General features: G+C 40.7%; 1 protein-coding gene across 1 annotated transcript; it reads right to left on the bottom strand.

Annotated features, from left to right (window-relative positions):
* Nucleotides 1-514: 514 nt before the first annotated feature.
* Nucleotides 515-108,196, bottom strand: LOC126253433 (regulator of MON1-CCZ1 complex-like). The gene is made up of 15 exons (XM_049954774.1): nucleotides 108,005-108,196; nucleotides 90,396-90,557; nucleotides 89,476-89,619; nucleotides 89,197-89,371; nucleotides 78,327-78,486; nucleotides 77,803-77,908; nucleotides 75,782-75,946; nucleotides 56,089-56,153; nucleotides 54,323-54,428; nucleotides 54,041-54,163; nucleotides 52,456-52,609; nucleotides 37,478-37,656; nucleotides 20,945-21,084; nucleotides 2,118-2,272; nucleotides 515-635 (listed from the first exon to the last, which is right to left on the bottom strand). Exons 1-15 carry the CDS (start codon nucleotides 108,116-108,118, stop codon nucleotides 550-552), a joined length of 2,034 nt encoding a protein of 677 aa, XP_049810731.1. The 5' UTR covers nucleotides 108,119-108,196; the 3' UTR covers nucleotides 515-549.
* Nucleotides 108,197-108,725: the final 529 nt, after the last annotated feature.

Raw genomic sequence — 108,725 nt, 5'->3', positions numbered from 1 at the left:
ATTTTTATTCCTTCAGTAAGCCAAGGTTTTTTGCATGGTTTCTTATAATTAGATTTAACTACTTTCTTGGGGAAACAGTTTTCAAATTCTCTTACAAGTGTATCATGAAATAAGTTATATTTTAAATTAGCATCAGGTTCCTTGTACACCTCATCCCAGTCTAACTGCTGAAGATTTTCACTGAAATTTCTAATTGTTGAGTCATAAATTGAACGCACAACTTTGGATGGTAGTTTTGAATTACTGAATGGAGCTATGTCATATACTGTAACTAGCTGAGCACCATGATCAGGAAGGCCATTCTCAACAGGACAATTAAGACGTTCTAGACTCCAAAAACATATAAATCAAATTCCACAAAGAGCTAACACTTGACTCAGCCATTAGGAATTTGTTTGTCTCTTTTTCTTTTTAAGCACAGAATGACACCTGCCTTATCTTGAAATAACTTATAACTGTACAAAAGAATTCAAATGGTAAACAAAATGACAATCAAAACTCAAATATTTATTATGTAAACAAATAACAAAATATACATTTTTGCATTAACTAATAGGCTGACAAGTCACCAGCAGCAAGCGCTGATTCTCCAAATAATGCTTGGAAATGCTTGACATATACTTCACAATGTTCACCTGCAAAAGAAAAAAAATCAAAATATGAAAAACAAGAGCAGGTCCATGTGATTTTAATACTGGAATATGCGACAAATTGGCATGTAGTAATTTTTTTTCCCCCTTGTTATGTCTAATTTATGTTGTAGAAAGTCGTTTTTTGGTGACATCTGTTTCATAAGTGATGTGTTTCATTTGAAGAACTAGTGTGTGGCAAGTCGTCTCAACCCTCATACAGGGTGATGCGCTTAGGACTAGCCACCCCAAATACATCCAGATGTTTTTTGCTAAGTTTTATCAGATAATGTAGCAAATTTTCTAATGTAATGCAGATAATACGTGCCAAATTATAACTCTGATTTTTTTTTAATGGAACTGTTTCTTTTCTGAAGCACTGCAAAGAGCTTTTGAAGAGGACTTCAAATAGTGATTCGATCAAATAGTAACAAGATAACAGTACCACAAACCACTGCACCAAATTTAAGTACACACACAACTTAGGTATGATATATGCACTTGAAGCCCATCAGTTTGTTCTCAGCTATTGTTGTGACCAGACAGCTTGCTTATGACACTATTCAGACTTTCACAATGTATACTGCAGTCAAGAAAATGGATATAGTGTTTGTTTATGGCAAACATCACCCCCAATACTTTGTGGTTATTTTATACTGTTAGTACTTGATAAAGTTCTACACATGCTACATCACTGAAATCCTATATGAAGACTTTTCCAGTGCCACAGGAAAATTATATGGTTACATTTGGAAGAAAAAAACTGAGCCTAGAGTCATAATTCAACATTAAAAATTATTTGTGGACATCAGAACATTTGCCCACTCTTAATCCGCAAATATTGTACCTTGATATATTTTCTCATCCGGATATATCTGCAAAAATGATTCAAATGGCTCTGAGCACTATGGGGCTTAACTTCTGAGGTAATCAGTCCCCTAGAACTTAGAACTACTTAAACCTAACTAACCTAAGGACATCACACACATCCATGCCCGAGGCAGGATTCGAACCTGCGACCGTAGTGGTGGCGCAGTTCCAGACTGTAGCGCCTAGATCCGCTCGGCTACCGCGGCCGGCTGATATATCTGTAGTGGCCTGTCTTTGCTGTATCATCACATATATGTACATTTCTTAAAAGTTTCTTCTTCTTTTTTTTTCTCCTTATACCTCAGGATTTATATACTTCAGTCATTAATCATCCATTTTTTTCCACTGCTGCCACTGTACAGCATTGCTGAGTACTACTTTTGTTTTCAAATGGCTTACCTACCCTTATTATACATCCCTAGAAATGCATTAGTCTGTGTTTAGAAGATAAAGTGGCTTGTGACTTGGTAAACAAAAAACAAAATCTTAACTTTAAATTTTTATAAAATACTTTCATGAATTTTCTTATGGTGCTGCTCACATAGGACCATTAAGTAAACCATAACAAAAATTAATGGTGATGGCAAGAGATACATAAAATTTATAGGTAACACTGACCTTTAGCAAATGAAGCACTTCCTTTCAGTCTTTGATTTCTGCTTTCAAAAAATTTGAAAACAGCATAAAATATTGCTGGATCACCACATGATTTTGCAGCTTCGAGAAATTTGCGAGATGAGACTTGATCAGCAACACCCGCACTTCGTACAAACCTATAATGAACATCATATTTAAAACATTAATACTGTGATCAGTGTATATCACATAACAATACAAAACTGCCTACATGAAATGACCAAATTATTTTCTCACTTATAAGGGCTACCAATAACAAGTTAATTCCCAAACCAACTAAAAATAGGTTTGTAGTCTCAAAAGCTATCTAGTTACTGACGCTTTCAAAAGACATTCTTTTCACCTTTATAAATACACAAGATGAACTTTTCAAACTTCCTGTATCTGAAATGGTCCTGATAGCTAATAGTGAATGATGATAAACTAAAACTTCAAATATGCCACAATAAAATCCAGTACTTACTTTACTGTCCCCAACTTGCTTCCACTTGTGTATCTTTTTCAGAATGGATAATATCAAGTCTGAGCCGTGGCGCCATTGAGTTAGTAGACTGTTCTGTCTGGCACCACTGGCTCAGGTGTAGTATCAACTATCCCTCCTGTGGCCCCATTGCCAATATCTATGTGGAAGAGTTGGTATCTGTGGGTTGTGCCCTTAGAAGGTCTTCGCTTACTGATATATATATATATATGGGGTTCATCGGCCCGAGGAGTGAAGCACGAAGTTTGGGGATTGGTGGTAGCGTCACAACAAGAGGTGGTCACGAGATCCGAGCGGCTGAAGCCATGAGCTGCACAAGGAGGGCCTGCGCAGAGTGAAGATACCGGAGTACTTCACAAGTAGCAGACCAACATCCTGTCGCTTGGTTGGCAATGTTCGTGTCGGACAACCGCTTGTGGCCTGGCTGCCCTCTCCTACCTCGCTTTCAAAAATGGCTCTGAGCACTATGCGACTTAACATCTATGGTCATCAGTCCCCTAGAACTTAGAACTACTTAAACCTAACTAACCTAAGGACACCACACAACACCCAGTCATCACGAGGCAGAGAAAATCCCTGACCCCGCCAGGAATCGAACTACCTCGCTTTCATCGGCACCACTCAGTAACTCCTGCAACGCACCATGGAACTGCTTGCTGATAAAGGGGAGTAACATTCTGTAATTCTTTTGGTGATTTGTTTCATTGTCTACCTGCCCTCCTTATTATTTTCTGGTTTGTACCCGACCCTCAGAGTTTTACTCGAACGGCTCTTTGGTCATAAGCACAGGGAGTAGTACTGTACAAAGACACTAGCTGTCATTTGAAAATTTGTCCCACTATTATATTGCCTTTCCTTTCTGGTTTGTACTCAATCATTAATGTTCTAATTAATCAGCTCTTGGTCGTAAATACAGCTGGAACAATTGTACTAAGACACAGGTTGCCGTTAAATGAAGGACCTTGTGGTTAGATTTAGCTGTTAACCGGTTCAATTCTTTGATTGTAATTGCATTTCCCAGTCATTAGTTATAATCTGAACAACCTGTTGTACTAAGCTGTTCATTTCTGTGTTTGAAAGACCAGGTCATTATTGGTGTATTTTAGGTGGATCTTGTGGTTCCACTGAGTGAGTTCTCAATACATGTTCACAAGTGATGTTTTAAGACATTCCTTCAGGGCAGTCTTAATAATTGACAATCAGTTTAACCTTGAAAATATTAACAGCCAACTTTACCAGGGTTTTAGTCAACTGTCAGAAGGGACGGATTGTGGTCCAGTCGCACCTTGTTTGTCGATTGAAATTAAGAGGTTGACTGCTTAGAAGTAAGCCTTATCATTGTCATATTGTCTGCTAATCTTTAACCTTTAAGCACAGTTGAACATCTGGACCCCGAACCTTTCGACATACAGCTTTCAAATTAAAAGTTAAGTCATTTGTTTTGAGTAATTGAAACACTCTTGTCATCAATGGTGCTTATATAGTATTCATGGCTTGCAGGAGGGCATTTAATAAGACAGACTGTGTTTGGTGTGGTAGTAAACACCACTGTTTCACCCAATAACAGGCAGGCTGCAAGTCCGGACATCTTGTAATCATTGTCACATTGTTTGCTGTTCTGCAATACAGCACTTCAGATTTCTTTTGCAAAGATTAAAAGCTTATTCAACTTAATGTTTAAGGTCAAAAGAATTTTGCAAACTTGTTTATTTTGTTAAAGAAAATTTTATGGTTAAATGCTTCGATCATCTGTAAAACACAGCATATATATTGTTAAATAAACAGGTTGAGTGAAAAGAAAGTTATATTGGTGGGTCCTCCCTTCCACGTTTTCCTTAATTCCAGTAAGTGCCATGTATCAAAGTCTACATACAATGCCTCTCCAGTTTCAGTCCTGTCCATATCTCACTATTACATAACTTTTCCCAAAACGATGCACAAACAGAATGAGATTTTCACTCTGCAGCGGAGTGTGCGCTGATATGAAACTTCCTGGCAGATTAAAACTGTGTGCCCGACCGAGACTCGAACTCGGGACCTTTGCCTTTCGCGGACAAGTGCTCTACCATCTGAGCTACTGAAGCACGACTCACGCCCGGTACTCACAGCTTTACTTCTGCCAGTATCTCGTCTCCTACCTTCCAAACTTTACAGAAGCTCTCCTGCTTCTTTAAAGTTTGGAAGGTAGGAGACGAGATACTGGCAGAAGTAAAGCTGTGAGTACCGGGCGTGAGTCGTGCTTCGGTAGCTCAGATGGTAGAGCACTTGCCCGCGAAAGGCAAAGGTCCCGAGTTCGAGTCTCGGTCGGGCACACAGTTTTAATCTGCCAGGAAGTTGATGTACAAACTATTAGGGAATTGAATTAGAGGTGGCGTAAGATCCACTAGACAGCATTCATCCACTGGGGCATTGGCTATGCACTGTGACACTCACTATTTGTTGTTTAGAAGCATTATATATTCAGTCACACTGCATATGTAAGACCTGACATTAAATGAAAGCAGATTGTGGGAACAAGTGTATTCAAAGCTGCCAGAGTGCGAAGTGTTTGGACAGCAAAAAAGTGGGAAAGATACACAACATAAGGCATCTGAGAGAAGATAAATCCAACCCTCTATTACCAAAATTCTCTATAATCATAAATTATTACCATAAAAAACTGCAATACTAATGTGATGAGTGATTTTAGAACTCAATAAAATTATTTCTTCAGTAACAAGTTGATCTAACCTGTAAAAACTGAACAATCACAGATCACAATTAATAACACATTAGCATACTATACCTATATGACATGAACAAATGTTTATCAGCAGCGAGTAATGGAAAGGGTGCAGAATGTCTCACCTGATCATTTATTTTTTTCCAAGCAGCTAACATGGAAGTATTATGGTTTTGCAAGTGTTAAGAATCATTTCTTCCAACTGTAAAAACATATTGTGGTGAAAAGAGATTTCATCTGACATTTACATCATACACAAGCAGAATGCTCCAACGAGGAAAAAAATGTCAGGAAGACAATTATACTATCTCCTGGGGTAATGGGGTTGCATTGTGTTAGGATACTACTTTGGAAAGCCCATTGACCGCCTGCAGAAATAACGCAGCCATAAACTCTGTTACAGATGGTATGCCTTGTTTGGCTGATTACTAATGGACTGTTTACTAATATTGGGTTTATTTATTTAATAGAAAAAAACTCTGCACAGTCTTCATTGTGCAATGTGCAACTTCAGTATCAATTTCATTCATCACCGAAAAAGCTGCAACTGGCCACTGGCCAGAAGCAGGCTGTGCATCATAATTAAAAAAATAAACAAAAATACTGCTTGGCTGTTTACACATTATTGTATGTATTTTGCATTGTACAAATTGAAAAAAGATGAAATGTGGACATTACACACAGTAATCAAAACAATCATCATTAATATATTCATTGGAATGGTTGTACAGTAAATAACATGACTCGTGCTATGATGTATCTCAGCTTTATTATGATAAAGATTATTTCACGGAATGGAAGAAACTGACTGAATGGGATAAGACTAACAACAAGAGTTGTGCAAACTGCTGAATCACAGGGTTATCATACAGCCACATGAACAAGACTCACGAATTGACTGACAAGGGTTTTGCAGGCAACATCTTTCATGCAGGACTTACTCTTCTTAGATTTTTTCAGTAACTCTTAGTTTGGCAACCACCTTCTGCCAGGCTAGTTTTTTGTGGTTGTCTCACCTCAAATCACTTCTGACTGAAACCCCAGATATTTGGGAAGTTGCGTCAGATACCAATAACTAGTCACTAGTTGTTTCAAATCATATCTAAATTTATACTATGAAAACCACTGTGAAATACGTGGTAGAAGGTAAGGCCTACTCTAATAGTTAAGGTTTTTTCCCATTGCATTCATGTATGGAGCACAGGAAGAATGATTGTTAAATGATTCTGGGCATACAGTAATTACAGTGAAACCTCACACAGCAAGCATAATTCGTTCCAGAACCTTACTCGTCATGCAAACACTCATTAAGTGAAACAATTTATCCCATATAAATTAATGTAAAGTAATATAATGTGTTCCATGCAGAAAAAGTACTAAAAGTTTTATCTTGTTGTTGTTGTTGTGGTCCTCAGTCCTGAGACTGGTTTGATGCAGCTCTATCCTGTGCAAGCTTCTTCATCTCCCAGTACCTACTGCAACTTACATCCTTCTGAATCTGCTTAGTGTATTGATCTCTTGGTCTCCCTCTACGATTTTTACCCTCCACGCTGCCCTCCAATGCTAAATTTGTGATCCCTTGATGCCTCAAAACATGTCCTACCAACCGATCCCTTCTTCTAGTCAAGTTGTGCCACAAACTTCTCTTCTCCCCAATCCTATTCAATACCTCCTCATTAGTTACGTGATCTACCCACCTTATCTTCAGCATTCTTCTGTAGCACCACATTTCGAAAGTTTCTATTCTCTTCTTGTCCAAACTGGTTATCGTCCATGTTTCACTTCCATACATGGCTACACTCCATACAAAGACTTTCAGAAACGACTTCCTGACACTTACATCTATACTCGATGTTAACAAATTTCTCTTCTTCAGAAACGATTTCCTTGCCATTGCCAGTCTACATTTTATATCCTCCCTACTTCGACCATCATCAGTTATTTTACTCCCTAAATAGCAAAACTCCTTTACTACTTTAAGTGTCTCATTTCCTAATCTAATCCTCTCAGCATCACCCGATTTAATTTGACTACATTCCATTATCCTCGTTTTGCTTTTGTTGATGTTCATCTTATATCCTCCTTTCAAGACACTGTCCATTCCGTTCAACTGCTCTTCCAAGTCCTTTGCTGTCTCTGATAGAATTACAATGTCATCGGCGAACCTCAAAGTTTTTACTTCTTCTCCATGAATTTTAATACCTACTCCGAATTTTTCTTTTGTTTCCTTTACTGCTTGCCCAATATACAGACTAAATAACATCGGGGAGAGGCTACAACCCTGTCTCACTCCTTTCCCAACCACTGCTTCCCTTTCATGTCCCTCGACTCTTATAACTGCCATCTGGTTTCTGTACAAATTGTAAATACCCTTTCGCTCCTTGTATTTTACCCCTGCCACCTTCAGAATTTGAAAGAGAGTATTCCAGTTAACGTTGTCAAAAGCTTTCTCTAAGTCTACAAATGCTAGAAACGTAGGTTTGTCTTTTCTTAATCTTTCTTCTAAGATAAGTCTTAAGGTTAGTATTGCCTCACGTGTTCCAACATTTCTACGGAATCCATCCAAACTGATCTTCCCCGAGGTCTGCTTCTACCAGTTTTTCCATTCGTCTGTAAAGAATTCGCGTTAGTATTTTGCAGCTGTGACTTATTAAACTGATAGATCGGTAATTTTCACATCTGTCAACACCTGCTTTCTTTGGGAGGGGAATTATTATATTCTTCTTGAAGTCTGTGGGTATTTCGCCTGTCTCATACATCTTGCTCAACAGATGGTAGAGTTTTGTCATGAATGGCTCCCCCAAGGCCATCAGTAGTTCTAATGGAATGTTGTCTACCCCCGGGGCCTTGTTTCGACTCAGGTCTTTCAGTGCCCTGTCAAACTCTTCACGCAGTATCTTATCTCCCATTTCATCTACATCTTCTTCCATTTCCATAATATTGTCCTCAAGTACATCGCCCTTGTATAAACCCTCTATATACTCCTTCCACCTTTCTGCCTTCCCTTCTTTGCTTAGAACTGGGTTGCCATCTGAGCTCTTGATATTCATACAAGTGGTTCTCTTATCTCCAAAGGTCTCTTTAATTTTCCTGTAGGCAGTATCTATCTTACCCCTAGTGAGACAAGCCTCTACATCCTTACATTTGTCCTCTAACCATCCCTGCTTAGCCATTTTGCACTTCCTGTCGATCTCATTTTTGAGACGTTTGTATTCCTTTTTGCCTGCTTCATTTACTGCATTTTTATATTTTCTCCTTTCATCAATTAAATTCAATATTTCTTCTGTTACCCAAGGATTTCTATTAGCCCTCGTCTTTTTACCTACTTGATTCTCTGCTGCCTTCACTACTTCATCCCTCAGAGCTACCCATTCTTCTTCTACTGTATTTCTTTCCCCCATTCCTGTCAATTGTTCCCTTATGCTCTCCCTGAAACTCTCTATAACCTCTGGTTCTTTCAGTTTATCCAGGTCCCATATCCTTAAATTCCCACCTTTTTGCAGTTTCTTCAGTTTCAATCTGCAGTTCATAACCAATAGATTGTGGTCAGAATCTATCTGATACCTTTTAGTATCTCCAGGGTTCTTCCATGTATACAACCTTCTATCATGATTCTTAAACCAAGTGTTAGCTATGATTAAGTTATGCTCTGTGCAAAATTCTACAAGGCGGCTTCCTCTTTCATTTCTTCCCCCCAATCCATATTCACCTACTATGTTTCCTTCTCTCCCTTTTCCTACTGACGAATTCCAGTCACCCATGACTATTAAATTTTCGTCTCCCTTCACTACCTGAATAATTTCTTTTATCTCGTCATACATTTCATCAATTTCTTCGTCATCTGCAGAGCTAGTTGGCATATAAACTTGTACTACTGTAGTAGGTGTGGGCTTCGTATCTATCTTGGCCACAATAATGCGTTCACTATGCTGTTTGTAGTAGCTAACCCGCACTCCTATTTTTTTATTCATTATTAAACCTACTCCTGCATTACCCCTATTTGATTTTGTATTTATAACCCTGTAATCACCTGACCAAAAGTCTTGTTCCTCCTGCCACCGAACTTCACTAATTCCCACTATATCTAACTTTAACCTATCCATTTCCCTTTTTAAATTTTCTAACCTACCTGCCCGATTAAGGGATCTGACATTCCACGCTCTGATCCGTAGAATGCCAGTTTTCTTTCTCCTGATAACGACGTCCTCCTGAGTAGTCCCCGCCCGGAGATCCGAATGGGGGACTATTTTACCTCCGGAATATTTTACCCAAGAGGACGCCATCATCATTTAATCATACAGTAAAGCTGCATGTCCTTGGGAAAAATTACAGCTGTAGTTTCCCCTTGCTTTCAGCCGTTCGCTGTACCAGCACAGCAAGGCCGTTTTGGTTAATGTTACAAGGCCAGATCAGTCAATCATCCAGACTGTTGCCCCTGCAACTACTGAAAAGGCTGCTGCCCCCCTTCAGGAACCACATGTTTGTCTGGCCTCTCAACAGATACCCCTCCGTTGTGGTTGCACCTACGGTACGGCCATCTGTATCGCTGAGGCACGCAAGCCTCCCCACCAACGGCAAGGTCCATGGTTCATGGGGGAAGAGTTTTATCTTATTCATGCCATTAACGTAAAGAAAATTATATTTTCAGTTATAAAACTGTATTTATGATACTTTATTATTCAGGATACATAACTAATTCTTTTTTACTAGGAAACTGTCTATAGTCATTTGTTTCTGCAATGCTTCAACACTTGGCCAAAATGTGACACAACAGCATTATAGTCAAATAAATTTGTAGAGCACATAGCCACTGCTTTACTGGGGTGATGATTTTCAATGTATGATGCAACAGATTCTTACGCCTTCAGCATTTCTCTTATTGCCCCAAAAGATTGCTGCTTTGCTGTTAATCACTAACTCCTCTCCACAACTTTCAGTTGCAAAATATACTGCAACTCCACAAGCTCTTCGGTGGTCATTCCTTGCCTGTGATCCTCCACAAGCTCATTGTTATCCGCTTCTAGTCCCATGCTCTTGGCCAAAGTCACAATCTCATTGACTACAGGCTCCACATGTACTGACTCAAATACCTCAGTCACATTCAACAATGCACTGTGGCCAAAGCTTCTTCCAAGCAGAAGTAAGAGTTCTCTTGGTAACCCCTTCCCATGCCTTTTCGATCATCTTGATGCAGGCAGTGATGTTGAAGTGATATTCCCAAAACTCTCTGAGAATGAGATTGATAGCTTTAGTCAGCTCAAAGCAATGCTCGAAGAGTGCTTCAGTCTAGAGCTTCTTAAAGTTAGAAATAATCTGATGGTTATAAGCTGGAGTAATGGAGTGGTGTTGGGAGGCAGAATTTGGATCTTGATGAAATGAAATTCTTCAATGAAGTGGTGCTGTAAGCCTGGAGAATGGGCAGGAGCACTGTACATAACACGCAAGACATGGAGCGGCAGATTCATCTCAAGCAAATATTTTTTCATTGAAGGACCAAACACTTCACTGATCCAATCACAAAAAAGATCATGTGTCACTCAAGCCCATTTAACCTGATCTTCTGGACTTTACACTTCTTGAAGGCTCATGGGGTTTCTGAATGGTAAAAAGCAGTGAGATTTAATTTCCAAATCACAGCTTGCATTGGCACAGAATAGCAGTGTGAGACGGTCTGTCATTGGCTTGTGACCAGGCAATGTATTCTCCTCTGCTGCTATGAAGGTACGCTTTGGCATGTTTTTCCAGAATAGACCCATCTCATCACAATTCTGTTGCGACAGATAACCCTTAGAATCTACAAGCATCTTGAAATTGCTGATGAAGTTCTCTGCTGCTTTTGTGTTGCAACTGGCTCGTTCGCCATGGATACAGGTTCTTCTCATAAACTTCTCAAACCACCCACAGCTTCCCTTAAACACTTCTTTGGCCATTGATGATCCTGGCATCTTCTCAATGAGGTCAGCAAAAAATCATTCTCACCTTCTCACAAATGATGTTCTTGTTAATAGTATCACCTTCAAGCTGCTTTTCATATATTCATATAAGGAGTAACCTTCTGAGGTTGTTCAGAGTACGAAACTGTTGTTTGGATATTCTTGTCACTCTCTTTGAAGCACCTATCTCCTTAATCTTGTCCTTGTTCTTGAGGATAGTGCAAAGGGTTGATATAGATCAACTGCATGTGCAAGTTAAATCAGCAATGCTCACACCACATTCAAGTTTTTCAATGATTTTACGTTTCATTTCTAATGTCATTTTCTTTCTCTTATGGTGGTCTTCTTGCGGCTTTATCTTTGAGGACATTCCTACGAAGATTATTAAAATTTGCGTATGAAAAAACACTTGTTAATACAAGTTTAGAAAAATGTGTGATAACAAGCTGCTCTAGGATAGTAACATAAAGAGCACTACATCCAGACTGCAGTACATACTAAAGCTATTGCTCATATGCTGCTGGGTGAAAGGTGTTCATATTATTGAATGTTTCCCCCACCGGGCATGAATGGCTAGTGATGTGACAATAAATTGTCGTCACTCGTTATGCAAAACATCCCTTGTTAGAAGAGTCACTTTTTTACAATTTGTTTTGCTTGTTATGCAAACTGCATGTTATGGGTGGCACTCATTACGTGAGGTTCCACTGTAATTTAATGTGGTCTTTGCAATTCCTACATGAGTGAGATGTAGGGGGTAGTAGTATATTCCTAGGGTCAATGTTGAAAGCTGGTTCTTGAAACTCTGTCAGTATGTTTTCTCAGGATAGTTCATGTCTATCTTCAAGAGTCTGTCAGTTAAGTTTCTTCAGCATCTCTGTGACACTTTCCCATAGATCAAACAAACCTGTGACCATTTGTGCTGTCTTTCTGTGTGTATGTTCACTTTTCCCTGTTAGTCCTTTTTTGGTACTGGTTCTATACACACTTGAACAATATTCTAGAACCAGTTGCAAGAGACATTTGTAAGCAATCTCCTTTGTAGATTGATTGCACTTCCCCATATTCTGCCAATAAACCTAAGTCTGCTTTATGCATTTCATATCCTTACAAAGTGTTACACACAGGTCCAGTAGCGTCTCACTGATACTATAGGCATTTTCACTTTGTAAAGTGCACAATTTTACATTTCTGAATATTTAAAGCAAGCTGCCAATCCTTGCACCACTTTGATATCTTATGAAGATCTGACTGAATGTTTATGCAGTTTCTTTCAGTCAAATGATATCTACATCTATACTCTGCAAGCCACTGTGAAGTACATGGCAGGAGGTACACCCTACTGTAACAGTTATTAGGGTTTCTACCCATTCCATTCATGTATAGAGCACAGGAGAAATGACTGTTTCAATGTCTCTTTGTGTATAGTAATTAATCTAATCTTGTTCTCACAATCCCTGCATGAACAAGACGAATTGTACTACTATTATTGTATTCATTATAGATAACAGCATCATCTGCAAAATGTCTGAGTTTACTATTAATATGGTCTGCATGGGCATTAATAAACTACATGAATAGCAAAGGTCCAATACACTTCCCTGGGGCACACCCAAAGTTATCTCTACATCCGATGATGACTCGCCATCCAAGATAACATGCTGTGTCCTCCCTGACAAAAAAATCCACAATCCAGTCACAAATTTCACTTGCTACCCCATATGTTCATATTTCTGACAATAAGCATAGGTGTGGTACTGAGTAAAATGCTTTTTGGAAATCAAGATGTACTGCATCTACCTGACTGCCTTGATCCAAAGCTTTCAATACATCATGTGAGAAAAGTGTAAGTTGGGTTTCACATGATGGGTATTTTCAGAATCCCTGCTGGTTCGCATGGAGCAGGCCATTCTGTTTGAGATACCTCATTATATTTGAGCTTAGAATATGTTTTAAGATTCTACAAAGAATCGATGTCAAGGATATTGTACAGTAGTTTTGTGTATGACTTCTATTACCCTTCTTGTAAATGAGTGTGACCTGTGCTTTCTTACAACTGCTCAGCAAAGTTTTTTTATTCGAGGGATCTACGATAGATCATAGTTAGAAGAGGAGCTAACTCTGCTCCAAAGTCAGTATACAATATGATATAAATTCCATTGAGCACTGAAGCTTTGTTCCATTTTAATGAGTTCAGCTGTTTCTCAACACCACTGACACTAATATTTACTTCACTCATCTTTTCAGCAGTACAAGAATTAAACTGGGGTATTTCTCCTGTGTTTTCCTTTGTAAAGGAACATTTGAAAATGGATTTAAGCATTTCAGCTTTTGCTTTGCTACCTTCAGTTTCAGTTTTACTCGCCAGTGACTGGACACTAATTTTGCTGCCACTAACAGCCTTTACATACAACCAGAATTTCTTTGGATTTTGTGCAACGTCATTTGACAATATGCTGGTGACAGTCACTAAAGGCTTCACATATTGCTCTCTTGATGGCCAAACACATTTCATTCTGCATTTTTCTATCTATAGCCCTATGGTTTGTTTTACACCTATTATACTGTAGTCTGTTTCTTTAGGAGTTTCTTCACAGTGACTGCATACCATGGATGATCTCTCCCATTATGAACTGTCCTACTGGGTACACATCTGTCCAGTGCATGGTCAACTGTTATTTTAAAGTTTATCCATAGTTCTTCTACATGCTCCTGTTCTGTGCTGAAATTTTCAAGTTTCTAGTCGAGCTGTGACTCCACTTCTTTTTTTATCTAGTATACTGAAAATATATACCTTTCTACTTTTTGTAATTGGCCTTTTTACTTTGTTAATCATTGTTACCACAACCACAACATTGTCACTGATACCAGTTTCACAACGGACATCCTCAAAGAGGTCAGGTCTATTTGTTGCCATTAGATCTAATATATTTCCATCATGAGTGGGATTCCAAACTATCTATTTTAGGTAGTATAGTATCTCTTTGTGTCTATTTATATGAATAACATTGAATTTATTTATGTTTAAGCCTAAATTTCATAACAAGTTTCTAAGACTGTTGCGTTTCTGTAAACAAGTGTGTCATCTACAAAAAGTCTCAAGGATTTAGACATTGTCTGTGGAGTGCAATGATCTGGTGCTAACTTTGATGGAAACAACAGTCAAGATAGCAATAACATTTGTTTATTATGACCAGTTTCAGCTTATATTAAGGCCATCATCAAATGTTTTGGCTCCCTGTGGTTGGTGCTGGTGGCTCCTTGGTTCTTCACACGATACCATGATTGTTGACTGTATGATCGTTGTATCACGCGAAGAACCAATCAGCTGCCAGCACCAGCCATAGGGGCCCAAAATATCTGAGGATGGCTTTAACATAAGCCAAAACCAATCATTATAAACAAATGTTATTGTGATCTCGACTGTTGTTTCAATTAAAGCCTCAAGGGGCTACAGACTTTAGCAGCCAGACCACATACATATACAGGGTGCATCAAAAAGAAGCATCAGATTTTAAAAAATCATAATGGTTATGTTATTTGAGATATATGCATGAACAATGTACTGTTGGAAAGAGCAAACACTTGAGTTTTACATGGTTCCACTAGGTAGCAGCAGTGTGTGCCCGCTCCAGAGCTAGTAAAAATGGTGACAGGACAACAGTAAGAATTTTGTGCTCTATGTTTTGCACAGTGCAGGTCAGTAATAACTGTTCAGCATGCCTTTCATACTAGGTATGGTGTGGATACCCCCCTACAGCACAGAGCATTGGATGATGGCATAAACAACTCTGAGAAACAGGTTGTTTGTGTAAAGGCAAATCACCAGGCCATCCATGTGCGTCTGGCATGAACACATCCGCCATAGTTGCACAAGCAGTCCGTAGAAATCCATTCGCCATGCAGCTTGACAGCTCAACTTGCCCCCGATGTCCATCTGGCATGTGTTCTGTCGATGTTTACACATGAGACCATATAAGATTCAGCTACTGTAAACTCTTTGTGAAGGTGAAAAATAACAACTTGTGGAGTTCTATAATTCTGTTCTTTGCAAGATGGAGGATGACATTTTTCTTCCACACTTACTATTCAGTGCCAAGGCAACATTCCATTTAAATGGAAAGGTGAACAGTTGTAATATGTGAATATGGGGCACGGAACAACCACATGAAGTTGTACAACATGAGAGGGACTCTCCAAAATTTAATGTGTTTGTGCAGTTTCGTGGGAAAGGGTGTATGGTACATTTTTCATCACCAAGAACTTTATATGCTTGAGAACCTTCTTTCCCCACAACTGGAGACTGATTCCAACAACTTCATTTACCAACAGGCTGGGGCAGCGCCACACGGCATCTGGAAGGGTGGGAATTTTTAAATTAAAGGATTACTGAATGATGGATCAGATATACTGAACCAAATGCAGATGTACAGGACCAAATGATTCAGCCTTACATTACTGGCCTCCGACGTCACTGGACCTGACTGTATTTCTTGTAGGAGTTCATAAAAAAAACTCTGTTTATGTGCCTCAGTTACCAATGCCAATGAATGAACTGAGACATCACGTAACAGCAGCTGTGGAAGCTGCAACTCAAGACATGCTCACTGCAGTGTGGGAACAATCTGAATACCGCATCAATATATGCCATACATCTCAAGTGGGGCCTATTAAACACCTATGGAAAAAAAAAAAAAAAAAAAAAAAAAAAAAAAAAAAAAAAAAAATTGAGTTTCCCATTCATCAGAAAACAAAATTCATTGTATAGGTTTCCTAGTTTCAGAAATATAGAAGTGCCAAATCAGATGATTCTTTTTGATACACCCTGTATTGTGAAGAGCAGTGGCACTATCACACCTGCACTTCCAACGATGTGTGTCTCTTAAAAGTGACGAAGTTCTGTCTTCTATACTTCCTAACTCCAATTTCAAGTCAAGGACCTTCAGAGTCCAATGATTTTAGGTCTACGTTCCAAGTATGTTCTTCAGAAAATTCCTAGCTAGATTTTATTCCTGTTTTTTTTTTTTTTCTGTCTGAAGTATTATTTTTCTAACCAACTTGTTACAGGTTTACGTTCTTATCTCATTCATTGTCAGATTTCTGTTAGATGGTGTTCTCAGATTATTTAGCGTTCTGCTGTATTCATACAATTTAGGTGCACTTCATCTACATCAGGGCTTCACAACATACGTGCTCGCGGAGCAAGCTGTGAGCAGCAAGGCGCGAGCACGGAGCAGCGCAAGCACGCTACCCCCACTACCGGACCAGAGCGGAGAGTGGGGAGAGTCATGTGAGGCACACAACAGCTGCCGCCAGTCAATGTAAATCCGCGGCCACCTGCAGGGATATCACTCACGAATTATTACTGCGACAAATGAAACAAATAAAGGAGAATGTACACGTGCCAGATAATTTTATTAGCTTAGTGTATGCCTCTACATTCGTATTAATTTGTGAACTGTTACACAATAAAAGGTGTCACTGAAGTGTGGGATTCTCAGTTATCTTGTACTTTTTGCCCTTTACAATTGTATTTATGTTCGGAGTGATTGTTCTTGTGCATTGTAGGCGCAGCGTGCAATTTAAATTTCGATCAGAAAATGCGTTTCTCAGGCGCGTCTTGTTACATTTCATTGCAGGGAACAGTTGTTCACAAACATACGTGGAACCGAACATTGATATTATTGCAGCCGCCAGTTTGGGAAAAGAGGAAATCTATGCTGAGGGAAGTGTCTGTAGAATTCCAAAACGTTTTTCTTGTTCTGAAATTTGTATTCTCTGTCACACTGCAGGTCAATAATTTCTAGTTGCAGCTCAGGACGAATCTCTTCAATATTTGCTGAATATGGAGAGGAGAACAGATCAAAATCACTGTCTAGTGCTGTCAGATCTTGAAAGCATTGAGCAAATTCTTCCTTAAGGGCAACTAAACTATGTGAATGTTCACAGTTTTTGTGAACATCTTGCATGGATGGTAATTTAGGAAAATGAGCTAGATTTCCTGTTTCCAGCTGACTCACCCAAAGTGTCAATTTCATTTTAAAAGCTCGTATTCGATCTATGAAATGTGTAATTAGCAGATCTTTACCTTGTAGTGAAATGTTCAAAGCATTCAGATGGCTAGTTAAATCTGCTAAGAACGCAAGATCACATTTCCATGAAGGCTCTTTCAATTCAGGATCACACATGTTATTTATTTCTATGAACATATTTATCTTATCTAATAGGCAAAAAAATCTATTTAATAATTCGCCACGACTAAGCCAGCGGACCTCGCTGTAATAAGGCAGGCTACCATACTGGTTTTCTACATCCTCAAGAAAGCTTTTAAATTGTCTGTGTTGTAGCCCATGCCTCCTTATATAATTGGTTGTACGAACAACACTCATCACATTTTTTAGAGTGATACTCTTTGCACATAAGTTTTCCTGATGGATCACACAGTGAACGCCCCTTATTTCATTCGGCACGGCTAGTTTTTGCATTTTCTCCTTCAACACCGCAACGAAACCTGATTTTTTCCCTGTCATCGCTGGTTCACCGTCTGTAGACACTGAAACTAAAGAATTCCACGACAATCCTATATTTTCAACACTACTTAAAATATCACCTCCAGTTGCAGTGTTCTTCATGGCTACTACATCGAGGAGCTCCTCCCTCACCTGAAGATCTCTATTAACACCTCTAATAAATATGGCAAGCTGTCTGTTCCAGTGATATCAACACTTTCGTCCAGAGCTAGAGAATACGCCATAAAATCTTTACAGATATTTGCAAGCTGGCTCTGGACGTCGTCTGCCATGTCCTGTATGCGACGCATAATGGTCATGTTAGATAATGGCACAATCAGAAACTGTTCAACTTGAGATGGACACAAATGTTCCGCTGCAGTTACCAAACATTCTTTTATTAAATCGCCATCAGTGAAGGGGCGCAGGGATTTTGCTAAAAGCAAAGCAATTTTGTAACTCACTCTGAGAGCTGCCTTAGTTGATTTTTCTTCGTCGTCCAGATCTTCTTCGGATAGCTTCCTTTTAAGTTTAATAACTTCCTGTGCACGATCTGGTCCATCACATTTTCCACTTCCGTAGTCTTTCGCATGGTACGAGATATAATGTTGCTGCAAATTAAATTTCCTAAAAGAATTCAGCGTTTTGTGACATACTAAACATTTTGCAACTCCATCTTTTTCTGTAAACAGATACAATTCCTCCCAATGGGGGTTGAACTGTGAAAGCATGGTTGGGGTTACACAACGGCGACTTGACATGATTCTTAACCAGCGAAGTGACTGTTAGAGCTGATCGTAGTACTTTTAAACGTTACACAGTCGGTGCGAATTCAATAGGCATGCTGCGGCCCTATTCAAACGTGCGCGCGCATTTCCCCTCCCTCCCCTCCTTCCCTACTCCGCGACTGTGCACCAGCTCGCGAGCACATGCCTGAGCAGACACGAGTACTCGCGCTCAAAACCGGCCAGTTGTTAGGCCCTGATCTACATGCTCTGTATTTATTCTGTATGTTCCCAAGTGATGCCAAAAGTATGTAATCTTCCTACTGTTTTTTTATGACCATTCTGAATCTATGTAACAACATTATTTCATTTTTCCACATGTGGTTAGGTTTCTTTAAATCTTACTTATTTGTAATTTTACATTTTATTTTGTTCTTATCATTGTGAAACATTAATTACTATTAGAACTGTACTTAGGTAGATAGTGTGATTTGAAAATCACTTAATTGTTTAACAACAACATCCTTTGATTTTGCATGTTATTCTTCTTTAACTCTGAAGGTCCTTTACTTGTTCTGCTTTCTGCTTATACATCGCTTGCTGTCGCTGTTCCACTCAGTCCTCACGTTAATTTATGTGTAGTTACATTTGTCACAACCAATTTCTCTAATGTCTATACATCTAAATGGCAATTCATGTATTTCTCATTAAGTTTACCTCAAGACCTGTATGGCCCATGGTACATCTGTAACATTTTTCGCATGTATTTGTTGTTACTACTTTGTCTGTGGATTTCCTCTTCTATTTTCATTGCCCCATCTGATCTATTTTTGTATTTTTCATAGCTGCGATAATAATGGTTTGAAACTGAAAATGGTTGCATAGTGTTGCACATTTTTTTAAAAAATTCACATATACTGTTGATTTTTGCCAAAACAAAATGTTCTATTCGGTACGCCCCGGCTTTTGTTAATAGTCTGCAATGTGGTACAGTGTCAAAAACTCTTGGAAATCTTCGGATATGGAATCTTCCTGTTATTAGATGTGAAAAAAGTGAGTCATGTTTTGCATGAATGAGGCTTTTTAAATCCATGTTCATTTGCAGACAGAAATATTTCCCTCTCTACGAAAATTTATAGTATACGCTGCAGTATCCTCCAACACACCAACATTGAAGACACTAGTCTACCATTTTGTTCATCCATTCATTTGCCCCTCTGCTACATGGGAGTAATTTGCCTTTTTCTCCACTTTACTGATAACTGTTCATTATGTTAGAGATACATAATAAATTTAAACTAAGAAAGAGCCAATGCCACAAGGTAAATTGAAAAACTGAATTGGGTTCCAAGACCTGGCTCCTTGTTGGTTCTCAATCACCTGTTTCAATTTTCAGACATAGCTGTTGATGGCGACATTCTTGAATAAATCTTTAATGGAGGTCTGACATGTCAGACTTGTCAGTGTCCAGCTTTCGATACAGGAGATATCTCCTGACAACGATGAGTCACTGAAAACTCAAGATTAACAAATCTGGCATGGCAAGAACTCCATGAAGCATTTATTCAACTGTTTCAACTGCCTTTCAACACCAGGGATGTTTATTCCTATGTCATCCTTTGAGAGTTTGTGTGGTAAACATGATCTTCCTGTGTGATAAATGTGACATTGAAAACTTCAGCTTTCTTTTTTGCTGTCTTCTACTTTCACATCAGATGGGTTGACGAATGGCTGACTGGGAACTTTCAATGTATTTTGCTTGGGAAGTGATGTTACGAATAGTAACATAATTTTAAATATCTAGGTTCACTGGTAATAGGGTCACAGCATGAAGGGTATTACAAGGAGAACTGGCTGTTGACCTATCCTTGGCATCTCAAGTGAAGACTTTCTGTCAAGGTCACCATTTAGCATACCCTCTTCGAACAAGGAACACCACTTTTGTGTGGCTATTAAGTAAGACGTGTTCAAGGCCACTGAAGTTTGAAGAGGGAAAGTTAGCAGCACCCTATTTTGAAATATATGTGCACATTTTTCTATTTTTTATGATATCCATCTTTTTTTTTTGTTTGTTTTTTTTTTTTTTTTAGTGATTCACTATTCCACTTACAACAGTAAACATGTGCTTACTACTAACAGTATACTCAAACTAATAGTAAGTAATGTGATCAAAACTATTTAAAACCTTTAACAGACCTCACAGAAACGTTTACCACAGCCCCCATCATTTCAACCTTCTGCAGCAATATGTTTTGGAATGATCAACAATTTATATATTTGCTTTCAGTTGTAGTTGCAGCACATGCATATAAGATATTCTCTCTGTTAAACAATACTCATACAATTTCTACTTTTTTTTTTTTAAGACACTGTATCTTCAATCGCTTATTAAGTTGTAGCTGTGCGAATTTAATTTTAGTTATTCATGTTAATGCATACCTCAGTGCTGACAATATCTGCTGCTTTGAGAGAAGAACCTCAATTATTTCTTCATTGGCTGTTGAAAGACGCTTCAGCATATCCAGTGCTAGTTGATGAGCAGCTGGGTATAGGTTTTCCAGTGACAGCAAGAGGCATGCCTATAGGAAAGTGAAGTAATTATAACAAAAAAGCAAAGGACATGATAAAGTAAACAAATTTCTGGAATATGCAAAGTGAAAACACAACATGCTACATTTACAGACAAGTTATTTATTGTTATTAAGCACCCGCTTCTGGGACCCGGACGTGCGCCAGCCCTAGAGAGAATACACTCAACGGGTTAACAATGGGTGTTGGTGTGCCAGCCAGCCTGGAAGTGGTTTTTAGGCAGTTTCTCACATCCAACAAGGTAAATACTGGGTTGGTACCAAAATTCTGCATCAGGTACCCACAACAAAAAATTAAGAAAATGTTCTCACACTTGAAGAACATGAGATATACTCTAGACACACAAGTATGGGGTACATAAAATTATATCCTGAGGTAAAAGTGGCATTGTCAGGAAGGGCATCCAGCCACAACTAGAACCAACCTTGCCAAAACCAAAGTAATATGCCAACCCCATAAGCCATGGGAAAAGGCAGAAGAAGAACAAGAAGAAGAAAATTATTCATTATTATTATTCCATCATCATCATCATCATCATCATCCTTTTCACAACAGAGATTGCATGTCAGATATTTTCAAGTTTGCTGCAGGTTACGTCCAGGTTCCTCATCTGTAGGCCTGGTGACTTAAGTGATTTTATAATACATCACGGGAGGTATAGGTAGCTCCAAACTACTGTATCTCGTATTTCATCCAGAGATTCTGGGGTTGGGTGGTTGTTGGGGAGGAGACCAGACAGCGAGGTCATCGGTCTCATCGGATTAGGGAAGGACAGGGAAGGAAGTTGGCCATGCCCTTTCAAAGGAACCATCCCGGCATTTGCCTGGAGCTATTGAGGGAAATCACGGAAAACCTAAATCAGGATGGCCGGACCCGGGATTGAACCGTCGTCCTCCCGAATGCGAGTCCAGTGTGCTAACCACTAAACCACCCCGCTCGGTCAGAGATTCTGGACTGAGCACTCTGCAAGTTACGTGGTCCCACGGCACCAGCGGTAAAGGGGATGACAAGTTTTAACACTTCACATTTGACTGACCTCAATGTTCAGATAAATTTCATGCAAGTCAAATTATCATTAATATTCTTACCACACATGATTGAGATGTTAAGAGATGTAGTGTTTTATTTGGCTGACATACACACACAATGATGCCTAGATTGCTACATTAGGTCAGTATGTATTTGCTGATCATACGTGATAATGTTTCAACCAATTGTCAAGACTGTTTCAGGAGATATCTGTGGGAGATATCTGGTACTCGAGTTTCCAATAAGTATTGATATTTCTCCAAGATAGAGCAGACAGATATTACTTGGGCTGTTGTCCGGGTATGTCCTAAGTTTTTTTCATTACAACTTTTCTGCAGTTCTTCAAGCGCAAGATGTGATATTGTCCAGCAACTAATATAGCTTCTGACTCCACTCTTATTTTTGGCCTTTTAAGCCAGAGACCAGCCACAAACGCAGACTAATGCTGATCATACACATATTTCTGTGCCAAGGTTTGTTTCAGCTTATTTTTGAGTTCCCATTTTGTTGTTACTTTGCAGTATCAATATCTTCTGCATTCTGTGAGAATTTTCTTGCAACCTTCTTAGCCTAGGCATAATTCCTCTCTTTCCATTTGCTATCTCAGACTTTTATTTGATGCATAGTGGATCATTCATATGTTGGGTCACATACCTACTACATGCAAATGTCAGCTTAAATGTTTAACACCAATTTAGATTGTTATTTATTAGCTACCTTATTTATAGATGAAACAAACACACACACACACACACACACACACACACACACACATATATATATATATATAACAGAGGGAAACATTCCACGTGGAAAAAATATATCTAAAAAGAAAGAAAGTGATGAGACTTACCAAACAAAAGCGCTGGCAGGTCGATAGACACACAAACAAACACAAACATAAACACAAACATGCACACAAAATTCTAGCTTTCGCAACAAACGGTTGCTTCGTCAGGAAAGAGGGAAGGAGAGGGAAAGATGAAAGGAAGTGGGTTTTAAGGGAGAGGGTAAGGAGTCATTCCAATCCCGGGAGCGGAAAGACTTACCTTAGGGGGAAAAAAGGACGGGTATACACTCGCACACACACACATATCCATCCGCATATACACAGACACAAGCAGACATTTGTCTGTGTATATGCGGATGGATATGTGTGTGTGTGCGAGTGTATACCCGTCCTTTTTTCCCCCTAAGGTAAGTCTTTCCGCTCCCGGGATTGGAATGACTCCTTACCCTCTCCCTTAAAACCCACTTCCTTTCATCTTTCCCTCTCCTTCCCTCTTTCCTGACGAAGCAACCGTTTGTTGCGAAAGCTAGAATTTTGTGTGCATGTTTGTGTTTGTTTGTGTGTCTATCGACCTGCCAGCGCTTTTGTTTGGTAAGTCTCATCACTTTCTTTTTATATATATATATATATATATATATATATATATATATATATATATATATAACAGAGGGAAACATTCCACGTGGAAAAAATATATCTAAAAAGAAAGATGATGAGACTTACCAAACAAAAGCGCTGGCAGGTCGATAGACACACAAACAAACACAAATATACACACAAAATTCAAGCTTTCGCAACAAACTGTTGCCTCATCAGGAAAGAGGGAAGGAGAGGGAAAGACGAAAGGATGTGGGTTTAAAGGAGAGGGTAAGGAGTCTTTCCGCTCCCGGGATTGGAATGACTCCTTACCCTCTCCTTTAAACCCACATCCTTTCGTCTTTCCCTCTCCTTCCCTCTTTCCTGATGAGGCAACAGTTTGTTGCGAAAGCTTGAATTTTGTGTGTATATTTGTGTTTGTTTGTGTGTCTATCTTTTCGTTGTACCTGTCTGCAACTCAAGTGCCATCTTTACGTTGAGCAGCAATCTACCCTTTTCCTAAAGTTGTTCATTTATACATGATATTGATATAATATTGGCCCAAATAACAAGTTTTCTCCTAGTTAGCTGTATTCTCCACAAACCAACATACTATTCTGCAGGTATTCTGTAAAACTGCTCTCTGCAGTTGCCAACAGTGCAAAACTATTTTTATTGTAGTATAAGTTATCTAGCACAAACTATAGTATTGAGATATTGAGATCAACTGAATGCAGTTGTTATTACACTGACTTCATATTTGGAAGGATGGAGCTTTGTCTGTCTGATGTTGCTGGTTTAGGTTTTCTGCAGTTTTCCTTAATTATGTCAGGTGAATGCCAGGATGGTTCCTTCAGCAAGGCCACAGTCAACCACCTGTTCTATTGTCATATATTAAATGTGTCTGCATATTTGAGCTATTTACTTCCTTAGCACTATGACAAATCCTTTATCATCATCATATTATCTGTGGACAAATAAATACATAAATAAAAACAGAGTGGAGGATGAAATTTTAGATCCTGTAGGCTCTGCCAGTAGCTGGTATTACTGCAGGGGTGATGTGTACAGACTTCTGTTTCCACACAGCTTTTATGTCTGCTAGCTTTACGTATCTGACCATCTTCTCATTGCAAATTATGGGAACAGAGATGTCTATGAGGAAGAGACTTACTCTGCTTCACTGATAAGCATGAAGTCAGCTTGATTATAATGAATTGTTTTATCTGTGATTATGTTCCAGATCCAGTAAATTTTGAATTTTTCATTTTCTACAACAGTGAGAGGATCACATCTGTGGTAGGGAAGGAAGTCTTTCATTAACAGGTAATTCTGTCCCAACTTCTGGTGGATTACTTCAGTGACTTTTAGAAGTTCTTCATTACAATGACCTTACCTAGTATTGCTGCCAGAAATCCCTCAGCTTTTGCATGCAAACCTGCATGCACGAACTATTTGTTTGGTGTTTACAAAATGACATTATCATGACTGAGGTCATTCACGTGTTTCTCATGCAGTTCTTTTCTCAGCCACATGTTTCTGCTAGATTTATTTTTGTGTAATTAATGTCTGTGGATACTACTGCTTCATAGACTGACAAGCTGCTGTTGTGAAAACACTTCTTCATTGTGCTTTTTGTGCAGCTGCTCAATATCTATAAGCTCCCTGCCTTCCTTTCTCATGTAGGAAAGTCAGCCTTTTAACAGAGTGACAAATACCAAATGACATGAAATATCCTGTGTTTTCCTCTGTATTTCTTCAAGGCTGGTTTTGTCCAGTTAATGGAACTTAAAGTGTAAGTTGGCACTAGAACTGCATATTTACTAATGGTGCTGAGATGACAATATTATGAAAAGAATAAATTGATACCCAACATACAATGGAGGTGTTGAGTCGCAGACAGATGAAACAAAAAGACTGCTAAACAAGGAAGCTTTCAGCCAAAATGTCTTCTTCTGAATTAGACAACAACTTACACAAACACATTCATGCAAACACAACTAACATCTAACATGCCCATGACCACTGCATCTGGCTGCCCTGGCCAGTCAGAGAGAGAGAGAGAGAGAGAGAGAGAGAGAGAGAGAGAGAGAGAGGAGAGGAGAGGGGGTCTAATTCAGAAGAAGGCCTTTTGGCCAAAAGCTCACTTGTTTAACCGTCTTTTTGTTGTGTCTGTCTGTGAATCAACATTTTTCACTATTTAGTGAGTAGCAATCTGTAGCAGTCTATCATTTTCATAATACTGTCATTATTCCACCCTGGATTTTCCAGAGGCACTGAGTCTCGATTCCAAAACTGAGGAAACTCTGCTAATGTATGTACTGATGATGGTTTGCTTTACAGTTTTATGCAACACTTGTCTTCTCTGAAGGAGAACTAAACACTTACAGATGTTATGTTCATTCATAGTTTCATTATCTCAGACCCCATAGCTTGGTGACTTTAATCTGTCCAGTATTAATTGGCAAAACTATGCATACATTATCACCTGGCAGGATAAACATTTTTAAAGTAATACTGAAAATTTTGTCTAACAACTGCCTCAAACAAGTCTGAAAACCCCACATGCAGAAGAAATATTCAAGATTTCCTACTTACAAACAGGCCTGATATTTTCAACAGGGTCACTAATGAGAAAGGATTAGTAACCATGTTGCTATTACAGGAACAATGGTTATCATATGCAAAAAGATCATCAAGAAGTCCAGTACAATATGAGTGTTTGGTCAAACTGGTCAAGAGTCATTATCAACCTACGAGGTCTGTTTAAAAAATTCTGGAACGCTGTCCACAAAATTTTTCTATGCTTACCTTTTACTTACTGTGCATGTTCTCCTTTGAAATACTCTCCTCCACAATTGATATACCGCTTCCAATGCCGTGTCCACTTCCAGAAGCAGCCTCTTCCTGGATCGCGCAAAGTGCCGTCTGCAAATTTTCTTTTATCCCATCTATCATTACAAATCTTTGCCCTTTCAACAGGGTTTGGAAATAGAAAAAGTCTGCAGGGGGCCTGTCTGGAGAGTATGGAGGATGAGGCAGAACAGTGATTTCATTTTTTGTGCAATAGTCATGCACCGACAGTGATGAATGTGCAGGTGCATTATTGTGATGCAAGAGCCATCAGTTGTCTCACCACATTTCAGACCATTTCCTTCTTACATTTTCTTGCAGATGTCGCAACACACGCTGATAGTACTATCGAGTAACAGTTTGTCCTAGTGGCATGAATTCTTGATGAACTAATCCTTGAAAGTCAAAGAAAGCTACCAGCATGCCTTTGACATTTGACTTGACCTGATGAGCTTGTTTTGGTCTTTGAGAACCTTTCCTGACCCACTGTGAAGATTGAACCTTGGTCTCGACATCATAACCACAGACCCACATCTCATCACCAGTTACGATCCTCTTAAGGAACACTTCGTTCTCATTTGCATAATCCAAAAGCTCTTCACAGAATGCAAGGCAGAGGTCCTTCTGGTCTTGACTCACGAGTCATGGGACGAACTTGGCAGCAACACACTGCATTCCAAGATGCTGTGTCAGGATTTCATGACATGATCCAACTGAAATGCTGCATTCTCCTGCAATCTCTCAGTCAGTCAGTCTTCGATTGGCACAAACAATTTCATTGATGTTTCTGACATGAGCATCATTGGTAGATGTCCAAGGGTATCCCAAAACCGGGTCATCTTTAACTTCCATCTGGCCTTTTTTAAACCATGTGAACAATTCATAACACCGAGTACGGCTCAAGCACTCGTCACAGTAGGCTTCCTGCATCATTTGGTGTCTCTCTGTAAGAGTTCCACACAAAATTTAATGCAGGCACATTGCTCCTCTAACTCTGCATCTCAAAATTCACAAACATATGACAAAATATTCTACTTTATACAACACTGAAGTATAACTAACACACATAAAACAGTGAAACTTCCAGTAATTACACATTAAACACAGGCATATGCAGGGACGCCAACCACATTTCTCTCAAATGTACAACTGGCACAAAACTATGAGTGTTCTGGAATTTTTTGAACAGGCCTCATATGTAAAAGATGAACTGTTAACATTTAGTTCATATCTGCCAAATACAGAAAAACTGTGATTCAATTTGAGAGATGTTATAAACCATGGTATGAATAAGTATGATCCAAGCTAAGTAATAAAAGATAAAGAAAGATCCACCCTGATTTAACGTTATAATTCACAGAATGTTGTGAAAACAGCATCTAGTGCACTCTGTCTACAAGAGAAACTGAAGGGACATTGACAAAGAAAGGTTAATAGCAACTTCTGCATCTGTAAAAGGAGCCGTACGTGAAGCTCACAATAATTTTTACAGTCAGATCGTGGAAAAAGCTTTGTCAGAAAGTCCTAGAAAATTTTGGTCATATGTAAAGTCAATGAATTGGTCCAAACCTTCCATTAAATCTCTCATGGATTCATCTGGTTTCGAAACTGGAGACAGCAGGAAGAAAGCAGAAATTTTAAATTTTGCATTTTGAAATGTATTCATGCAAGAGACTACTGTTGTACCTATGTCTGGCCACCATACACACACATAAATGAATTCTAACAATATGAAAAAAATGAAAACTACTCAAAGCAAACAACACACCAGTCACTGACAGAATTCCAATTAGGTTTTACTTTGCAGATACCACAGAATTAGCCCGTTTCATAGTTCCTATTTATTACTGAGAATCACTTATATGCAGTGAGTAGTCCTGTGTCACTGGAAAAGCGCACACTTCACTCCTGTTTACAGAAAACGTAATAGACTGGATGCACAGGTTTATAAGTCAATATCACTATGTCCCTCTGTCCTAATATCCCAGAGCATATTGTAAGCTCTCACATGACATTCTTGGAGGAAAATGAGATTCACTCAAAGAATCAGCATTGATTCAGAAAACAACACTTATGTGAAACACAGCTTGCTTTCTTCACTCTGGCATCCTGTAAATAACATATGCAGGTGAAGAGATAGATTGTGTCAACACTGTACCACATCATCAACTACATGTAACATTGTGTGTGCCCCAAAGAAGTGCAATAGGATCTCTAATGTTTTCAACACATACAAATGATTTATCAAATAGGTTCAGCAGCACTATAAGATTGACTGCTGATGATGCAGTTATGTACAGGAAAGTATTGTTGTTCGGTGATCACAAGGGATTGCAGAAAGACTTGGACAAAATTTATAATTTGTTTACTGAATGGCAGCTCCAATTATCTGTGGATAAAAGTAAAATAGTACCTATCATAAAGAGAAACAGTATCTAATTACACACACAACAGTATCTGATTACAAGATTAGTGAACACCTGTAGCATAATATATCATATAAGAATTTGTGGGTAATAACAAAATGGGTAGATCACATAACTAATGAGGAAGTATTGAATAGGGTTTAGGAGAAGAGAAGTTTGTGGCACAACTTGACTAGAAGAAGGGATCGGTTGGTAGGACATGTTCTGAGGCATCAAGGGATCATCAATTTAGTATTGGAGGGCAGCGTGGAAGGTAAAAATCGTAGAGGGAGACCAAGAGATGAATACACTAAGCAGATTCAGAAGGATGTAGGTTGTGGTAGGTACTGGGAGATGAAGCTTGCACAGGATAGAGTAGCATGGAGAGCTGCATCAAATCAGTCTCAGGACTGAAGACCACAACAACAACAACAACAACAACAACAACAACGAACGATATGAAATGGGATGATCACATAGAATTAGTATTAAGGGTGACAAATGGAGTACTTAGATTTCTTAGTTCGGTTATGGGACAGTGCAGTGCAGCTGTAAAGGAAATCACATACAAGAGACTAGTGCAACCAATCCTAGAATGTTGTTCCAGTGTTTTCAGACCTTATCAAACAGGTATGAGAACAGACTTCAAATCAATACAGACAAATGCTGCTAAGATCATTAAAGGTCATTACAGCCCATATAGAAATATAACAGAGACGCTCAAGCAACTTATGTGGGACTCTGTGTAAGAAAGGAAACATATTTCTCATGATTTAGAGAACCTCTATTTGAAGAGGATTATGCAATCATTATGCTGATGCCAACATATGTATTGCATCTGGATCATGAGAGGCATTTAGATAGATATTTTTCCCCTCTCTCGACATGCGAATGGAATACGAGAAAATCCATAACATTGGTATGATGTATCCTCACAATGGACAGTACAGTAGCTTGCAGAATATTCATTCATATGTAGACGAGGATTGAGGGCCAAACAGAACCATAAGAGTCTGAAGCTGTCCCCATAAAATATTTAATTTGTTGCTGTTATAATTTTGTTGTTGCCTTTCAGATGTAAATGTGTCTTCCAATGCTTCATCATCATGAATGAAACAGTACTGATGACTCAACCATTTTTCTCATAAATCAACAGAACTGAAATAATCCAGGTATGTGGAATGGAATCAAAGGCTTTTTTGTAATCAATGTGGGTGATTATGGTTTTAATCTGCTTCCTCCTCTAGTATGGCAGACTATAATAAGCAGTTCTTTGCAACCTAAAGATTTCTTCATACAATTTTTCTGCTCTTTTGGCAGTACTTTGTGTCTATATGGCATTTTCTTTACATTTGATGATGATGATGATTATTATTATTATTAGTGTTTTAGGGCACACAACAGCGAGGTTATCAGCGCCCGTTCCCAAAAGTTCATGTCAGAGCCGAATTCTTTACATTTGATGTGATTAGATTAGATTAGATTAGATTAGATTAGATTAGATTAGATTAATACTAGTTCCATGGATCATGAATACGATATTTCGTAATGATGTGGAACGAGTCGAATTTTCCAATACATTACATAATTAGGTTAATTTAACAACATACTTAAGTTAATATAACAACTTTATTTTATTGTGTTTTTTTGTTTTTCTTTATTTTTTATTTTTATTTTTTTAATTTTTTTTAATATTTTTTTTTCTTAATTTATATCCAAAAATTCCTCTATGGAGTAGAAGGAGTTGTCATTCAGAAATTCTTTTAATTTCTTCTTAAATACTTGTTGGTTATCTGTCAGACTTTTGATACTATTTGGTAAGTGACCAAAGACTTTAGTGCCAGTATAATTCACCCCTTTCTGTGCCAAAGTTAGATTTAATCTTGAATAGTGAAGGTCATCCTTTCTCCTAGTATTGTAGTTATGCACACTGCTATTACTTTTGAACTGGGTTTGGTTGTTAATAACAAATTTCATAAGAGAGTATATATACTGAGAAGCTACTGTGAATATCCCTAGATCCTTAAATAAATGTCTGCAGGATGATCTTGTGTGGACTCCAGCTATTATTCTGATTACACGCTTTTGTGCAATAAATACTTTATTCCTCAGTGATGAATTACCCCAAAATATGATGCCATATGAAAGCAATGAGTGAAAATAGGCGTAGTAAGCTAATTTACTAAGATGTTTATCACCAAAATTTGCAATGACCCTTATTGCATAAGTAGCTGAACTCAAACGTTTCAGCAGATCATCAATGTGTTTCTTCCAATTTAATCTCTCATCAATGGACACACCTAAAAATTTGCAATATTCTACCTTAGCCATATGCTTCTGATTAAGGTCTATATTTATTAATGGCATCATACCATTCACTGTACGGAACTGTATGTACTGTGTCTTATCAAAATTCAGTGAGAGTCCGTTTACAAGGAACCACTTAGTAATTTTCTGAAAGACATTATTGACAATTTCATCAGTTAATTCTTGTTTGTCAGGTGTGATTACTATACTTGTATCATCAGCAAAGAGAACTAACTTTGCCTCTTCATGAATATAGAATGGCAAGTCATTAATATATAATAAGAACAACAAAGGACCCAAGACTGACCCTTGTGGAACCCCATTCTTGATAGTTCCCCAGTTTGAGGAATGTGCTGATCTTTGCATGTTACGAGAACTACTTATTTCTACTTTCTGCACTCTTCCAGTTAGGTACGAATTAAACCATTTGTGCACTGTCCCACTCATGCCACAATACTTGAGCTTGTCTAGCAGAATTTCATGATTTACACAATCAAAAGCCTTTGAGAGATCACAAAAAATCCCAATGGGTGGTGTTCGGTTATTCAGATCATTCAAAATTTGACTGGTGAAAGCATATATGGCATTTTCTGTTGAAAATCTTTCTGGAAACCAAACTGACATTTTGTTAGTACTTCATTTTTACAGATATGTGAAGCTACTTTCTCAAAAATTTTGGATAAAGCTGTTAGAAGGGAGATTGGACGGTAATTGTTGACATCAGATCTATCCCCCTTTTTATGCAAAGGTATAACAATAGCATATTTCAGTCTATCAGGGAAAATGCCCTGTTCCAGAGAGCTATTACACAGGTGGCTGAGAATCTTACTTATCTGTTGAGAACAAACTTTTAGTATTTTGCTGGAAATGCCATCAATTCCATGTGAGTTTTTGCTTTTAAGCAAGTTTATTATTTTTCTAATTTCAGAGGGAGAAGTGGGTGAGATTTCAATTGTATCAAATTGCATAGGTATGGCCTCTTCCATTAACAGCCTAGCATCTTCTAATGAACACCTGGATCCTACTATATCCACAACATTTAGAAAATGATTATTAAAAATATTTTCAACTTCTGACTTTTTGTTCGTAAAGTTTTCATTCAATTTGATGGTAATACTGTCTTCCTGTGCTCTTGGTTGACCTGTTTCTCTTTTAATAATATTCCAAATTGTTTTAATTTTATTATCAGAGTTGCTGATTTCAGACATGATACACATACTCCTGGATTTTTTAATAACTTTTCTTAATATAACACAGTAGTTTTTATAATTTTTGATAGTTTCTGGGTCACTACTCTTTCTTGCTGTCAGATACATTTCCCTTTTCCGGTTACAAGATATTTTTATACCCTTAGTAAGCCATGGTTTGTTACAAGGTTTCTTACGAGTATATTTAACTATTTTCTTGGGGAAGCAGTTTTCAAATGCATTTACAAAAATGCATTTACACTTCACACATTGTGTGTAAGCATGTTGGTCCAGTGTTTTGCATATTTGGAGGAGTCTGTTGTATTATTTTGGTATAATAGTGGGTTGTTCAATAATACTGAAATGCTTAGTGAAGTAGGTGCAAGTTGAATTTAAGCTACAAATTTGGTATGTTATCTGGGCTTGTTGCTTTCCAGTTTAATGTTGATGTTATTGCCACAGTGACATCTTTACTACTGACGGTGTGGCTTTCAATTTCTTGCAGATGTTTTATTCTTTCTTTCTCATTTTTAATTCAGGTTTTATTTGGCTCATAGTTCACTTCTTGTGTCCATTTGGAAGACCAGGTATGTACCATTTCTTGTTGATCAGGAAGCTCATATTGCTGGTTGATTTCCTTAGATGTCAGTAAAATTCTTTATATCACTTTAGCCTTTTGCTCGTAGCACTAAGTTTCTGTTCCAGTGATTTTAACATATCATATGCGTTCATTGTCTGAGTAGTTATAATAATAATAACAATAATAATAATTATTATTATCACTTTTCAGTGTATTTAGTTATTATTCCACATTTGTGTGACAAAGTTAAGAGGTCATTTGAAACAAAACAAAAAAATCCACATTAAGACGATCTTATGAGAGATGTTCAGAAAATGTAGACAGTGTGGTGCTGTCACAGGAAAACCTTTAAATGTCTAAACTATGTTACAGAACAAAAATAAATGTTCACATCACTGCTGCTTGCTTATTTTCACTTTACTGCATTGACAGATAGAGAGTCTTCTTGTTTCCAGTGACTTGTTTGACAATCCCCATTTTTTCACTGTACAGTCTACCATAGGCCTGCACTAGGCTGGCAGGTCCTGCATCTAATCAAATTGAATCCTGTGGTTTTTTGACTGCAAAGCATGTTGTGCTACAGCTTTCAATTTGAAAGATGAAATGTGTGATTTCTTGACCTTCTGTGGATGTATCTTTCTATGAAATTTCCACTTCAGTGAAGAGTGAGCCACTAATGTACTGAACCTCCTTGAAAATATCCTCCACAGAAGGAAACAAAATGCAGAAAGCATCAAGAAATGCCATTCAACCATGGCAGAATAGCCTGGATATTTTTAATAATTATAACATGACATTTATGGGTACAGAAGCTTACATTTTATGGGTCTTGGGGAGACTACCCATTATGCCCTAGATTTAATTAAATTAATTAATTAATTTTAATAAATGTAAATAAAATACGTGGGTGTCTGATTTATGTTAAAGTCAACAAACAATAGAATGAAATTTAAATAATCTCAGATTTATTTTTCTAGTGGAGTACCCAACTTCATTTGTGGTGGGCCAGCTAACATGGAGGAATGTTGTTGTTGTGGTCTTCAGTCCTGAGACTGGTTTGATGCAGCTCTCCATGCTACTCTATCCTGTACAAGCTTCTTCATCTCCCAGTACCTACTGCAACCTACATCCTTCTGAATCTGCTTAGTGTATGCATCTCTTGGTCTCCCCCTACGATTTTTACCCTCCACGCTGCCCTCCAATACTAAATTGGTGATCCCTTGATGCCTCAGAACATGTCCTACCAACCGATCCCTTCTTCTGGTCAAGTTGTGCCACAAACTCCTCTTCTCCCCAATCCTATTCAGTACCTCCTCATTAGTTATGTGATCTACCCATCTAATCTTCAGCATTCTTCTGTAGCACCACATTTCGAAAGCTTCTATTCTCTTCTTGTCCAAACTATTTATCGTCCATGTTTCACTTCCATACATGGCTACACTCCATACAAATACTTTCAGAAAAGACTTCCTGACACTTAAATCTATACTCGATGTTAACAAATTTCTCTTCTTCAGAAACGCTTTCCTTGCCATTGCCAGTCTACATTTTATATCCTCTCTACTTCGTCCATCATCAGTTATTTTGCTCCCCAAATAGCAAAACTCCTTTACTACTTTAAGTGTCTCATTTCCTAATCTAATACCTTCAACATCACCCGACTTAATTCGACTACATTCCATTATCCTCGTTTTGCTTTTGTTGATGTTCATCTTATACCCTCCTTTCAAGACACTGTCCATTCCGTTCAACTGCTCTTCCAAGTCCTTTGCTGTCTCTGACAGAATTACAATGTCATCGGCGAACCTCAAAGTTTTTATTTCTTCTCCATGGATTTTAATACCTACTCCGAATTTTTCTTTTGTTTCCTTTACTGCTTGCTCAATATACAGATTGAATAACATCGGGGAGAGGCTACAACCTTGTCTTACTCCCTTCCCAACCACTGCTTCCCTTTCATGCCCCTCGACTCTTATAACCGCCATCTGGTTTCTGTACAAATTGTAAATAGCCTTTCGCTCCCTGTATTTTACCCCTGCCACCTTTAGAATTTGAAAGAGAGTATTCCAGTCAACATTGTCAAAAGCTTTCTCTAAGTCTACAAATGCTAGAAACGTAGGTTTGCCTTTCCTTAATCTTTCTTCTAAGATAAGTCGTAAGGTCAGTATTGCCTCACGTGTTCCAGTATTTCTACGGAATCCAAACTGATCTTCCCCGAGGTCGGCTTCTACTAGTTTTTCCATTCGTCTGTAAAGAATTCGTGTTAGTATTTTGCAGCTGTGGCTTATTAAACTGATTGTCCGGTAATTCTCACATCTGTCAACACCTGCTTTCTTTGGAATTGGAATTATTATATTCTTCTTGAAGTCTGAGGGTATTTCGCCTGTTTCATACATCTTGCTTACCAGATGGTACAGTTTCGTCAGGGCTGGCTCTCCCAAAGCCGTCAGTAGTTCCAATGGAATGTTGTCTACTCCGGGGGCCTTGTTTCGACTCAGGTCTTTCAGTGCTCTGTCAAATTCTTCACGCAGTATCGTATCTCCCATTTCGTCTTCATCTACATCCTCTTCCATTTCCATAATATTGTCCTCAAGTACATCGCCCTTGTATAGACCCTCTATATACTCCTTCCACCTTTCTGCTTTCCCTTCTTTGCTTAGAACTGGGTTTCCATCTGAGCTCTTGATGTTCATACAAGTGGTTCTCTTATCTCCAAAGGTCTCTTTAATTTTCCTGTAGGCAGTATCTATCTTACCCCTAGTGAGATAAGCCTCTACATCCTTACATTTGTCCTCTAGCCATCCCTGCTTAGCCATTTTGCACTTCCTGTCGATCTCATTTTTGAGACGTTTGTATTCCTTTTTGCCTGCTTCATTTACTGCATTTTTATATTTTCTCCTTTCATCAATTAAATTCAATATTTCTTCTGTTACCCAAGGATTTCTACTAGCCCTCGTCTTTTTACCTACTTGATCCTCTGCTGCCTTCACTACTTCATCCCTCAAAGCTACCCATTCTTCTTCTACTGTATTTCTTTCCCCCATTCCCGTCAATTGTTCCCTTATGCTCTCCCTGAAACTCTGTACAACCTCTGGTTCTTTCAGTTTATCCAGGTCCCATCTCCTTAAATTCCCACCGTTTTGCACTTTCTTCAGTTTTAATCTACAGGTCATAACCAATAGATTGTGGTCAGAGTCCACATCTGCCCCTGGAAATGTCTTACAATTTAAAACCTGGTTCCTAAATCTCTGTCTTACCATTATATAATCTATCTGATACCTTTTAGTATCCCCAGGGTTCTTCCATGTATACAACCTTCTATCATGATTCTTAAACCAAGTATTAGCTATGATTAAGTTGTGCTCTGTGCAAAATTCTACCAGGCGGCTTCCTCTTTCATTTCTTAGCCCCAATCCATATTCACCTACTACGTTTCCTTCTCTCCCTTTCCCTACACTCGAATTCCAGTCACCCATGACTATTAAATTTTCGTCTCCCTTCACTATCTGAATAATTTCTTTTATTTCATCATACATTTCTTCAATTTCTTCGTCATCTGCAGAGCTAGTTGGCATATAAACTTGTACTACTGTAGTAGGTGTGGGCTTCGTATCTATCTTGGCCACAATAATGCGTTCACTAAGCTGTTTGTAGTAGCTTACCCGCGTTCCTATTTTCCTATTCATTATTAAACCTACTCCTGCATTACCCCTATTTGACTTTGTGTTTATAACCCTGTAATCACCTGACCAGAAGTCTTGTTCCTCCTGCCACCGAACTTCACTAATTCCCACTATATCTAACTTTAACCTATCCATTTCCGTTTTCAAATTTTCTAACCTACCTGCCCGATTAAGGGACCTGACATTCCACGCTCCGATCCGTAGAACGCCAGTTTTCTTTCTCCTGATAACGACATCCTCTTGAGTAGTCCCCGCCCGGAGATCCGAATGGGGGACTATTTTACCTCCGGAATATTTTACCCAAGAGGATGCCATCATCATTTAATCATACAGTAAAGCTGCATGCCCTCGGGAAAAATTACGGCCGTAGTTTCCCCTTGCTTTCAGCCGTTCGCAGTACCAGCACAGCAAGGCCGTTTTGGTTATTGTTACAAGGCCAGATCAGTCAATCATCCAGACTGTTGCCCTTGCAACTACTGAAAAGGCTGCTGCCCCTCTTCACGAACCACACGTTTGTCTGGCCTCTCAACAGATACCCCTCCGTTGTGGTTGTACCTACGGTACGGCTATCTGTATCGCTGAGGCACGCAAGCCTCCCCACCAACGGCAAGGTCCATGGTTCATGGGGGGGGACAAGTTAAAATCCCACTACAATTTCCTCAGCCAGAGACTGGCATGGCTCATACAATAGCCAAAGTCCCACAATAGAACCCAGTAGTTTTCAAGCAGGACAATTCTATAATTTAATGATACATGCACAGTAAAAATTGATACTAAGTGTTGCATATCATTTTAAACTATATTTTCATTCCAGACAGAATCTTTCACTGTCCAGTAGAGTGTGCACTGTTTTGTGAAAGGCAAGGTTTGGGTTTGAGTCCCAGTCTGGCACACAGTTTTAATTTTTTTTTAATTAAATAATTATGTAACCAAGGAAGGAGTATTTTTGAGGAGTCACAGTGAAATAACTTACCAGTGGTTTGGAATCTGATACCACATGGTACTGCAGCAACTGATGCAACTGGTAATATGCCTTATAGTGAACTAATGAATTAATCACTAGTTCATGAAGATAGTGTTGCACTGGTATGTGATAATCTGTCAGAGAACGGATGTACTCCAACAACACCCACACCACAAATTTGCCACCTCCTGTAACAGGATGCATAAACTGAATCACTTAACCCTACAATATATGCCATCTTAAAACTCATATTCATGAAAGACAAGCCTCAGAATGTAATAAAAAAACTGGAAACACTCTCCAGGTAAACACAAACAAAAAGTATTTAAAAACATCAATGAAGTTTAAATGCGAACATTTTTAAGTTAGGCTTTACCGTGACTGTTACTGACATTAAATGCAATAACAATTTCACTGTTATCAGTCACCGTTTTATTTATTTCCACGACACGTTTCGAAGGTTTAAACCTCCATCATCGGGTGGATTTACATTAGTTAGTATTACATTTGTATGTGTGTTGCGTTACGATTTTTGGAGGAACTTGTGGCACTGCCTCCAGTGGTCACAGGTTCCTTTTGCTGTCGTAACATATCCCATGTATACTGCCACATTTGTAAACGCCACGTTTGTTTACAAATTTGGCAGTATACATGGGATGTGTTATGACAGCAAAAGGAACCTGCGACCACTGGAGGCAGTGCCACAAGTTCCTCCAAAAATCATTACACAACACACACACAAATGTAATACTAACTAATGTAAATCCACCCGATGATGGAGGTTTAAACCTTCGAAACGCATCGTGGAAATAAATAAAACGGTGTCTGGTAACAGTGAAATTGTTGTTTCATTTAATTAACATCAATGAAGACTAAATTTTCAATCGAAATCAGCAGGTATTGCGACAGAAGTGCATTTCTATGTTCTTTACTTTTTTTGTATCGAAAAATATGACATTTATTTCTGTAGCACTGATGTCACAAAATTATTAGAATTTACAAAACTACAACTGGAATACAAGAAAACTCACTTTGAAGATAAAAAACAGTACTGAAACATGTTTGGGTATAAAAAGTACCTAACCAGAAAGCAGTGATCTACTTACTTCTCACTGATACATATAATATGCATTTGCCACACCACTTCTACATGAATTTAGTCATCTTTGTGGAGCTGTATTCAGTAATGTGAGGGGTATCCAATAAGTAATGCAAGAATGTTTTTTTCTCTGCCAATGTTAGCTGATAAAATGTGGAATTTGTTTGGGACATTGTGGAATTATTCCCACTTGAGACCCTGTGTTTTGTGAAGTTCTCACAAGTGGTGTTGCTATAAGTAGCTTTCAAAATGGCAGCTGTAATGGAGATGCATTCCAAGCACACAGCTGGCAATGAATTTCTTTTGGTAGGGAAACCAGGGCATCATAAGTATTCCTATGTCCTTGCGGAATGTCTATGGAGACCTGGCAGTGAAAAAAAGTAGCATGAGTCACCATCACAACAAGGTCATGAAAACCTGTCCAATATTCTGCATGCCAGCTGGCCACACAGCTGTAATTCCTGCAATGTTGGAAATGACTTCATCATGTTCGTCACCACAAAAATGCCAACAAACTTCTCCTTCTCCATGACAATGCAGAGCCTTATGCAAGTCTGCACATCTGGGAGGAGCTAACAAATTTCAGTGAACACTTCTTAAAAGGTTCAATTGGCTCTGAGCACTATGGGACTCAACATCTGAGGTCATCAGCCCCTAGAACTACTTAAACCTAACTAACCTAAGGGACATCACACACATCCATGCCTGAGGCAGGATTCAAACCTGCGACCGTAGCAGTTGCGCAGTTCCGGACTGAAGCACCTAGAACCGCTCGGCTACCGTGGCCGGCAACAGTTCTTACCCATGCGCCCTACAGCCTGGACCTCGCATCTTCTGACTTTCATCTGTTTGGTCCAATGAAAGATGGGCTCTGTAGAAAGCAGTATATGGATGACAGGGAGGTTAATGATGCAGCAAGACATTGGTTCAGATGTCAACTAGTGGAATGATACCATATGGGCACACAGGCCTTCCCAGTAAAGTGGCATATGGCCATCCCCCTGAACAGAGATCATATTGAAAAATAGGAATTTGTAGCCAAATGAGTGGGGAATAATATGGTGCACTGGAATACTGAATGAAAGTAACCTGCTTTCAGAAAAAAAAAATGTTTCATTGCTTACTGAACACCCCTCATACATTTATGTAGAATGGAAACAGTCCTCCCATCAAGTAACTTTTTCTTTTGCATTTTGACTGAGTGATGTGACATAAATCAGTGAAAGACAAAAAAATAACTGCCACCTAAAAAACATCAGACATCAGACTGCAAACCCAAAGACTTGAGATTCACTCCTCTGCAGGCATAGAAATTTTCCTGTCACTTATCGTTTCTTTCTCATTTGGAAATGAACAGTATACGTGAAAAATTTTAAGATGCACCATAGTTTTGAGTCTGTGTCAAACTGTAAGTGCCCCCCACCCCATATCTGATGAGGTTGGTCAGTTAAGATATGGTTGTATCACCTCCAACAGGAACATTCCTGTACAGCACAGGGATATTCAAACCCATCTTCAGGTTGAGGATAGCTTTAGTTTCAGCTAGCCATAAACATGAGTTGAAAACATTATTGCCAAAGAGCTACCCAAAAGTACATCATGCACACAAGAACCACTGGACTTCACTGGTGTCCTAAACGCACAGCAGACAGTTGCTCGTTTGAGAGTACAAGGAAAGTTGTTGCTGTGGCAGTGATATCAGACAGCTGGGACACACAACTTGACTGAACAGCACTGAGGTGTATTTACGAGGCAATCCATCCTTCTATTACTCATAGATTCTGCTAATAGTTTCTAACCACAGTATACACCTCTGAAAGGTTCAGTCAAGGGTAGACAAGGGCCACATACAATGCCATGACTGATTATTTGCAGTTATGCTCTTAACACTTATGGTGCTGGTTTTGTATGTAGCTCCCATTACCTCTAGACTGGCTGAAATAGGATTTTCTTTAAGTTGTAACTTGTATATATAAATATGTAGCTGGAAGTTCTAAACATTATTAGGTTTATTTGAATTTCTACTATAAATATATATATATATTGGCATTGTTAGCGTTAAATCTGAAATCAAGATCAAACTTCGATTTAATAACAATTATCACAGAGAAAGATTGAACACGAGTTCTGGTATTCACATACATACCCTGGTAAGAAAACAAGTGATCTTTCCATTTAAATTTCTTTTACATCCCATTTAATTCTAAAGAAACACACAAAACAATAGTACAAACCAAACTTTAACATTTATGGTAGAGTACCGTGTGATGCAAACTGAAACATGAAAAGATACATAGTCCAACACTACACTCACTGGAATCATATCCTCAGTTTGCTTTCCTGATTTTCCTGCAGGAATATCTTTCATAACAACACAATCAGGAAAAATAATATGTTAATGTGTAATCTGAATCTTGATCATATATTTTATTCTCATTATCTGCAGACTCATAAAGGAGTTTGTAAACATTTGCTCCAGAAGTTTCTCCTCTTTGCAAAACACACAAAACAGAGAGAGCTTGAATGTCACCTGATGCCTAAGAAACAAGAGATGATAAAGGTTTTAAAAATGATGAATTTTTCCAGTGATACTGCTGTTACCATCTAGCAAAAACTACAAAGCCTACAAACATGACAGATGTTTGTGGGAGCTGTAAATACACGTTTGACACTGCCGAAAATCACCATAACAGCTGTGATGTAATATTACATCTGCCACACATTCCCATTTCCTGCAAGCACCATAACATTATGTCGGCCATATGCCAAGCTATAAAGAACTAAGACCACAGCATATACTATATACTGTCTGCCCTTCCTGTAGCCACCAGAAAGATGATCTCACTGAATACTTGGCGAGGAAAGCTCCCTGAAGGTGGGTTGGAAATGAGGCACCCAGTCACATGTGTACTGCACACCACTAACCATGGCAGAGAGCATGTGTAGTGGACACGTCTACACACAGTGGACTGCAAATAACTGTTATTGTCCTCTTGATGAACATGCACCTGATTCACTTCCTAGATGACAGTAAAAATGTTCAAATTTGGCGAGAAGTCTGAAATTATTATCCATCAAATAAACATCAAAAAATATCTGTTAGATGAAGCAGCATCAGTGTGTAGCACCGTGTATCATTATGTCGACATACAAAACTCCAAATCTTTCCCTTTGAAACTGTGACAGAGCATATCATAAAGATTACATCTTTCACACTACTGAAAATCCTTATATTGATGTGATAGGTACTGATTTCAGTCTACAAGATGACACCACTCAACCACACAATGCTCATGTTATGGAAGAATAATTATCATCAGCACCAAAGCAAATGCATATAATGACCAGCTCGATCTCCCACCATGCCTAGACTTCTCAAGAGTTGCACTGTTGCTTGCAGTCTTCCTCCCCAAACCAATACTCATGTAGAGAGTTGCATGCAAATGGCATTCACTTCATATTAACTCAGAAATGCCACTATTAACATAACATATTTCTGTTTGGGGTAACCACAGCCCATACTGAAGTTTGTCCGTAACTGTGTACTTGTGTTTTGTTTATGCCTTGCTATGTATTCTGCACTATGATTAAGTTTTGTATAAGAAGAAAGTTTTGTATAAGTTTTGTATAAGAAGAAAATCCCCCCCATGAACCATGGACCTTGCCGTTGGTGGGGAGGCTTGCGTGCCTCAGCGATACAGATAGCTGTACCGTAGGTACAACCACAACGGAGGGGTATCTGTTGAGAGGCCAGACAAACGCGTGTTTCCTGAAGAGGGGCAGCAGCCTTTTCAGTAGTCACAGAGGCAACAGTCTGGATGATTGACTGATCTGGCCTTGTAACAATACCCAAAACGGCCTTGCTGTGCTGGTACTGCGAACGACTGAAAGCAAGGGGAAACTACGGCCGTAATTTTTCCTGAGGGCATGCAGCTTTTACTGTATGATTAAATGATGATGGCGTCCTCTTGGGTAAAATATTCCGGAGGTAAAATAGTCCCCCATTCGGATCTCCGGGCGGGGACTACTCAAGAGGATGTCGTTATCAGGAGAAAGAAAACTGGCGTTCTACGGATCGGAGCGTGGAATGTCAGATCCCTTAATCGGGCAGGTACGTTAGAAAATTTGAAAAGGGAAATGGATAGGTTAAAGTTAGATATAGGGGGAATTAGTGAAGTTCGGTGGCAGGAGGAACAAGACTTCTGGTCAGGTGACTACAGGGTTATCAACACAAAGTCAAATAGGGGTAATGCAGGAGTAGGTTTAATAATGAATAGGAAAATAGGAATGCGGGTAAGCTACTACAAACAGCATAGTGAACGCATTATTGTGGCCAAGATAGATACGAAGCCTACACCTACTACAGTAGTACAAGTTTATATGCCAACTAGCTCTGCAGATGTCGAAGAAATTGAAGAAATGTATGATGAAATAAAAGAAATTATTCAGATAGTGAAGGGAGACGAAAATTTAATAGTCATGGGTGACTGGAATTCGAGTGTAGGAAAAGGGAGAGAAGGAAACGTAGTAGGTGAATATGGATTGGGGCTAAGAAATGAAAGAGGAAGCCGCCTGGTAGAATTTGGCACAGAGCACAACCTAATCATAGCTAACACTTGGTTTAAGAATCATGATAGAAGGTTGTATACATGGAAGAACCCTGGAGATACTAAAAGGTATCAGATAGATTATATAATGGTAAGACAGAGATTTAGGAACCAGGTTTTAAATTGTAAGACATTTCCAGGGGCAGATGTGGACTCTGACCACAATCTATTGGTTATGACCTGTAGATTAAAACTGAAGAAAGTGCAAAACGGTGGGAATTTAAGGAGATGGGACCTGGATAAACTGAAAGAACCAGAGGTTGTACAGAGTTTCAGGGAGAGCATAAGGGAACAATTGACAGGAATGGGGGAAAGAAATACAGTAGAAGAGGAATGGGTAGCTTTGAGGGATGAAGTAGTGAAGGCAGCAGAGGATCAAATAGGTAAAAAGACGAGGGCTAGTAGAAATCCTTGGGTAACAGAAGAAATATTGAATTTAATTGATGAAAGGAGAAAATATAAAAATGCAGTAAATGAAGCAGGCAAAAAGGAATACAATCGTCTCAAAAATGAGATTGACAGGAAGTGCAAAATGGCTAAGCAGGGATGGCTAGAGGACAAATGTAAGGATGTAGAGGCTTTTCTCACTAGGGGTAAGATAGATACTGCCTACAGGAAAATTAAAGAGACCTTTGGAGATAAGAGAACCACTTGTATGAGCATCAAGAGCTCAGATGGAAACCCAGTTCTAAGCAAAGAAGGGAAAGCAGAAAGGTGGAAGGAGTATATAGAGGGTCTATACAAGGGCGATGTACTTGAGGACAATATTATGGAAATGGAAGAGGATGTAGATGAAGATGAAATGGGAGATACGGTACTGCGTGAAGAGTTTGACAGAGCACTGAAAGACCTGAGTCGAAACAAGGCCCCCGGAGTAGACAACATTCCATTGGAACTACTGACGGCCTTGGGAGAGCCAGTCCTGACAAAACTCTACCATCTGGTGAGCAAGATGTATGAAACAGGTGAAATACCCTCAGACTTCAAGAAGAATATAATAATTCCAATCCCAAAGAAAGCGGGTGTTGACAGATGTGAAAATTACCGGACAATGAGTTTAATAAGCCACAGCTGCAAAATACTAACACGAATTCTTTACAGACGAATGGAAAAACTGATAGAAGCCGGCCTCAGGGAAGATCAGTTTCGATTCCGTAGAAATACTGGAACACGTGAGGCAATACTGACCTTACGACTTATCTTAGAAGAAAGATTAAGGAAAGGCAAACCTACGTTTCTAGCATTTGTAGACTTAGAGAAAGCTTTTGACAGTGTTGACTGGTATACTCTCTTTCAAATTCTAAAGGTGGTATGGGTAAAATACAGGGAGCGAAAGACTATTTACAATTTGTACAGAAACCAGATGGCAGTTATAAGAGTCGAGGGGCATGAAAGGGAAGCAGTGGTTGGGAAGGGAGTGAGACAGGGTTGTAGCCTCTCCCCGATGTTATTCAATCTGTATATTGAGCAAGCAGTAAAGGAAACAAAAGAAAAATTCGGAGTAGGTATTAAAATCCATGGAGAAGAAATAAAAACTGAGGTTCGCCGATGACATTGTAATTCTGTCAGAGACAGCAAAGGACTTGGAAGAGCAGTTGAACGGAATGGATGGTGTCTTGAAGGGAGGATATAAGATGAACATCAACAAAAGCAAAACGAGGATAATGGAATGTAGTCGAATTAAGTCGGGTGATGTTGAGGGTATTAGATTAGGAAATGAGACACTTAAACTAGTAAAGGAGTTTTGCTATTTGGGGAGCAAAATAACTGATGATGGACGAAGTAGAGAGGATATAAAATGTAGACTGGCAATGGCAAGGAAAGCGTTTCTGAAGAAGAGAAATTTGTTAACATCGAGTATAGATTTAAGTGTCAGGAAGTCATTTCTGAAAGTATTTGTATGGAGTGTAGCCATGTATGGAAGTGAAACATGGACAGTAAATAGTTTGGACAAGAAGAGAATAGAAGCTTTTGAAATGTGGTGCTACAGAAGAATGCTGAAGATTAGATGGGTAGATCACATAACTAATGAGGAAGTATTGAATAGGATTGGGGACAAGAGAAGTTTGTGGCACAACTTGACCAGAAGAAGGGATCGGTTGGTAGGACATGTTCTGAGGCATCAAGGGATCACCAATTTAGTATTGGAGGGCATCGTGGAGGGTAAAAATCGTAGAGGGAGACCAAGAGATGAATACACTAAGCAGATTCATAAGGATGTAGGTTGCAGTAGGTACTGGGAGATTAAGAAGCTTGCACAGGATAGAGTAGCATGGAGAGCTGCATCAAACCAGTCTCAGGACTGAAGACCACAACAACAACAAGAAGAACATTGGATTTACTTGAGCTTATAATGATAAACTCTATCTAGTCCTATCAATGATGGAAAATAAGAGACATAATTCATGTAGGCGCATATAACTTGAAGACTGCAGACTGTAGTGAATACGTATCCCAGTACAAAATTTAAGTACATTACATTTCCTACTAAAAAGGTCCTGTTCATTTTTCCCTGGGATTAATAATCTGTGAGAGACAGGGGATTAAAAGATTACAAATTATTTCAAATAGTGTTTTCATTCTATAAAATTAATGGTTATTGTTAAATGAAGTGAATTTAGAATGAATACTAAATATATGAACAGCATCTAAGTGCAGTAGAGCCATATTACGAGTTAAATTATGTTCTGCTGATGTGACATATACAAGAGGATAGCATGTGGGGGCATGGAGGATAAAAGTGTGAGGGAATGTAGATCAATGGAATGTGATTATGCCCTTCCCACCTTTGTGGTTCTAAAACTAAAGAGCAAGCAAGCTAATTCCCACTCTCTGTATCCCACTACACCACAAGAAGCATCTACTGGGAGTTTCAGTGTTATACCAACCCTTCTACAGAGCATCTTATAAATCAGTAGCAATGCAGAACATAGTCGCCCCCAGGGCTGTTTGCTAGGAAGGAAATTGGTTCTTAGTCATCCTGTATGGGAGTTGTAGCATTCTCCTCGGAAAGGCTATCATGAGCACTTTTTATTCTCAGTTTATGGACTGTACCTCCCCAACAGTCTCTCTCTCGTTCCCTCATATGAATAGACAAAACATCATCACTGTTCTCATGTTTATATAATGGAGTTATTTCCAGTTTATTAAGTAAATACGTATTTGCAGTTATTTGCAAGTTCTTAGGTAAATAAATTTGTATAAACAACAGCTGCAAAGTACTTAATTTGTAAGTGTGATGTTGTCAGTGACATATGTAATATTTGTGGGAAAGGGACTGAATCGATAAATGTGGCACCTTCATGGTGGCTGTCATTGACAGCATACTGTAAAGTTGAGTACACCAGTTTGTAGCCATTTGGAGGTGAATTAATAAATGGTAGGAAAATTACTGCACTTCTCTCACCATTAATTTTGTTAGTAATGGACTGCATAAACCGTTTCCATTCAGGAATTGTTAGCACTTGTACAGTGGGCAGCACTGAGTGAAGCCACTTAGCACACATCCACAGCACATTTTGCAAGGTGGGTATGAATATGTATGATGGAATGGGAATGATCATGGTCAAGTCTAGAACAAGAGAATGTTGCAGTGCATTGCTTCTCTTATGTTAAATGTCTTAAGTTGCATAACACCTAGCAGTTCAACAATTTTTCACCTAATCTACAAAAACACACAACAGTTTTCTAGTGCAAATTGTGCTGAAAACTATGGAATCCCCGTATTTTCCCCCTTTCTGTTCTTGACTAGCTTTACATGAAGGATTGTTTCTGAAACTTGCTTCAAAAGCTCATCTAAGGTGAACTGGCAGTCATCATTTCCCCTCTATGGAACTCAGTATCTCTCCTCTATTGATGCAAAAATATCTTCATCCTCAGTGCGTCCTCTTTATCTCATTCTAGACACTGAGCCTGTAAAGAACATTTTGTAGCTACCCTCATGATATGAGTTGCTACCCAAACTATCCAAGAATTTCACTGTAATGATCAAACCAGTAGCAGTATGATGATCCACTGCTAGATGTCCCGAGGTACATGTCTTAGCTACTGTGGCACAAAGTTGCGTCGTCTTTGGCGCATGCAGTTGTAAGTTGTTGTGGTGCATGTTTCAGTGCTTATGTGAATTGTGAAACAGGTAACAACAAGGAGCAATGGTTTTGGAATTCATTCTGATTCAAGTTGAAGAAAACTGTAGCTGAAACCCCACCATGCTGACAGAGGCATTTTTTGAGTGTGTACTGGGTCAAGCAAAAATATTTGAGTAGTTCAAGTACTTCAAGGAAGGCCGAGAATCTGTGCAAGATGACAAAAATTGTGGTTGACAGTCAATATGCACAACACCAGAAATTACCATCAAAGTGTGTGATGTGATTTACAAAGACCATAGGCAGACAATTCACTATGTTTGTAGCAGATTTGCTACAAGTCAACAAATTCTAAGCAACAAAATAAAGACAAGATGAATTGCAGCAAACTTTGTCCCTCGCCTTCTCGGCATCAACCAACAAAACCTCAGTATTCAGATGTGCATTGAGCTGCAACAAAGAGTTTGAGAGTGTCCAAAATTCTTATCCAGAGTCATAACAGGTGACGAATCTTGGATCTACAGTTGTGACTCTGAAACAAAACAGCAACCATCATAAAGGAAAATGACATGATCTCCAAGGCTGTAAAAACCTCAACAAGTTCACAGCAACATGAAGTCAATGCTGACCTTATTTTTGACATTTGGCCAATAGTGCTTAAGGAGTTTGTTCCACCTGGTCAGACTGTCAATGGGCAGTTTTACAGTGAGGTTTTGAGGTGACTGAGAGAAAATGTTTGGTGCATGTGATGAGAGTTGTGGAAAAAGAAAGATTGGTTGGTGCACCATGACAACGCACCTGCATACACCTTGCTCACTGTGAAGGAATTCCTGACCAAATGCAACATGGCAATGGTGCCCCACCCTTCCTTCTTGCCAGCCCCGTATGACTTCTACCTGTTTCTGATGATGAAAATCGCACTGAAAGGGCGACATTTTGGCTCAGTTGAAGATATCCAAGAGCAATTGCAATGGCTCCTGCAGACTTCCAGAAGTGCTTCCAAAAATGAGAACACCACTGGAATCGTTGCATACACACCAAAGGTGACTACTTTGAAGGTGATAGAGGACATTTGGAGGTAAGTACAGTTTTCTGATAAAATTCTCGGATATTTTGGGTAGCAGTTCATACTTTGCATCTACAGTGCGTAGATCCCCACAAAGCATATATTTCTTTGGATAGTGTCTCCCAGTTAAACTTTCCTCTCCTGTGCAAGAACTGTATTTATATTGTCCTAACTGAAGGATTGAGCAGTGCAAGCTTTTTGTTGCAACTGTTGAGATTTGCCTTCTGTTTACCAACAAATTCATCCTCAACAGCTTTAATACAAAACAGACAGTTTTAAAACCGCATTTCACTTCAGCTGAATGTAAAAATGGGGCTCCATGTACATTTCAGACTGTGTCTCTGAAAGAGCTTCTCTCAGAAATTTTTTCATTAAGTCAGCTCTGGTGAACTCTTTCCTGCAAAATGCATGAAAAAAATGTTCATAGTCCCTGAAAACTTCAGCATTCCCGTCTTTTCTCAAATTACTTGGATTTATCAATCCAGTCCCTGTTCCATTAACATTAAATAGGTCACTGTTGACATCACACTTTCAAATTAAACACTTCTCAGCCACTGTTTATAGGAACTCATTCAATAACAGCACATAAGTACTCACTCAATAAACATACAGAATGACTAAGAATCAGTTTCCCCACTACAAGTATAGAACAGAGTGCACAGATTTGCATACATTCTGTCCCATACTTATTTCTTGAATTAGTATTATTAGTAACTCATATCCATATTCCATTGACACATTTTGTTGAAACTACACAACTTTAGGTGTGCCTGCACACTGCATAGCCACTGATTTGTAAGACGTGCAATGGAGCTGTTGGTATAACATGTTTCTTGTGACATATGGGGTAGAGAGAGTGGGAAGCACCCTGCTCTGTCATGAGTTTATAGTCCCACAAAGTAGGAAAGTGCATGACCACATTCCACTGACCTTCACTATTCACTATCCCCCCCCCCCTCCTCCTCCCTTCAACCCATTACACCACATGAACACAATTTATCCCTTAATACAGCTCTACTGCACTTAAATGTGGTACACAACTTTAGTATCTGTTCTTAACCCACTTCATTCAATAGCAAAAATTTATTTTATATATTAAAACACTGTTTTTAATAATTTCAATATTATAAAAATGACAGTTGCTACTCACCACATGGTGGAGATGCTGAGCTGCAGATAGGAATAACAAAAGACTGTCAGCAAGTAAGCTTTCGGCCAAAAGGCCTTTGTTGGACTTATACAAAACACACTTGTGACTTTTCTATCCCCGACATTCTACAAATTATTAGTCATTAAAAATGATTAGGACCTTTTTGTACTAAGTTTAATGTAGTTTAATTTTGTGCTGTTATATGTGTTTGCTATGGTCCATGGTTTACAAGTTATTCAAGAAAAACATTAAAAAAGTTACCTCCAAATTAGCCCCCCACTTCCTGACCAACAAAGGTCTTGATTTTTACTATGTTTCTATAGTACTCCCTCCTGAGACTGTACGAAAGTTTGTGAGTACATGAATTATTTCCCCTATTTCAAGTTTTTGAGCAATGCATCTTCACAGATTGGGATAACCAACTTACTTGGGAACAACTGACTGTCGTCATGCTGCCAGAGTCTCTGGTCTCTGGTATGCTGTGGCACCCTCTCAAACATTAACTGCTCCAGAAATTTCTCAATAGACTCTCAATTTTGACAACCCATGTCCATGTAACCAAAGAGATTTTAGTCACTGCCTCAGTAAAAGCTATTGCTGTACATTGTGATATTTATGGTCTCTCTGATGATTTAATCAAGCAGCAAATGAAAATACTATTCTGGGCTGAATAGTACACAGAACTACATCTTTTCCTGATTTTGACATAAAAACTGAAGCACGGTCCTAAAAGAATGGCTACTGAGGGTGAGGTACAAGGTTAATGCTCTCCAAGAAAGGGAGTTGTATGGATGCTCAGCAATTTAAAGATGACACATCTACAGTGCTCCTTCCTTCCTTCAGGACTACCAACTGCAAAATAGGTAGGGTCATGAGCACACAATGCCTAAGATCTATTTTCTGTGTGCTTAAGAAGTCAAAAGACATGCTAGGCATGATTCAGGACATTTTTGATCTATGGATCCTTGGATTTTTCAGTATTCCATATCCATGTGGAAGTAGTTGTGCCGGTTAGTCTACTGTACAGTTTCTGAACTTTGGGAAAATCAACAGTTGCTAAGCACAGCCTCACAAACAACAATAAAATTATGTTTGGTTAAATAAAATCTTGTTCTATAAATCAACCTACTGGAACTTTGCATTGTAATCAGAATAATGCAGGCACTGCAATATCATATTTATCTGTCGCTACCGGGCAAGTTACTTTCAAGTACAATGTCTGACCTGTTTGGGAACACACATAACGATGTACGAGTACACATCACAGACGCATGTTTGATAACAAATGGAAGTTTGGGTCTGGCCATAAGTCGTGCATGGATAGCCGAATGGTAAGGTGACTGCAGGCGATAAGTGGGAAATCCAGGTCTGGCACAAATTTTCATTGTAATCATTTCATTCTACAGCTAATGATTGTCTTCTTTCAAAATTGCAAAATCATTTGATGTATACTGAGACAGTTGTCACCAAAGAAGCCACAGAAATCAGAATGTGCAACAACAAATTCAACCAGGACAGCAATCTTAATGGTGCATAATATCTTAGTAGTGCATGGATGAGGGCTATCAATACTGAGAGACTGCAAAGAATTTCATATTCCAGCAGGCACCACCTGCATGGTAGACAAAACATGATCCCCCTTACAGCCATGATGCCAGTCAGTTGTTCCTGATGAAGATGAGGAGGATTGTCATCAAAATTTTGAGTATTCATTATGTTTTAATGCTACAATAATATTGACAATTTTGTTCTCATATTGGTTAAGTTTTGTTACATCCAACATAAAAATTTTTAAGCTGTCATAATTGTTTTAAATTTTCGTAGATTTATAGAAACTATAGGAATACCCACATATTGAGAAATATAAGCTGCTACTGTGAATTCATCAATAAAACAATTCGATACTATGATCATCATCTTTGCTAAATGATCCTACAATATGTCATAATTTTTATTCCAAGAAATGTTTCACCTAATGCACAATGTGTAATAACTACTCCATACACTGTCCTGTCCTTCTACTTCACATTCACATACATTTGTGTGTGCATTTCTCAGAATACGATAATTTCAGTTCAGAAGAGCTATCTCTGCTACAAGATGTCTATCTCTTATAAATACAATTGGCAAGTTTATTTAGAACAAACATGTGAATGAGTAGTGTTCTATAGGTAATTTGATGTGGCTAGTACCATGACTGCCATTAGATGTCGTAAATGGTTTTCATTTCAAAAATATGCTGCAACTATAGTTATGCGATTTTCCACATCATAGTCTTAACTTCATTTGAATCTGGAGAGTTGATTATCTTTTGTAACATCAAATGGGTGTCTTAACTCTTTAGTTTCCTGAGTTTTCTGCACACTTCATCTCCCACTAGTTGTCAGCAACAATACAATACTTGGCCTTTTGTTTTTATGCTCACTTACTCTGCACCTTATTTGATATGTTCCATGCCTTCCATCGAATATCTGAAGGTGAAAATCATGTAATCAAAATCATAATTATCATAACTGTTCCCATCTCTTCATCATTCTCACATTCATTTGAAATGCTGGTAACAGAACTAAATGAAAAGTTCATATTTCTGTCTTGATTTCAAACTTAGCACATGTTAATTTATAATAGTATCCGCTCCTTCCCAGTCCTTCAAAGTATTTCTACACTTCTAGAAAGGAAGTACACAAAACATAGATATACACATTTTTTTGTAATGGAGAGCTTCTTCTAAGTTCATAAAAAATGGAAATCAGAATAACAAAGATGAAAAAAAATGAAAATTAAACAATTCCAAAAGGTCAAAAAGTTAATGAGTAATTCTCTTCTACCGCCGATAATGTTAATACAAGTGCCAGATAAAAATGAACTATTCAAACTATCATGGTGTATTAAATTTGAATCTAGCATTCCAAAATATTTTGTCCTCATATACATGTATATAAGTCTGGCAAAAATGAATTATTAACATCAGAATGTATACCTCTGGTCTCTTCTTCCTTACTGTGGTCAGCGTATTTTGAAAAGACATTTGTGTACAGATCAGCCTGGTCTATGACAACAGATGCCTTTGGTACTGCAGGAACAGTAGGTTTGGCTGAACTTACACTCAGACCAGTTGATGCCGGGGTTCCCATCTGGTTAACATAGTTTTTGTTACAAGACTTAGTGACATACAATTCCAAATTACATTAATATAGGCTAGAAAATTAAGTCATGTTCAAGAATATTATCACAAAAAAGCTGCACAGAAAAATGATAATAAAGCCTAAATCTTCTCTACTGTACTCTGTAAATCACTATAAAGTGAATGGTAGAGGATACTCTATATTACATCAGGTATTACGGTTTCTTTCTATTTCATATGCACGTGGACCACAAGAAAAATAACTGCTTATGTGCCTCAGGTGGAGGATTAGTTATTTTAATTTTACCTTCATAGTGTCACTGGGACCAAAAAAATTAAGGTGAAGAATTTTGTTTCTGTTCTGGAACTATTTCTTGGATTTTATGAGTAAATTTTTGGAATGTATTAGGAATCCTTATGCAACAGCCAGCCATTTGTTATTTTTTGTATCTCTATTATATTTTCCTTTGAGGCAACCAAACCTTTGAAACTTCTTGGCAGGTTAAAACTGTGTGAAGGACTAGGACCTAGTGTCCTCATGTGCAAGGCAACCAAACCTTTGAAACTTCTTGGCAGGTTAAAACTGTGTGAAGGACTAGGACCTAGTGTCCTCATGTGCAATGTTTTTACAGACTGAACCATGCAGGCATTGTACACAACTTGGTCTCGAATCTATATTTTTGCCAGTACCCCCTCCAGCATTCCAAACTTGACAGAAGCCATCATGCAAACCTTGGAAGAAAGGGTATGCAAAGAAACAGCTAAACTGTGGTATATGGGATTGTCTCCAGAATGATTCTTTTTAGTCTGCAGTGGACTCTGCACTATGAAACTTCATGGTAGATGAAAACTGTGTAGTGACAGGGACTCAAACCTGACACCTTGAGGATGGGTTGTGAATTATGCCTGTGTAGTTCAGTTGGTAAGAGATTCCTTGCATAAGGCAACATTTGAGGTTCAAGTCCGAGTCTGGCACACAGTTTTAATCTGCAAGGAGTTTCAAAACAATGCACACACTGCTGCAGACAGAAAGATACATGTTGGACAACTGTGACTGCTCATTCTGTACTTTACTGTATACTCTCAATGAGGTGTTGGTCCAACATGATACACATCTCACACACTTTAACAGTATAGGCCATACAAGAGTTTCATATGCAACCTCTGTGACAGATAAGCTTCAGAAGTTGAAATATGCTGCTCTTGTCAGAAAAGTTCCTACCAACATTCAAGGCAGACAGTAAAATTACTCTAGTGCTTTTATTGTATAAGGGCTTAAACTACTGGATTATGTACAGAGGCATTATCATTTTTCTTGTGCTCCATTTGTAGGTAGAACAGAGAAAGAAGTGACAAATAAATAAAAAGTACTCTCCACCACATAGTATACCAAGGTTTGTGGAGTTTAATGGGAGATTTCTTTTAATGATTATATATTTACCTGGCTCTGCATTTCGACTTCCAAAAAACTCCAGTAAACATCATTCAAGTGATCAAATAGCTCTGATATGACTACAAGATAAGCACGGTTTTGTTCTGTGGGTTTTAAAATATCTTGTAAAACCTGAGAGGAGAAATACATACAGTATGTTACAGCCTGATACTATCAGTGCACAAGAATAATAAATAAAATTAAAAAGTATCACTGGTACTTTTACATTTAATTAAAATGTGCATATAACTCAGAAAAAGAAAAAAAAATAGGTACATAAAACACACCTACTTGGATGATGACTGACTTGGAATCTTTGCGCTGCATGAGGAAATCCACAAGCAAACACCTGTCAGGTATTAGCTCTACCAGTGGCTCCAGATTCAGTTCAACATACCTAAAACAAACCCTGAGCTGTCAATGTAATTTCACAAAGTCTTAAAATTCTAATAGACTATATTAACAAGGGCTGATAAAGGTGTTTAGAAACATTTAGTGGAGGGGAATGGGGTGATATCGTAATTTTTCCAGTTCATCTCTAAGTGTTTACAATATGTGTTAAAGGTAGGAAACAAGAGAACATGTAAATGTCTGATACCCCTGTAATGGTAATAATGTGTAACTCAGCCAGAAAACTGCCAAACTACGAACTATAAGGTATTTTTTTTTTTTTTGTTTTTTTACTTAACCACTTAATTTGTAATACAAGCATAACTGGTTTCAACCTTTATTTGACAATGCATGAACCCTTATTCATCTAATGGCACCCATAGAATCTGTAAATGGCTTTTGAAGGCTGAAACTGGTTGTGATTGTAACCAAAAAAGTGACTGAGTAAAAAAAAAAGTAGTAATACCTTACAATAGGTCAATAACTGTCTCTGCAAATGGAATGTCGTTTCTTCTACAAATTGTATTCAGACAAAATTTCCTGAAATGTTAAAACTGTATGCTGGACCAGGACTCATTATAAAATTTTTGACTTTTGTACAGAGTGCTCATACCAGGTGAGGCATCTCACCACACATTATGGTGGCCAAGGCGCAGCACCTCTCTCTCTCTCTCTCTCTCTCTCTCTCTCTCTCTCTCGTCATCCTGCTTACCTTGTGTGTTCGCACCCCACTTAGCAATGACACAGTGGCAAGCGATATAGCTGCAGTCCACAGAGTGCTTCTGGCATGATTCTTCCACTCTACACAACAATTACAGTTAGTGAACTTTTGTACCCAGAACTCTTTTACAGCGAGCCAACTGTGTCTCTTCCCTTTCCTCTTTTCCCAACAATGTTTCGTTTTTGGAAATTATTATTTCTTTGACATACCATCCACACATCAAGTTATCATGTGTACTAACAACTTTGCAGAGCAGGTGCTATTCTGACCACAGTCCTCAGTATAAAATACTAGGAATGAATGCTATGTGCATATTATTTTGTACTGCTGGTGATGAGTGTATCTAATGGCAAGCTTAATCCAAATAGCCACCACATTTGATGAGAGCTGACAAGTGATTTTGTTTCTGGATAGATGAGGCATGGTAGCAGCATAATTTTACAATCAACTAAGAGAGGTTTACAAATATGAGCCAGTGAGCAATTTTAAATTTTACATGTGATTGCAGCTTTCTCGGCATATTCTAATGATAAGATCTTCTCAGGTGATCAGCTGAGGGGACGTCATCTTCTCACAATGTTTCAATGAGTTTTGTACCCATCATCTTCAGGCAAAGATGGGTATGAAACTCACTGAAATGTTGCAACAAGATGATGCTACCACTCAGCTTATCACCTAAGAAAATTTTATCAAGATTTTATGTTCACTTCACACTGTGAGGATTTTCAAAGGAAAGGACAAATTGAGCACACACTTAAGTGATGGAGGAATTGGTGGAATGTACTGATGTAGTGATTAGATTACATTGAAAACATTTCACAATGGTGACACATGCAATTCATGAAAACATGGTTTTTAGACTGGATTTTATCACAAAATGTGAGCTATTTCATCAGTCCTCAACATAAAAATGAAACAGTTAAAAAATGTGTTTAATTTCACTTACCATAGACACCCTATTTTGGCATCAATTACAATATTTGGCTGAAACAAAATCCAGTTAGGAGAGTATGGACAAAGTTAAGAAAAATTTATAACAAGATTGGAACATTAAAATTGAACACATACCAAAATGTTTAATAACTACCTTTAGGTGGAAGCATTAATCTAAATTATAGGGTGGAATATAACAATATTTCATTTACAATCTATCCTAGATTTTCCAGGGTGGAATGTAATATGCATAGATGATAATATGTCACTATTCACAAAGTAGATATGGTATTAAAAAAGTTGCATGTAAAAAAGATAGCTTAGCTTTCACACTAGCTGATTCTGTGTCACCACAAATACATTTGCGTTACCACACATAGCCACTATTAATGTTTTCCTATCTTCTATACATTCCTGTTGATCATTACCTGTAATTGATGAATAATATTCACTATTATTTTCAAGTAGAAGTTTCTCAATACTGCACAAATAGAAAAATAAGGCGAACATTAAAAGCATATAAATATAAGCCACTGTTGTTTATTCAAGTCTTTACCACTCCACACACTCTAAGAGATTTTTCTGTTGCTGCTATTGTAAAATTTAAACAATGATAAAATTATGAAGATACAGAATGCCTGGGCAGAACTTCATGAGGTACAATTCCTAGTGCTGCTAACAGGAACATTTAAATGTTGAAAATAGTAACCCTAGCTTCCACCTTTTTGGAGGAAAAAGGGACTGGCTGGAGAAGGTTGAAAAACAGAGTTAGGCAAGTCACTCAGGTCCATCTGTTATGAGAATGAAGAGAAGCAAAGGTCAATTATGCAGTGTTTACACTTTGGGACACTTCTTTCCAAAAAATAAAAAAATAAAAAGTGCACATAACAATTTGCAAAAGAATCCCAATCCACTGAATCCCCCAAGTTTACAAGTATTACATGCTGGAAATATTATTAGAGAAAAACAAACTATCCTGGCAAGTCAAGTGTGAGTAAGAAACAAGGACATTAAATGTACAAAATAATTTCAGTATTCATACTAAGTGAAATCACAATAATGAGTTTTGTTTGTCAGGAACAACTGATTGTCATAATTGCTATGTTATGGCTTTGTGATAGGTCAACAACTGGTGAACCTACGTCACTGTGACAACATGTTGCCAGAGACTGTAGTATCTCTTGTACTAATAGCACTTATTGGAACATAAACAACTCAACTCAGTGAATTTCTCTGTAATCTCCAATGTCAAGGGCCCAACTCCATGCATCCTTAAAATTATGGCTCCTGTCCCAGCACAAGTTATAGCTGTACCTCCTGACCTATACGGCCTTTTTAATGAGAGATCCCAAAATGCCAACACATCAGGCAAGATTTTTATGTTATCAAACATAACTTTATGTTTATTCATGAAAGAACACTCAGCAATTGCTGATTTTTCTAAATTACGATCATTAATTACTTTTTTAAATAGGGGTCCATAGCTTCCATAATTTAAAAAAAAAAAAAAAAACATGTCACATAGCTTTTAGCTATTATTGTTTTATCATAAAATGTAAGCTTTCATGGCTGGTACTGTCATCATTTAAAACTTCAGGCTATTAGGCTGTGGTCGATGTATAAAACTTTCTCCTAAAGTTTCGTCTCTGACAGGAGACATCTTCAGAGATAGAATGGTGAACTGCAACCAAAACCTGATGGAGTGCCAAATATATAGGCAGTGTAGATGGCAGCACAATCTATCATGTGATGTTGGCTACGACATTACCACTGATAAGGCCAACATTCTCAATTAAAAGTAATTGACTGTCATTCTTACATTGCAAGGTTGACAATATTAGTAATACTATGCATGTTGTGACTGGAATACAGTTGATGGTCTAACATTCAGGACTATGAAAATTACAGCAGCAACATCAATTAATACACAGAAGAAGAAGTTCGCTAGTCTACAGAAGAAAATGTCAGTAGCTTCTATTGAGGATAATTCTTGAACTGTTATTAATCTGTCTGGCAAAAATTTGACTGAAGCTGAAATTTCTGTTCAACCAAAAGAAATAATTTTGCTATGACGCCTTTAAAAGTACCCACGGAAGATATTATAGCAAATATTGAGGCAGGGATCCATCAGCTTCCACAGCAATTGGCTGATGTAATTAGGGTGGAAACAGCTAGAAAGTTACGTACATGTAAGCCATCTAACAGTAATGTGTCACAAGCACAAAGGACAGCACTGAGGGATATCAATGCAGATAAAAACATTATCTTTCTTACCGCAGACAATGGTAATTCCACGGTCCTGACGAGGAGTGAGGACTATCATGGAAAGATTAATAATATTTTGGATTCCACTAATTATAAAAAAATTCAGAAGGGTCCAACTGCAAAGATTTTAAAAATCATTAATTGAATGGTGAAAGCTTCTTCACTCTCCTCTGACGATAACATGTTACTCTGCAAAACAAAGGTGTTCCTGCCTAGGCTCTATGGATTACCCAAAGTGCACAAGCCACAGATTCCTATGAAGCCTATTGTGAGGGCTGTTGGGTCTCCCATTCATGAATTAGCTAGACACCTAGCCTTACTACTGCGACTTTACGTTGTGGAACTGATAGTAATATTAAAGATTCATTTCATAGACAAATTAAAAGAAATGCATGTGGTAAAAAGGTGATAGCCTTGTTAGTTTTGATGCCGTTTTGTTATTTACCATGAATCCAGTAAACAAAGCTATCTCATGTACAGATGATACTTTTCCAGCAGATATTGTGGACTTATTCAGATACTGCCACACCACGGCCTATTTTCGAAACAATAATGATTTTTATGAATAGATTGATGGGTTGCTTATGGGCTTGTCCTCTTAATCTGGCTGTTGCCAATATGTTTATGGAGAACTTTGAACAACAGGCATTGCAGACAGCCATGTCGATGATACTTTCGTAGTATGGACACATGGTGCAGAGGAACTGGATGTCTTCCTGATACATCTCAACAGTAGCAATCCCAAAATACAATTTACTATGGAGACAGAAAAGAGGCCAGCTGAATTTCTTGGATGTGTTTGTTACCAAGTGAGGGGACCGGACATTGACCCATAGAGTATACAGAAAAGCCACACATAGTGACTGTTAACTGCATAAGGACCACATCAGTCAAAAAAGAGATATGATTAAAAACTTGGTAGTCCAGTGCATAAAATTTGTGAACCAACTTACTTAAAAGATGAGCCTGAACATCTACAGTCAACATTTAGGAGAATGGTTATTCAAACAAGGAGACAGATAGAGCATTTCACTCTAGAGAGAGAATCAAGACCGATGAGGAAAGATGGCTGTCCAAAGGGAAAGTTTTCCTACCATTCATCAGTATAATTACAAATCACATTGGGATAGTGTTGAGTAAGTACAGTGTGGAAACTACATTCAGACCCTCCAGGAAGACAAAGGAATGTTTCAGATCGACAAAAGACATACAATATCCTGTGGCTACACCAGGTGTATATAAAATTCTTTGTAGTTGTGGACTGGTTTATATTGATACCACAAAAAGGAATGCTAACTCGTCTTGCTGAACACAAGAGGAATTGCACCTGGGACATACAGATAAATCATCCATAGTGGAACATCTTTACTACAGGGAGGGGGGATCATGAAACAAAATTCACTGAGATGAGTGTCGTATTGAAAATATCGCATTATCATACACATATGTACAGAGAGGCTACTTAAATTTATAAACACCACAATAATTTTAATAGAAAAGATGAAGGTGTTAAATCAGATAAAATTTGGATGTCAACTTTGCAACGTAAGAATGACGATCAATCACTTTGAATTGAGAATGTTAGCATTTCCAGAGACAATCTCATAATCAATGTCACATGATAGACTGTGGTGCCCTCTACACTACCTATATATTCGGCACTCATTTGAGATCTGGTTGCAGTTCTCCATTTTACCTCTGAAGATGTCTCCCGCAGTCGGAGAGGAAATGTTAGAAGAAAGTGTTATACATTGACCATGGGCTAATGGCCTGGAAGTTTTAAATGAGTTTATTGTTTTATTTCACTACTGCAATTTCAGCATTTGTGCCATTTTGAAGCAAAAGATTTTTGACATACAGGTTGATGACAAATTGTATGTCAAAAATCTTAGGCTTGGAAATGGCACAAATGCCAAAACTGCAATAATAATATAAAACAGTAACAGCTGAAAGCAATATAACATAACTTATATTCCAATTAAAATTACTTCATGATTTGCAGATTTCATTGGTGGGGGGAGGGGGAGGGCAGTGCTGCCAGGCTACCAGAATGCTTCACAAGACACAGCAACTAACTACGAAACAGGCAACACAATGAGCATGTGACACTCAAAAATGAACTATGGTTGCCTGGCAGGTAGCTGGCAAATTTGCCGCTGGTGTTGTCTACAACATTTGGAACCTGCATGGCCTGACTGACCAACACAGTTGTATCTGCACTGACAAGAGATGATGTAAATTCAAAAGACATTGAGTAGAAGAGATCCTCAACCACGTGCAGATCTTTTTTATGATCTGACTACTACATAAAATGATCGTAAAATGGAAGGCCATCAACACAAGCAATGAGCTACTTTTTTGCATACTTATTGTTCACTTTTAATATAACATTTTTTGGGTAATATTTTAAGGATTAGCAAGATGACACAATTTTGTTTGCTGTCTGCACCTGAAGAATATGATTTCTACATGTTGTACAAAAACAGAGAGGTACTAACAAGGTAAAAAGTTTTGATCTTCTGGTAAGGTTAAATGGAGTAGCTCCTTCAGGATAAGTAAGATGTGGTAATGGACTTCTCTATGATTCTCTTATCCACTTGGCAACTCTTGTTGCTGAGGATTGCAAACAGCGGAAATGAACACTGCATTTCAGAGACATCACTACGAACTTAATTTCATTGTATTCACGAAATATTATTCACACAAAAATCAAACAACAGAAAATCCAGGATGTAATGTAACCATATTGGAGAAGGAAATCTTTGCAATCTGGATTGAAGGTGAGGACACCCTATCCACATTCTTCCAAAACTTCAACAACTTCTCCCCCATTTGCTTCACCTGGTACTACTCAACCCAACAAGCCACCTTCCTAGATGTTGACCTCCACCTCAGAGATTGCTACATCAGTACCACCATCCATATCAAACTTACTAACCCACTTCAACAGCTACCACCCATTCCATACCAAGAAGTCCCTTCCATGAAGCCTAGCCATCCATGGTTGTCACATCTGCAGTGACAAGCAGTCCCTCTCAAAATATACGGAGGGTCTCACTGAAGCCTTCACTGACCGTAATTATCCTCCCAACTTTGTACAAACACAAATCTCCCATGCCTTATCTTTCCAGACTCCCACCACCTCCCAAAGTCCCACAGTCTGGCCATAGAGGAGCATTCCCCTCATAACTCAGTATCATCCAGGACTGGAGCAACTAAATTACATTCTCTGCCAGGGCTTTGATTACCTCTCGTCATGCCCTGAAATGAGAAATGTCCTGCCCACTATCCTTCCCACCCCTCCTACAGAGGTACTCCGCCATCCACTGAATCTACACAATATACTCATCCATCATCCATCCTTACACAACACCTGCTCCCAATCCCTTACTCATGGCTCATACCCCTGTAATAGACCTAGATGCAAGACCTGTCTCCTACATCCTCCTACCACCACCTACTCCTGTCTGGTCACTAACATCACCTATCCCATCAAAGGCAGGGCTACCTGTGAAACCAGTCATGTGATTTACAAGCTAATCTGCAACCACTGTGCTGCATTCTATGTAGTGTAACGTTCCCTGGCAGCACTCACACTATTAATAAACTAAAATTTAATTGTACTATATACGCCGCTATGAAGCAATTCGTATATACTGTAATTGTTTAACAAAAAATATTATTTAATTTTGTATAAAGGACGTTGGTTATTATTGTAATATTTTCTGTAATAATATTCTCGATGTATTTATGATTGTAATATTTCTATACTCATAATTTAATTACGAAATATGTCAATATCTGCGATAAGAAAAATGTAAAATACAGCCGCAGATTGCAAGAGACATTAACGGTCGGGAGTGGTATAAATAGGAATACATAGTGTGCATTCTTTGTCGTCTTCCTCGAGAGCTGAGAGAGAGAGGAACCTGTGACGTAGCATTTTATGAATGAGTAGACTTCTTTTGTCTGTATCTATCTTTAGCCGCCATTAGAGGAGAAATTACAAAGTAATGTAAGTTGAATTATTGTGGTGGTGTAAATACATTATAATTTATCAAAATTGTGTATTACTAATGTAAATTAGCTTGCCCATGTCATCTATAATATTTCTTTGAAGAATTTTCAGCATTTTTAGCAATTATCGTTGGTGTTGCTGGGCTGTGCCGCGACCGAATGATTTGCAGCGGCGGCACATTTAAAAAATTGTTCCGCTAAGAAAAATTAACCAAACCCATAAATCGGGAGCAGATAAAATTAGCAGTGAATTACGAAAATATTTTTCTTTTACAGCGATCCTGAGACTGACTGAACTTATTACTGGTTTTACATTTGTGCGTTCATAGGCGGATAATTAACGTTGAAGTTGTTAATCTGTTGGTTCTTTCAATTTCTAAAGCAAATAACTTAAACGTATAGTGAAGTGTGTTTTGTCAATGATAATTAAACGTTCAGGTCGGCTTGGCAATATTTAACCATTTTATGCTAACAGAGACAGTCTTGTGTTCCATAGCTAACGCCGGGAAAGAATTCATTAAATATTTAAAAACCCACTGCATCTAGAAAGTATGTTCCAAGGCCGAAATACGTAAAAAATTTAATTTAAATAATTTTCAGAGTCATAAATGTTATTAATCAGTTAGTTTGAATTGATCAGCATGAGAGGGTGGCTAAAGTTCACGTAATTTTAAATGTGCTTAATTCTGTCTAAATGAATTTTTATTACCACACGAAAAAAAAAGGGTTCTACAACAAAGATTGTACTGAAAGAAAAAATAACAAAAATATATAAAGCAACATTTTCAATCCCCCAACATAATCAAATCAATTCATTTCATTTTATATTTTATTTTTTTTTAATTTCATTAAAGTAGGCATGACAACCAACAAGCTGCCTGAATGGCCACCAACAAACTGTGGCCAAAAAACAAATGGACCATCCTGTTGCTGAACATGCAGCCAAACATGATATCCCTCATCTCAATGACTGCTTCACAGCCTATGCCTTATGGATCCTTCCCACCAACAACAGCTTTTCTGAATTGCGCAGGTGGTAACTTCCCTGCAATACATACTACGTTCCCGGAACCCTCCTGGCCTCACCCTTCGTTAGTCACTGTCCTCACCTATCCAGGCCCCTCCCTGTTCCCATTCCAACACTAGACAGCCGTTATTTCACCGCCACACCCAGTCTTCTAATTTAATTTTATTTCTCTCCTTTCTGCTACTTACCTCCCCACCTTCTCTCCTGCCCTCCAACTAAACTGCAGCACTTCACTGTCCACCCCCCCCCCCCCCATACTATCCCTCCCCCTCCCCCTCCCCACCCCAGCCTCCTCCTTACGCCCATCCAGTCGCCACACCCATCATGCACTGGTGTTGCTGCTCACAGTGTGGTTTCAGTTGTCCGAGACTGCAGACGTGTGTGAAAGTTGTGTTTGCGTGAGTGTGTGTATGTGTGTCTATTGCTGACAAAGGCCTTAATGGCCGAAAGCTATAATTGTGTGAGTCTTTTTGTTGTGCCCATCGTGACTCAGCATCTCCACTATATGATGAGTAGCCACTTCCCTTCTCTAATATTGTTATTCATACAAAAATTTATTGTCCTGCTGAAACTACTGTTGTAAGTGCAAAAATGTTTCTCCAGATCTAAAGTCATAATCATAAACTATACTTAGAAAATCATTTTAAAAGCAGTTCCAATGCATAACAAACTTTAACTGCAATTTTTGACATTATTGAAAACTGTTGTTTCTAAATTAAGATGACTAAATAACAACAAAATGAGATGGACAGATTGCTACTCATCACTGAGCAGCAGACAAGCATACTGACAGATGTCTGTTAGATACTGTATGCCATCAGATAATGTTAAAAAAAACACACACACACACACACACACACACACACACACTTATACACCCGTAACACAATACACATTGCCAAATGCTAAGGCCTGTGTGCATTTTTCTATATCTGGAGGACACTGTCCTATAGCTTATAATGTCTAGCTGTCTTCCTTCAATGTGCCTTTTTTCTGCTCAATACCTCCTATATGCTGTAAGCAGCAATCTAATCTAGCCGCTTCATGTCATTATTACATCCCAGATTTTCCATTGTTTAAGAGGATTAAAAATGCAAATGAGCTATATAAACATTCCCCAAATGAAAATACATCAAATGTCTGTACTTTGGCATCAGCTCTGATGGACTGAGGGTTGAACTAAGACCCTTCTAGTCACCGATACGCATAGTGTCTACTGTCACCAAGCACCATCAGTCAGATATTGGAGACCAATGTTCTCTCTCTGGATGCATCACCAATTGTTGTTGGGGCATGCCGCCAACACACTGAGCTTGCAATATAGCCCTTCCAGTCTGCGGCACCAGCAACTGATGCAGCTCCATCACTCTGCTTCCATGCCACAACGAGGAATAGCAGCCACAGGAAGGTATGCAACATCAATTTCCCAATGGGACTGTGGGTTTGATGCTTGCCCCTGTCTGTTGGACATGGCATTGGATCTCCACTGTAAGCTGAACCTAAGAAATAAATCAACTGCTTCCACAATGAGCTTAATGGATACGTCCATTGATTACCTACTGTTGTCATCCTGCAGGGTTACATTTGGTGTCTGAAGAGATAGTGGGGGCTATGTGTGGTGTTGGACATCATTTACATTGAAAATGTAGAGCAACAATGGCGCATCCAGATGCAAATGCAATTCATTGACAGTGTTCAGCAGAAGTGTGCAAGTAAGTGCCAATTATAAATATTGTATGGGCTTGTTGGGTCTGCCCCCCACCCCCCCCCCCCCCTCCCACTTAGTGGTATTCCTTGTGTAGTTGTTTTCCCTTCGGCGTCTGGTGGTAATACATTTTGAGCAAGATGACATCAGGTACTGAGATTAAGAACGTGACCATCCAGGAGCAGTCACCCAGATGTGAGATGACAGCTTTGAGTTGCACAAGGAACCAGAGAAGTTAGAGAAGAAGAGAAGGAGACAGCCTCTCCTAGTGTACTCATACCCTTCTTAGATGTTAGCACTGCCACATCAGTGACTGTTTAGGCAAGTAGGGAAGATGTTTTTGTAGTAACACAATTCACAATGTCTGTCGCACTTCACATGTTATAGACCGGGAACTGTCCGCTTGGCATGCCCAATGTAAACTGACTGGGCACGTTCCATGTGCTTGAGTTGTTGTTCCGCCGACAGGGGGCGCGGCCGAATTCTCGCGTGTCGTCTGGTGGACGGGACTTTCCTTGTGACAACTATTGTCCTTGACGCGCCGTGCTGATGTGCGCCTCCCGCGATCTTTCTGGTGGCTACTGCACACCTCCTCCTTCGGGGGGTGAAGCCACTGTGATCCACTGCGTCGGAAGGTGGAGCATCGTGCAGTAGCGATAACTACCATGTCCATTGGAAGGCTGGAGTCGGGGGGATCTGCCAACCCTCGAGCCGGAACCTACGAATACGGTTGGAACTGACCCACACGAAGAGGCCCCCGTCGTCCCACCACCGGAGCCCGGGACAGAACGAGCGACAAGCCATCAAACTCCGGATCTCAGTCCACCTCGGGAGGGGCAAGACCAAGTGGTGGGGACGATGGGGAAAGGACGACCACAGGTGAGCCAGCCTCCTGAGAAACCAGGCCTGCGAGGGGGGACGGCTCTCGCCGGGGCATCTCTAACAATGGCGATGCCGGCCCTGGTGCTACTGGAGGCCGCCAAGGCGGAGAACCATCGCAGTGTGGCGGAGTTACAGGTGGGAGGGGCGGTAGTGTTCCCTGAGAAAACAACACGGGTGCCAGCAATGGGGAGGCCAGCACCCGAGGGGTCAGAGGGTGGTTGCCCAAACGTGGACGTAGCTGATTTTGGTGACGACGTACCTCCCGGTCCCCCGCCTGCAAGGTACAGAGCCGGCGGCCATTGCGATGCAGGACCACCGCCGGTATCCAACGTGGATTGCGACCAAACTCACGTGCCCAGACCGACATACCCGGTGGAAAGCCGGGTACCCCGTTTTGCAAAGACTGGCGAGGACCAGGCTGGAGGAGGTGCACCAGAGTCCTAGGTTGGCGCCCGTGCAGGAGCTCTGCAGGGCTGCGTTCTCCCATCCGTGTGGTCCGGTATGCCGTCAGGAAAAATGTCAACGCCTCCTCCGCAGGAAATTCATGCACATACATTTTCATCTGCGTCTTAAGTGTTTGCACCATGTGCTCAGCTTCCCCATTCGATTGTGGATGAAAGGGGGGAGAGCAAACGTGCCGAATACTGAAGCGCCTACAAAAATCCTGGAAGGTCTGCGAAATAAACTGAGGTCCATTGTCCGATACCAGGGTGACTGGCAGACCTTCCACAGAAAAGATGTTTGCTAGTGCCTGGATTGCAACTTCTGAAGTGGTTGAGGAGCATCGAACCACATATGGGAATCGGGAATAAGCATCAATGACAATGAGCCAAAAGCCATTGAGAAACGGGCCCGCAGAATCTATGTGAACACGTTCCCATGCCTGGGTTGCAGGCGGCCATGAAGAGATCGCTGACCTGGGAGATGCCTGTTGGCTCGCACACTGGGAACAGGCGGCCACCAAGTGCTCAATTTCTCTGTCAATACCGGGACAGTACACATGTCTGCGAGCCAAGGTTTTAGTACGGGAAACACCCCAGTGTCCCTCATGTAATAACGTGAGGACCTCCCTTCGCAAACTTGCAGGAACAAACACGCGAGGAGCTGTATCATCGATAGCCAGAAGGAGAACTCCTTCCAAGACTGAGAGGCGGTCTCGTAGAACAAAATAATTACAAAGAGGGTCCGAGGCCCAACCTGGAGATCGGGACGACCACCCCTGCTGAACAAGGCGAACTACTTGCCGGAGAACCGGGTCAGCTGCCATTTCCCTGGCGACTTGAGAACTAGTGATCGGGAAGCCATCAACCGCTTGGCGGGACGCCACATCCAACTGAACACACATAATCTCCTCCCGATCGAACTTAGGATCCGGGCCCACCGGAAGACGGGAAAGAGTGTCGGCATTGGCATGCTGTCTGGTAGGGCGAAAATGAATGTCATAATGGTACTTAGAGAGGAACAAGGCCTAGCGCTGCAGTCTGTGGGCCGCCCTATCCGGAATCTGAGAGGCGGGGCCAAATAACGATATTAATGGCTTATGGTCAGTGATTAACTGAAACTTCGCGCCATACAAGAAAGCGTGAAGCTTGGTAACAGCGTAGACAATGGCCAAAGCCTCTTTTTCCACCTGGGAGTAATGGACCTGCGCGTGACTAAGAGTTTTAGACGCAAACGCCAGTGGCTGCTCGGAGCCATCCATGTTGCGATGGGCCAGGACCGCCCCCACCCCATACTGCGAAGCATCTGTAGCCAGGACCAACGGCTTATTGGGGTCAAAAGTAGCCAAACAAGGCACTGACGTGAGGAGGCCCATCAACGAGGTGAACGCTCGCTCGCATGCAGGCGACCAATCAAAAGGAACACCCTTGCACAGAAGGCAGTGCAGGGGGTGGGCTATGGTGGAAGCCCTGGGAATGAACTGGTGGTAATAGGCAATCTTGCCTAAAAAAAGCTTGTAACTCCTTCAGCGAAGCGGGCCGTGGAAGGTCGACGATACCTTGGACCAAACTTCCTAGCGGCTGGACGCCGTGCCAAGAGATGGTGTAGCCCACATACTCAATGGACGGTTGGAAGAATTTCGGCTTACGCAGGTTGCAACGCAGGTCCACAGACCTGAATTTGAGAAAAAGGGTGCGAAGGTTGTGCAAGTGTTCCTCCATGCTGCAGCCTGTGACATTTATGTCGTCCAGATAATTAATACAATGAGGGATTGTCGATGTGACATGCTCAAGATAATGCTGAAATATCGCTGGAGCACTGGATATTCCGAAGGCCAACCGCCGGTATTGGTAAAGGCCAAACGGGGTTTTTACGACTGCCAGCCTTTAGGAGTCCTCATCAAGTGGTATCTGACGATAAGCCTCCAAAAGAATGATTTTCGAAAAATATTGGCCTCCCGCCACGGCGGAGAACAATTCATCAAGGTGTCTACCACCAACTGAGAATTAATGGTGGCCTTGAAATCGCCACAAAGATGTAATTTTCCCAAGGGTTTCCTGACAATAACGAGGGGCGAAGCCCACTCACTAGAAGAAAAGGGAAGAACGACCCCGAGGGCTGTCAGCCGGTCTAGCTCTGCTTTTACCTGAGGGCGGAGAGCCAAGGAGATCTGCCTCGCGTGTAGGAAATGCGGGCGAATCGACGCCTTCAATGTTAAGTGAGCTTCAAAGTTGGAAACACGCCCCAGGCCTTCCTCAAAGACATCCTTAAAGTCAGAGGTCAAAGATTCCAACAATTGATAGGGAACGTCTTCAGAGACCAACTGTATGGTGTCTGTGACAGAAAAACTGAAAGCTTGAAAGGCATCCAATCCAAAAAGGTTAGCGGAGCTCGCATCACTGGCAACAATAAAAGTAAGAGGCCGAGTGACTGATTTGTAAGTAACATCGGTAGTGAATTGACCCAGTAGGGGAATGAACTGTTTACCATAACCGCGGAGACGCCGGTAAACTGGCACCAACGGGGACGACCCAAGGTCGGAGTAAGTTTGAGCATTCAACAAGGAAACTGCCGCGCCCGTATCTACCTGCAGTTGTAGTTGGCGCGACCGAACCAACACCTCGATAAAGAGCTTGTGTGCCGATGCAGCGGGCGGCCCGATGAAACTTCCTGAATGTCCACGTCCATGTCCTCCATACCTGCTTACTTCGATTCCTTTGAGGCTGAGCAGCAAACTTTAGCAATGTGACCTTTTTTATTACATTTGCGACAAACGGCCCAACGCTGGGGGCACTCTGGCCGATCATGATGTACATAGCATGATGCACAGGATGGTACCAGGGGCCAGTGGCCGGAACTCTGTTTACACGCCGTGCGGGAGTGGCTGCAATGGCCGGATCGAACCGCTCGCACTTCGTCCACCCCGGACACAGTGGACGCGGCCGCGCCGCCCTGAACCGCCGCGACGTTGTACCACGCTTCCAACTGTTGACCTGCAGCGTGAGAGACTTCATACAATTGAGCAATGGACAGGACTTCCTCAAGGGAAGGGTCTTCCAACTGCAGGGCCCGTTGCTGGACCTCCCTATCAGGGGCCGAACGAACAATGACGTCTCGCACCATAATGTGGGCATACGATTCTCACGACTGCTCCGTGACAAAATAACACTTGCGACTAAGACCGTGCAGGGTAGCGGCCCACGTCCGGTAAGACTGATGGGGCTGCTTCTTGCATTGATAGAACTCGACCCCAGCTGCCACAACATGCATGCGGCGGTGATAATAGGAAGACAGCAATGAACACAATGCGTCAAAAGACAAGGACAAGTGTTCCTGCAACGGCACTAGCTGCCGCAAAACTTGGTACAGTGAGGGAGATATCCAAGACAAGAAGAGAGCATGACATACCTCCACATCGGCAACATGAAACGCCTGGAAATGCTGCCGAAGGCGATGTTAATATGTGTCCCAATCCTCCGCCGTCTCGTCATACAGGGGAAAAGGAGGAGGGAACGACACTGGAGCAGACAGCGTGGAGAGCAACGCCGGAAGCGCTTGTGTCATGGTTGCCATGAGCTCCTTCTGCTGCTCAACCAAAACCCGCACTAAATCCTCCATGCCGCAGATAAGCTGCGAAACCGGAACAACGATGCAACATGCGAAAGAACGACCCTACTCGTCGCCAATTGTGTAGTAACACGATTCACAATGTCCGTCGCACTTCACATGATGTAGACCGGGAACTGTCTGCTTGGCATGCCTGATGTAAACTGACAGGGCACGGTCCATGCTGCTTGAGTTGTTGTTCCGCCGGCAGAGGGCGCGGCCGAATTCTCGCGTGTCCTCTGGTGGACGGGACTTTACTTGCGACACCTACTGTCCTTGACGTGCTGTGCCGATGTGTGCCTCCCACGATCTTTCTGGTGGCTACTGCAGTTTTGATGTTTATGGACAAGCTACACGGTGGAACAATAAGCAATAGTCGAGTATGGATCGATTAAGCTTAGCAAGGGATGCAAGGGAATATGTTATGTGCTGTGACAAGTTCCAGGATGTTTGTTCCTTCCAGGATTTGTGGGAAGGGTTATTAGAGTGCTGGCAGAGGAAAAACATCTCTAGGTACTATCATAAACAGCTAAATAGTCTATCTCAGAGATAAGGGGAATCCTTAGAAAGTTTTGTGGACAGTATAAGGTAACTAAATACTAATACCTATAAGCTTACAGAACATGACAGCATCAATAAAGCCATTCTACATGAAGCACATTAAAGAGCAGTGAATGCATTCCTATGTGCTCGAGTTCTGAAGTTTTCCCTAAGGTACCAGCAGAGTTTCTGAAATCACTGACTGAGGTTGTGGCAACTGTAGCAGCTCTGTCAGAAATAGATGTAGTGACCAGTCCCAAAGAGAGGAGGTGGGTATTTAATACATAAGTCACACATTATAAGTATGGTTAGCCTGGGAATATTCAGCACAACTGCAGGAAACCTCAGAGTGGGATTATTAACAAGTTGCACATTTGGTCCAACAAAGTCAGTGGAGGTTTTCACATACAAAGGCTAGATGGAGCCAACATTAAACAGAAATGGTAATGTTGCAGCCACTGTGTAGTGTTCCCAATAAATGTAAGCAGAGGAAAATTGTGTACAAAATTAGTGGCAGATATTGTATGACCAGCTGTGTAAGAGAAAGAATATGTGTTTCCTTAGTATTGGTCACAGGTTTCCATGGTAAGTCAATATGTGCCTGGTGTAAGAAATTTGGACTTGCCTCATTGCAAACTGAGTGGCGTAAGGAGTGTGGGATTGTGATGTGCACTCATTCAGTAATCTATGAGCAAGTAAGAAAGACTACTGGGCTTGCTTGGAAGTACTTCCAACATTGGCAGCAGCTTTTATGTCATATTTCGACTGGATTTTCTGAGTAACCACCAAGCTAAAAGTTGATCTAGAATGGTGGATAGCAGAGCTGGATGGCACATCATTCCATTTAGGTACTACTGCTGCTACAAGGCAACCCACTAGGCCAGGAGAAGCCACCTAAACTGTGTGCACAGTCCCTTAGAATCGACTCTCAAGATAAAATACTGCAAAGTGCAAAAGCTATTCTATGCAAATGGATTTGGCACTCAACGTTTAGTGGATACTGATGTAATGGATAAAGTGCAAAAGGCTGTGGAAGACAGATAGTGCCCATCGCTATGGATAATTTTGATTCAGGTAGTGGCACTATCACAAGATGTCCTGATAGCCAATATACAGGTACTGGAGGAGGAAGATTTGAATAAAAAATTAACTATAGAGTACTCTAAGCCAGGACAATCTGCCATTTTAGTCACAGTGCAGGAGAAAGTGTTGCATTTACAAAGAGGAGATAAGGAGAAAATGAAAAATTGTTAAAATACTACGCGGAGGTGTTTTGCTCTCACAGATCATTGCCAACAATGCAGCATATCGAATTTCACATCACTTTCAATCAGTGTTGGAAGAGTTTATAAATCAGCAGCTCTGTGATGGGATTATAGAAGAAGGTACCAGCCCTTAGCAGCCACCAGTGGTAATTCTACCAAAGAAAAGCACAGATGGGAGTAAGCCACTTCAGTTTTCTTGTGACTGTCTACATTTAAATGTGTAACTAATGGTGATATTTTACAATCACGGATTTTGAAGCAGGTTCCATCAGTTGGAAGTAGCACTGGAATTACAGTTCAATCCAGCATTACCAGTGCCGACAAATGCTGTTTGGATTGAAGAATGTGCCAGCAACACTCCAACACCGGTTAGATGGAGTGCTAAAAGGCCTGAAACCAAGGCAGTACACGATATACTTACATGATGTTGCAGTGTTTCCCAAGAACATCACAGAGTGCGTAGTATGGTTACTGGATGTGTCTACTCAACTACAAGCATTACAGCTAACAATAAGTTTGGAGAAATACCATTTTGTCCCAAAGGAGGTTTGCTATTTAGGCCATACTATGGGCTAAGATGATGTGCGAACATCTAACACTGAGTTTGGTGAACTACCACCTCGTCCCAAAGGAAGTTTGCTACTTAGGACATGTTATTGGATAATCTGGTGTGCAAACAGAGTCATGTGGGAATTTTGTGCTTCTGATTGAGAATAGGAGCTGCAGCCTTTTTTAGGTTTGGTTAACTACCACTAACATTTCATGCCAAAATTTGAGGAAGTAGTGAGGCCCCTCACATACCCTCTGAAGAAGGGGGTAATTTTCCACTGGTCACTGAACTGCAAAGAAGCCTTTGTGCAGTTGAAAGACTTACTCACCACTGTCTGGACCTTGTTTCCCAGATGGCTAGAAGCAATTCATATTGTTATGCAATCTATCAATCACGCCTTAGGATGCATATTAACTCAACAAGTAGACGGAGGAGAGCACATGACAGTCTGTGCTGCCATGCAACTAAACAAGGCAAAGAATAATTATTATACCACAAAAAAAGAGATGCTCAACCTCGGAACAAGAGATGCTCAATCTGACTAATCATATCACATATTTCTGTTGTTATTTGCTTGCCATGAATTTCAAATGAGTTACAGGTCATACATAATTAAAATGGCTTATGGACTAGAAGGATCTGGCTAGCCACCTGAACCAATGAGCATTATGTCTTAATGAATTTACGTTTGAAGTTACACACCGCCTCTGGAAAACTTGCACTAACGCTGACAACCTCAGCTGGAAAGTGTGCACAATAGAGCATATTGGCATTTCTGCAGATGGATGGCGAAAGACACTGACCCAGATTGTTAGCAGTTCGCAGCACAAATGCAGTTCTGTGCTGACAATGGGGTTCTTTATAAAGTGACTAAGCACCGTTGACGTATATTCATACCAGCAAGTTTATGCGGCAAGGTACCAAAGTGGCTCACAATCTTACCTTGGCAGGGCATGAATGACTGTGCACTACGGACTCCATGTTGCATTAAACTATTAGTGGCAGACATGCTAGCAGGGCATTGAGCAATATGTAAAGAACTGTGTACACTGTGCAAAAATGGTGGAGCTTAGCCATCAGCAGGTAACACTGCAGAAATTACCAGAGGCCAGCCATCATATCAAATAATTGGTATAGATATTCTTGAGCCCTTCACACAACACAAGTGGGAATTGCTGTGTTTTAACCATCATTGATCACTTCTCACACATACAGGGTAGACCAGAAATGTTGCACTAACCTCGAGGGGTTGTAGAAGGTGTCTTGAGGAACAAATCGGGGATAGGAGTCCATGTCCGGAAATGTAATCCAGTGACGCTACAGAGCACCAAAGTTGTAAGTACCGGCACCTGTAACTACACCACCCCTTCAGCAGCAAATGTGACTTTGTATGCTGACAGACTATACGCAGAACTCTCACAACACTTTGTTTTTCAATGATCACACCTGATTGCTACTATAGCCAGTGGAGAAGATGGAGCGGGCTGTTATGCAGACAGGCCTTGTCTCCTACAGATGTGATGCTCTGCTGCTTTGGAGGATTATGGTTTTGAACACAGGATTCCATCTCCAGTTTATTTTTCTCCTGTGAACCAAGAAACGTTGGAGGTTTTAGAGGATTCCAACAGAAAAATAAACTGCTCTGAGGCAACAAAGCATCCCATTCATAAGAGACCAAGTCTTTCTAAGCAGCAGCTAGCTCCATCTTCTCCACTGGTGATTGTGGCAATCAATCACGATCACTGAATAACCAACATCACGAGACATTACGCACATGGTCTGTCAGTGTACAAAGTCACATTTGATGCTGGATGTGTAGCGTAGTGGCAGGCACTGGCACCTGTAACTTCCAAGCTCTGTAGCTTCATTGGATGACGTTTCCAAAAACAGATTCCTCTCCTAGATTTGTTCCTCAAGACACCCTCTACAACCCCCCCCCCCCCAAAGTTTATTGCAACATTTCAGGAACGCCCTCTGTATCTATGATTGCTTTACCAAATAATCAAGCAGAGATGGCAGCTCAGACAATGGTTAACCATTGGATCTTGAAGTCTGGGACACCAAAAATTGTGATAACCAATCATGGAACTAATTTTATGTTTGAAGTGATCAAGCAATGATACTGGCTTATAATGTGGAAAATCCAGGATGGAATGTAACAATATTATGAAAAGGAAAGCTGCTACTCACCATATAGCGGAGATGCTGAGTCGCAGATGGGCACAACAAAAGGACTGTCACAAATATATAAAGCATTTGGCCATTAAGGCCTTTGTCAACAATAGACATAGAACAACACAACACACATGCACGTACATGCCTACAGTCTCAGCCAACTGATACCACACTGAGCTTTATTTATTTGTGACAGTCTTCTTGTTGTGCCTATCTATGACTTAGCATCTCCGCTATCTGGTGAGTAGCAACATTCCTTATCATAATATTGTGACTGTAATGTGTGATCGTTCTTAGTGCAAAAAGGAAGCTATACAGTTACAACCACAGCATGGAATACAGGGGGTCAAATTCTTCAAAGAGGGAAGAAATGAAGGCATCTTCACCAACACAAGCAACCCTTGCTGCAATTGTGTTGCTTGCAATAATCAGTCATTACAGCATTACATCATCTAGGGTGCTCTCATTATGTTGGTACAACCAATCAACAACCAGCAGTGTTACCGAAATCCAAGATGCAGCTGCAGCACTGCGTCAGGGGAGCTACGCAACACACGGGATATCTGCATGTCAACATGCCTGACCCAGCTTCATTTAAACACTGGCTGTGCACCAAATTGGTGACCACTGTGGAGCAGACTACCACACCATCCACTGGTGCAGCCATCATCGACTGTCATCTTACAGGACCGCCTGCCGTACAGATCAGCATTAGCTCCAAACGAACAAAGGTCAAATTAGGACCCTTATAGCCACTGACCCACGTAGCATCTACCATCACCAGGCGCCACCAGCCAGATGTTGGGACTGGGGTTCACTCCCCAGATGCCATCATTTCTGTCACCAGCCACTGCTGGGGCACAGCACCAGCAAGCCTTGGCAGTCTGCTGTGCTGGCAACTGTTGTAGACTGAACCTAAGAAATAAATCAATTGCTTCCATCCAGAGTGTGACTAGATTTACTCCTGCTCCCACTAGAGAACCCATATGCCTGGGGTGAGGGGGTTATATCGGGTGCCCCGGCAAGGCAACTCCTGACCTCCCCGCCCTCCAACAGGGTAACGCTATCTTGCACTGTTGACACTGTTATAAACTAAATTAATAAATAAACCTTTATATGACTAAACAATTATGATAATTTCTTTATATAATAGTCACATATAAGTTGTCCATTTCTTTGATACAAAAATAATAACAACTGATACACATATAACACAGAAGTCTGAAGGATACAGAGATCACAGCTCATTTGCGCAGGTTCATTCAGAACCTGTGTCGTTGTGGCAGGTGGAAGTCGGAGGCTGAATGGTTTAATTGGCCTTGGATTTGCTACTGGCTGATGATATGACACAAAGCCATCTGATTCTCCATTCATGTTGATGTCAAAGAGCATAGATGTCTGTAATCACATAATAGAGTTATGTCCATTACACAAGTAATTCAAGCGGCATTACACAATACAAATACAACAGCAAACATAGATAGAATGGGAGCAAAGATAACCAGAAAACATAACTGTGATAAATATTACATTTTTAGAAAAGTTACAAAAATATATGTAAAACTGAAAAAGAAAGTGAAAAAAGAAAACACCAGACCAGTTCTCCAGAAGGAAAATTAGGGTTTAATATCCACCAGTTCTCCAGACATTATCACCAAAGAAAATTAGCCAGTTAAATGCAGTGGGATTCTCTGAACCTTTATGTTTCTTGTCTCCCATTCTATGACAACCCCACCATTTCTGTTTGCTTTCTACTGCCACAGAAAGAGAATACCATTGTTCACAACCTCCACTTAATGCTCACTATCTCTTGCAAAATCTTTTTCTGTTGAGTAGCGCAGCTTTGTTCCATTGCATTTGTGGACACAAGACTGAATTGGAAGCAAAATTCCCAATTAAACTCTCACACTGCAGTGGAGTCTGCACATTTATGAAACTTCCTGGCAAATTAAAACTGTATGAAAGTTCTGGACTCTTAAGTGTTCACTGCCTCTCAAAGGAAGTGCTGTTACCAGCTGAGTTATCCATACAACTCTTAACCTGTCTTCACAGCTTCAGTTCTACCAGTAGGTCTACCACTTTGCATTAAGAGTCCAAGTCTGGTACATAGTTTTAATCTATGAGGAAATTTAATTTCATTGCATAATGTGATGCAGACCAAAAAATTTCTTGATGAGATACTTTCTTTTAATTAATTGAATTCTTCTTTTTACTTCCATTTCTCAAAGGTTAACTTAGTTTTAATCTGCTATACAGCTGCTGGCACTGTCACAGTAACTTTATAACTCTGTTATTATAGAACAGTGAGGCCTCATTACTCGCCTCCTCCTACATCAGGGGTGTGCAATCTTTTAGCTTACCTGGGTGACATTTGAAGAAGGCGAGTACTTTCAGACTGCACATAATATATTTAAAACTAAAAACAACCACTGAGGGAAAAAAGTGTCATATTCAGCGCTCCAGATGAAGATTTCTAACTTCTGCCAACTTGTAGTGATCAGAATTATGGTGAAAAAGGTTCTTTTTCACAACTGCACAGAAATAACACACAATTTCCTTGTTCATCCATAAATTGATTTCATTACACATCTAAATCACTAGTTCTGTAGTTGCAACTGAAGTAACCATAAGATAACAGACCAGCACATCTGACAGATTGGCTGATCATAAGAACTAGACTCTTGGGGTTCAAGTATAGCACAGGCAGCAATGTTAAAACTGTGATGGATCAATGAGAGAATAGTGATGTGTGACAGGAGTTTCAAATTGAGGGAGTAAAAATCAAGGATTATTGAAAAATGAATTTATTATTTATGAAAACATTTACTATAAACAGTGAAATTTAGAATGATTGTACATCACAGCATTTACAAGATGATTCCTCTACAATGAGAAATTATGTTTGTTTACTTACCGAAGTGACAGTAATATAGAGTCATTGTGTCAAAGAAAAAAAACAGCATGTCTATATAGACAGGACAATCTCTCTCCAATTATGGCATAGGTCAAAAGTAGACCAAAGAAGGAAATATAATAACTGCAATAAGTGAAAGAAATTTGTCAATGTCTGTACTACTTTGTGTAATCTCCAGTGGTTGAATAAAACTTAGTCTTAGTTTCCTACATATTTTTCTCCTTCAGTCTACAATAGCTAATATCCTACATAAACTTTTTTAAACTCTAATTTAAATTTAAACTGACTTTTTGTCCCTTTACAAAGGTGCTGATGTGAAAAATTGTTGTCTACTAGTTACCTTTGATGCCTGATGATGAACAACAATCAAATTATCAACAACGTTAATTGCAAAACGCCCACTCATATCCAATCGCAGAATGTGAGTCTTTTTTGCCATCAGCATCCTGCAAGAACATAGAAAAATTACAAAATTATTTGCTGTTTTCCACCCAGAGCACAACTTTCTAAATTATTACAAATGCAACTTTCTTCCTACAAGTTTATCACAATTTATATGCAACTTATGTCAAGTCATCTTAGAAATTAATTTAACTCGTAGCTTATGGAATCTCTGGTAATGCTGCAATTTTAAAGAGTCTGGCAAAGAACTCATGAAACTCCAGCAATCACAATTTTTTATTCAAACAAAAGAGAAAATATTACACAATACTAGCACTGACAGATATTTATAACAAAAACTCAGACACAAGTTCAGAAAAAATTATGGTGCCAATAAAATGGATAATTCAGATTTCATTAAATTTTATTCTGCCTATTTGCTTTAGAAGTCTCTGAAATTTGGTAGTTTGAGTTTTTTCTTACTTTTGAATGGTGTACACAACCACTTCAGCGCCAGGCGAGCCAACGCCCCTAGGTTGATGACGAAGAACAACAATACTTGGTTGTCCATACAACACAGCCAAAATTACATCCCTTGCCAAAAGGCATAATTTCGGTGGTTTTGGAATTACAGGAAGCTCAACTGTAGTGCACATAAAAAGAACAGTACAACCAAATTAGCTCCAATTCTTGTCAACAGTGAGTGTAACAACATAATAGTACAGGTTTTATTCATTAGCACACTAATTTCAAATACTTAAGTATCATTTAATATGCAATGTGTGTTGTAGCCTTCAGTCCGAACACTGGTTTGATGCAATTTTACAACCTAGTCTATTCCCTACAAGCCTTTCTAATCTCTGAATAACTACTGCAACCTACACTGATGAGCCGCAACATTATGATGATTAGCGACCAAGAGGCTGAATGCTACCTGGTGGCGTAGTGGACACAGCACACAAAAAGGAAAGTATGTAAGCGAAGCAGAGATGATAAATGATGTGCTTCTAGATGATCAGCCATGGAAAACTGAGAAATCATATCAGAACAGAGATGAATAGGGGAATTATTCTAATCGCAATACAGGCTGCAAATGGGAAAATCCACTGGCATAACTGACTTTGACTTATGGACTGGCACCCAGCAACAAACATCTCACAAATGATACAGCTGGCTGGCTGTTTGCATGCTGCGTGCTACTGTCATGAGCACCTATGGAAAGTGGTTGAAGGATGTTGCAACCCTGAGTAGCTGACAAGGTTTTATATGTTCACATTTCATCACAAAACATGGAAGTCAGAAGCTTGTCTGCTGTGTGAAGCAGGACAGGTGGCAATCTGATGACAGAGCACAATGCTGGTGCAGGCACAAATGTTTCACAGATTCTGTTCACTGTACACTGCTGAACATGGGTCATCACAGCAGATGGCCCCTATCTGTTCCCATGTTGATCCAACAGAATAATCAATTATGGTTACAGTGGGTACAGAATCATCAAGAGTGGACTGGATCAATGGAAATGTTCTGAATGGTCAGATGTTTCTTGTTGCACCAGCTCAATGGTCATATTCAGACATGCCATCATCAGTGCAAACGGCTGCTTAAAATATGGACAGTTAGCTCGATGGAGGCAGTGTAAGGCTATGGGGAGCATTCCTTCCGTAGGATCTGTGCTACTAATTAAAGGCACCATGACTGATGCAGACTATGTGAACATTATTGTGGACCCCCTTCATCCCTGGTGTTTGCCCTGATGGTGTTGGCATCTTTCAGCAGGATGACTGTGCATGTCACAAGGCAGGAATCATGCAAGAGAAAGTTTATGGACATGATAGCAAACTGACGTTGATGTTTTCAGCATCAAATTTGAATTATCTGAGCCCAATGGAACACATCCGGAATGCTATCAAGTGACAGCTCCACAGCCATAAATCACTGGCCCATAATTTACAGGAATTTCATGACCTGTACATACAAACCTGCTGCCACGTACCATCAAAAACCTATCAAGAACTGGTACCGTATTTACTCGAATCTAAGCCGCACTCGAATCTAAGCCGCACCTAAAAAATAAGACTCGAAATCAGGGAAAAAAATTTCCCAAATCTAAGCCGCACCTGAAATTTGAGACTCGAAATTCAAGGAGAGAGAAAATTTTTAGGCCGCACCTCCAAATCGAAACAAAGTTGGTCCATTGTAATATGAGACAGAATTTAGGTCGAATGAATGACGATACAGCTACAGTAGTTTGGTTCGAGTCTTAAGCTTAGCAGTTAAGCTTTACCAGGTAGCCATTGCTATGCGTCATGCGCTCCGTCCGTATTTATAAGGGTACCCTTCCTTTTTCATGTGCTTCGTCTGGTTTGAATTCAGTGCTTAGTTTTCTTTGATCTGATAAGTGCCGTTCTCTTTGTTATAGGTGTTTACGTCACTCTAAGCTGAAAATGCATTACTATACTGTGTTATGCATTGTTTGTCGCATTCTGATGATGAGTGTTTATGGCCTGTTGCCGCTCGCGGAAGGGGTTGCTTCTGTGCACGCTACAGCCGCTTACAATTAAAAAAAAAAAGAGGAATCGTCTCATTAGCGAGACACTGGCAAGAGACTGCTATTTGTTGTTACTTACACTGCTGCTTTCTTTGATAATGGTCAACAAGAACCAAATAATAGACTGCGTATGATAAAAAATGTTCTGAACAAGAGTTTAACGAAAAATTTTCTTCGTTTGAAAACCTTTGCAGACGCCTCTTTAGTACATTACATGCTGCACAGAAATTAGAGTCACCTTAGATTTAAAAATCTAGTCAATTGCCGTGCTTCATTTCTGACTGTATCACTATTAGGCATAAGAATAATAAGAATATAAACATGATATGTATATTCTTCCGCGTTTGCTGTTGTGTCACTCTAGTTTCGTAGTTTATTAGGCAGACAGGATTTAAATGAGATAGCAGCAAACACGAAAGAATACACATGGTAAAATGTTTATATTCGTATTATTCTTATGGTGAAGAGAATACTGCATGTGATTCACAATACATAAAAGTTCCTATTAGCAACCATCTCTTCTCACAGGTAGGAAAAAATTCAGAACGTAGAGTTGGCCATATTGACAAACATCCCAAACAGTCTTGCCAGTCGGATTTTCGTAGTGCATTGAAATGCTGCTACATTTGAAGATGAACAATACGGAATTTATATTTACTTTGATGGATAATGTAAGAAAATGCAGTGGTCGAAACTCGGGGTGGAGAAAAAAGCTCATTTTCCACCTTTTTTTTTTAATTTATTTACTGACGCAGAGGTTTTGGCGCCAGTATTTATCTTTGTGCCTGCAAAGCATGCCTGTGTAGCTCTACATATATTCGACGGCAGAAGTTAGTTGTGGCGGCACCTACTAACATTTTTCAGAACTTCCACTTACTTTGCACTCGATTCTAAGCCACAGGCGGTTTTTTGGATTACAAAAACTGGAAAAAAAGTGCAGCTTAGATTCGAGTAAATACGGTAATCCATTCCACACAGAATCAATGCTGTATTCTATTGCACAGCTGGACCGATGCAATATTAAGCAAGTGATCATAATGTTTTGGCTCATTGGTGTACATTGTTTTGAAACAATTTACTGCAGTCAAACCTTGGTCTCTTGCTATAATGTACACCCCCTATTCATACTCCCCTTTTTAGTATCTGCAGAGATGTTACAGAGCCACTACACTGCACTAAACTGTTGGTGCAGTTACTGCACAAGCCAATGATGGCTTGATGATGACCAAGGAACAGAAGCTCCTGAGAAGAAATGAAAACTCACCATGCAAGTCAGTCTATGGGAAGCAGAAAATCTGAAACCAAATAGGGGCATACATGGGGATAAGCTCAACATGTAGCTGGCATGGGCAGCTGACAACTGAGCACTTGGTAACAACACTCAGGATGAAGCACAAAGGGAGATCCACAGTAGTTGAACTCAACATAAGCCCCGGAGCACAGGACCACCAACTTGTTATCGAATGCACATAAACACTTCTGTCAGAGGGTCTGTCCATACTATGTATCATGTGCACCCCCTATGGCAGGTTTCTGCATTATTTCACTGAGCTACAGATGCCAGCTCATCTGCCTTCATTACAATGTCCATTATGGGGATACTAACTTCCTCTCTCCCTGAAAAGGCCTTATAAGCCCGAAAATGGCCAGAATTAGGCGGTGACCTCTGCTGCAAAAGCAGAGAAGACCAACCACTGCTGGCTAGGGCAAAAAGGCAAGTAGGCTGAGGAAATGGGGGGAGGGGGGGGGGGGCAACTGGCAGCAGTGGAGATGAGGCCACCTCCATCGGAAAGGGGGAAGGGGAGGCAAAGGGGGAGAAGTGGATCAAAATCCATAAGCTTCACACTGGTAGCCACAGGCATGAGAACCCCTCACTGGTGCCTGAGGCTGCAGGCAACAGAGCAATGGAGGGTGCGCCGCGGGTGGCAATGGGAGGATGTGCCATTGCAAGTGGGAGCCTGCCCCTGGAAGAATGTCATGACCAACCCTGCCACCCGGCTAACCAGAAGACCACGGCAGCGATGGTGCAACAGGACATGGTGCAACTAATTTATATGATGAGTCATCAGCTCCCTACCTACATCTACCATAATAAACTGCTGATCTTTATGGCCCACCACAAGATCCAGCAGCCATCCCACTGCCAGCACAAAGGATCAGCTGCAAACGGTACAGCTGAGAGGAAAACGCAGTGTACTATACTGCAGGGTGCAACAAATCCAGGAGACCCCACCGCTGGTGCCCATAAAAACATTCTGCTAGACTGCATCCATCAACCAGCATCATCTGGTATGTGACCAAAAAACTTGAGAATGCATCACTGCGGAAAGAGGCAGAGACAGACTTCTTCATTTGGGTCTTAAATGTACACACGAAGAGCTCCACTTCTGAGTAATAAGCCAAATGAAACAAGGCAGCAGTCAAGAGGCCAGATATCACTGCAAAGACAAAAGCTTTCAAATCCCTGTGACACAAATTACCTACCATTACAAATGGAAAAAATAACTGACAACGCACAAACAGTGGCAGTCAATGATGTGGAGGACAGCTTGGCTGCATACAGCAAATGTGGTAATCCACTGACCACCAACAACCACAGGCCACTCGAACACAGACCCACGAGACTGACATGCATCCTGTCCCAAGGGTGCTACAGGGCCGGCCAAGGAGAAATGGCACAGTGGTGCATCCTGGTTACATCCACAGGCCCTGTAAGCCTGCACCAGGTGTTCAATGTCATGCCTGATCACCGGCCAGTAGACGTAATATGGCACCAATGTCTTCATAAGAGTCATTCCCCAGTGCGATGCATGCAGCAACTGGACTTTGTGAGGCCGCAATGCAACAGCTACAACAACTCAACAGCATTGCTCGTCCATGGCAAGAATGAGGATCATCTGGACAATAGTGAGTTGATAACGCAGGAGAAAAATATATACACCTTGCCAGATCAGTATCCAAAGACATGTGCTCGGGCTAACCAAACTAGACAAGTGAAAGGATTTTCCAGAAAATGGGGTTAGTGGCCATGTCAGATGAGACCTCTTGTACCGTCAACAGAAACTCCGACAGGGCTTGCTGCAAGACATCATCAAACACATACACGAGAGCCGCCTCCTGATCAAACTTCATATCGGACCCCACACGTAGGGGCAGTAGTGCATTGTCATTGGCATGCTGAGTGGTGAAGTGGTAACGAATGTCACAGCCACAGCTACTGAGAAAGGGAATCCATTTCTGCTATTGATGGGCAGCCGTCTCAGGCAGCTTGGAATAATGACCAAATAAGGAAACCAGTGGATTTTGGTCAGTGATGAGGAAGAACCCTGACCCGGTACAAGAAAACGTGAAACTTTTAACTCCAAAAATAACAGCTGGCTTCTCCTTTTCCATCTCTGAATAATTACACTGTGCAGCAAAAAGCATCTCCAAAGTGCATGCGATTGGTTGTTCGATGCTATCTGGGTTCCCATGGGGCACGACTGCAACAAAGCCAGACCAGATCACATCACAGGCCGGAGTTTAAGGTTTATCTGATATAAAAGAAGCCAGGCAGAAATCACAGCACAAACACTGCATGAGAAATTGAAAAGCAGGCCAGACAAACTTTACTCCGTTCCATAAAAGCCTTTTAAGAGGATGGCAGAAGTATGTGGGCCGGGGAATGAACTAAGCATAATATGAGATCTTACCCATGACAGACTTGAGTTCCTTCAGTTTCTTGTGTGCTGGCAGACTGACAATGGCTTTGACATAGGCATCAATAAGGATGAGACTATCTTTGCTAAGCACATGTCCCAAAAAATGCACCCTTGGGAAGAAAAACACTGCACTCTCCTATATCTTTATTTTTTTTTTAATTGCAGGAAAGCTTATCTACCCAAACCCAGTTACAAATATTGCTCAGCTTTATGTTAAAACTTCAAGTTGAACAAATATATTTCAAGGAAGATGCAATACATGAAGGTCACAGATCAAGTAAACAGAGTAAGACGTGTGTACACTTTAACAGTCAAATCAAAACTGAGTCCAAGTCTAGCGGCCGCTGGCTGGCTGGCCGCTTAGGTGGCACTGCTGCTGCATGGCTGGCAGACAGCGCCACATGTAGAGGACACACGTAACTGCGCGGCGGCACTTTGAAAGATCGGTAAGTCACAACACTTTTCCCCCCTTTGAAGTTTCTGCACAGGTCTTGATGGAGGTGGCCTGTAGATTGCTAACGTCCATCGGTGTTGTTTGACTGGCCGTAAAGTCTCGAGGAGGCGGCTTCCCGTACGCACGGAAGTGTCCCCGATGATAACGGGTTGAGAAGACAGAAGACGTGGGGGTCGAATCTGCTGGGGCCCCATGCACCAATCTGCCCGTTGCGACAAGTCCGGTTGTTACAATAGGAGACATGGGCGATGTGTCCGTGTCCATAGGAGAAGGAGGTGAATAGAGTTCTCCAACAGATGATGGTCATCTGGTTCCTGCATGGGCACGTCTCCTTGGTGGCGTCAGTTCTTGTACTGGCACCGATAAGATGGTGAGAGGACTGCGTTGTGAGTAATGAGAGATTCCAGTATCCCGAGTGTCAGGTAGAGCCGAAGATGTTGTAGCAGCATCTGGAACAGGCGTTGTCAGCACACAAGGCCGAAGCTGGTCTGAATGACGCACTGCAACACCCGTATCCGTCTGGATTTCATACAGGCGTTGGTCATGGTGTCATAAGATGCGGCCAGGACTCCATTTTGGCCGCCTGCCATATCCCCGTACCCAGACAGGGTCGGCGGCGGTGAACTGGCCAAGCGAAGGCACCTGCAGCCGTGAGGTGGAAGGCTGCAGAAGCAGCGTGCGGGGCTGTCGGACATGTAAGTGCTCAGTCGGGCTGTGGTTGCCCATGGGGGTGAAACGGTAAGAAGCCAGAAATTGGAGAAGTGCATCATCAGCAGAAGAAGTCAGGAGTTTCCTCATCTGAGCCTTAAATGTGCGGTCCAGTCGTTCAGCCTCACTGTTTGACTGTGGATGGAACGGAGGGGCCGTGACATGCATGACGCCGTGACAGGCACAAAAATCCGCAAAATCGGAAGAGACAAATTGCAGACCATTATCTGTAACAAGAGTAGAGGGAAGGCCTTCCAAAGAGAAAATGCGAGATAGAGCCTTGGTGGTTGCCGTGGTGGTAGGCGACATGCAACGGACAATGAAAGGAAAGTTAGAGTAGGCGTCAATAACGAAAAGCCAATAAGTACCTAAAACAGGTCCCACGAAGTCAGCATGAATATGCTCCCAGCGCTTCTCAGGTGAAGGTCACGGTGACAAAGATGACTTTGGGGCGGCGGCCTGTGACGCACAAGGGCCGCAGGCAGCAGCCATGTGTGCGATTTCAGAGTCGATGCCGGGCCAGTACACATGACAGTGCGCCAGAGATTTTGTGCGAGAGACACCCCAGTGTCCTTGGTGAAGGAGGCGCAAGACCAAAGCACGCAAAGACGCAGGTACAACAACATGTGGCAAATCATTTTCGGTGAAAGGAGGATAACACCATCCCTAGCCGTGAGGTGGTAACGCAAAGCATAGAAGTTCCGCAACGGATTGGAAGTCTTAGCGGACGGACGATCTGGCCAACCCTTCTGAATACAGTGTAAAACCCGGGAGAGGGTAGGGTCAGAACCCGTAGCAGCCGCCAGCCGGTCCCCAGTGATGGGGAACCCGTCCACAACCCGCTGCTCGGCAACATCCAGGTGGAAACACAAAAGTTCGTCCCTATCAAATGCCACATCAGAACCCATGGGAAGGCGAGACAGTGCATCAGCATTCGCATGTTGAGCCGTCGGCCGGAAATGAATCTCATAATTGAAACGAGATAAGTAAAGAGCCCAACGCTGGAGGCGGTGTGCAGCCTTGTCGGGAAGTGACGTTGATGGATGAAACAAGGAAACAAGTGGTTTGTGATCTGTAACAAGATGAAATTTGGATCCATAGAGAAAAACACCAAACTTATGAAGAGAATAAATAATGGCCAAAGCTTCTTTTTCAATTTGATACTACTTTTGTTGGGCATCCGTGAGCGTTTTGGAGGCATAAGCAATGGGTTGTTCAGAACCGTCAGAAAAAAGGTGCGCAAGGATGGCACCGACCCCGTATTGAGAGGCGTCTGTGGCAAGAATAAGATGTTGGCCAGGTCGATAAGTAGCCAGGCACGGGGACTGTTTCAGCATAGTCTTCGATTTCTGGAAAGCCGCATCACATGACGCAGACCAGTGAAAAGGCACATTTTTATGCAACAGGCGATGCAACGGCTAAGCCACCACAGCAGCAGACGGTAAAAACTTGTGATAGTATGCTATTTTCCCCAAGAAGGCCTGCAGTTCCTTAACACATGTCGGGCGAGGAAGGGAATCGATCGCAGTGACAGTTTGCTGAAGCGGACAAATACCATCCCAAGAGAGTTGAAACCCCAAGTACGTGATATATACCTGAAAAAATTTTGATTTCTGAAGATTACACTTAAGACCGGCAGTCTGTAAGACATGAAAAAGTGCGCAGAGATTTTGAAGATGTTCGTGAGTGGTGGAGCCAGTGACAACAATGTCATCCTGGTAATTTATACACCCAGAGACAGTGAGCAATAATTGTTCCATGAATCGCTGAAAGAGAGCAGGGGTGCTGGCAACCCCGAATGGCAATCGTTGGTATTGATAGAGGCCGAAAGGCATGTTAAGGACTAGAAACTGCCGGGAAGCAGCGTCACAAGAAGTTGATGATAAGCTTCTGACAGGTCAAGTTCAGAAAAATACTGGCCTTCAGCAAGTTTAGTGAACAATTCTACAGGTTGAGGCGTAGGGTAAGTGTCGATAAGGCATTGAGCATTTACAGTGGCTTTGACATCGCCACAGAGACGAATATCACCATTTGGCTTAGCAATGACAATGACAGGAGAGGACCACTCACTGGAAGTGACAGGAAGCAAGACCCCTGAAGCAGTGAGACGATCCAGCTCCCGTTTGACCTGATCACGAAGGGCCACAGGAATGGGCAGAGCCCGAAAAAACTTAGGCCGAGCAGTGGGTCTCAGCATGATATGAGCTTGCACGGCCTGACCCAGGAGAAAAAAAGGGACAAAAATGTCGTCGACATGGAATCCAAGTGAGCATAAGGAATAGCATCAGAGAAGATGTTGACAGAGTCATCTATGGAGAACCCAAAAACGTGAAAGGCATCCAAACCAAAAAGATTCTCCACATTACTATGGTCGACCACAAATATGGAAACAGTGCGAACAATAGATTTTTAAGATACCTCAGCATCAAACTGTCCCAAGAGAAAAATCTTCTGTTTATTCTAAGTCCGTAATTACCTAGTGACAGGTGACAGGATTGGAGAACCCAACTGAAGATACACCTGAGAATTGATGATAGTGGCAGCAGAACCAGTATCCACCTGCATGCGAACATCTCGACCAAGTATTTGGACAGTGAGGAATAACTTCCCTGAAAGGGAAGAAGTACAATTGACAGACAACACAGAAGCAGAATAAGCGTCATGTTCATGAACATCATGTATGGATCAGATTTGCAAACGGATGACACATGCCCCTTTTTTTTGCATTTGTGACGCACGGCCCAACATAGTGGACAATCTTCTTGTGAATGTTTCGTAAAACACCGCGGACATGAGGGAAGTTGCCGTGGGTTTTGCTGCAGTTTCTTAGAGGTTTGTTTATGGTTAGGCCGAGGCTGCACTTGGGAGCGTACTGCTGCCACGTCGGCCGGCGGGGACACGCCACACGCTTCGTCAACATCGCATAGAGGTTGTATTTCCCCGACGTCGCCCCATATCTCTATTTGCGCTCCAGTGGCGCAAGAAATTTCAAAAGACTGAGCGATGGATAGGACTTCATCTAGAGTCGAATTTGCCAACTGAAGGGCATGTTGCCTAACTTCTTTGTCGGGCGCCGATCGGATAATAGCATCCCATACCGTGGAATCGGCATAGGATTCTTTGTGAACTTCAGTAACAAATTGACACTCTCTACTGAGGCCGTGAAGTTCAGCAGCCCAAGCGTTATAGGATTGATTCAGTTGTTTTTGATAACAATAAAAGGCAACACGAGAGGCTACCATATGCGTTTGCTTTTGAAAATAGACGGACAGAAGTGAGCACATTTCAGCAAAGGACAAAGACGCAGGATCTTTCAAAGGAGCCAATTGCGACAACAACCGATACATTTGAGGTGAAATCCATGAAAGGAAAAGAGACTTACATGTTTGTTTGTCCGCGACATGAAATGCCAAGAAGTGTTGTCGAAGACGTTTTTCGTAATCAGACCAGTCTTCCTCCGTCTCGTCGTAAGGAGAAAAAGTAGGAAGAGACAACGACAAGAGACACCCCGCATTTGATGCACGATGAAATCACGAATTGCATTTGTGAGGAGCGTTTGCTGTTATATGAGACCTTGCAATAGTTGCTCTAAAGTAGCCATGGAAACATGTGGGTCAACGATGGAAAAGAAAAATCACTACCTCGTCCCCAATTGTTAAAACTTCAAGTTGAACAAATATATTTCAAGGAAGACGCAATACATGGAGGTCACAGATCAAGTAAACAGAGTAAGACGTGTGTACACTTTAGCAGTCAAATCATAACTGAGTCCAAGTCTAGTGGCCGCTGGCTGGCTGGCCGCTTAGGTGGCGCTGCTGCTGCATGGCTGGCAGACAGCGCCGCATGTAGAGGACGCACGTAACTGCGCGGCGGCACTTTGAAAGATCGGCGAGTCACAACACTTTAAACTTACAAAAAAATTTAAATTCCATGTTTACTCACTCTCAAGTTTGTTGAGTTTGTTTATACTGCCTTGCTTAAAATGTAGAGGTTGTACTTGATTCCCTAGTGTTCCAGAAGAGAGTAGAACAAGACAACTTTGTGGGCAGTACACGAACCAGTTAACACTGAGACTGTATGATTTGAGGGCTTTCAATGTATGCTTTTCTGGGACAACCTAAAAAAAATTAAAATTAGTTTAAAACAACAATGTAAAAGAATTGATGAAATATATATGATATCTTTTTGTTCTCTTGATTTTTTGTAGTTTTGTATTATCACCTGAAACAGCTCCACACCATGATCAGTCACAAATACTATTTCATTCACATAGGTCCAGACAAAACCTAAGATTGTTGTATTCTTTCCTTTACAACTTTGGGAATATTCCACCGAGTCCATTTCACCCAGGAAGTTGATGAATTCCTTCAAATAAAGAAATACTGATATCAGTACACATCAACATAATCATTCACACAAAATACACACTATGGTGCCATATTCACGCAAAAGTGGAGATGTAGTTGTGTGAGTCATAGGTCCCAGACTTCCGTCTCAGTACATTCCCTACATTTTTAAATATTTTGTTTCATTATGAAATATCAATATGTATTATATCAATGAACCAACTTACAAGACCTCTAGAATACAATAACAAAATGATGATGTTCAAATTATCAAACATCAAAGCTCGTTTACCATCTCTGTAATAAACACATTATGAGTATTGATTTTGTGACAAAATAATCCTTCCTAAACTGTCATTTCTAGAAAAATCTTGTTTTAATATCTTGAGTCATTTACAAAATATTATTGGTGTTCATGTCACTTGAGGAATGCTTTTTATTGATATTCTCACTTCATGGAAACACATACAGAAGCACAAAATGGTACATAAAAGTTCCTATAGAACAGGTGACATTTACAAAATATGACACGACACACAATACAGGAACTCTAAACTACCTCATTTAGCCTTTTGAGCTATTTAGTTATGAACAGCTCTCACATGACTGTTCAGAACTGTTAAGAAATTCATAAATCACATTTAACATATTCACATGCATGGCCAGAGCTTCAGAGATGTGTTGTAAGGATTACCCATGTGCCGTTATTATGCAACACTCTCCTTTATTGCTACAGCCTCAAGAAATCACATAAGCCTTTTGTGCAGTTATGATTAGTACTTTAGGATCACTTACCACTGAAGTTTTTGTGCGTTGTATAGCCAAAACTTGCTGATTTGGTGAGAATTTGATGGAAATAACAGGTCCTTTATCTTCCATTCGAAAACTTGTTGTTGTCTCCTCTGTTGGACCTTTCACAACCACCCCAGTTACTCCTCCAGATCTTACAGCAAATACCTACAAAAGTTCCAATATACATGTACTGCAGATACTTGGCATAGTCAGTCACTTATTTACACGTTCCACGATTCATTATTTGCGGCAACTTGCTATGATGTGGAGTGTGCTATTTTCTGGCTACATCTTGGCTGTTTACAATTATAATAGCTTTAGTTTCACTTTAATCTTAATTTAAATTAAAATCTAATAAACATAACCCAACAACATATATATATTTAGAAATTAACCTATGGAGTTGAGGTACATGTCAAGCATAAATATTTCCAACTTTTTTCAAATGCACTTATTATCTGCCAGCAACTTTAATTCATATGGGAGACGATCAAATATTTTTATGTTACACACTTTTTTCCTTTCTGTAGAAGAGTGAAGTTTAACTGCGGCTAGTGGAAGCTATTTTTACTCCTAGTGTCTTATCCTAGAAAATGCTTTCATCACCAAAATCAGCAATTACACGTAGGGCAAATAGTAGGGAATTTAAACATTCGAGAAGATCTGTAATATGCAATCCTCAATTCGAGTTCTAATTAATTTGCCCTCTCTGCAATTTATAACATTCAGTTCACACATTTTCTGAGAAGCAACAAATGTGTGTCCCAATTTTTTCATTTATTGTTCTATTTGTTGACAAATTCATACAGGGCTCAAGTATGATGTTTGCATTATCAGTAAGGAAAGCAAATTTTTCTTTGTCAGTATACAATAGAAGGTCATTTATACTAGAAAATGTAAATTGAACCCTTTTGACTTGTCATAAAAACAGTTAGAACTTAATAATGTGTCCATTTGTTTCCTATCCAGTAAGTATCAAGCGAAAAGTTCCTCTTTGTATTATATCTTGAGAGCCATAAACCTTGTAAGTTTCTCCAAAATAATGTTGTAATTTGTACAATCAAATTTCATCGAAAGAACACAAAAAATCATGGTAGATGAAAGTCCCCCCCCCCCCCCCCCAAGATAATTTAATACATGGTCATTCAAATGATAGATGCCATATTTAGTGCAGACATCCCTCTGGAACTCAAAATGTGACTGATTCAGAATCTCAATATACGCAATTGTTGGATGTAAGGGCTGGCCTAACAAAGTGCAAAAGTCTACAGTAAAAAAGCTAGCACTGTTCTGAAAGGTGATGCCTAAAATGCTCTTTGCAGACAACAAAAAAGCTTTGCCACACCATGGTCATCCTCAGAGCCATAAAGATGCTGTCCACAAGCTGCATGTGAAAGTCCAGAATTGTTGATTGAATAACTGATGCCGGAGCAGTTATTTGAAAGTGAAGCAGCCCCAAGAGGAATACTGACCTCTGCATGGGGCCAGTAGGTTTGTTGGTTTGGGGTTAAGGTACAGTGAGGTCACCAGTCCCTAGGTCTAGATGTTGTTCACCTGGAGTTAGCAATGCCTGCCACAAATTTGATCAAATTATGAAAGTGTGTAGCATTAGTAAAACTGAGACACTGGAAGCAATATTTATGCCAGAGCTGAGAAAGAATTTAAGAAGAAGAGAAAGTATATGGGTCAAGCAGGTACATAGGGCAGACCAGACAAGGGGTTTCCTGCTTTTGGGAGAGAAACCTACACACGACCCTCTGCCAACCCAATTAAGGGCAAAGACAGTTCAAAAACTGCCTTCTAGCCAGGAGATTGGTTATAGAAAAGTGAGGAGGCTAAAAACGTTTTGGACATCAGCTGATAAAAATACACATCTAAAATCGGTGGTAGGCGTAAAACACCATCCGAACTGATACTAACTGCATTTCCCTAAAATTATTTAGAGCAATCACTTCAGGAACCTACACAAAGTATAAATGGTTGTGATAACACATTAAATCTCTTGGCAACAAATAATCATGAGCAAATAGAGCCTTATGATGGATACAGAGATTAGTGGCCATGAGGTGATTGTAGCAAGACTGAATGCCATAACACATGAACTGGCCAAAAATAAACACAAAATATATCTATTTAAAAAAGCACATAAAAATTCTGCTTGACAGCTTCCCAAGAGGCTGTCCTCATTCCTTCCAAATTAATTATGAAATTGTAGAATAGATGCGGCTTAGATTCAAACAAATAGTACGGACAGCAATTGCAAAAATGGTTCAAATGGCTCTGAGCACTATGGGACTCAACATGTGAGGTCATCAGTCCCCTTGGACTTAGAACTACTTAAACCTAACTAACCTAAGGACATCACACACATCCATGCCCGAGGCAGGATTCGAACCTGTCACGCAGGCCGGATTGAAGTGCCTAGAACCACTCGGCCATCACAGCCGGCAATTGAAAATTCATAAAAATTAGATCCACCATAATATACAAACCAAGTCAGGAGACTGTTGCAGAAACAACAACAAAAATTATGCCACATTTCATGTAATACAGAATCTCCTAGACTGGCAACATTTCCCAGAAGCTAGAAATTTAGTGTGGATTACCATACTGAATCTCTATCTTGAAATCTGGCAAAAAATCCAAATAGATTCTGGTCTTATGTAACATGCACCAGTGGCAGCATACATAAAAGACCTTCACTGTGTGATAGCAAGGATAACATTACTGATGACTGTGTCACTAAAGTGGCGTTACTAAACAATATTTTTCAAAACTCCTTCACCTAAGAAGAAGCAGTAAATATTGCAAAATTCAAGTCAAGAACTCCTGATAACAAAAGTATCTTAGAAGCAGATAGCCCCGGAGTAGTGAGGTAACTTAGGTCACCAGATAAAAACAAGTCTTCCAGTCCACATTATATACTAATTAGGTTCCTTCCAAAGATGCTGATGCAACAGTTTCATATTTTACAGTCATATATAACTGTTTGCTTGATGAAAGATCCATACCTAAGAAATGGAAGGTTGCACAGTTCACACCAACACACAAGAAAGGAAATAGAAGTAATCTGCTGAATTATGCACCCATATCACTGCCCGCGAAAGGCAAAGGTCCCGAGATCGAGTCTCAGTCGGGCACACAGTTTTAATCTGCCAGGAAGTTTCATATCAGCGCACACTCCGCTGCAGAGTGAAAATCTCATTCTGGAAACATCCCCCAGGCTGTGGCTAAGCCATGTCTCCGCAGTATCCTTTCTTTCAGGAGTGCTAGTTCTGCAAGGTTCGCAGAAGAGCTTCTGTAAAGTTTGGAAGGTAGGAGACGAGATACTGGCAGAAGTAAAGCTGTGAGGACCGGGCGAGAGTCGTGCTTCGGTAGCTCAGATGGTAGAGCACTTGCCCGTGAAAGGCAAAGGTCCCGAGTTCGAGTCTCGGTCGGGCACACAGTTTTAATCTGCCAGGAAGTTTGAAGTAGCTATATTTGTAGGTTAGTGTGGACCATGATATCACAACAAATACATGGCTCACCTTTTTGCGGGAGAGAATTGGAAGCCATAAGAAAGGTTCAAGCAAAGGCCCTTCCAATGGCACCTTGGAGCTGGCATTCAGCCAAATCTAGAGACTAGGAGACATACCAAATGCAGAAGCCGTTGACATACAATGCGGGGATGAACTGCAGTCTGACAGAGATCATTAGCACATTGATAGTGAAGAGGAAGAGCTTAACACTCAGCATGGAGCCCTGTGGGACACCATTCTCTTTGACCAGTGGGGCACTGCTGGGTGATGTAAAAACTAAGCCAGAACACCAGTGGGATATAAATCCGATGAATAAAAGTACATACAGAGACTCACATGTTACAGTCATTGAGGGTACGTAAAATGTGAGGGCAACAAGCAGTGTCATATGCCTTATATAGGTATAAAAAGATTGCAATAAGGGGTTGACATTTAGAAAAATCCTTTCAGATTGCTGTTTTCAACCTAACCAGATGGGTGGTTGTGGTTCATCCCTCCTGTGACAGAAGGCCACGTGATTCAAGAACTCAGCATAATCGTTGGGTTACCATCCTCTCATGCAATTTATAGAACATGTTGGAGAGGTTAATTCATTGGCAGCTGTCAATTGATATTAAGGTTTTGCATCACTTAAGGATCAGGATGATGACACTATCTCACCATTCCAAAAGCAGGACATCTTCTAGCCAAATATGGTTGCAAACCCTGGGTAGACAGCGTCTTTGATGAACATTCAGATGTTGGACCTTGTGATGACGAGTAAAATAGGCCCTGGGGCTGTATCATATGTTGAGACAACAGCCTGAAGCAGTTCCTAATCAGTGAAAGGTTAATTACATCATTTGGTATAGCAGGGTGTGAAGGATAAAGAGATGTCTTCAACTTGTCATTTTTGCCTTACAAAGACAGCTGGGTAAGAAGACCATGCTGACAGTGTTGCAACGTAGGTTGCAAGGGGTTCAGCAAAACCCGATCCACAGGTGCAAATACCACTCTGAAGGTAGAGGTCTGAAAGAGCTGTTAATCTTTGGTGCCCGGGGGAACTTGGCTCATGCCTGGGATGAGGAGGAATAAATTCCCATGAAGGAGATGCAGCATTCACAATATTACTTTTTACTGTGTTTCACTGGATACCGAGTCTTACCTTGAACCCAGTTACAGGTGAGGAGGGTAGTCTGTGAAGGATGCCACCTCAGAAAATGCATGGCCCTTCGATGATCCTGAATGGTTATTGCAATGTCTTTGGTCTGCCATGGTACTGGCCAGTGATCAAGGGAGGATATAGAAAGGGGAATAGCAGTTACAGTGCCACATGTGATCACAATGGAGATGTCTTCCACTACCTTGTTGGTGCAACTGGAAGGAAGTGACGGGATCACTGGAAAGCTGTTACTATGACAAAGATCATTGTGTATGGAAAATTGTAACAAAGCCACGTAATTACGGGAAACTTGAAAAGGCGAAATGGTCAGCACTGATGTTGGCATGAGTACTGTCACTGAGGGACAGAGGTCAAGATCAGGAAGAAGCTTGTCGACCACAAGGCTCCTACTAGACAAAGCAGTACTTCTCCATATGTGGTGATGCATACAGAAAGCCCCAACTCGAAGAAAGAGGGGAGAGAGTGGTCGGATTAAGGTGTTCATCTCCAGGTAAATAAGTGTTCTGCCTGGAGGTAAATAAACATTACAAATGATGACTGCTGGAGTCATTTGCAATCACACTGGTTCCTCTGCAGTACAGAGTGGAACCCACTCACTGATGACAACTGTGTGAACTAATGTACAGATCTCAACAGTATGCTTCCAACAGAATGAACAGAAACCACAATGAGTGGAGGAATTGTCATCAGTGATGCACATTTCTTGGAGAGCAACAACAACTTGTTGTTGTAGTTCTGGCACATGGCAGTAATACGAGGTGTGGCTAGAAAAAAACCGGACTAGTACTGGTGAAACAATAAAACGAATGTAATAAGGCTGAAAGTCGCGTGGCCTGTCACGTGACTCTCGCTCCGCCTACTGCTCGAGTTTCATCTGCCTCCTGCACTCAGTCTGCCCGTGGCGTCTGTTTTAAGTAGTTGACGTTTTGTCTGTGCGTCGGAAAATGTTGAGTGTACAGAAAGAACAGCATGTTAACATCAAATTTTGTTTCAAACTAGGAAAATCTGCAAGTGAAACATTTGTAATGTTACAACAAGTGTACGGCGATGATTGTTTATCGCGAACACAAGTGTTTGAGTGGTTTAAACGATTTAAAGATGGCCGCGAAGACACCAGTGATGACACTCGCACTGGCAGACCATTGTCAACAAAAACTGATGCAAACATTGAAAAAATCGGTAAACTTGTTCGACAAGATCGCCGTTTAACAATCAGAGCAGTGTCTGAGTTAACAGGAGTTGACAAGGAAAGTGTTAGGCAGATTCTTCATGAAAGTTTCAACATGAACAAAGTGTGTTCAAAAATGGTTCCAAAGTGTCTCACAATTGAACAGAAGGAACGCCGAAGAATGATTTGTTCTGACATCCTGGAAAACACTGAAAGTGGTCCCACCTTCTTACAAAATGTTATTACTTGCCATGAATCGTGGTTTTTTACTTACGATCCCGAAACTAAACGCCAATCGATGCATTGGAAAACTCCTGGTTCTCCACGACAAAAAAAAGCACGAATGTCAAAATCGAAATTCAAGGCAATGATGATTTTTTTTTTTTTTTTTTTTTGACATCAAAGGGATTGTGCACATTGATTGGGTACCAGAGGGACAAACAGTGAATCAGCATTACTACATTAGCGTCCTGGCTACCCTACGTGAGCGAGTACGGAGAAAATGGAACGATTTGTGGAGAAAAAAGTCATGGATCCTTCACCAAGACAATGCCCCAGCTCACAGTGCGTTGTCAGTGAAGACGTTTTTGGCAAAACACAACATTCCCACCTTAGATCATCCACCCTACTCACCTGATTTGGCCCCCTGTGATTTTTTTCTTTTCCCTAAAGTCAAGTCAGCTTTGAAAGGAACTAGATTTGAGACTGTTGAAGCAGTAAAAGAAAAAGTGACGGAAGTAATGTATGGACTTACCGAAAATGATCTGCAGCATTGCTATGAACAGTGGAAAATTCGTATGGAGCGGTGTAGAGACCGAGGAGGAGAGTACATTGAAGGAGATAACATGAAATTGTAAATAATTGTAAATAAATGTTTTTTCCAGCATCAGTCCGGTTTTTTTCTAGCCGCACCTCGTATCCATTGCAGTATTATTGGATCAGTACATTCAGGGTGTCCTGACTAGCTGTGAAGGGACCAGGAAGACAGGTTACACTCCACAATCACTATCTGTCACTGAGGGAAGGGCTGGGTGGGGCGGTCACCAGAGTAGATCTTTCCTGAGATTTCTTCTTATTCTCTTTCATAATTTATGTCGAATGAGATCAGTAAGATCATTCTGCAGTCAGCTTCAAATGTTGGTTCTTGTGAGATTCAGTGGGTGTAGCAATGAATTCTGATCTTTTCTGGAAGCGAATTTCCTCAAAAAAGTGGATGAATGTGCAAATGTCTACGTTGTCATCTGGCAGGCCTCAGTGTACATGATGTACAAAGTAGATCCCTCACGTCATCAAGTGTTTATGTATTTCATCTGTCTGTAGCATTAGAGGTTGCAGGGGAAAATTAATCCTTTTACCATGCTGTGACTGTAACTAGTACACTACCAAATTGTTTACAAGATAGTGACACCCATAACTGGGTAGGATTCATCGCATTATTTAACATGGAACCAATTCGCAATTTTCTAAGGGAAGAGAGTTCATCAAATTCGCTTTCAGTATTATCCATTAAAAAAAAAATTGGTTTAGTAGTGAGAAAGGACCCTCCATCTGTTTGGGTGCAAAACATTACCTAAAGGGAATAACTGTCCACAAGTCACTTAGTTTTGTTTTCCTTGTATGGAGTCGCCAAGCATGGAAGTTCCTAGGGTCACAACAATCGGCACTAAATTGTGCTTTCTAAAGAGACTGCCAGAACATCATAGCCACCAGCGGATAACTTTGGGCATTTGACAATGCCAGATATCTGCCACAACGGCACCCACTCCAAATGAGGGCTCTCCCCACAGGTGCCACCCAGGCAGAGAAAAGGCCAGTGTGATCCCTGAATGGTCATGGGTGCCTAAAACCCGCCATATAGACTGGCTACCATATTAGGTAGTGGGTGACCTTTGTTCACAATCTCTAAAATATTTTAAAACCATGGAGGTCCAAACCAAAGTAAAATGGCAGCACAGAAAGTAGGACAAATGGCACTGGCTTGGTGTCCAACAATTGTCATGCTTGCACTCACAAAAGATTTGTTAGCCCCCTGGGTGTATAATTTTATTTCTTGTGGACATGTAACAGCTAGGGATTATGAACATAACTGCAGATGCATTTCTGCTCTGTGTGCTCTGAAGCCATGTACATTCCACCGAATGACATATTTACGGAAGATATATATCTATTGCATTAGCGGCAATTACTTTGTCAGCTTCAAGTGCATAGTTTTGTATCCCATGGCCAATATAGCTCAAAAGCAGAATGATCCTTTCCACACTTCTTTCTGAATTAAGGGTTTCCTCCCCAGGTCAACAACCTGTCTATAATGTAGAGGGTGAATTAGAAACTCGTGCTGGTGATATGGAGGATGGCAAAGTGATGTTTCAGCTTGGTGTGGCCATTGAGGAGGATCTCAGAATTGGGGAAGGGGCAGAATGTTTCTCTTTATTTGTCTTCTTAATTGCTTTGTGTTTGTTGGACAAGGATCTGGACTTTTACTGGCCAGAGGTAAGCAGGAAATCTTTTCAGGAGCATTTTTTCTCAAATTTCCATTTTCCTTTATGAGTTATGAGAGAGACTTCCTATGTTTTGCTGAAGGTTTTCTAGTATGCTGTGCAGATACAATAGTTGCAGATGAGGATGCTCCTTTAGTACTCGGGGATTTCTGACACTAAACTGGAGGTTGCAGGTCTGTGTGGTAAAACATTTGCTTGTTTGTGGCATAGCGAAGACAGTACTGCAGTTGCTGGATGGTGGTAAGGAAGGCTTCCAAATGGCAAATATTCTCCAAGCAATAGAAAGGAAGACACTTTCCTTTACTGGCGTCTTCTGTATAGCTCACTTGTCACGATACACAGAGCATCTGTGGGATGAAGTGGAAAGTCTCCTGTGCAGTAACATTGCAGAAGGAAGGGGATGCAATCTTACTCCTGAGCATCTCTGCCACAAATTAAAGATGTGGCTGCATTTTCGTAGGACATACAAGTATCTTTGTAGTATTGACTCTGGTAACAACACACCAGGTTAAATATATAGGGTCTTACATATACAGGGTTATTACAAATGATTGAAGCGATTTCACAGCTCTACAATAACTTTATTATTTGAGATATTTTCACAATGCTTTGAACACACATACAAAAACTCAAAAAGTTTTTTTAGGCATTCACAAATGTTCGATATGTGCCCCTTTAGTGATTTGGCAGACATCAAGCCAATAATCAAGTTCCTCCCACACTCGGCGCAGCATGTCCCCATCAATGAGTTCGAAAGCATCGTTGATGCGAGCTCGCAGTTCTGGCACGTTTCTTGGTAGAGCAGGTTTAAACACTGAATCTTTCACATAACCCCACAGAAAGAAATCGCATGGGGTTTAGTCGGGAGAGCGTGGAGGCCATGACATGAATTGCTGATCATGATCTCCACCACGACCGATCCATCGGTTTTCCAATCTCCTGTTTAAGAAATGCCGAACATCATGATGGAAGTGCGGTGGAGCACCATCCTGTTGAAAGATGAAGTCGGCGCTGTCGGTCTCCAGTTGTGGCATGAGCCAATTTTCCAGCATGTCCAGATACACGTGTCCTGTAACATTTTTTTGCAGAAGAAAAAGAGGCCGTAAACTTTAAACCGTGAGACTGCACTAAACACGTTAACTTTTGGTGAATTGCGAATTTGCTGCACGAATGCGTGAGGATTCTCTACCGCCCAGACTCGCACATTGTGTCTGTTCAGTTCACCATTAAGAAAAAATGTTGCTTCTGTGGTGTCACTGCCAGACACCACACTTGCTAGGTGGTAGCTTAAATCGGCCGCGGTCCATTAGTACATGTCGGACCCGCGTGTCGCCACTGTGTGATCGTAGACCGAGCGCCACCACACGGCAGGTCTCGAGAGACGTACGAGAACTCGCCCCAGTTGTACGACGACGTTGCTAGCGACTATACTGACGAAGCCTTTGCTCTCATTTGCCGAGAGACAGAATAGCCTTCAGCTAAAGTTAATGGCTACGACTTAGCAAGGCGCCAATTGTATCAGTGCATGTATCTTACGAGTCTCATTTGTATAGTCAAGAGAGATGTACCAAAGGAAGCATTAAAAGTTAAGTATATTACAAAGCTACGTATTTTCTTTATTGCATTCATTAAGTCTCCTGTTCCAGACTTGATGCCAGTCGGCGTGTGTGTACGCGTGCCTTTCGGCTTCGTCCTCAGTGTGGCGTGACTAGCTTGTTACGCCACAACAGCTTCATCACTGAAAACAAGTTTCGCACTGAACGCATCCTCTTCCATGAGCTGTTGCAACCGCGCCGAAAATTCAAAGCATTTGACTTTGTCATCGGGTGTCAGGGCTTGTAGCAATTGTAAACGATAAGGCTTCTGCTTTAGCCTTTTCCGTAAGATTTTCCAAACCGTTGGCTGTGGTATGTTTAGCTCCCTGCTTGCTTTATTCGTCGACTTCCGCGGGCTACGCGTGAAACTTGCCCGCACGCGTCCAACCATTTCTTCGCACACTGCAGGCCGACCCGTTGATTTCCCCTCACAGAGGCATCCAGAAGCTTTAAACTGCGCATACCATCGCCGAATGGAGTTAGCAGTTGTTGGATCTTTGTTGAAGTTCGTCCTGAATTGTCGTTGCACTGTTATGACTGACTGATGTGAGTGCATTTCTAGCACGACATACGCTTTCTCGGCTCCTGTCGCCATTTTGTCTCACTGCGCTCTCGAGCGCTCTGGCGATAGAAACCTGAAGTGCGGCTTCAGCCGAACAAAACTTTATGAGTTTTTCTACGTATCTGTAGTGTGTCCTGACCACATGTCAACGAATGGAGCTACAGTGAATTTATGAAATCGCTTCAATCATTTGTAATAGCCCTGTACAAGGTCTAGCTACAGATACACACCATTTTGTTATCTACACTCCTGGAAATGGAAAAAGAACACATTGACACCGTGTGTCAGACCCATCATACTTGCTCCGGACACTGCGAGAGGGCTGTACAAGCAATGATCACACGCACGGCACAGCAGACACACCAGGAACCACGGTGTTGGCCGTCGAATGGCGCTAGCTGTGCAGCATTTGTGCACCGCCGCCGTCAGTGTCAGCCAGTTTGCCGTGGCATACGGAGCTCCATCGCAGTCTTTAACACTGGTAGCATGCCGCGACAGCGTGGACGTGAACCGTATGTGTAGTTGACGGACTTTGAGCGAGGGCGTATAGTGGGCATGCGGGAGGCCGGGTGGACGTACCGCCGAATTGCTCAACACGTGGGGCGTGAGGTCTCCACAGTACATCGATGTTGTCGCCAGTGGTCGGCGGAAGGTGCACGTGCCCGTCGACCTGGGACCGGACCGCAGCGACGCACGGATGCACGCCAAGACCGTAGGATCCTACGCAGTGCCGTAGGGGACCGCACCGCCACTTCCCAGCAAATTAGGGACACTGTTGCTCCTGGGGTATCGGCGAGGACCATTCGCAACCGTCTCCATGAAGCTGGGCTACGGTCCCGCACACCGTTAGGCCGTCTTCCGCTCACGCCCCAACATCGTGCAGCCCGCCTCCAGTGGTGTCGCGACAGGCGTGAATGGAGGGACGAATGGAGACGTGTCGTCTTCAGCGATGAGAGTCGCTTCTGCCTTGGTGCCAATGATGGTCGTATGCGTGTTTGGCGCCGTGCAGGTGAGCGCCACAATCAGGACTGCATACGACCGAGGCACACAGGGCCAACACCCGGCATCATGGTGTAGGGAGCGATCTCCTACACTGGCCGTACACCACTGGTGATCGTCGAGGGGACACTGAATAGTGCACGGTACATCCAAACCGTCATCGAACCCATCGTTCTACCATTCCTAGACCGGCAAGGGAACTTGCTGTTCCAACAGGACAATGCACGTCCGCATGTATCCCGTGCCACCCAACGTGCTCTAGAAGGTGTAAGTCAACTACCCTGGCCAGCAAGATCTCCGGATCTGTCCCCCGTTGAGCATGTTTGGGACTGGATGAAGCATCGTCTCACGCGGTCTGCACGTCCAGCACGAACGCTGGTCCAACTGAGGCGCCAGGTGGAAATGGCATGGCAAGCCGTTCCACAGGACTACATCCAGCATCTCTACGATCGTCTCCATGGGAGAATAGCAGCCTGCATTGCTGCGAAAGGTGGATATACACTGTACTAGTGCGGACATTGTGCATGCTCTGTTGCCTGTGTCTATGTGCCTGTGGTTCTGTCAGTGTGATCATGTGATGTATCTGACCCCAGGAATGTGTCAATAAAGTTTCCCCTTCCTGGGACAATGAATTCACGGTGTTCTTATTTCAATTTCCAGGAGTGTATCTTCTTGGTAACTTGATGAACTGCTTTTACTCCCTAATTAGAATATAACCTCAGAATATAAACTAGGATTTCCCACTTGGTTATACCATCATGCACCCAGAGAGTAATAACCCCATGTGAGTAATTCAGTGGTTGATGGGCATCTATACAAATATGGTCCTGGTGACAGCACTGTCTGTCTGAATTAATGGTTCTGTCAACTGTTCCAGTATTTATTAGGAAACTAGTTTCAAACCTTACATGTTCATTTTCAAGCCTGGCCTGAGGCTGCACTGACAGTGCCTGATCTTAATATTAAACATTGAGTGGCAACACCTGCCATGACTATAAACAAGTCAAAATCACAAACTCACCCATTAATAAATGTGTTAAGGAATTTAAATAAAGTTGTTGCACTCTGTCAACAAAATGTTGAAACTGAATAATGTTGTTGATGTGGTTTTCAGTCCAGAGACTGGTTTGGTGCAGCTCTCCATGCTACTCTATCCTGTGCAAGTTGCTTCATCTCCCAGCACCTACTGCAACCTACATCCTTCTGAATCTACTTAGTGTATTCATTTCTTGGTCTCCCTATACGATTTTTACACTCCACGCTGCCCTCCAATACTAAGTTGGTGATCCCTTGATGCCTCAGAACATGTCCTACCAAACGATTCCTTCTTCTAGTCAAGTTTTGCCACAAACTCCTCTTCTCCCCGATTCTATTCAGTGCCTCCTCATTAGTTACGTGGTCTACCCATCTGATCTTCAGCATTCTTCTGTAGCACCACATTTTGAAAGCTTCTATTCTCTTCTTGTCCAAACTATTTATCATCCATGTTTCATTTCCATACATAGCTACACTCCATACAAATACTTTCAGAAACGACTTCCTGAGACTTAAATCTATACTCAATGTTAACAAATTTCTCTTCTTCAGAAAAGCTTTCCCTGCCATTGCCTCTCTACATTTTATATCCTCTCTACTACGACTGTCAAATAGCAAAACTCATCTGCTACTTTAAGTGTCTCATTTCCTAACCTAATTCCCTCAGCATCACCTTATGTAATTCGACTACATTCCATTATCCTCAGTTTGCTTTTGTTGACGTTCATCTTATAACCTCCTTGCAAGACATTGTCCGTTCCGTTCAACTGCTCTTCCAGGTCCTTTGCTGTCTCTGACAGAATTACAGTGTTATCGACAAACCTCAAAGTTTTTATTTCTTCTCCCTGGATTTTAATACCTACTCCAAATTTTTCTTTTGTTTCCTTTACTGCTTGCTCAATATACAGATTGTACACCTTAGGGGATAGGCTACAACGCTGTCTCACTCCTTTCCCAACCACTGATTACCTTTCATGCCCCTCGAGCCTTGTAACTGCCATCTGGTTTCTGTACAAATTGTAAACAGCCTTCGCTCCCTATATTTTACCCTGCCACCTTCAGAATTTTAAAGAGAGATTCCAGTCAACACTGTCAAAACTGAATAATAGAGCTCCATAATCTAGATGGGAGCATGACTACATTGGGGCTGTTATTGTGCCTATTACTCACCAACAGACAACCAGATTAACATTTAACAAAACACAGAAATATTTCTATGCATAACACTATTAGATAGTGAGCTGCAGCTGGAAGAGTTATATTTAGTGTAGCCTATCTATGCACAAATAGTAAATAACTAAATAGTTATAATACAGTGATATGACTGTAGCTGTTACACATCTTTGAAAGTTCTCGTTCATAGTGGAATATAAAGAACATGAGTGAATAGTGCTTGGGCAAAGTGAATATTTCTTGCCTAAAGGATAATTTGTCTTAGAAAATTAAAACATTTAAGGGATATAAACTGAAATTAACAGGTAATGCCATCAATTAAGGATACAAGTGTTTCCCATTCAGTTTGTTACATGGATTAGACGTTTTGAATATTACTGAATCCAAAGGATTCCTCAGGTATAAAATTTATATGATAATGGGTAGCAAGATCAATCGTCAATTTCTCAATAATAACCCCCCATGAACCATGGACCTTGCCGTTGGTGGGGAGGCTTGCGTGCCTCAGCGATACAGATGGCCGTACCGTAGGTGCAACCACAACGGAGGGGTATCTGTTGAGAGGCCAACCAAACATGTGGTTCCTGAAGAGGGGCAGCAGCCTTTTCAGTAGTTGCAGGGGCAACAGTCTGGATGATTGACTGATCTGGCCTTGTAACATTAACCAAAACGGCCTTGCTGTGCTGGTACTGCGAACGGCTGAAAGCAAGGGGAAACTACAGCCGTAATTTTTCCCGAGGACATGCAGCTCTACTGTATGATTAAATGATGATGGCGTCCTCTTGGGTAAAATATTCCGGAGGTAAAATAGTCCCCCATTCGGATCTCCGGGCGGGGACTACTCAAGAGGACGTCGTTATCAGGAGAAAGAAAACTGGCGTTCTACGGATCGGAGCGTGGAATGTCAGATCACTTAATCGGGCAGGTAGGTTAGAAAATTTGAAAAGGGAAATGGATAGGTTAAAGTTAGATATAGTGGGAATTAGTGAAGTTCGGTGGCAGAAGGAACAAGACTTTTGGTCAGGTGATTACAGGGTTATAAATACAAAATCAAATAGGGGTAATGCAGGAGTAGGTTTAATAATGAATAAAAAAATAGGAGTGCGGGTTAGCTACTACAAACAGCATAGTGAACGCATTATTGTGGCCAAGATAGACACAAAGCCCATGCCTACTACAGTAGTACAAGTTTATATGCCAACTAGCTCTGCAGATGATGAAGAAATAGATGAAATGTATGACGAGATAAAAGAAATTATTCAGGTAGTGAAGGGAGACGAAAATTTAATAGTCATGGGTGACTGGAATTCGTCAGTAGGAAAAGGGAGAGAAGGAAACATAGTAGGTGAATATGGATTGGGGGAAAGGAATGAAAGAGGAAGCCGCCTTGTAGAATTTTGCACAGAGCATAACTTAATCATAGCTAACACTTGGTTCAAGAATCATGAAAGGAGGCTGTATACATGGAAGAAGCCAGGAGATACTGACAGGTTTCAGATAGATTATATAATGGTAAGACAGAGATTTAGGAACCAGGTTTTAAATTGTAAGACATTTCCTGGGGCAGATGTGGATTCTGACCACAATCTATTGGTTATGAACTGCAGATTGAAACTGAAGAAACTACAAAAAGGTGGGAATTTAAGGAGATGGGACCTGGATAAACTGAAAGAACCAGAGGTTGTAGAGAGTTTCAGGGAGAGCATAAGGGGACAATTGACAGGAATGGGGGAAAGAAATACAGTAGAAGAAGAATGGGTAGCTCTGAGGGATGAAGTGGTGAAGGCAGCAGACGATCAAGTAGGTAAAAAGACGAGGGCTAATAGAAATCTTTGGGTAACAGAAGAAATATTGAATTTAATTGATGAAAGGAGAAAATATAAAAATGCAGTAAATGAAGCAGGCAAAAAGGAATACAAACGTCTCAAAAATGAAATCGACAGGAAGTGCAAAATGGCTAAGCAGGGATGGCTAGAGGACAAATGTAAGGATGTAGAGGCTTGTCTCACTAGGGGTAAGATAGATACTGCCTACAAGAAAATTAAAGAGACCTTTGGAGAGAAGAGAACCACTTGTATGAATATCAAGAGCTCAGATGGAAACCCAGTTCTAAGCAAAGAAGGGAAGGCAGAAAGGTGGAAGGAGTATATAGAGGGTTTATACAAGGGAGATGTACTCGAGGACAATATTATGGAAATGGAAGAGGATGTAGATGAAGACGAAATGGGAGATAAGATACTGCGTGAAGAGTTTGACAGAGCACTGAAAGACCTGAGTCGAAACAAGGCCCCGGGAGTAGACAACATTCCACTAGAACTACTGATGGCCTCGGGAGAGCCAGTCATGACAAAACTCTACCATCTAGTGAGCACGATGTATGAGACAGGTGAAATACCCTCAGACTTCAAGAAGAATATAATAATTCCAATCCCAAAGAAAGCAGGTGTTGACAGATGTGAAAATTACCGAACTATCAGTTTAATAAGTCACAGCTGCAAAATACTAACACGAATTCTTTACAGACGAATGGAAAAACTGGTAGAAGCCGACCTCGGGGAAGATCAGTTTGGATTCCGTAGAAATGTTGGAACACGTGAGGCAATACTGACCTTACGACTTATCTTGGAAGAAAGATTAAGAAAAGGCAAACCTACGTTTCTAGCATTTGTAGACTTAGAGAAAGCTTTTGACAATGTTGACTGGAATACTCTCTTTCAAATTCTGAAGGTGGCAGGGGTAAAATACAGGGAGCGAAAGGCTATTTACAATTTGTACAGAAACCAGATGGCAGTTATAAGAGTCGAGGGGCATGAAAGGGAAGCAGTGGTTGGGAAAGGAGTGAGACAGGGTTGTAGCCTCTCCCCGATGTTATTCAATCTGTATATTGAGCAAGCAGTAAAGGAAACAAAAGAAAAGTTCGGAGTAGGTATTAAAATTCATGGAGAAGAAGTAAAAACTTTGAGGTTCGCCGATGACATTGTAATTCTGTCAGAGACAGCAAAGGACTTGGAAGAGCAGTTGAACGGAATGGACAATGTCTTGAAAGGAGGATATAAGATGAACATCAACAAAAGCAAAACGAGGATAATGGAATGTAGTCAAATTAAGTCGGGTGATGCTGAGGGAATTAGATTAGGAAATGAGACACTTAAAGTAGTAAAGGAGTTTTGCTATTTAGGGAGTAAAATAACCGATGATGGTCGAAGTAGAGAGGATATAAAATGTAGACTGGCAATGGCAAGGAAAGCGTTTCTCAAGAAGAGAAATTTGTTAACATCGAGTATAGATTTAGGTGTCAGGAAGTCGTTTCTGAAAGTATTTGTATGGAGTGTAGCCATGTATGGAAGTGATACATGGACGATAACTAGTTTGGACAAGAAGAGAATAGAAGCTTTCGAAATGTGGTGCTACAGAAGAATGCTGAAGATAAGGTGGGTAGATCACGTAACTAATGAGGAGGTATTGAATAGGATTGGGGAGAAGAGAAGTTTGTGGCACAACTTGACTAAAAGAAGGGATCGGTTGGTAGGACATGTTTTGAGGCATCAAGGGATCACAAATTTAGCATTGGAGGGCAGCGTGGAGGGTAAAAATCGTAGAGGGAGACCAAGAGATCAATACACTAAGCAGATTCAGAAGGATGTAGGTTGCAGTAGGTACTGGGAGATGAAGAAGCTTGCACAGGATAGAGTAGCATGGAGAGCTGCATCAAACCAGTCTCAGGACTGAAGACCACAACAACAACTTTGCAAAAGCGGGTTAACTGAATCTACCGAAACCGGTATAGAATAGGTTAGAAGTCGACAGTTCGGTTGTGAATTTGCGTCAAAGGTTTCAATTAACATGGGAGCACTACTGAGTGGTTTCCAAAAGTAAATCCGCGATAAAAGCACTCCACTCACCTGTTTATTGGAATCATCAAAAAATACATTTGTAACTTTGCTCACAGCTTCGAAACGGATCGGATTCCGTGAAAGCTCCAAATAATATTTCTCCCGACTTGCATCTGCAGCCATTCTTCTTTTTCACTTCCGACTCCTCCCCACACACACACACAACGAAAACACGCCACCACTTCAATGACGGTACAATGTACATAAACAAATCACTGATTACGTTTGAGACAATCGAAATAGAGGTCAAAGATCGATTTACTATCGACATGTTCAACATTTTTACAGCATTGGTCCGTACGCTAGCAAACAGTGCCGCCCCGGTTTTTACGCTGAATGACAAACTGGACTATGCTTAAGTTAAAATGAACAGTCGAGATCGCAATAATATTTGTTTATTAACCGGTTTAGGCTTATGTCTAAGCCATCTACAGAATTATTGGCTCCATATGGCTGGTGCTGGCGGTTCCTCGGTTTTCTTGTGATACCACGATGATACCACAGTCTAACATGATACACATAGGGGACCAATAATTCTGAAGATGGCTTTGACATAAGCCGAAACAGGTAAATGGTTCAAATGGCTCTGAGCATTATGGAACTTAACATCTGAGGTAATCAGTCTCCTAGAACTTACAACTACATAAATCTAACTAACCTAAGGACATCGCACACATGCCTGAGTCAGGATTCGAACCTGCGACCGTAGCAAGTCGCGCGGTTCCGGACT

Source organism: Schistocerca nitens, chromosome 4, assembly GCF_023898315.1.
Source record: "Schistocerca nitens isolate TAMUIC-IGC-003100 chromosome 4, iqSchNite1.1, whole genome shotgun sequence".
NCBI classification, from domain to species: Eukaryota; Metazoa; Arthropoda; class Insecta; order Orthoptera; family Acrididae; genus Schistocerca; species Schistocerca nitens.
The sequence above is the reverse complement of the archived record's forward strand: the minus strand, read 5'-3'. Positions and strand labels throughout refer to the sequence as shown.

What these genes read in the sequence shown, in the direction of transcription:
- LOC126253433 (XM_049954774.1), bottom strand. Translation starts at nt 108,118, where the DNA reads ATGGCTGCAGATGCAAGTCGGGAGAAATATTATTTGGAGCTTTCACGG. An exon ending in GTTGTGTACACCATTCAAAA is followed by an intron (nt 77,909 to 78,326) that starts GTAAGAAAAAAC and finishes ATGTTCTTGCAG; the next exon opens with GATGCTGATGGCAAAAAAGA. An exon ending in CAGATATTGTCAGCACTGAG is followed by an intron (nt 2,273 to 20,944) that starts GTATGCATTAAC and finishes TGTTCATTATAG; the next exon opens with GTTTGTACGAAGTGCGGGTG.